The following is a 103,216-nucleotide window of genomic DNA, read 5'->3' as shown; positions in this document are numbered from 1 at the left end:
ATGATTATGTACTGTTTACATAATCATCTCTACACTGAGACCAGCGAAGGTAAGAAATGACCATATTATGGGCTGCTCATGCATAGTAAGTAGCATGGTGTACTGCCTACACAGCCTGGGAATCTAGGGACTCGGGTTAACTTCTGCACTAAAAAGCCCTGGTTTGTACAGTGCCTGGAAAATGGGGCTTACTGGTGCGCTGGAGCTCTGCCCAACTCCCAGCTACTTGACCTACTAGGTCAAGACTTTATCAAGGCCAAAGCCTTCCTCTCTGCAGGAAGGAACATATATCCAGTCAGGAGTCACTGAGGGGAGCTGAAGACCTGAATTAATTCAGCCTTACAAGCAATAGAGCCCACCATCAGTCCTGCTTACCTCTGCCAAGCAGCGTATGGAGGGCATAACAGATGCAAGGCCCTTCAGCACTGCTGTTGAAGATAAATACATAGGACTTGTTTGCAGAAAAAGATTAACGAACTGGTGTGTTTCTTGGGGGAGGGAAGGAGAGTCTTCAAGGAAGGGAAGCCTGAGGTATAAGAAGAGGTAGGTATAAGAACTGACAACCCTTCTAGGCCTTGATCAAGACCTGAGTTATAGAAAGCTCCCATTTGGTGACTGTTTAGCATAGTCTGAAAGATCTCAGAAGTAAAGGAATGAGATTCAGAGAGGGCTGAACATTCAGCAGTTCTTCCCACCAGCAAAGTTAGTAGTTATTCAACTCTCCTGCCCATGAGCTGACTGAAAAATGGCAAGAAGCAAGTGTCCAGTGTTCAGAGAAGATCCAGGCAGCCATTACTCTGGAGATATTCCCCATGTTAGGGGTAGAGGTCTGTTTTATAATTAACAAATAATGTCCCTTAGTGACCTACAACTTCTGGCTGCAACAAATACTTAATAAAGGCCCTCTACTTGATTCCCGAGTTATGGCCAATGGCTAAAATTATTTTGGTGTATAAAACCTTGACCATGATATATTCACCAATGTTATTAACTTTCTCAATAAGTAAAATAAACTCAATTTTTTTCCTTTTTTTTTTCTTTTTTATGCCCCTGCCTCCTCCCCTCAAAAGTCAGTTTTAAAAGGTTACATATTCCAAGGTATTTAAGATATAGTTCCAACAGAAAAACACAAGCTCTGCAACAAGAGTTGTGCTGTCTCAAGATAACGAGGTTTCACAGTTCAGGCAAAATTAACTCACTATCGCCTTCAAACTGATTAAGAACTATTCCCTGGCAGTTTAGAGAATCTAAAGAAGTCAAATGGAAACAAAGACATTTTGTAGGTTTGCATGTACCTCTATCAGTTAGATAATGAAAATGACTCCTGAAAAGTTAAGACAGCCACACACTTAAGGCAGTGTTGGTTGTAACATGCAGAACGAGTCGCTTAGTAATGTCAGGGTCGGTTTTTTTCTTACACTTCTGCTTAAAATATGAGCACCCTCTTGTTCCAAATAATTTTTACTAAAACCTAAAATAAGGCTAAACTACATAAGGACTAAAATTCTATTGAGATGACCATGATTTAAACAAAGACCACCGGCGGTTAATGGAGAAGGCACTAAAGATAGAACAACTTGGTGCCTGCTTCTATTTACCCACTGCCTTTCAGAGCCTTTATATACCACCATGTTAACACAGAACTGATTTCAAACCACAGTCTAGGGCTTCCCTGGTGGCGCAGTGGTTGAGAGTCCAGAGCCTGTGCTCCGCAATGGGAGAGGCCACAACAGTGAGAGGCCCGCGAACCCCCCCCCCAAAAAAACACCACAGTCTATATAGACCAATTTCTATGTAACACTATTTTTAAAAGCTAAAATATGTTCAACTTCAATTCCTGAAATTCACAGATATCAGTTCATCAGAAATGCCTAAAGCATCCTCTGAACTCCTTTGTCCCTGATGTTCCTTTCAGATCACAACAAAAGTAAAAAAGTAAAAGGTTTCCCCGAGGCCCAGATATCACATGTCCCTTAGGATCTATCTCATCAAGCAGGCAGGGAACAAATTTATTTACTTTCTTCCCTATCCATTGACTAAACACTTAAAAAAATTACTTCCCAATTGGTGTCTTATAATGCAATGTGCTGGAAATGTAAACACTGGCCTTTCTGTTCAGGCTTTTATACTTTGGGAGCAGCAGGTTCACTCCTGATGTCTTTGACATCATTGGTTCTGCCCATCAAATAGAATTCTTTGTTGGGAACAAGATTGACAAAATGAGCAAGGCAGTTGGACATGGCATAAAAAGCTGAAATTGCAGGTATATCCCAGGTATCTTCTTGGTTGAATCCATGCACCTTGAGCTTTTTGAAATGGTCATCTGTTATGATATCAGCTCGGGAAATAGCAAGTGCAAATTCCAGCATTGCCTTTTCCTGGGCAAGGAGGTCAGACTTTCTCCAGTTCACACAGACCTGCAAGAAAACACACAGTTAGAAGCAGAATCTCTGTCCATCACAATACAGCTAATAAAACACAAGGCCTAACAAAATAAGCGTTAATGAAAAAACCCAAGATTAGAGTAAAGAGGCAAAGTCAGGCCAAAATAAACTTTCCAGACAGGTAAGTATCTTGGTCAAGTTCAATATAATGCAAACCTGGAACTCTAGCTCTGCTGGGAAATCTTCTTTGCTCACTCCAACTACTTCTTTCTCCTCTAAACACCATTGCATCAAAAACCTCAGAAGCAAGACGTAGAGACTCTTCATACATAAGAACCCCCAAATACCAACCTTTTTGTATGAGAAAAGTGAAGCTTAGATAATTATCCCTTTGTCCCCACTTAATCCTAAATGACACAATATTTGTAAAATTAATAGCTGATACTTAAGCAATGAATATGTGCTAAGCATGTACTCAATGCTTCATATTCACTATCTCATATAATTCTTATAAAAATCCTAGGAAGCAATGCTTTTTATCACTCCCCATTTTATTGTCAAAGAAACTGAAGCTCAGAGAGGTCACACACTTCCCCAAGGTCACACAGCTAGAGAGTGACAGTGCTGGGATATGAATCCAAATGTATCTGATCCCAATGACTATACTAATAATCATTACCCTTGCTGAAGCAAAGTACTGGAAACCATTAACCACCTAAAAATAGGAAGAATAGTTCAGCAAACCATGGTGTGACAGTATGTCCTATGGTCATTAGGGAGACAATGCTTGAGAGACTGATCCTGGATGAGCAAAGGTCTGGCGAGTAGGCAGGAGGATCTCTGCAGGGAAAAGGGGATGATGCACCTATCTCGTTTAGCTTCTGTCTGGCAACAGAGGCCTTCAGGGAACAATTTTCAAGGTTTCCACTCAGGTGGGGTCAGGAGGGAAGGCTGGGGGATAGGAAGACTGAATCTGAAAGTGAAATTAAGAAAACGCTCCCATTTACCATTGCAACAAAAAGAATAAAAAATCTAGGAATAGGGGCTTCCCTGGTGGCGCAGTGGTTGAGAGTCCGCCTGCCGATGCAGGGGACACAGGTTCGTGCCCCGGTCTGGGAAGATCCCACACGCCGCGGAGCGGCTAGGCCCGTGAGCCATGGCTGCTAAGTCTGTGCTCCGCAACGGGAGAGGCCACGACAGTGAGAGGCCCACGTACCGAAAAAAAAAATAAACTAGGAATAAACCTACCTAAGGAGACAAAAGACCTGTATGCAGAAAATTATAAGACACTGATGAAAGAAATTAATGATACAAATTGATGGAGAGATACACCATGTTCTTGGATTGGAAGAATCAACATTGTGAAAATGACTCTACTACCCAAAGCCATCTACAGATTCAATGCAATCCCTATCAAATTACCACTGGCATTTTTCACAGAACTAGAACAAAAAAATTCACAATTTGTATGGAAACACAAAAGACCCCGAATAACCAAAGAAATCTTGAAAATGAAAAACGGAGCTGGAGGAATCAGGCTCCCTGACTTCAGACTATACTACAAAGCTACAGTAATCAAGACAGTATGGTACTGGCACAAAAACAGAAATATAGATCAATGGAACAGGATAGAAAGCCCAGAGATAAACCCACGCACATGTGGTCACCTTATCTTTGATAAAGGAGGCAAGAATATACAATGGAGAAAAGACAGCCTCTTCAATAAGTGGTGCTGGGAAAACTGGACAGGTACATGTAAAAGTATGAAATTAGAACACTCCCTAACACCATACACAAAAATAAGCTCAAAATGGATTAAAGACCTAAATGTAAGGCCAGACACTATAAAACTCTTAGAGGAAAACATAGGCAGAACACTCTATGACATAAATCACAGCAAGATCCTTTTTGACTCACCTCCTAGAGAAATGGAAATAAAAACAAAAATAAATAAATGGGACCTAATGAAACTTCAAAGCTTTTGCACAGCAAAGGAAACCATAAACAAGACCAAAAGACAACCCTCAGAATGGGAGAAAATATTTGCAAATGAAGCAACTGACAAAGGATTAATCTCCAAAATTTACAAGCAGCTCATGCAGCTCAATATCAAAAAAACAAACAAACCAATCCAAAAATGGGCAGAAGACCTAAACAGACATTGCTCCAAAGAAGATATACAGATTGCCAATAAACACATGAAAAAATGCTCAACATCATTAATCATTAGAGAAATGCAAATCAAAACTACAATGAGATATCATCTCACACCGGTCAGAATGGCCATCATCAAAAAATCTAAAAACAATAAATGCTGGAGAGGGTGTGGAGAAAAGGGAACCCTCTTGCACTGTTTGTGGGAATGTAAATTGATACAGCCACTATGGAAAACAGTATGCAGCTTCCTTAAAAAACTAAAAATAGAACTACCATATGACCCAGCAATCCCACTACTGGGCATATACTCTGAGAAAACCATAATTCAAAAAGTCATGTACCAAAATGTTCATTGCAGCTCTATTTACAATAGCCAGGACATGGAAGCAACCTAAGTATCCATCAACAGATGAGTGGATAAAGAAGATGTGGCACATATATACAATGGAATATTACTCAGCCATAAAAAGAAACGAAATTGAGTTATTTGTAGTGAGGTGGGTGGACCTACAGTCTGTCATACAGAGTGGAGTAAGTCAGAAAGAGAAAAACAAATACCGTATGCTAACACATATATATGGAATCTAAGAAAAAAAAAAAGGTCATGAAGAACCTAGGGGTAAGATGGGAATAAAGACACAGACCTACTAGAGAATGGACTTGAGGATATGGGGAGGGGGAAGGGTAAGCTGTGACAAAGTTTGAGAGTGGCATGGACATATATACGCTACCAAATGTAAAATAGAGAGCTAGTGGGAAGCAGCCACATAGCACAGGGAGATCAGCTCGGTGCTTTGTGACCACCTAGGGGGGTGGGATAGGGAGGGTGGGAGGGAGGGAGATGCAAGAGGGAAGAGATATAGGAACATATGTATATATATATAACTGATTCACTTTGTTATAAAGCAGAAACTAACACACCATTGTAAAGCAATTATACTCCAATAAAGATGTTAAAAAAAAAAAAAGAAGAAGCCACCGCACTGAGAAGCCTGCCGCACCACAACGAAGAGTAACCCTCGCTCACCGCAACTAGAGAAAGCCTGCGCGCAGCAACGAAGACCCAACGCAGCCAAAAATAAATAGATAAATAAATAAATTTATAAAAAGAAAATCAGCATGCAGTTCATTTGTAATTTTTAGAATCCAATGAACTAAAAAAATTTAAAGATTCATTCAAATACTACTTCCTTCAGGACACCTATCTTGACTCCTACCTTCCTCCCACATAGAGGCAATCATTTCATCCTTTGTATTCTCAGGGCTGACACCCTAATCAGGTTGTTACAGACACCGTAACACTTGGTATTTTCACGTGGTGACAGTGAACTCCCCCAGGGCATGGACGGTGATTCAGCCGAATTTCTGGCTCAGAGCAAAAGCTCAATTAGTCTTGTTGATAGAAAGTTACAGACTTCACCGGTCAACAAAGAAAAGGAACCGAGAGATACCACTTTTCCAACTTCTCAAGTAGCATAGATTTCTAAAGAGGAAGTTTTGGGAAAGAGTCCAGAAGGCCGTGGTCAGGCCCAACCTCTGCGAAGGGCAATTCGGTCATTTCCCCGAGGGAAATACTGAGAAATGGTAAGGTGTATCCCAGAGGCAGTCGAGGGCAGCACCGTCCCTGCTGCACTGGCTCCAGGCCGTCAAGTCCCCCAAACAAGAAGCGGTCCTAATCCACCCGGGCGGATCTCCTGGGAAGACCCCACGCTCTGGCCGAAAGGAAGGCGCGGCCTCGACGCTGGAAGGCGCGCCGCCGACTGCACTGGCCCGGGCCTTATCTGCATTCCCCAGTCGCAGCGGCCACTTTCACACCAAGAAAAGGCTGCACACGGCGTTCCGAAACGCGAACTTCGCAACCGCTGCCCAATCGGACCCCAACACCGCACCGGCGCGCTGCCTTACTCTGGGTCCGCGGCTCGGAGACGGTCTCTGCACACTTGCTTGCGGTCTTGGCTTCCAGCCACTTGCACGTGGACGGACCTCTGCATCCCCGGGCCTGCCCGCCACCCCGGCCTCGGCCATACGCGCTCACTCACCATCGGCAGCACGACGCCAAGGCGGCAAAGCACTGACACGGCGGCACGCGGCGTGAAGGCCAGGTGGCCTTCCCACGTGCCCAGCCCTCTGGGCCCGACGCGCAGGGCACCGCCTGCGAGATGCTTTCAACCCAACCCCTCCAGGCCTGAGCTTCAGGTCTCAGGTGACTACTCTTCTCAAGGCCTCTGATATCATCTGTGGACTTGGGAATGAGCCAGACGGATGTCCACGTGCTGCCTGCACAGAAGTGCCCTTGATAGGCCTCCTCAGCCAGGTTTGGGCCGAGTTTCTGACAGAGACTCCTCTATTGACGTGGGGGTGCCTGAGGGACAATCCAGGGACCATTTCCTGACCCCTCACTCTGGCCCAGACCCGACGTCACTGAGTACCATACAGGCATGGCCTTGGGTCAGCCGCGATCAAGGTAGTCGTGGTCACTGAATACCTGCTGGATCCAGACCCTCTGGAACTGGGTTGGAGTGGGGAGGAGAGAAAAAGAATCTGTGCCATCCCTTCTGCAAAGGTAACCGACCAAGAACAGCTCCTGCGATAATCTGACTGCAAAACAACAAAAGTTACACTTCAGTTGGCCTCTATTATCTTATTCAGTTGGCTCAGCAGCATCTTACAGAATTTCGAGGGTATGTTAGAGATCATCTGTCTTAAACATCCTAAAAATCTAAAAATTAAGGTTGGAAACAGATACCTCAGAGATGGGCAGAAGAAATGGAGGACAGCTAAAAGCCATCAGTCAGAGCCAAGCCCTTCCAGTCCCCAGGAGCTCCGACTCCTACTGGATTATCTGACCGAGTGCTAATTGGAGGTGCCAGTTGACAGATGAAACTGTGATTTCGAGTGAGAGCCCTGAAAGTCAGAAGGGCATACCTGACGTGCTATTGATTTGCAATTCAGCTGCTTCTCACATAGGCAACTAAAACGTGCTCCAGCGACAGCAGCAGCAAGGATTTAACTGCAGTTACTGATTTTCCCAGGCCATGTAGGGGTAGCTCAGTTATGTGGAAATATGCATGTGATATGTATATATTTGCGGAGAAAAAAAAAAGCCTAGGGAGAAACGCACACCAAAATGTTAACATTCATTCATTCACCAGGTGTTATCTATTTCGTGCCAGAACCTGCGCTACCAAAAATTAGAACTAGCTGACAGCCTAGCAAGGGAGACAAACGGGGCGGCAAGACTAACACGTTTCATTTTCTTCTGATTCTTCCCTGTGTCTTCCACAATGTGAAAAGATACAAGTTTCCCACTGAAAAAGAAAATACTTTTCCTGGCAAAAGGTCAGCAGTCCTTCTGAGGCCTGAGTCAGAAGAGAGAGCCAACTCCTGAAGGCCCTCTGCTAACTTGGTTCCCACGGAAAGAAAAGTGGCGCCGTCTTGTATCCCACTGTGCGATCCGAGACACCGGAAGTGGAGGCTCCGCGACTGACTCAAGCTGCGCGTTTCTCCTGCGGACCTGCAGACAGACTGCAGGACAGGCGGCCGGCTAAAGACACAATCACGGCCACCTTGAAGGAACCCGCCGGCCCAGAACTACCCAGCTTCACAACAGGTTCAAGTCCCACAGGCCTGTGCTGCCGGAAACGGAAAGCCTGGGGCGGGCTGGCGATTGGACGCGGAGCCAGAAACCGGAAACTGTGTGGTGACGCTCGCTATGGCTGAGGCGGCGGCTGTCGTTGCGGAATCCCTGGCGGGCTACAGGGCTCGGGCGGCGCGTGCGGTGCTAGAGCAAGTGGTGCTCCCGGGTGAGGAGCTGCTGCTGCCTGAACAGGAGGACGAAGAAGGCCCAGGAGGTACAGGGGGGCGACCGCTGCGCCTGAACGCCGGGGCGCGCTCCCGGGGGCGCGTGGTGTGCGGCCCGGGCTTGCGGCGCTGCGGCGACCGGCTGCTGGTCACCAAGTGCGGCCGCCTCCGTCACAAGGAGCCCGGCAGTGGCAACGGCGGTGGCATTTACTGGGTGGACTCGCAGCAGAAGCGGGTGAGCTGGGACTCCAGAGGAGTTGTACGGCCGGGAGAGGGCTGGGAATACTCTTCGGAAGAAGCACGGAAGGGGCCCTGGAGCCCTCCTCTGTTAAGGCTAGCCAAGAGCCGCCGTAGTCCTGTGCTTACCTCTGCACCTCCTTTAGAGGTACCGTGAACAACTGGAACATGGCCCGAGACGGGCGACCAGGAGAGAAAGGAGTCTGGGAATCTTGGGGATAAGGGCTGTGAGACATGGTTATTGTCTTCAAAACCCCATAGGTCAGGGAGCAGAAGACTTGTCTTTCGGGGTCCCAAAGAGCCAGGCTTAATTAATAGATGTCACAGGGAGCTCAATTTCTCTTAGAATAAATAAGAACTCTCACATAGGAAAAAATTGTCTGACAATGGAATGGCCTTCCTTGGTTGTAAGGACCCCGTGTCACTGGACTCATATGCAAACAGAAGCTAGGGAGTTTCTGATAAGAATACAGAAGAGGTAGGTGATAGTGACTTAAATGAACAGACTGTTAGAAGCTGGAACTCCGAGAGTTTATCATGTGATTGTTTTTCTTTTACTGAAAGTGACATAATCAAGTTTGTTGTAAGATTTTTATCGATTTATAAACATGGATTTCAAAATATTTTCTAAATATTTACAATGACAAACATAAAGTAACCACTAAGGACTTGCTGAAGATGTCTTAAAAATGATTGTCATTTGTGATTGTGCTCTCATTGTGTTTTCTTTTGTAGTATGTCCCAGTGAAAGGAGACCATGTGATTGGCATAGTGACAGCTAAGTCTGGAGATATATTCAAAGTGGATGTTGGAGGGAGTGAGCCAGCTTCTTTGTCTTACTTGTCATTTGAAGGTGCAACTAAAAGAAACAGACCAAACGTGCAGGTAATGACAGGACCTTTGGTTTCAAAAGTAAGAGAAATATCCGTTCCCTAAACACTCAAATATCCAGAAGGCTACCGGAATGATCCTGTTTCCCTAGTTGTATAGGATGATCTCGAAGGATCTGTGTAATCACCCCAGGCTTCAAGAGTTCCTTCAGATGCTCCAGCTCTGGGACCAGAACCACATACTTATTTTACATTTGCTATGTTGTTGGATGTTTTCATCTCTACTGAGTTGGAAGGTTATATGTGTTCTGTTATTTGTTATGTCCATATACACCAGACAAGGAAGTAAGCCATAGGCTCAGAGAGGAGGGAGAGAAGAGTGATGGAAATTGCCATATCAGCCATCCATCTATCTTGGATGTGGGTCCCAGGACTGGCATTTCACAGCTTCAGTCACATCATTGTTTGCCAACAATCCCTTTTTGCAGCCGACAGAGGAGCAGTCTTGTTACCTCAAGTTTCAATTTGGGCTTTTCAGGTAGCATGGCCATACTCTTCCTGTCCATCCAAGCAAGCCAGAAATTTGGTGGTTTCTTTGCCCTTTCTCACTCATCTCTCTTGTGTCTTTAGTTGCTTTATCTTACTGATCCTTTTTGAGTTTCTCTGATCTTCCACATCCACCCCTTTATTTCCACTTTGCAAGTTCAGGCCTTAGCTATCCCTTGATTGGATTTAGTCACTGACCTCCTTAGTAAAGCCTGCCTGTACACTTTTGCCCCACCTTTTAAGAGCTGACAGCCTCACACACCCCTTTCTCAAAAAAAAAAAAAAAAGTTCTTCAAAGCCTACATGTTTCCTTGGCATTATGCTCCAGAGGTCTTCCCTCATCTGTAATTATATCCTCCATGTGGCCCTGCCTGAACCACACCAAACTATTTAAGAGCACTACTGAATTCATAATTTCCTGCCCTTGTACCTTTGCTCATGTGGTTTCTTCTGCTTGGATTACTCTTTCCCCTTCTTAGCCTGTGGAATACATGCTTATCTTTCAAGACCCAGGCTGAGCACCACCACCTCCATAAAAACATCACTAATTTTCAGTCACTTTTCTTATTTACTAGATTCAGCCTTGAATGAAGTTTGTTGTTTATATGTACATCCCTACTGCCCTCCAAAACCAAATGCTTCTAAAGGCAGAGAATGTTTTGTTCCTCTAGTTCTTTGTGGAACTAACAATGCTAGGTACTTAACAGAACAAGTTTACTCTCCCATTTCCTTAGTTTTGTCATTTTGAAGTTCAACTCTTTGAGGTTTTTAAAGTAAAATTTTTTTTTAATTTATTATATTTATTTTTGGCTACGTTGGGTCTTCATTGACGCTTGCAGGCTTTCTAGTTGTGGCGAGTGGGGGCTACTCTTCGTTGTGGTGTGCAGGCTTCTCATTGCGGTGGCTTCTCTTGCTGCAGAGCACGGGCTCTAGGCGTGCGGGCTTCAGTAGTTGTGGCACGCGGGCTCTAGAGCACAGGCTCAGTAGTTGTGGTGCATGGGCTTAGTTGCTCCGTGGCATGTGGGATCTTCCCAGACCAGGGCTCGAACGCATGTCCCCTGCATTGGCAGGTGGATTCTTAACCACTGCACCACCAGGGAAGCCCCTAAAGTAAACCTTGCATGGAGAAATGTCACTGAATTACCAATGTTCCATTTTGCTTTGAATAATTTGCATGCCAGGGGTTTCTGTAATTCTTTAAAGCAGTGCTGTGTAATAGAATTTTTTGTGATGATGCTAATGTTTTACATATGCACTGACTATTATGGTAGCCATTAGCCACACATGGCTGCTGAGCATTTGAAATGTGGCTAATGCAACTGAGAAAGTGAATTTTAAGTATATAGTTTTAATTAATTTAAATGTAAGTTTACATAACTACATGTGGGTAGTGGCTACTATATTTTACAGTGTAACCCCAGAGGGTATTCTCTGGCTTTTTTTTTTGTTTTAAAATCAATTATTTATTTATTTATTTTTGGTTGCGTTGGGTCTTCGTTGCTGTGCGCCGGCTTTCTCTAGTTGCGGCGAGTGGGGGCTACGCTTCGTTGCGCTTTGTGGGCTTCTCATTGCGGTTGCTTCTCTTGTTGCGGAGCACGGGCTCTAGGCTCGCGGGCTTCAATAGTTGTGGCACAGGGGTTCTAGAGCACAGGCTCAGTAGTTGTAGCACACGGGCTTAGTTGCTCCGCGGCATGTAGGATCTTCCTGGCCCAGGGCTCAAACCCATGTCCCCTGCATTGGCAGGCAGATTCTTAACCACTGTGTCACCAGGGAAGTCCTATTCTCTGGCTTTGAGATGGCTCCCAGTCTGGGGATTTTTTTGGTGGGGTAAGGGTGGGGGTACATACGTTAATTTTGCCTTCTTTTAAGGCACAACTCCAGAGTGACTGTGAGAATCCTGAAGCGTAGTCAGTCATTTAGCCACAGAACTGCAGGTGGCTGGCATTGCTGCCTATGGAAAAGAACCAACAGCAGCACCTATAGCATGGTTTGCTGAGAGGAAATGAACTGTTTTTTAATTATCATTGTAGGTTGGAGATCTCATCTATGGCCAGTTTGTGGTTGCTAATAAAGATATGGAACCAGAGATGGTCTGTATTGACAGCTGTGGACGAGCCAATGGAATGGGTGTGATTGGACAGGATGGTCTGCTTTTTAAAGTGACTTTGGGCTTAATTAGAAGGTAAGTCCTGATGCCTTCTGGCTTGCCTGTTGTCTTTTATATTATACCTTCTTAGAAAGCTGACTTATCTGTGGGATTTAGGTTCTTCATAACAATGGCTATAGCTCCTCAAAGTTAAAAATCAGTATCCATTTTAGCACAGTTGTAAACTTATGCATTTAGTCCCATCCTCTCAATGTGAATACATCAAATTCTGATGTATTTGGCGTTATAGTTTCTGTGTTGATACGGAGTCTGGATTTCTCTGCTGGAAGGTTGGTTGTTCCTTACAGCTGATATACTGAGACCAAATGTGAAAACTGGCCTTCCCCCACTTCTTAGTCACTTGTATACAGGTGCAATTTACTATTGTACAAAATCATCAAATTTCTCGTATAATGGAAGCCAAATGAAGGTAGGCTGACATGATCCTCAAGCTTATACAGACATTCACAGAAAGCTCCTTCTTTTCTGTCCTGGTAGATTTAATAGTTCTCAGAAGCAGACTCTCTTTGTTAAGTTTAGACCTTTACCTACCCAAAGCTATGCCCTATTAAAGGGCTTTACTCCTAGAGCCGCTGAGGTTCAGAGCTATCTTGCATATCTCTTTGCTACTTATTCTGCAGATCTGCAGAATTAGTTCAAGACATTAAAGAAGTATGTTATTATCCAAGCAGCACCTTTATGTTTTGAAAGAGTCAACACTTTAAGTATTGAATTTAATACCAAGGAATAACTTACATGGTCAGGAAAACAAGGTTAAAGCGTTCTCTTAGCACCACAGACAATAAAAAAGCTACAGTTTGAAAGTCTAGAATTAAGGTGCTCTGACAATGTGGAGGAAGAACTTTATACATTTTTTGTAAAGTTGGTGACATAGGGAGTTTGATTTCTTTGGAGAGGATAGTCCACCGTTGTGACCTGTGGTAAGCTTCTTGGAAGAAAGAGGGCAGCAGATGTTGTCATGTGCCTTGTTCTTGGGATGATGCTGGTGGAGCTCTGAATGACTGTGGAGAACTGCTCAGAAAAGGAGACTTCTAAAGGAAAATCAGGTCACACCCTGCCACTTTATTGTTTCATTTTCTTTCTCTTCCTCACCAGGCTGCTAGCTCCAGACTGTGAAATCCTACAAGAAGTGGGAAAACTCTACCCACTGGAGATAGTATTTGGAATGAATGGAAGAATATGGGTTAAGGCAAAAACCATTCAGCAGACTTTGATTTTGGCAAACATTTTAGAAGCTTGTGAACACATGACAGCAGATCAAAGAAAACAGATCTTCTCCAGATTGGCAGAAAGTTGATCTATGTGGGCTTTTTTATGGGTTAGTTGAGCCAAGAGACTCTGGGTTTCCCTGGGGGGAATGTTTCTCAGATGAACCTCTCCCCATTAAATCTTCAGAAGACAAGATGTCTTACTAGAGTCCTAAATAAAATATTTTTATTAAAAAGTTACTGGCTGCCACTCATGTTCTTGTGGGTGAGACAAATCATTATAAAGTAATGATGTAGTTTTTTGTATTTTACAATAAAGTTTACGAAAAGTTACTATTATGGTTTATTTGATGTTAACTCCCTTAGTTTTGCTAGAGTGCAGCTTCTGTAATAAACTGGAAGTGAGCATTAAAATAACAGGTATTTTCTAATGATAGTAAAACATGTTCACCAAAGAAAATGTAGACTACGTAGAAAATATAAAGCAAACAAAAACCACCTGTAATCCTATTGTTTAATGGGTGAGTATGTAACAGCTAACAGTTATTGTGTGCTTACCATGTATCAAGTATTGTTCCAAAAATGTTCTGCATGGATTAATTCATTTAGTCTTAGTAACTGCAAAGACACTTAACCTCCCAGTTGAAGAAACTGAGGCACAGACTTTAACTTGGCCTACAGTCTCAACTACTATTTGTGAATGTATATTTTTCAAATTAGAACTACAGGATTATACTTTATATACTACTTTGTTATATACTTTGCTTCAAACAACATTTAATATATTTCTTTCATGACTGCTATTAAAAATTCAATAGCTGTACAATATTTCATTTTCACGTTATAGGATATTTTGGACATGTCTAGTTTTTTGTTGTTCTGTAGATAATACAATGATTAGGATCTCTGATTCCAAGTCTAGCGAAATCTTAACTTTGTTAGGATCATTTCCAGGAAGCCAAACAAAAAACTACCTGCCTGGGTTTTGAAAAAATAATAGAGGTTTGTGATGGAGAGGAAATTTGCATTTTAAGCAAAGCCTTTAAAGGTGAAAATGAAGCCTGACAGATGATCCAGGTCAGTGGTTCTGGGGTCAGAGACCTCCCTGAGAATATATATGATAAGAGTTACAGACCCTGAAGCCTATCTATAGGAGGTCCCTTTTGGATGACAGAGATTATAGAACTCATTCAGTATGTTGATAAAGACCAAGCAGCACTATGTATTCCTAAAGATGTTTCCTGAAGACTGGGCCATTTTAAAGTAGTAAACTGATATAATTTATCAAGTGATCATAGCTCTTGAGGGAATAAATTGTGAAGGGGAGGGGACAGCACAGAAGTAACCTTTTGGCTCTTTTGAGATATAGAATACATTTTCTGAATTTGCTAGCAGCTTAGTTATCAAGTTTACTAACCCAAACAGGCCAGAGTAACTGAAGCAACTCTACCTGACTAGGACATGAGAAAAGATCACTGAGATTTAGGTTACCTAACATGCTTGTGTCAGATGCAATGTATTTTCTGGCTTCCTTCAAGTTAGACTTATCAATACTGTGTTTTTGCTTCTCATTTTGACCTGTTAATCACAACTATATATGAAGAATCTAGTTTGTACAAGGCTCAGAAGGATACAAAGATACTCCCACAAATTGTTAGGAGGCTACTTGTTCAGGAGAGAGAAGCCCTCCACACTCATACTCAGAATAGGGGAGACAGAGTAGGAGCCATAGATGGAAAAAAGTGCTATGGGGGGCTTAAAGCAGGGCTAGGTTAGGAAAGGCTGATCCTGCAAAGTCTATGTACAACATATTACTTGAGTTGGGGAAAATCAGCATGATCGAGATGGCTGGAGAAAGTCATACAACTTTATGATGCCCGTGTAGTGAAAATTAGACTCAATAGTATAATACCTACTTGATTATTTAAGCTATCTCTAAAGAGTAGGTATTTCACAAATAGATGTACAGAACATGAATGAACACATCCAAAGCCATGTAGTTTTAGGGCTAATTCATTATGTAAACTTTTTAGTCAACACGTATCTGGGCACTTCCTGTGAGCCAGGCACTATGGGAGATACAAAAGAGCATAAAATATGGTCACTGTTAGTAACTCCTATCCCAGTGAAGAGCCAAGATGTCAAGTAAAGACAAATGAGTACCACCACCATCCTCTGATCTGTTCTTTGGTCAAGGCAACTCCAGCAACTTCACCTCCTGCAGCTGCAATCTTAGGCTGTCCATCATTCCACTGAGTTCTGAAGAGTATAGCCTTTTCTGGAACAAACTCCTTTCTTCAATGCTTCAGGCCAGTTTTGAGTCTCAAAGTAAGTGGACAGGATATCAAACACTGTTAGAAAGGTAAACAGAAAACATAGTGACCATACAGAAGAAAAAGAGAACTAGTAAATGACTAATGAGGAAAAAAGTGTTCTGGAATATTTTATTCAACAAACTTACTCTACCACACATGGTACTAGATCCTGGGGAGACAGAGGCAAAGACACAGGCCCTGCTTACCTACAAGGACCTCAGCCTACACTGAGAGATACAGGCCTGTGAATGGACAATGCTGCAACAGAGAGAAACACAGTACAGTGAGAACAAAACAGGCCCTGACGTGGCCTGGGATGTGGAGGGGAGCAGCCAAGATGCCTGTGAACTGAATCCTGAAGGACAAATAGGAATTCACTGTTCAATGATAGATTGAAGGCATGGCATTCTAGGACAAGGGAATAATTTCAACTATCTTTAACATAGTTGGGAACCAGGAAGAAAATGAAAACTGCCTCTGAGAGGCCAGAATACGTGTCACAAAGTACATACAATAAAGTCCAAGCACATCAGTCACAGGGGAGACTGCTTCAAGGGCCGTTTATACTGAAACACAACGCAAAGAAGCAGCAGCAGAACTAATACACGTTAAGCATGGGCCATGTGAGCAGTACCTTGATTGATGGCCAGTATCTCTGAATGATAGTTTTTCCCATTCTGGCATCTGACCATGTATTCCTGGATTGGTAAGCGAGCAGTCTTGACAGAGTGTTCTTGGGCCTTTTGAAATGTCACCTTCTGTAAATCACAAATATTTTTCTTATAAAAATAATACACAAAGATAGTCTTATTGTAATATGCAGAGCAAACTGTAAGAATCCTCATGTACCACCATCCCAATTTCCATCTGTAATTAAATGATAAGTGTATTAAAATTAAGTAGCCTATAGTAGAATGGGAGAAAATGTAGATAAGGAAAAATGGCTTGTGCAGCAACACCTCACTTACTTGGGATTCATTTATCTGCTGGCTTCCACTCACTACTACTTACAACCATGAAGGAAATAAGTAAAAAGAGGCACATCTGCAGCCACAATCTGCATCCAAAAATCCAAGCTGTCTAATCAATGAGAGGAGAACACTCCTGGCCCTAACTCAGTAAGACCCAATTCTGGACCTCTGGAGTTTTCAGTCATAGCCAATTGGTAGCAGCAAATGAGAAATAAGGGAGACAGGATTCGAGTCAGGTATACCACCAGCAACAAGACAGCATTAAGGTATGACAGCGTATAGTTCAATGAAAAGGAAAGGCTCTGAAAACTACAAAAAGAAGGCAGAACTCAAAAAATCCAACAATTTGAGGCCATTTAGTGTCAGTACAGTAACTAATGTCCCTTTAAAGATATCCCTGAGTCATGGACTGAAGTTTAAATTATACTCACTACCTTGTAAGAAGCTCTGGGAAGGTCATCTACTTATTTGTGATTTCGGGATTAAAGGTTTAGATTACCGAGAAAATTAGCATACTCAGGTTTGGAAGGGACCTCGGTAGTTAACTATTCCACTCCACCCACCCACCCAATGTTTGTCTATCCTCTACGAACTTTCTCCCAGGTGGCCTCTGGCTTTAAATGGACAACCCTTGTGACAGGGAGTTCATGCATCCTGGGGTAACCCATTTCAATTTTGATAGTAGCAGTTAACAGGAAATCTTCTTGATATTGAGGCAAATTTTCTATTTTCCCTGAGACTTCCAGTCATCTGTCCTAGTTCTGTTCCCCCAGGGCCACACCAGGCAAGTAAAATGGCCCTTCCACAGGACAGCCATTCAGACACTTGAAGGCAGGGATCATGCCCTATGAATCCTCTCATCTCCAGACTGACAACCTCAGTTCTGTTGACTTTTCCTTGACTATGATTTAGTTTTGAGTCCCTTCATTATTCAGGTCAACCTCTTCTGAACTTGTTCTAGCTTGTCAATGTCTTTTCATTTACTGGCCCATATTGACTGGCCACTGTATGGTCTAACCAACTGGAACAGTGTGAAGCAGGCCTAGCACCTTCTTTGTTCTGACACTGGACTACCTGCCTCTCAGATTCACATGAAACACAATTCCAAAAGAGGACGTCCAAAAATGTTTTAAGTGATGCAATTCAGATGGGATAAAGGTACAGCTACTCAAAGGACTTCTTCGAAGGATAACACTCCTTTGCATATATGAGCTATGATTATGTTTTAAGTCTATTCCTTTATAATCACTTTGAACTGAAGTACAGAATTCAAAGTTAGTAGGAAACTTGGATGCTGCCCTGAAGGAGTTTATAGTCTAGTTTCTGTTCTTTGAACATTTAAAGATAAAATGACTCCCCTTGAAGAAATCTTCTTCTTAGCATATTTCTGTGAAGAAGCCAAACTCTTAAGTAACAACTAAACACATCTTTGTGCCAGTTATTTTCAGTTTAAATGTTGGTGGAAAATAAAAAGAGGACAGTGTGTTAAATTTGCGCATCTACAGATCATACACTGCTCACTGGCCCTCTAGAATTGCCTGCTTCAAAAAAGGGGATGTCACTCTGCTGTGGAAGACTGTATTTGGTTGTTATGTCTCTTTAATCTCTTTTAACCTTAAATAGCCCCCATGACTATTTCAGTTTTCATTACATTGACTTTTTTTGAAAGTCTGGTCCAGGTGTCTTGTAGAATGTCTCACATCCTGGATCTGTTTATGATTAAATTCAGTTTAAACATTTTCTAATAAGAATACTTCACAGGTGAGATTCCATCACATCAGGAGGCACATGTCACTATTGGTGATTCTAAGTTTGATCATTTGTTAAGATGGTGACCTCCAGATCACTTTATTGTAATGGTACACTTTTGTGGGCTGGTACTTCGAGACCACTTGGAATAGTCAGTTCCCTCACAACCTTTCGTTCAGTCAATTCCCTGAATCAATGACTACACTGAGAGTGACAAAATGATGATTTCTCAATTCTATTATGCATTTCTCATTTATTAACTGGCATTCTTTAGAGCTCTCTCCTCCCCCCACCTCCTGCCCATTTTTTAGATTATCACTATGGAGTCATGGAACTCTTTTTTAGAATAAATGCAATTCAGTTAAGTATCATTTGTGTCAAATATGTGTATGTATCTCATATATAAATGAAAAAATACACTCACATATATGAAAAAAATATATATATAAAATATACCCATAAACACATACTTGTGTGATCACAGACTATATCAAGAGGGATACACAAGAAAAGCATGGTTGCCTCATGCAGCAGGTACTAGGTGACAAGGATGAGAGGTAGACTTACTTTTCACTGTGCTCCTTTTTATACATTTTAACCATTATATCATTATTTATTAACTATGCAATATGCTAAATATTAAAAAATTATCTCAACAAATATTTGTATAATAGAAACATATTTCAAAACTCCAATTATTCCAATAAAATTCCAATTCAACAAAAGAAATCTGGACGGTCCTACTAAGGTAGAGATTATGGGATAAGACTCTGTCAACAGGGAAGATGGCCTAAGAAGGAACAAACTGCTCTTTCACAAAGAACAAACAGCTGGTAAGAATGCTGAGTCAGGGCTTCCCTGGTGGCGCAGTGGTTGAGAGTCTGCCTGCCAATGCAGGGGACACGGGTTCGAGCCCTGGTCTGGGAAGATCCCACATGCCGCGGAGCAACTGGGCCCGTGAGCCACAATTACTGAGCCTGCGCGTCTGGAGCCTGTGCTCCGCAACAAGAGAGGCCGCGATAGTGAGAGGCCCGCGCGTGCACTGCGATGAAGAGTGGCCCCCGCTTGCCACAACTAGAGAAAGCCCTCACGCAGAAACGAAGACCCAACACAGCCATAAATAAATTAATTAATTTAAAAAATATATTTAAAAATAAAAGAATGCTGAGTCAAAGCTTCCTTGGTCAAGATCAGAGTCATCTTTGCAGAACTGAAGAGAGGAGAGAAGAAAGGAGTTCAATAATGGTTATTTATGTAATTACCAAATACTTCCCATTCCAGTCCCTGACTGGATTCTGTCAGGTCAGTGCTGCTCATCAGACACTGCTGATGAGAAGAGAGGGAAGTTGGCAAGTAGGAGGGCCAACCTAGGCAGAATAGGCTCCTACTTCCTATTGCCTCTGAGTTTTTAGGCCTTTTGGCCTAAGATTATGACAGGGCAAGGATTTCTTTCTCTAAAAGAAAGCGCCACTTTTCAAAATGCAGTTGTCAGGCCTAAAATGTACACCTACCTTCTGAATGCTTTCGTCCACAAGTCCACCAAGGATGTAAACTTTGTTTAGATCAACATCTTCAAGAGCTAATGAAAAAATGAAGGCCACTGAGGTCAATCTGTTTTATAATTTCTAAATCCAAAGACTGTAAAAGGAAAGAATTATTAATGATAAAAGTAGAAATTTAATGAAATAGAAAACAAAAAGATAGATTTGCTAATTAGATTTGCTAATTCCCTGAAAAGATCAATTAAATGTCAATTAATTAGACATATCTAATCAGATATGCAGACTCAAATCACCATTAGGATTCAGAAAGGAGGCAAAATGTCAAAGGAAGGTAAAATTGAAGAGAATACTGAGATCAACTTACTACCATAAAATTGAAAATTATGCAAAATAGATGGTTTTCTGGGGAAAAAATATTTATCTAACATCAATCTGAGAAGGGTCAATGTGAGGAGGTGATGAGGAAAACTCACGAGGGTTACCAGGTAACTCACAAGCTCCGGCTGAGGATGGAGACCCTAAATCTGTGCAGCTGTGTGCACATGGCAGGACAAATATGAAGCATTCAGTGAGGTCTCTGTCCATAAGAGGTGTGCAATTAACGTCCATTCCTTTTTTTTCTTGGATACACCTTGGGTGGCTTTAACAAACTCTGACCCCAGGAATAATGAAATAAAGGGCTGGATGCAATGTGCTACATGAATGCATGCAGTAAAGTACATACCATGTTCTGAGTCAGGAGTCAGGTACACAAGGGTTTCCAGAGGAAATAAACTAAAGCAGTCTTCTTCTGTTATGTCTAGCTGAAAAATGTAAACAATCCAATGTAGTGTGAACTAGGTTAAGACACAGCCCACGCTGCAGCAACTAGTTACAGGGCATGTAGTTTCTATCAGGCATGGCTCCGGGTACATCAAGAGGATACATGTCTGACAACCTGTTCTCAGAAAGTGCTCAGTTGGGTAGCGGAAGTAGAAAGGTACAGACATTCGACCCTACAAAATGAGACAGAAAGTGGTATGAGGCCCTAAGAGACATACTGGGAGCATGCCCCAGGACTACAGAGAGGGAATGACAACACCTGGGACAATGTTCTAGCAAAGGGAATGCTGGAACTGGGTTTCTGAAGAGGTGAGATTGACACACGTACAAAAGGAAGAAGTATTCAAAGTGGAGGGAATCACCTAAGAAAAGCATGAAGACAGGAAAGCAAGGGGACTGAACTATGTGGCTCTTAGAGTGGATCTGTTTGGCTCACATACAGGAATCATAAAACACATACAGAAAAGTAAAGCTGGGAATGGCTGTGTTACAGGAGGGATCGTTAAGGTAACAGCAACCATGACTAACTGTGCAGCACCACACAGGGCGCTTTTCACACTCGGTGCAGCAGAGGACCTCTCTGGAAAAGGCCACACTACCCAGTCTCAGCTACATAATGCAAACACACAAGCGCACTTTTAGTGGCACTTCTTAGGCACTGATCTGGATTCTTGCCTGTATATCAATCACTACATTTAAGAGGTCCTAGGGAAAGTACTGAAAAGTAACTTAGTACTCCCTAAAACTCATCTTAAATCCATATTACTTCCAAAAGGATTCTCTCTCTTTCCCCCAAAATTCATGTTCCCTAATTCTGCACTACTAAGAACAAGAAAGGAATCATGGCATGTCCCTAAAACATTCCTGGTACATAGTCTAGCATACAATACACTGGATACAAAATACAGCCCGAGATACTGGTAATATTAGTTTGCCAATGCAGAGGAAGGATGAAAATTTTAAAACATAAGAACTGATGAGAGGTTCTAAATTTTTAAAGATTGTAATAGTGAAAACATATAACATATACACATAAACGTATTTTTTTTACATTGAAATGTGAAAAAGTAAAAAAAATTTACTATTACCCCCTCCAACCTACTTTTCAGATGACAATCCAAATAATATGCAAAATGAGGCTTACCAGATAACTAGAAAATCCATCATTCATCCTCAAACACTCTTCATACAGGGGACTGTCTGTGGTGAATCCAGTGAGGCAGATCCAAAATGGCCTGTCAGCTTTTTTATTTGAACCATACAACCTTCGGATCTGTCCAGCCAGTCTACTTAATTCCTTCGAAGAAGTAAGGATAATTTATGGTAGGAACATGCCCACTCTTTCTAAATTCATTATCAACAAATGGTTACTCAGTAAGTTCACTGAATACTACTCTGGGAAAGCTCATGAATTCAATGGCCCTTTTACTCCAGGAGTGAGTACATGCATGTATGCACGTGTGTTACATCCCATGGTATCACACCTTATAGATGAAAGTTAAGGTAATGATACTAGCCCAGAAAACCAAGACCTCTCCCTCCTTCTGGATCTGCTGATATATATGTATATATAAATATATACATATATATATGTAAAATTTTTCTTTTAGCTTTTACCTAAAATCTTACCATGTGGGCTTCCCTGGTGGCACAGTGGTTACGAATCCGCCTGCCAATGCAGGGGACATGGGTTCAAGCCCTGGTCAGGGAAGATCCCACATGCCGTGGAGCAACTAAGCCCGTGCGCCACAACTACTGAGCCTGCGCTCTAGATCCTGTGAGCCACAACTACTGAATCCCAGGCCTAGAGCCCGTGCTCCGCAACAAGAGAAGCCACTGCAATGAGAAGCCGCGCACTGCAATAAAGAGTAGCCCCCACTCACTGCAACTAGAGAAAGCCCGTGCCCAGCAACAAAGACCCAATGCAGCCAAAAATAAATAAATAAAATAAATAAATTTATATATATAAAAAAATCTTACCATGTGATGGTTACTGTTTATCAAAAAGAGATTAGATTACTGTGCAGACGTTTGTATACTCCATCAATTAAACTTGGCACCTTCTCCCTAACTTCAGGAGCTGTCATAGGTTTGGAAGTTTTAACTTTCCATTCTGATTTATTAGAGACATCACCCGTATAGAAAGGTAGTTTCACAATCTGGCCTGATTTGGTTCAGTACAGGAAAAAAAAAAAAAAAGCTTTGGATTTGATTTAATCTGATATCTCAATTAATATAAACATTAGAAAATTCTTAGTTGACCTTTTCAGAGGGCTATAGTTAGAGGTTCCATGGAAGAATCCCAGATCCTAATTTCTCTGAAAAACATGCAAACACTAGCATGTATAACAGGGATGTTGGAAAACACAGATTTCTTTTGTGGTGTAAGGCCTAAAATCAAGGCCCAATATTGTGTGCCGCTTTGATATCTGGTGAAAATGAGAGGCCTTGAATGGCCTAACTGCAAGTTCCCCTCCCAATTCTGCTCCCATGGATAAGGTTCACTAGCTAAACAATTTTTTTTTTTTAATCAAAGGGATTCCTTTGATAAAGGGTTCCTGCTATCCCTGAGTAATGGGTTTCAATTCTCTGCCAGCCCATGGAATTATTACAGCAAACCAATCACATCTTCCTGTAGGAATCTAATTTCTTGATACTACAAAACTTACCCCCCACGGCCCCTGGTTGTTCATTCTGTTCCCGAGTGCAATCCCATGTGGCCCTGCATGATGTCCAGTGTCATCCTCCCCTCGGGCTGAGTATATGTGACCAATAAACTGCTATCGATATTATCTGTCCAGTGTCGAGTGTTGTGTGTTCAGCCATCCCCAGAATCACAGGGTGAAAAATCCCTCCTTCACCGACAGGGTAAATGGCGGCTTTTTAAAACACACACATTGTAGAAAGACCTCCCACCAGGTAATCTCCCCACAACATGCAACCAGGCAAATATTCCTCTCCCCGGCAGAAGGCCAAAGATTTCATCTCTGGAGAATTAAACCTGAAAGGCTCCATCTAGACTGGGGATACCATAAGCAAAGAGGAAAAGGCAGTGGGCTCAAAACAGAAGATAAAGGAAAAAATTTTAAACTAAACCATATGTCTATTCTCTTCCTGATTCTTTACAACAGCCATCTCAGAACTTAGTAGCCATGTGTAGAAAACTAAACACATTTGCTGGTTTACCAGAGAATCATAGAAGCTGGAGCTGGTCATGTTCTTTGTGAAAGCTGTTCCCACCTGGACCTCCCTCAGGTGAGCAGGAATTCAAAGTTCATTGGATGTTTTACCTTCTTAGACATGTGGTGGGTCATACTCAAATCGATACAGAGTCTTGGTCCTGAGTGTTTGGCTTCCAAAAGTCTTTCCTTGGTTAAGGATCTCAGAAAACGTTTGCTGTGCTGGGGGTAGATGCCTAGAGTAGAAATATCAGAAAGGAATAAACATGGAAAAACTGAAAAATGTTATTCAGTAAGAAATAAATCTCCCCAGCCAGGTGAGTAGTTTTTGCATATGAAGAGAAACTGGAAGCTCATGCAAGGTATTCATTCATTAGGCAATTTAGGTATAGCAGAACGGTGAAATGAGTGCTCTGGAGCACACTGCTGGATATAAGAGTTCAGTTTGTTCATTTATTACCTATATGATCTTGGGCATGTTATTTAATTTCTTTGAGCCTCAATCCCTTCACCTAGAAAATGAGGATAATAAAAGTACTTACCCTTATGGTAATCCATGTAAAATTCTTAGCACTGAACCTAGCACACAGTACTGAATAAACATTGGCTGTTGCTGGTATCATTCTTTCTACTTCTGAGCTTATAAACACATACATGCACTAGACCACTTATATTTGAAAGGCAGCCTCAAATGTTGCTCTCTTTGATACTTTGATTCCCAACAAAATAGGCTAATAGGTCCTATCTCCCAGATGTTTGTTTTACTTAAAAACACTATCCCTACTCTCCTAGGAACAGGCAGATACCAGTTTGCTAAGAAATAAATATAATTACACCAGCAATCTGATTTATTGTTACCTGAATTTTCTACACGGTTGGCTTTTCTTCTTTCTTTCTCTTGTTTTCTTTTACTCTTCTTTGCTGCAACTATCTTTTCCCAGTGTCTCTGTTTTCTTTGGACATTTTTCTTATGTTATCCAGAAAACAAAATTGTTTGAGAACTTCATAAGCACCAAAAAGGAAAATGAATATTAGAAATAGTTACTTAATTATTTTTTATATTTAAAGTTAGGAGAGAAAAAGGGTATTAGGCTTAAAAACAAAAATGGAAGGGAAAAGATATGGGAACATATGTATATGTATAATTGATTCACTTTGTTATAAAGCAGAAACGAACACACCATTGTAAAGCAATTATACTCCCATAAAGATGTTAAAAAAAAAAAAGGACTAGATTGTGTTTAGAGAAAGCAGAACCCCAGAAAAGAGATGTGACATGCCCAAGGTCACAGTAAATTTATTAGGGACAGGGTTGAGATTTCCTGACCCTTCTGAGGTGTACAAAAATTCCCCTTAACTTTACTTACTTTTTCTATGACTCAAATGGAACTGAAACCTTAAACCAGGAAACTCATCCCTGGGAATACACCTAACTCATTCCCAGTCTTTTTTTTTTTTTTACCAATATCTATCCTTAGAACAGGGGTCTCTGGAACATTCCGTCATCTCAAAGCCCATGACCATAAACAATCCACTCCACTCACCGAGTGCCACACTGCATTGCTTGTAGGCAGGGTCATCTCCTCTCGATGCTCACATTCCACGTCAATCTGTAGAAGCTGGAAGCTTTCAGAGATGCCATCTTCACCTGTGTCCTCTAGGGTGACTTCTTGCTCCTGCAGCACGTGTGACTCTGTTTTCTGAGCGCTCCCTTCTAACTTCCAGTCCATGTGCTTAGTCCTCTGTCCTTTTCACCCAGATTAGGAAAAGGCACAATTATGTGAGACATTACATTATTTAACTTGCAGAGGTATTTCCCTATATCCAAATGACAAACAGGGTTACTGCGTTACTGAAGGAGTAGAAGTGTGTAAAATACTAACACAGATTAACTGAACTGAGAAAAGCATGTGTGTCTTCTAGAGAAATAAGTCAGCACAGAAACCTTTCAGCAGTAAGGAAGCCAAATTCACTTCTTAGAAGACAAGCACAACTCCTGACAACCCCAAGAAATCAATGATTATTCACTGCTGCAGTGACACAGATAATGAGTTCATTTACTGTATTCTTTGAAATGCATGTATGAGTTGAGGGCGAGACAGAGATGGCAAAATCCACCTATCCCATTATGTTTCTGTTTATTTTCAAAACCATTTCTTTAGCAAATATTTACTGAGCACCTACTCTATGCAAAGTCCTGTACTAGAAACATCCTGGGAGGTTTAGAGCTAGCCAAATATTATGGTAAAGAGCAGCCTAAAACCAACCAAGAATTCTAGGTTGCACAAATTCCCTCCCCCAACTCAGTATCATTGCAGCAGAAAGCCACAGTCATAGTGGAAACGGCTAATATCCATCAGAAGTGCCGAGGCAGAAAAATATGAAGAACCATTGTTACAACACACTTAACTAATGTAATAATTTCCAAGTGGTGTTCAAAATCCTTGAGGAAGATATGACTAAGAAGTGTTCTAGTCTACAGCTAAGTGTCACAAAGAATGGTATAACCATTGCTCATGGCTGCTCCTCTGAGCCTAGTGTGCTACCTACATATTAGGAAAAGTGTATCGTTGAAAAATAAATCTATGTAATATGATCCATGCACATGGTAAAAAGACTTAGTTGTAAGAAAAGTAATGATCAGGGCTTCCCTGGTGGCGCAGCGGTTGAGGGTCCACCTGCCGATGCAGGGGACCCGGGTTCGTGCCCCGGTGCGGGAGGATCCCACATGCCACGGAGCAGCTGGGCCCGTGAACCATGGCCGCTGAGCCTGCGCGTCCGGAGCCTGTGCTCCGCAGCGGGAGAGGCCGCAGCAGTGAGAGGCCCGCGTACGGCAAAAAAAAAAAAAAAAAAAAAAAAAAAGTAATGATCAATTCTCTGACCCCTTCCACCTCGCGGGGGTGGGGGGCTGCAACGCTTGTTAACCAGGTGTTTTTAGTTCTGGTAATTTACTCCTTAACCTGAAATCGTATGCTTACACCATTACTTCCTGATTCATCAACTTTCCCTATGAAACACTAAAATTCAAGTCACTTTAATTAGCCCCTTTTATTTTTAGCTCTTCTCTTAGTTACCTTGACCTTTAAATTCTTTTGAGGTATAACTTATACACAATAAAATGCCAAGATTTTAAAGGGTGTAGCTCAACAAGTCTGTGGGTCGGGAGGGATGGTGGGGGGAGGTTTGAAGGGGTTGGAAGTGAGGGATGGGAATATACAAGCTCAATGAGTTTTTGACAAGTGCGTAGGGCCTGTATTACCCACACCCCATCAAGATATAGAACATTTCCATCACTCCAGAAAGTTCCCTTCCTTCTGCACTTTCCAAGTCAATCTCCATCCCATTCTCACTGCTTTCCAAACGCAATCATTGCTCTTTTTTCTATAACCATAGATTAGCTGTGCCTTATGGTATTTAAATGGACTCAAATAGTGTGTACTCTTTTGAACTTGGCATCTTGCCTCACAACTTGTTTTTGAGATTCATATATATTGCTTCATGTATCAGTAGCTTGTTCCTTTTTATTGCTGAGCAGTATTCCACATATGAATATACCACAATTTGTTTATTCTCCTGTTGATAGACATTTGAGATTTTTCCAGTTTATGGCTTTTACGAATAAAGCGGCCAAGAAATTCTCATACAAGCGTTTTTGTGGACATATGTTTTCGTATCTGTTGGCTAAGTACTAACAGAATTGCTGGGTCATAGGATGGGTGCTATTTAACTCGTAAGAAACTGCCATCAATTTCCCAGAATGATTGTAACATTACACACCGCTGTCAGCAGTCTGTGAGAGTTCCAGCTGGTCTGCATCATCCCCAACATTTGCTGTTGTCAGGGTTCTTAATTTTAACCATTTTTGTGTAGTGGAACCTCACTGTTTTAATTTGCATTTGTTTGATTATTAATGATATTGAGCTTTTTTTCATGCACCTTATTGGTAATTCATGATATATCTCTGTGAGATACCTGTTCAAGTTGATGACGTTGAAATTAAAATGGAGTAATAGTTCAGGAATACAAAAATGGGGTTGGGTGGCCATTGAAGATCTGGTCTCAGGCACGTCTGCATCACTGAGAACTTGAACTTTCTCTGAACTGTACCACACCCAAGGACACCATCAGTCATACTCAGAACAACACCGGCCAGCTGCAATATTACGGTCTCAAGGTCTCCCCTTGTAACTATGCAACCATTTCAGACCCCAACCAATCCTTACTTAATAAGCACCCTTACTTCTTGCCAGCTCCAATTATAATTCTTGATAAATAACTCATGTAACTAACTGTAACCTTGAAGTTTTTGCCTTTATAAGCTTGCCCCATTTTGTAGCCTGGAGGAACACAATTCAAGTGCTTCTTGAATCTGTGTCTCCCATGCTATAGTCCTCAATGTGGCTAGAATAAAACTCTCTTCTATTCCTATTATAGACTGTTTACTGATTATTTGTCTGGACACTTACAATGGCCTATATTGATAAATTAATGATCATCCATTGTTCTCTGCACTATCTGGTCTACTTGCTGTTGCTGTTCCTTAAACATACCAAGGATATTCCCACCTTAGGGCCTTTGCACTTGCTGGTCTTTCTACCTCAATCCTCTTCCCCTAGATAATTATATGACTACCTTCCTCACTTCATTCAGATTCTCATTATCCAACATGGCACACGTTTTACTTATTTTTTTTGTCTGAACTTTCCCCTTCCTATAATGTAAGCAAGTGTTCTGTTTGCTTCGTTCACTACATCCTCAGTGCCTGGCAACGGGCTTCGTACATAACAGACGCTCCATAAAGACTTGCTGAATTAATAAATCCTCCACTCCACCATCTCTGCGTTGACAGAGGCCTCAGAACTTTTTTCTAACCCAAGTCCCACCTGATGAGCATATCCCTGGGCGCGAAGTGATGGAGGCTTCTCTCATCTCCTCATTCTAAGTTTTAGCCACCAAAGCCGGCTCCACTCCTCGGTCACCTTCAGCACTAGAACACCCTGACCCCAATCTCGAGTGTACCCCGCGTACAGGCCCAGTCTGGTCCATAAGCTGCGAGTACGACGAGAAGCAGGAAGGAAGAGCGCCAAGAAGGTGGGGGACATGAGGCCACACGACTGCTGGGCGGGCGCCTGCTCCCCAGGCGTCTGCCCTGCCCGCGAACGAGGCGACACTCCCAGGACGGACCCCCAGCCCCAACCCCTGCCGGCAACGAGGCCCCGGCGTACCTGAACCCGCCACCTCACGCAGCAGCAGAGAAACCCACCAAGCCCCGCCTCCGACTTCATTTCCGGTTCCTGCCCCTCTCCGAGTAGCATTCTGGGAGTTGTCGTTTTCAGCCTAGCGGCTGTGTGTTCCGCGAAGACTTGGGCTTCGGCTGCCGTGCCCACGGTAGTACTAAGGAGCTGCGTCCCGCCAGAAGGTTGCCGCGCCTCACTGAGCCTCCGTTTCCTCGCATGTTAGCTGGGCATACAATCCCAGCCGCTCGCCGACCGCACAGGGCTGCTGCAGGTGACAGGCGCTTTGATGGCTGTCAAGGGCTGGACACGGCGAAGGTGGGCTGAAACCAGACTCGAACCACCCCTCATCTCGCAACCTGGGGGCCTTGCCTTCCCCTGGTCTCCCTGGGCTTCCCCACAACCAGAAGAGCCCACGAGCTGACATAGTTCCCCTCACCACTAGCTGGCCATCCAGGATCATAACAGATATCCCAGCTTGGGCAGGTCACGAATGAGTCTAGCCTCTGGCCACTCTCCCTCCTCTTTCTCGCCTCACAGATCCACGGGGAAACTTGAGTCTCAGAGACCTGAAGCGACTTGTCCAAGCCTTGGCCTGATAAAAGCTATCAACCACTCTTCCCTTTTTTCCTCCGGTCCTAGGGGTCTCACGCTTTCGAGAGACCCTACCATGAATGAGCCTGAAATACCTCCTGCCCAAGAAACCACAGCCTTGTTGGATCCGTCCTTGGCCTCACGGTTTCCCCTCAGGACTTTTCTTTCCACAGCTTCTCCAGCACCTCCCACCCCTTCCCCAGTCCATGCTTTAACCCATCCTTTATAATCTGCTACTGGAGCAACTTGTAAAATATGAAAACTAAACATGCTTTCTTCCTCAAAGGGCTTTTTCGGAAACCCAGCTGTCTTCTCTGCTCAGAAGCTGGCCTTGGCTTTCCACTCAGCAGGACTTGCAAAGTGGCTCAGATGGTCTTCAGTTGCTCCCACCACACCTGCCAGTCCCTGCACCTTGCACTCAGCTGTACCGAATACCTTTCCTCCCTCCCTGCCACTGCTCTGGTGTCTCTTCACTTTTCAATGAGCTCATGAAGCTCATTCAAAAGTGGGGCTTTTCCCCACAGAAAAGGCCACCTAGCTGGTATCACTGCTCAGCCCCCTCCGGCCTCCATCCATTTGCCGAATAATTATGTGTCTCCCTTACTCCAAACCCCTCAGTGGTTTCCCATTGTAATTGGATGTAAAATCTAACCTCCCCAAGGCCTTGCATGGCCTGGTTCCTGGCTGGTTCATCCTGGTTCATCTATCACTCTTCCTCCAGCTTGCTGTGTTCCAGTCGCACCCATCTTCTTGAAATGCTTTAAACACAACAAAAGGCTTTGCAGTTACTGTTCCCTTTTCTCTCACTTTTTACATGGCTGGCTCCTTCCTACCCTTTAAGATTCTGCTTAAACCTTCCCTCTTCAGAGAGGCCTTTACTGACCACCCCGCCCCCCCCCCCCCGGGAAGATTGGCTCATCCCAGCCCCATCTTGGCACACTTCATTTTCTTTATTTCAATCTTCACCTATCAGTAATCTTTTTTTTTCCCTATGTCTTCCCTGCTGATTATAAGTTCCTTGAGGGGACTTACATCTATCATGTTAGTGATTGTATTCCCTGTGCCAATGCACAGTAAATATTTGTCAACAGGATAAACAAGTGATTTTTCTCCCTTCTTGAGAAAAACTTACCTTCCTATCTACCAAAATCAGGACCTGACACACAATAGCTACTCAATCAATACTTCTTTTTTTAAAAAAAAAAAAAGACTTTATTTTTATAAATTTATTTATTTATTTTTGGCTGTGTTGAGTCTTCCTTGCTGCGTGTGGGTTTTCTCTAGTTGCAGCAAGCAGGGGCTACTCTTCCTTGCGGTGTGCAGGCTTCTCATTGTGGTGGCTTCTCTTGTTGCGGAGCACGGGCTCTAGGCGCGTGGGCTTCAGTAGTTGTGGCACACAGGCTCAGTAGTTGTGGCTCATGTGCTCTAGAGCACAGGCTCAGTAGTTGTGGTGCACGGGCTTAGTTGCCCCGTGGCATGTGGGATCTTCCCAGATCAGGGCTCGAAGCCATGTCCCCCACATTGGCAGGCAGATTCTTAACCACTGCGCCACCAGGGAAGTCCCCAATCAACACTTCTTGACATACTAGTTCTAATTAATGCTGCCTCCTACAGGAAGCCTTCCCTGATCACCACTGCCCCCAACACCCCCCAATTACTTCTCTCCTTTGAGCTCTTACAGCACCTTATCTGTTCTCTTTGGTGGTCCTGAGGACACCATGCCTTACGTAGGTCTCTATCTCTACATGTCATCTTACCTCTTGGACCAAGAGCCCTTGCAGATAAGATTCTCACCCAACTATTTACATCCATAATCCTACATCAGGCACCCTGGCATGGGTGTACCATAAATGTTTGTTTAAAGAAATAAATCCGCCAATATGATGGTGGGTGGAAAAATGAAGGAGTGTAAATATCCAGTCGTTTCTCAGTCATTAAAAACAATTGATTCTTGTGTTGGGGAGTAGGCAGTCCTGTCCTGCTCTCATGTAGGGAGCTGTGTATCTCAGAGAAAGTGCTAAACATGGCAAACCCCCTGTACTTTGCCTTCTCAACAAGCAATGAGGGGTTGCTTCAGAACTCCTGGGACTTAGTACACCTCATGGAGGCTCAGAGCAAAAATGCCGGCTCCATACAGTAGCAACCCAAGGAAGCTAATGGATTTGAGGGGAGAGGAAGCAAAGGAAGAAGGAAACAAAACATTTGAGTGCCTGTGCCTGAGGCTTCACAGTCTCCATCCTGCCTTCCATGAGAATTTATTTCTCACAATAATGCTGAATGTGTATTATATAACAATCTCTAGTTTGGGGTGTTGTGTTGATAAGAAAATGTATTCAAGTTATCCAAATAAGGCATCTGGCACATTGTAGGCCGTCACTAAATGAGACTAGTGTTATTTCCTTTTGTCATTTGGGGAAAATAAGGCTCAGAGAAGCACCTATAACAACACTGCCAGGATTCAAGCTCTGATTGAGTTGAAGTCCTGAGCTCCTTCCCTAAGCTTGTGAACACAGTAAAAGTATTCAAGTCTTGTTTAGCATCATACAATTTTTAGTATTTGGGTGTCCTATTGTTCCTCTTTTCCATTGTCATGAAATCACTTTAAATCTGTTTTCAAGAGCCTTATTTAAATTTTATTCAAAGTATTCTGTGAAAAGAAACAGGCCTTTAAGAAAATAAATCTTTTCCTGGCACTAGTACTGGTTAACTGGCTACTAAGTAACTGGTAACAGGGGATGGGTAGATTCTCTTCTCTTCTCCCCAAATATTGCTTTCCTTCTGATTGGCAAGAGCTTGGGTATGTCACTTAACACCCTCATCTTTGCCCTGCTTTTGCTGGGTGAAGGAGAGAAATAAGGGAGCTTTAGAGGAGACAAATTGCAGAGGAACCACTGAGCCCACAACTGATCAGGAGCCCCAGAAGGACCCCTTGAGTAAATTCTGATAGCCCAAAGTGAGTGTCTAAACCACGTTTTGCCTGGACAAAAAAGCCAGGGGAAAAAGGCCTCCCAAGACTGTCTTCAGGTCAGTTTTCCTGGAGTCTGAAAACAAAATGCAAGGAAGGGTTTCAGACTAGGAGAAGAATCCATAAACTTTGGGGATTATTACTAACTTTTATTGAGTATTTACTAGATTTCTACCCTACAAAGCAGGCACTAGTATCCCCAATATTCAGAAGAGAAAACCAAAGCACTGAGAGGTTAAGTAGCATGTCCGACCAAGGTCCCACCAAGATTAACAGGGATTAAGTGGCTCTACTGGAATTAGTGAGAAAGGTACTGAATATATTTCTTTTGCTCTAATATTATTCTTAAAAAGGCAAATCTAGTTCAGGGATTTTTTTTTTTTTTTTTTTTTTTTTTTGTGGTATGCGGGCCTCTCACTGCTGTGGCCTTTCCCGTTGCGGAGCACAGGCTCCGGATGCGCAGGCTCAACGGCCATGGCTCACGGGCCCAGCTGCTCCGCAGCATGTGGGATCTTCCCGGACCGGGGCACGAACCCAGGTCCCCTGCATCGGCAGGCGGACTCTCAACCACTGCGCCACCAGAGAAGCCCTAGTTCTGGGTTTTAATGTTTGCCTTTTTAGATATTTAAAACGGATAGAGGGTGGAATCAATTTCAGGTAAAGCACAGAGCACACACCTGGATATGGGGGGCCATGCAACTAAGTTGCTTACTGCCACCTAGTGGCAACCTATGCTTATTGCAGTGAGGCCTCCAAGAATACCAGGCCTCTAGGCGCAGGTGCTGCAAACCAAAACTTGTGAAGGTGGAATCTATCAAATATCCCAAGTATTCACTCCTATTTGCAGAGGTTATTGCCAAATCAGCGTGATATGAGAAGTCAAGCCAATTTTTCAGTGACTCCACCTTCCTCCCTCATCCCTGCCTTCTTGGGACAGTTTGTGACTTCTTGCTTCCACACTCGCAGGGTATGCTCCTCCTAGGGTACACATATTACTGATGGCAATCTGCTTATCTGTACCTACCCAGAGGGCCTGTGAGCATCCTGGCCAGGGGCAGAGGCTTGTCTTACTCATCTTTTTTTTTTTTTTTTTGGCGGTACGCGGGCCTCTCACTGTTGTGGTCTCTCCCGTTGCGGAGCACAGGCTCCGGACGTGCAGGCTCAGCAGCCATGGCTCATGGGCCCAACCGCTCCGCGGCATGTGGGATCTTCCCGGACCAGGGCACGAACCCGTGTCCCCTGCATCAGCAGGCGGACTCTCTACCACTGCGCCACCGGGGAAGCCCTTTACTCATCTTTATGAATAAGCCAGTGAATGTTTGTTGAACAAATATGAGCGGATGCTTTTGACCCAAACTTGTCATCACTCTGTATGATTCAGGCAAAGATTAAGCAGCAGTTTATTTGAATGCTCTAAATAATAAACATTTGAGAGGGGTGGGCAGAGGAATGGTAGGAGCTGCTCAGGGAAGTGTCCAGGGCAGGTCAGGGGGTCTGGGCAACTGGCCCGCTCACAGGGCAGTGGAGAACCAGAACTTCTGGGTCAAACAGAATACAGCGGCTGTGAGGCCCGTACACTGACGGGCCAAGAGTTTCACACTCAGGTCATGGTAGCCTCTCTCGCAGGTCAGCTTAGCGGCCTCCACAAACTGGTGGTAGGTGTACACCACATCCTTCAGGTTCCCCGCTGCCTCTCTGTGTCGGGTGGAGCAGCGGCTGCAGGCTGTAAACTGGAAGCACAGGCTGGCCAGCTGGACCAGGTGCTGGAAGGTGTCGCGCACAGCACCCTGCATCTCCTCGGGGGACTGGTCCATTCTGATCACGTGCTGACAGCTCAGCAGGAGCTTTTGGGAGCCCATGCAGAGGCGGCTCCGGCTTTCAGAAAAGTGCCAGGTGCACTTCTCGGGAGGGTGCGTGTTCCCATTTCCCCAGGAAGCTTCTAAAATGTCCTGTAATTCCAGCAAGCTCTCCGTGAGTTGGATGAAGCCCTCGGGGGTGCTGGCAGGGGCAGCTTTCAGCTGTCTCAGAGCCCTGGTGCAGTACTCTGGCCAGATGTGGCTGTTTCTCGACAGGGGCTCAGTGCTGCAGCTGTGGGCCCGGGCAGGCCTCCAGGGCAGGGCCAGCTGGCCTCCTGCAGAGGGTGGTGAGGTGAGGGGGGCTGTGGGGTGTGCTTCCAGGCCCCTGTCTTCCTCCTCCGTCTCTGGCTGCAGGCCATGGAAGCACGTGGCATAGGAGAACTGGCAGCTGCACTGCTCCATCCCAGTCGTAGGGGCCACAGTCTCATTCACACCTGCAAACCCCGAAGATGTGGCCGTCCTGAGACTGGCAGAAACTTTAGGATAGCTTTCTGGGGCAAAGCACAGGAAAGACTTCTCATTAGGAAGGCACATGCTAGGGCTTTTGTCTTTGCTTTCTGGCAGTGAACAATGATTTGAACCTTCTAAGTGGGGCTCCTCTTGGGAACACGGTAGTGGCTCTGGCAGAGAAGGCCCTGGATTCAAACAGACCTGCTGAGGAGTGTCCCTAGGGGTGGTATCTTCCCCTATCACATGGTTAGGTGGCTCTGCCTTGACCTCCTCCAGAGGGAAAGCTGATGAAATGGTCTGGTTCCTAAGCAAGAAATCCAGGTCTAAATCCAGCTCTGCCAATAGTTTTTGTTCTTGGGCCTGGCAGGCTTGGTCTGGGGTTTCTCTGCTTTGTCCTTGGGGGTCTCTGGGGGAATGTGGTGGGGTCTGTTCAGTCCTTGTTACAGGAGTCTCCAAGGAGAGGGAGGCTACCATGCCACCAGCTGGAGCACTGACACCAATAGTCTGTGGGACAGCATTCAACACATCACCCTTGGGGTCACCTGGATCCTTCTCAGATTCATCACGAAATAAGTTGGTGCCATTTTTGTTTGTAACTTCTCTATCACGTTCCAAAGATAGTTGTCCTTGCTGCTCCTCCTTCGTAGGGAAAGAAGCCATCTTCTTTTCTGAATTTATTCCACATTCACCACTTCTAGGCCTGTCTTGAGGAGACAACAGAGACCCTGTGTCCTGGGGGGCAGTTTCTTGCATATGATTTGTAAACAGAGATCCCAGTCCTCTTTCTATCTGGACTCCTCCCAGCTCTAGTGTGTCTCCTTGAGAGATATTATGTGGCCCTGGGCTGATGGTCAGGCAGATTCTGTCTGGGTTCAAGTCAGCACTGGAGAGGGAGGGGGTGCTGTCCCCAAGCTCCATGGCAAGTTCTCGGGGGGCACTGCCATCCGAGTCTTGAAATGGAGATGAGGTCTGGGGAAGCCCTACCTGAGCCGTATCTGGGCCAGATGAGCCTGGGTTGGGACTGGGAGGAGTGTTTGCTGGGGAACTGGCAACACTGGCGGTCAGAGGGGCAATCCCTGAATTCTCTTTATGGCTGGGGTCAATCCGGAGGCGAATGGCAGAAATAGAAAACACTCGAGAGTCGATGACCGACTTGGTTTCCATGGTCTCAGGCTCCATCTCCATGGCCCGGGAGGCTGGGTTTTTGCTCTTGGTCTCCCTCAGGGGAGCCAGCAGCCCCAGGGCCTTGGTCTCCAGGAGGCCAGGCTCACCCTGCACATCTTGCAGACAGGACACAGTTGGGGAGGGTGCACTGAGGGCCAGGTAGGGCTCCCGGTCATAGTAGCACACGTCGTCCACGCTCTCCAGGGAGGCTGATGGCATCAGGGGAAATGAGACCTGACAGGTGTAGTTGGTCTGTAGGAAAGACCTTCTTTTCCTCAGGGTCTTGGCATACTTCTTCACCCCTCCCCTTCTGCTTGGCTCTCTTCCACCTGGCCCAGGATGCAGGCTGTCCTCAGGGCTGCAAGTGCTGGCCTTATTCTGTGAGCTTGTGGCACTGGTTTCTGCAGCAGAAGCAGCTCTGAGCCCTGAGAACCAAGAAAGGAAAAAGAACATGAAAAGCAGAAAAACAAAGAGACTTGTAGATCTTGGGCTCAGGACTCAGGATTGCTTGGGTTCAAATCCTGGCTGGGCTGTGTAACCGTGGGCACGTTAAATCTTGAGCTCCTCAATTTCCTCTTCTGAAAGATGGGGATGATCACCGTGGTAGACCTTTTTTGGTTCTTGGTTGCCCAAGATCCATTGCCTTATCTTTTGGTCACAGTACCCCAACTTCCTTTTGGGGAATGACATCTCCCCAGTGGTTACAGTCTGCTGGAACTATTAATGAAGGGGCCCTATCCACATCAGCCAAGTGGTCAGATTTATGACCTAGAAAGTCAGTCACAAAATTTCCTAAAATTTCAAACTCAAACACATTGATTTAAAAAAAAACACACACACAAAAAACAGTAGAGCCCATTCTTTGCAGCCACAGTATCCTGACAGTACAATGAAGAATCCTGCTACCCCACCCCCTGATCTGGTTGCTGCCTGTGTCTGAACCAGGTCTTCACCTCTGCTGGCAATCCTCCAAGCTATCTTACATCCTTTCAACACTTTCTCTCTGTGCTTACATTAACCCAAGTCAGTCAGTACCAGTGGTGTCGATCAGCACTGCCATGCTGGTTAGATGACTTAGTATGTATCAAGCTCCTAGCACAAGGCCTGTGCCTAATGGGTGTTCACTAAAGGAATCCAGTGCTGTCATTGTTATGATTGTCACTACATGGGTGAGGGTCCCAAGTGAGCTTTCTTTTGACAAAAAGTGGCTGTGACTCTCAGTCATGGGCGTGAGGGGTCTTGCACATACCAGGATGGATCTTTCTGCAAGGAGACGCACTTTTGTGAAGAAGTCCTGGGAATCAGCCAGAAGGAATTAAGATCACAGGCTAGCACCTGAGAATCAGAGGGCTCTTAGACTCAGATCAGTTTTTTGCACCCTGGCTGAACTTTATTAAAAACTTCATCAAATCCTAGGCTGCTCCTCAGACCTCCTAAATCAGAATCTCTGAGGCTGGGATCTAGGAATTTACAGTATTTTAACCAGGTCCCTTGGGTGATTTCGATGTTTTGGAATTCCAGCCACGTTTTGGAATTGCCGCTCTAGGCCACCTACAGCCACTGACCAAGGGTGTTTCTGAAGCCTAAAAAGGGAGAGGCTCCCACACTGAGTCAGGGGCCAGACCAGACCCCAGGCTCAGGAGTCCCAGGTCTGGGCTGTCTCCCCAGCACCTCACTGGCTCTCTGTAAAAGAGGGAGTGTCCAGTGTGGACCTTATATCCCTGACTGGACTCCCATAAAGGAAGGCCTTGACTGATGGTCTGTCTCACGCCCATCTTGCCTCTAGCATAATGGCTGACCCAGAAGGGCAAGGCTGGGGGCATGGATGGCAGTTGGCTGGGTTCTGTGGGAAGCAGGGCACAATCTGGCCATAGGTTTCTAGGTCAGTTAATGAAGTCAAGGTAGATGGTGGAGAGTGCATTCATTTATCCATTTAGCAGCAACCGCCAGGCACTATGTGCCAGGACACAGAGATGAGTGTGAAATGCACAGTTCCCACACTCAAAGGAGTTTTCGGTTTAGTGAAGGAGAGAAACATCAATACAAAAATCACACAAATAAATATGCAACTACAGGCAGTGCTAAGTGCCAGGCAGGAAGCACCCAGGGTGTGTGACAGGGATGGGGAAACCTGCCCTAGTCCTGGCAGTCTGGTTAATATTCCCAGAGGAAGTGAATTTCCAGTTGGGGCCTGATAGATGGATGGGCATCAGCAACCAAAGATCAGGGTGAGGAATGTTTCAGGTGGAAAGAGCAGCATGTGCAAAAGCTGGAAGTAGAAAAGAGCTGGGCACTTTTAAAGAATGGCAAGGAGGTCTGTGTGGCAGGAATGCATGGAGAGGGCTCAGGGGGAAGGAGAGAAACAGGCAGAGGCCACGTCACAGAGGGCCTCAAGAAGCCTTGCAGGGGCTGCCAAGAAGCTGGCCTTTCTCCCACGAGCAACGGGAAACCGCTAGAGGGCAGGGAGCAACAGGAAAGGGCTGGAACAAAGAAAAGGGCTGCAGCTTCCCCAGCTCTTAGTAGGTCACCCCTAATGTCTGTGTGCTATTTTCCAATTTTTTTCTTCAGAGTGCAGAGTGAGAGAGAGAGAGAGAGAGACTGTGTGTGTGTGTGTGTGTAAATGTCCCGCAAGGATCTCAGATCAGCTTAGGAAGTCATTCTGTGTGGAAAGACACCCCACACTCTTTGTGGAGGAAGGGATGAGGATCCTGAAAGAAACATGATCCCCCTGCCTTATGTCCGGGTCCCTTCAGGGCCACCAACAGCCTGTCAGTTAGGTTCTTTTTTCTTTTTTTGCAGTACTCGGGCCTCTCACTGTTGTGGCCTCTCCCGTTGTGGAGCACAGGCTCTGGATGCGCAGGCTCAGCGGCCATGGCTCACGGGCCCAGCCGCTCCGCGGCATGTGGGATCCTCCCAGACCGGGGCATGAACCCGTGTCCCCTGCATCGGCAGGCGGACTCTCAACCACTGTGCCACCAAGGAAGCCCCCAGTTAGGTTCTTTTTGTTTCAAGGCCTCATTTAAAGCTTTGGGGTCAACAGTGGCACAGCTGCTTCCCTCTGCTGGGCTGTCAAACCCTTTTCTTTCTGTGTAAATTCTGTCCATCTTACAATGCCTGGCCCACTTGCTGCCTCTTCTGGGAAGCCTTCCCTGATTCCCACTGTTGAATTAATGCCACCCATCTCCGCCTGCCCACAGTTCTCTGAACCTCCCTTGTAGCCCTTACTTGAAGTCGGGATGCCCGTAATGTAATCCACTGAGCCCAGCTGGCCCACCTCAAAAGAGAACAAGGACCGTGCTTTACCTACCTGTTTTCCCATCAAGCTTGGCCCCTGCCCCCGGTGGGTACTGAGGAGCTGCCTGCACAATCCGCAGACCTGCGAGGGAGGGCTTACCTGAGAAGGCATCTGGGGGTGTGAGCTTGTCAGCTGCATCATAGTATTCCTCATCCGAACTGCCATCCTCCAAGGCCAGCGGCAGGCACAGGGCCAGCGCTTGCAGTGTGGAGCTGGGCTGGGCCTCAGGCCCGCCCTGCTGGGCCCAGGCTGCCAGGCCCCGACCCTGCCGGGAAGCTGTGCTGTCCGAGCTGTCGCTCAGGTGGCTGGCGGGGGAGACACTGGTGCACAGGTTGTAGTAGTCAATCTGGCTGCCCTCGTACATCCTGGGGTCCAGCCTGACCGCACTCAGTTCTGGTCCCCAGCTGAAGGTCTCAGGAGCGGGACTCTCAGAAAACTCTGTCTTCTGGCACTCAGGGTTGGCTCTCTGAGCCAGGTCCAGGAGACAGAGAAAGCCACTGGTTTCGATCCTACTTCTCTCCTCTTGGCTGTCAGAATCAAGATTCTCTGGGAAGCCTACTGAGCTCAGGTGGAAGAAGCCGGACCTGCTGGAGGAGCAGGCATCCAGGTCATCCTCTTCCAGGGCATCCATGGACTCGCTTGAGCCACTGGTCCTGCAGCCTCGGCTCTCAGTGTTGGCCGAGTCCGATGCCTCAGACTCAGCACTGTCTGTTTTGCTGCTGGCCCCGCAGGTGCTTGGGCCTTTCTCGGCCACCTCAGGCGTAGAGCTGTCCCCAGGAGGCTGCTCCTCTTCTACAAGTGGTCTGCAGGGGCCCAGCTTCAGCAGGTGTCTGTCAGAGAGGGGCTCCAACACGCAGTCTATTTCAGAGGACTCCTCGGAGTCACTGCATGCCCTGGATTCATAGCCTGCAACACAGGAGACACCAAGGGTTGCAACACAGGAGACACCAAGGGTTACAAAACAGCATTTGGGGACAGGCAGATGCTTATGTGTCCTCCCGCCCCCTCTCTGCCTGCCCTCCCAGTTTCCAGATGAGAGGACTGAGGTTCAGAAGGGTGACAGGCCCAGATCATGCTACACTGACTGACACAGGGTCCATGGGACTCCAAATTCCATGTTCTCCGCAGAGTGTCAAGTCTCCTTTCCCACATCTATCTGAACAACCACTAAAGGAGACAGGATTACCTCCATCTCCAAGGAGATCTATCTGTCCATGGAAACATCTGGGTATTTAGTTGGTTTCCTAAGCCCCTCCTAAAACTCTCAGCTCTGTTGTGCTGACTGGGCATCAAAATCAGATAGGGAATCATATTTTTTAAAAAAACAAAACAGAAGAGATCCCTGGACCTAGCCCTGATGAACTGAGTCCGATATCTAGGGAGTGAGGCCCAGGAATCTGTATTTTAGCAACTTTATGGGGGGTTCTGAGGCTGCTAGGCTGGAACCATTCTGAAGCCTGGCCTAGGGACCTACTGGTGCCACAGGGCTTTTAGGAAAGTTAAAAGTCATCCACTGCTGGTACTTGGGAGGGATTCATGGTGAGAGTGTTGGGGGGGCATTGAGCCAGGTCTCCAATTTCTCATGCACCATAAGCCTCCAGGTGTGATCCTTCTAAACTTCTCTCTGATCACATTACACTCTATTTAAACCCTCTTTTGGTTTCTCTGGTCTACAGGGAAGCATCTAAGCTCTCCTACTAAGGTTGGGGCCTCTCACAGGATGGCCCTGATCCCCTCAGCAGCCTGGTCACCCTCTAACAGTATGGCCCATACCCCTCCTCAGCAACTTTGTCACCCTGTCACAGTGCATGACCCTTTGTGTCATGCCTCCATTGTGTCCCCTCTGCTTCAAAGGATCTCTTCTCCCTTCTTTGCCTGGTTAACTCCACCATGTTCTTCATGACCTCTTTCAAATACCTCCTGCTCTGGAGGCCTCCTATGACCACTGCCACCTGCCCTGCACCCCCAGCAGGCCTCCACAACAGCACCACTCCATGGGGCACTGTTTCCCTGACCATATTCAGAAGTATCATCCCTTGTTCATAAATTGTGTGAAAGACAAAGGTAACAAGCACACAAAACCTTCACTTCCTAATTATTTTACTTTAGTCTCATCCAATATCTATGATTACTTATGCCTATTTTATCCACATGGAGGAAATGCCATATAATGGTGCGCTACTGAGCACCTCTCCCCACCTTCATGTTCAGTGACAGCACATCGGGGGCTTGAAATTAGTCATGGTGGGAGTGTTTATGCCATGGAAATAGGCAATTGCTTCAAATTAGAATTCTGTTTTGTTTTGTTTTATCCCTGCAGAGACAGTTGTTAAACATTTATCAGCAAACCACTGGGAAAATGCTGCATAAATAGTGCTGAAGCACCAAGGGAGGAAAGGGGGGTGGGATGAATTGGGAGATTGGGATTGACATATATACACTAACTAATATGTATAAAATAGATAACTGATGAGAACCTGCCGTATAGCACAAGGAACTCCACTTCGCTGCACGGTAGAAACTAACACAACATTGTAAAACAGCTATACCTCAATTAAAAAAAAATAGCGCTGAAGCAAAGCCTGGTAGAAACTGGGAGCTGGCCTGGGAAAATGTTCATCTCATCTGGCCTCCCCTACTTCATTCCTTACATCGTATGATTTTCCCTTCTATCTCCAGGTACCCCCTTCTTCTAAACATGTGAGGTTGAGAATTTTTATTATAATTCAAGAGAATGCAAAAGAGTACCCAGGAATGGGATGAGAAGGTAGGTCAGCTGTATTTTCTTTTTCTTTTTTTTTTTTTTTTTGTGGTACGCGGGCCTCTCACTGTTGTGGCCTCTCCCGTTGCGGAGCACAGGCTCCAGATGCGCAGGCTCAGCGGCCATGGCTCACGGGCCCAGCTGCTCCGCGGCATGTGGGATCCTCCCAGACCGGGGCACGAACCCGTGTCCCCTGCATCGGCAGGCGGACTCTCAACCACTGCGCCACCAGGGAAGCCCTCAGCTGTATTTTCTGAACAAATAAGTGACATCTTGTTTTACTGGCAAAGAAAGATAAAATGCAGTGGATCTTAGAGATGATTTTAGAAAATACTACAGGGAATCAGAGACCTTCCGTAGCCTTCTTTGGCTTTAGGGGACTCTCAGGTACAAAGAAAGCTTCTCTATTTAGGATTTTGGAAAGATCAACTGCTTACTTCCACTTGAGTGGGAGTCTCAGCTCCATTCAATGCACCACCTCCTTTTAGGCTTCCCTGACCTACAAGGCAGTGAAATGGGCCTGTCCTTACTGGGGCAAGCCTCAGCGCCTCACCTTCTTCAGCGGATACCCGGTGCACCTGTTGTTTGTTTCCCGGCCAGAGGAAAACGGAGGTAACTGGGTCGACATATAGCCTGTAGTACCCAGCAATCAGGCAGGCTAGGTCTTTTGCACTGTTGGATTCCAGCAGCAAAGTCAGAACCTTTGAAGGTAAAGAGAGCTCTTATGCTTATAAAGGGCTAAGGGATAGTCTGAAGACTGGCAACAAGGCCATGTGGCGCCAGTGAGAGATTCCAGCTAAATCCAGCCATGGTCCACAGGCAGGCCCTCTGGTGTCCCATTTTCTCATCTACAAGACTTGAAATGAGTGTGCACACGTGTGCACACCCACAACCACACATGCATGCACACACACTCACATGTGCCCAGTGGGCTCCTCCCATCCAATCTCCACAATGTCTCCTGTCCCCCTATCCCAACCACCCTACCCTGTTCATTCAAACCATGGGGCCCCTTCAAGACCTGACCTGGAAAAGGAAAAGGAGCAGGAGCGAGTAGAGAAGGAGGAGAGGGGGATAAGAAGAATGAAGCACCAGCCCTGAGCATGTTGGGATTAAATCAAAGGAAGGCAGGATAACTGTAGGACCTTCCAGAGAGGCTCAGGAAGTACCCCACACCATTTACCCATTTTAACTGCTGCCACCCAAAATCTTGGGCAGCCATTCTGGTCCCATGTATGTAATAAAACCCTCTGGTGCTCCCATCTAAGTTTCTGAACCCATCAGGAAAGGACATCGTCCAGCTCAGTTTATATAAAAAACCTTTTAGGACCTGTCCCGGAAAATGCACCCTGTTCATCACTTTCCCTTTGATGGGACAGGATGGACAATTCCACCTCTTAAGCAAATGTTGGACATTAGACTTTCTTAATATCCAAACTCATATAAACTACCCTTGAATATTTAGCCCCAGATTCCAGAAGCTGGACTCAAAAATCTCTTCCCCATGTATTACCTTGATGTTCTGAAGATGCACTTTGACCATGCTCACTTTCTCAGACTCTTCTGTCAGCTCTACACGACTGATGTTTGCAAACTCTGCCAACGTGGACATGATGTTGAGTTTGCTGTTGATAATGTGGCTAATGCCATACTTGGCTCCAACTAGAAGGGCAATGTAGGATTCTCTATCCTGTAACTGCAGAAGGGGGGAAAGAGAATTAGTTTCCATTCACAAGCTAGTGAAAAAATACATTATACATGTAGGACATGATACCTCTCTCTGCAAACCCCTTGATTCTTATTTCAGGTCCTCACCACCACTCCCCTAGACTACCAAGTTAGGTGATAGCCTAACCTGGGCCCCATCTACAGATAAATTAAGTATAACTTTATCTCCCATAATACACTTCACAATAGAGAATCAAACCACAGGACTTTGACCTGTTCCATAAACACAACCATATACTTTCACACCTACGTACCTATATTCATGCTGTGCCCTCCTCTTGGAATCCCTTGCCTGTCATCACTATCTACTGAAACCCTGACCCTTCTTTAAAAGCTTCCATCAAAACCTACTGCCGGGGCTTCCCTGGTGGCGCAGTGGTTGAGAGTCCGCCTGCTGATGTAGGGGACATGGGTTTGTGCCCTGGTCCGGGAAGATCCCACATGCCACGGAGCGGCTGAGCCCATGAGCCATGGCCGCTGAGCCTGCGTGTCCGGAGCCTATGCTCCTCAACAGGAGAGGCCACAACAGTGAGAGGCCCACGTACCACAAACCAACCAAACAAACAAAAAACCCTACCGCCTACAGAAAACATCGGCCTGACCTGCTCCTCAAACCACAACAGTCCTTTTCCTCTGTGTTGTTTTCACACCATATCCTCTGCACTTCTCTGATAGCACTGAGGTAAGACTTCTTACCGTAATTTTTTGTATTTAAGTCATATTCCATGCTAAGGTCCCTGACAACAGAGTCTGCATGTATCTACATTTGTAACCCCCAGTGCCCAGCAAGCACCCTGAGCCAGTTCAACGTGGTTGGTTTCTCCTCCCACTACCAGCTCTTTCCTTAGACAGGAAAGGTAAAGAGGAGCTGGGGACGGGACCTAGACAGTTGGCAGAGGGCAGGTTTAGCCCTTGGGAAAAGTGGGTAGTTTTTCTTGTACTTTCAAGTTTCCTTGCTGTGATCTAGTCTCTTTTCTACCATTTAGTCCTCTACTTATACAAAGACTCAGTCTATTTTTCCCTTCCTCTGACTATCTGATGCTCTTCCTTTCTGTCAAAACACTGATTCCCTTTTTCCATTTACATTGTTAGGTCAGCAGTCTGATTAAATTGACCCATCACTGCTGTAAATGACTGAGAGGCACACCAAATCCACTGAAAGGAGTTTTGCTATTATAATATATATATATATATAAAACTGGTAAATTGTCTGGCTTTGTGCTGGAGAGTTCTGGGGCTGACTGAGTGGTGAGGGAGAGTTCCCTTAGGCCACATCCCCCATCACTGACTGCCGCAAAGCACATAGCTCTAGGCCTAGGCTCCAAAAAGCAGGCCAGGGGAGGAATGGGTAACACAGCAGGGGGCTCTTTTGCTTCTCTTTTCCCTTCTCACCCTTCCACCCCTTATTTCTTCCCTTCTTCTGAACAACCAGGGCCCCAGCATGGCAGTCAGTCTAACATTCTTATCTTTCCTTCATGATTTCCATTTTTTCCTCTTTACCTTCATATACCCAAAGCTCCAGGGTAAACTTCTTACAGTACCCTGCCCTCAAAACGCCTTTCCTCTGTACTGAAATCTGGCCAAATCCAACCTTCTTGCCTTTCCTTAACCCCTTCTTCCCCACTCAACCTGAAGCTAGCAGTGGTGGCCTCTGTCATCAAACCCCACAGCAATGGTCCTGTGCCTCCTGTGGCTTTGCTTTGTCTTGTTGGGTGCCTTGCTCCATCATTTTAGGGTGGAAATCACATCTCATTCAGCTCTGCCTCCCCCAGCATCTGTCAGAGGGCTGGCTCTAAGCAATGGCTTGATAGACGCTCCCCAATGGCATAATATTTAGTTTCCCAAACAAATTCTAGTCCATGACCCAGTCCTCAGGAATTTTAGGCTAAAAGATACATTGATCGTCAGAGAACCTCTTGCAACCTTTATAAGGGTAGGACCCCACAGTTCTTTAATACATACCATTAAAGTAGCATTAAAGATTTTCCCACCGTATGTCTTGAGTTCCCCAAGGATCTGTAGATAACTTAAACGTAGCTGGGCAGCAGAAATAAGTTGCTTAAGTAAGGAAAAAAGAAAATGAAAAAGACTGTTGAAGTCAGAGTTTTCATTTGTCTAAAATGCAGTCAATGTTGAAAATTCTTTCCCTGAGGTTTCACAACAGACAGCTGTGTGATCGACAGGGGCTGTGGCTACATTACCTTCTGTCTGGGTTCCAGCAAATTCTGGTTCCTCTTCATGTGGAAGCTGATGGCTTTCTTGATGTCTTTTCCTTTCATGTTTCGTAGCAAAGTTGGAGATATAAAGTTCTCTATTCCCCAATCCTTCCTGCCAAAAGACATTGGAGACAAGGAGGCCCATTTTTACAGTGTACTTGATTCTAATGAAGAGCATAATTATATTTGATTCAGTACTTAGTGTTCTAAGAATACTGTAATTATGAGCTTCTTTGTCAGCAGAAGATATATATGGCTGGTTTTGTGGAGTGTATGTAAATATATACATGAAGAGTGTGTGTGTGTTTGTGTAATTATCTATCTATCTATCTATCCATGGATTCAAACACACACACACTCCACAAAAACAAGCCATTCAGGAATTAAACCCCATGATCATTCTAGGAGCTCATTACTCATCACACCTGTATAGCACGCTCTCATGGGGCAACACATAGCACCTGTGAATCCCTGAGGCCATGCTCCAGAATGATGCTCAAAACCTCCCAACAAACTCATTAAAAATACAGATTCTCAGGTACCACTCCCTAGAGATTTGACCTAGTCTATCAGGGGTAAGGCCAAGGATTTGTTTTATTTTTTAAAATATAATTCCCCATCCGATTCTGATGCTCAGGCAAGAGGTTAGCAAATCGGGGTGACACCACACAGAGCGAGGTGAAATTTTAAGCTGAGAATCAGGAGGTATCAGAACCTCAGGACTTGAAACTACCCTAATAGGAATCTAATGCAACATGATTGGTTCACACCAAATGAATTTTCAAGGCATTCCTGCCCTCAGAAGAGCTTTATGCTGAAGTTGTCAACTGATTTCCCGAGACATCCTCCCAGGAACTGGGAAATTACAAAGGGATCCTGTGTCATTCCATCTGGAGGTGGTTTCTGCCCCAGAGGGAGCAGCCAGGTTCTGATATCTGGGGAAGCCAGGCTGGGTTGGACAGGGTGGAGAGGGAAATGAATGGGAAGACAACAGACAGATGGGTAGGTGGGTGACTATCAGCTTTCTGTGAATCTGGCCATCCTGGCCCAGGGCCAGCCAAGTTACAAATGCAACACAGCTGCTGCTGGCGGGACACAGAAGTCCCCTGCCACTCACTCTATGTATTTCAAAGAGATCTTCTGTGGCTGGGCACATGCGTAGATCCGCTCCTGGATGTGCAGGGCCGCGAGCCGGAGCGCAGAGCTGCATTTCATTTCCACGGCAAAGCGCTCCTGGAGCACATCGCTGCAGCTCTAGGAGAGATTAGATCAGAGGAACTGGGAAACAAGAACAGATTGTGTTCCTTGTTCTCTCAGGTGAAAGGCAGCTTTGAGACCTGGCTCTGCCAATTCTGGGCTGTGTGACCTTGGTTACTTGACTAAGACTACCTGTGCACTGGTACTTCCCCTTGATAAATGAGGACAGTCACATCTACCTTATATGGCTTCTCTGAGGTTTAAATTAGATAATGCATTTGAAAGCAGGTATAGGGACGCTGTGTTATTCAAATATAAAGTACTGCTGCTGTTGTTGTTATTATTTGCTGCCACCATTTTTATAAGACTTTGGGCAAGTCAATACACCTAGTTATCTCACCTGTAAAATGGTGATGTCTCCCAAATGATTTTTTCATCAGAATAAAAATGACATAATAAACCTCACCTAAGGAAGCAGAGCAGGTGGAACACCAGGCTAGGAGATCAAGGAACCCATTTTTGGCTCCACCACCAAATGGGTAACCCAGGCAAATTATGTGACCTTTCCAAGACTCAGTTTCATCATTTCTGAAGTAAGGCTCTGAAGTACTAATGCCCCTTTTAGCAATAAAAACTGTAACTCTAAAGATCCTAAATGGTATTAGAAAACGTGTCATCTACATTGAGGACTAAGCCTTAATTTCATTAATATATTGCAAATCTCCTAACATAGCAACACAGTGACATAAAAAGGAATGCTGAGGGATAATCAGGCCCACTCTCCCTCAGATAAAGATAATCCCTACCAGGGAGCTGCTTAATTGCCTTGAGCTCATGTTCAAAATAACCCAATGTGCCACCTTGGAGAACAACCACTGTTATTTTAGGAAGGGCAGACCGGGTCACCTGCAGATAGAGGTATTCAAAGGCTACTGGGTCTTCTTTCAGGAGGTCCAGGGGGTCCTTGGGAACAAAACACACCCTGAAGAGGCAGCGGTAATCATGTGACTCTTCCCTTTGTACCACCTGGGATGCGTAAGAGAGACACGATTCACCTTCTGCTTTTGTTCTCACAGTTATTCCACAAAACAACTTTTAAAAAAAGACAATGAAAGACACTCCCCAGAGATTTCAGTTTTAGTACTTCCCCAGTCAGTGCAGACCTTTGCCGCCGATTTAACTTTCCCATGGGTATAAAATGTAAACGGATCAAAAGAGCAAAGTTTCCCACTGATCCCATCAACCCCTTTCCAGAAGAAATCTCTGCAACTGGTTTCTTATATACTGTTCCAGAGACAGTCTGTGTGTATATATGCTCCTATAAATGTACATTCTTTTCTTTTCCACAAATAATAGTATATTATACATTATATATATACATATCTATGTGTGTGTGTATATATCTCTCTCTCTCCTGTACCTTACTTCTTTTTCACTTCAACGATCTTAGTGATTTAACTTGATTTCTTTTTCCAATGCTAATGGAACAGAAGTGATTTAAAAAAAAGTTTGTAAGCAGCAGTATTAGAAGATGAGTGACCATGGTAGGAATTCATCTGCAGTGAAGAACGCTCAGAGCGGCTTCCATGAGCTCATGCCTTGCTCATGCTGTTTCTCTTCTTAAAAATTATGGAACTGACCTGTGTTTGGCTTTAAAAAGCTGGTATTACAAATCACTGAGTGGCTGAAAGATTGAGTGGTACAGGTGGACTGACTGTGTTAGCCCTGTCCTGCCGTCAAGGACGAGCTCAGAGGGCAAGTCTCACAAAAAGGGTTTAGACACAGCAACAGATGCTTCCCTGACATCTCAAAGGCAGCAGGTTCAGAGGAAGGTCATCAGAATTGGAAGCAAAAGATAGAGATCTATTGGCTGTGTTACCTTGAGTAAGTCACCTTACTTTTCTAAGCCTCTGTCTCCTTGTCTGCAAAATGGGGGCCTGCCTACCTCATACAAAATCCAGGCTGAGTGAGCTCTGTGCCTTCTTAGCACAAGGAAGCGCATCAAACCTGCAGATGCACTCAGCCCTATACCCAAAGGTTCTGGCTGAGGCGTGCAGCTTGCCCAGCCCAGATCTCCCCACCAGGAGCAGAAGCAGGTGGTACCTGCTGGATGAGCTCCTCCTCGTGCAGCAGGTGCAGCCGTGAGATGTTGTACTGCTCCTCCAGGGCCAGCGCAAAGTACTCCATACTTCGGATCGACAGCTTCTCCTTCACCGTGAGGATGATGTCCTGCAGGCACAGAGGCATGAGGGTCACCGAGGAACAGGCCAGCCCTCATGTTCAGGCACAGAGCAGGGAGGACTCCCTTCACTTTCCCTCTGCTCCTCGGTGCAGCTGGGGAGAGAAAGGCCTACACTGACTGGGTCCACTGCCAACGCAGGCAGCCAAATCTTGACGGGCCACACGTGGGACTTCTCATTGCCCCTCAAGGTCCTACACCCACCGCTCCCCTTCCCTCAAGGCTCCAGCACCACCCATACGGCCACCCTCTCTTGCTTTACTCGAAAGGCTGAAGCTATCCTTTGGGGCCTTATGCCTCTCTTCAAGGTCTCCAGATTCATCCTCTCTCTGGAGTCTGCATCATCAACTGCTTACCAGACAGAATCACACCACCTACTCTCTATGCAACTACGGGAAATCAACCTGATGCTTCTGAACCTGTTTCTTCCTATGAAATGGAGGATAAGGATGCCTATTTAGAGGGGCTGATGGGATGACATGATAATTAATACTGTGCCACCAGAGTTGCCATGCCACATTTTCCTCGTTCACTACGGTGGCCACTTGTCATCACAAGGTCTTTGCTGCCTCAGGGCATTCACAATGTTGTTCCCTCTGCCTGGCACACTCCTCCCACACTCTTCACAAGGCTGTTTCTTTCTCTTCAGAGAAAACTTCTCTGGTCGCTGTGTCTAAATGGGATTGCCCCTGCTATTCTCTGTCCCAGGTCCTGTTGATTTCCTTCATCACTACTGGATATGATTTTCTTCAACGACAGCTCTGTTCTCTAGTAATAGATAAGACAGTACAGTAAAGTTAAGTGAATGGGCTCTAGACCTAGACTTCCACTCACTAGCTGTGTGTCTCTGGACAAAGTGCTTACTCTCTCTATGCCTCAATGTTTTCATCTCTAAGATGGTCATAATATTCACACCTCTCTCAGGGGTTGTGTGCGGTAAATTAATTTCCCCATATATGGCATTTAGAATCGCACCTGGCAGATGGCAAGTGTTCAATACATGCTAGCTGCTGCTATTTGTCTTCTTGCTTATTGTCATTTACCCCACTAGATGCTAACTTCCCCAGAATGTGAACCTTGCTTGTCTTGTGCTCCATTATATCCCCAAAGCTTGGCACTCAGTGATGCTCAATAAACTTTCACTCAGTGAATAAATAATCATCACAGACTCATCATAGATGTCCTGCCAGAATCTCAGATTTAGTAAGTGCCACGCCATCAGGTGCTACCTGCTCCTCACAGCTCCCAATTCTGAATCCTCTTCCCACTTGCTCCATTGCCCTCCATAACTGACCAGTGACTTAGTCCTGAAGGGTCTATCTGCTTCTGTAACTCAACAACATTAATTCAATGCCTACTGTGAGCTGGCCATGATGGAGAGCCCCTCAGTGGACTCTGTCCCCTCTCTCCATTCTCCCTTTGGCTTGAGTTCACACATTTCTCCTGGCTTTGTTGAGTGGTGCCCTAAGGACCCCACCCCGCTACCCATCTGACCTCCACCTTGCATCTAGAGCAGGGGTTGGCAAACCATCACCTGTGGGCCAAATCTGGTCCACTGCTTGTTTTTTTAATTAAAGTTATATGGGAACCCAGTCATGCCCATTCTCTACAATGGCAGAGTTGAGTAACCATGACAGAAGCCCCATGGCCTGAAAAACCTAGAATATTATCTGCCTCTTTACAGAACAAGTTTGCTGACCCCTGATCTAGAGAAACTTGTCTAAGCCTTGTACTTCTCATGCTCTCCCTGGCTCAAGAATATTCAGTGGTCCCCATGGCCCACTAGCCCAAATCCAAACTCCTTAGCTTAATATTCAAGGCTCTCAAGTATCAGGTGCCAGCCCACTTCTCCCACTTTATCTTCTGCTGCTTCTTCCAATGTACCCTGCTCGCAAGCCCCACATACTTGCCAAACTTTCCCATCACTGGATCTTTGTTGGTGTCATTCCACATGTCCGGGAAGCTGTCTTCACCTACCACTCCTGACCCATTCCTGTCCATCTTTCCAAGTCGGCCTCATAGGCCATCACATCCTGGGGGCCTTTCCTTGCCACCCAGCTGGAAGCTCTCTCTTCCTAGAGCCCACACCACACCATTTTCACATCCCGATTTCCTGGTTCTGAGCACACTGTACCCACAACAGTCTCCTTGTGAAATAACTCCAGGTCTCATCTCCTCACCCCAGCCCCACCCCAAGACTCTAGGCTCCCTAAGGGAGTGACCCGGGATAACCTATTTCTGTATCATCAACAGCTTTGCCGGCACACACAAAAGAGTCACTAAATGTTCACTGGGTCAAATGACATGTTATTTTCCTTGATTTAGAGAAAGAGGTTTTCTAATGTAAGAAATTTGCTTCTCTTGATAAGGCAGTGGGGAAGAGAAGTCACTGATGAACTGACAGTGGTTTTTCCCTTTTTTACCCATTTGGGGATTTGTTTATATACCTCCCTCTTTCTCTGTCATAAAGAGCTAAAAGACTTGCTTTTTAAAAATTCGGCTACTACAGGGAAGTAAAATTAACCAGTATTATACCAGCTAACTCCTTCCCCATTTCGCCAACTCCATCTGTCATCTTGGCTTTAATTCCCCTGCGGTGTGTGTAAATCATCTCAAAGTCTTTTTGGCCACCAAAGGGGGACTCACTTTAAATAAATCATCCCCTCCATTCCAATGCACTTTACTCAAAGATGACAGAAGTAGACACCTTGTCTAATGCATTTGCACAACTTTCATGCAGAATGGCAGCGTGGCCACCTCCAGTGCAGGGTTCAGAGACAACAGACCAAGTTGGAAGCCAGTTAGGAGCTAGCTGACCTTGACAAGTTTGGGATCTCTTGGGCCAGTGTTCTCATCTGAAAAGTAGGTTAATAATTGTCACTTTACAAGGTTACTGGGGGCATTAAGTGAGATAGTGCACGAGGAAGTACCCAGGGAAGTGCAAGACATGTAGTGAACACTGAACAAATCCATTCCCCCCTCCCTTCCTCCTTTGGGTTTGAGCTTCCCAGGGTCAGACAGGCTTTCTCCAGCTTCTCCTCAGTCACACCAAGATAAGAATGGAATAGGGCATTTGGGGCAGCCCTAGGAACTGCCAAAGGGAGGTGCCAGGGAACACTGGTGTATGTGCGTGCATTGAGTATGCACGTGTGCACTCAAGTGCATGTGTGTGTGTGTGTGTGTGTGTGTGTGTGTGTGTATCTTGGCTACTGTCCGGTACCTATAGCTGCACCTGCCCACCTGAACCTGCTCTTCCCCCAGTATCAGAAGAGCTGGGCTCAGTGTTGACACTTACATGATTTTTTTTTTTTTTTTTTGCGGTACGCAGGCCTCTCACCGCTGCGGCCTCTCCCGCTGCAGAGCACAGGCTCCGGACGCGCAGGCTCAGCGGCCACGGCTCACGGGCCCAGCCGCTCCGCGGCATACGGGATCCTCCCGGACGGGGGCACAAACCCGTGTCCCCTGGATCGGCAGGCAGACTCCCAACCACTGCGCCACCAGGGAAGCCCTACATGATTTTTAATGTTTGAACAACTCCTTTCTTTGCTTCTTCCCTGGTGCCTCCCTCTAACACTATTTGCTTCCTTGTTCAGAAACTATAGTGCCATCCCTTATTGTCTATGGATAAAATCCAAACTCCATTGCCTGCCATTCGAGGCCGTCCCCAGCCAGCCTGTGCCATCTCCCACTCCTCCCATGAGAAAATGGCCTGTGTTCCAGTCCTGTGGGATGGTTTACTACTTCCTGGGCAATGCCTGTCTTACTGGCTCTCTGCCTTAGTTCATGGGACTTCTTCAGATTGATGTGCATCCTCGAACTCCTCAAAAACTCTGTCCCCACCTGTGCTTGTTGAAGTCTTAGAAACACTTCAAAGCTCAGCTCAGGTCCAGCTTCTTTGCAAAGCCTTCTCTGACGTCCCGACAGGACAGAACATGGTCAGATGGAAAGATGGTGCTCTTTCCCTTGTGTGCTGAGCACTTCCTTGTCCCTCTCTTTACAGCCCTTACTTCGTCCTGCCCTGGACTACTGGGAGTTCCAAGAATGTCCATCTTCCCTCAACTAGACTGCAAGCTCCTGGGAGACAGAGACCACTTTCTACCTCATTCTGTACCACCTGCCTCAGAGTATCTCCTTTGGGGGAACTTGTTAAATGTAAGTCAAACTGACTTCCATCCAGAATAGAATTCACAGGGGCCTGGACCTGCCTGCACACCTTGCCTGGGATTTTAGCGACTCTAGTCTTTTGGGTAGCAGGTGGAGTCCCATACAAGAGGCAGGGAATCCAAGTGGTTAGGGGTGAAAGCTTATGAGTTGTATTGGGTACTTCATCTCTCTGAGCCCTGATTTCCTCCCCTGCAAGATGGTGATTAAAATACCAGCTTGCTGGGTGTTTGTGCAACTAAATGAGATAACACAGTGCTTGGCTTACTGCAGGTGCTCAGACCATGGTGGTTGTGAGATCACCAAGGTAGCTGCCTGGCAAGATGCCCCCGGGGTCCTGGGAGCCAGCAAATTCTCACTGGGAAAGAGATTCAAGTTTATTCCGAATACCTTCACAGTCGTGTGTGCCTCAAACTTGAAAGCTTTGGTCTGTCCATTCTCCAAGTACACCTTGAGCACGTTGGGCATACACAGCAGAGAATTACCCTGGAAAACACAAGAGTAGTGTTGAAACTGTCCCTTCCTGTCCCTGGGTGTGACAGATCCTCAGCTTCCCTGGCCCTGCCTGGTGAGGAGAGCAGGATTCTCCCCAACCTCCTCACCATGTTGTAGATTGATTCTTGACATTTGGAGATTTCTCCAATGGATGAGGTCTATGCCACACAGATACAGGCGTGCTTTGTTCCAGGGATAGCCACTAGAACTGGAAGACGGTGAAGACTGAGCCCTGCCACGAGCATACTGACAGCACTGTGAGAGCCTGTATGATGTCACGCGGCCATCAGCTGACACTTCACTGCTGGTTGCCTCCCTTGTGGGATGCAATTTGGTAAGTCAGGTGACAAGCATGCACATAGTCCCAGATGGGCCTTTCTGAGATTCTTGCACTGTGCCTTGTGGGGTTGGGTGAAACGGGGGGTAGGATGCTCCCTCAGAGCCACCTCAACGTTTTACTGCTTCATTCCCTACAGTAAAGCAACACCAAAGGGCAGAGGGCTGCTCTCCACCTCTACTCATCCCAACCATCACTCCGGATTTATGAGATCAACTGCCCCCAACTCTAATCTCTGCAAAGAGTTTGGGTACAAAGCCCACCTGGGTTAGAAGCTTACCATCTTTTTTCAAAAACCTGACAGTCTTTTTCAGATGAGAATTTTGTATCTTCTAAATATAAGGCCACTTGTATCGTTTAAGCAAGACTCACATTCATCACTCTACAAAATTTTTTTTTAAACCACAGTACTTTTATGGAAGAAAAAGGAATATGGTCATATCCCAGTGCCATTTCACACTCAGTCAGGGATGAGGGATTTCACATCGCTCATGTTCTCATCTCACTATTCTGGTTTAGGGTATTTAGAAATCTTAATCTTTGGAATTCCCAAGTATGACATGCTTTCCTTGATACTTTATTATTTGTGATTTACCAAAAAATACATCCATAACATCATCACATAACTAAGGCTTTTCTCTAAGGCTTCTTCCCATTTTTATCTATACCTGTAAATAGCTTTTAGAGAGCCACACTAATAGAACATGCACGATTCTATGTGCATTTTTACTCAACACATATACACTTCTTCATGTGGGTTTAATGTTTATAATTTTAATGGACTTATAAAGAGTCTGTTGAGTTGGAATATCAGAATTTCTTTAACCATTCCTCTGCCCTAGACATTTAACATTTTTTCAAAATATTTGCAATTTATCTATCAGTAAAACAGATATCTTTAACTACATGGATTTTTGCATTTAAATTATTTTATAAACTTAAATTAATGAGAATGTGATCCTTGGCCCACTTTTATGGCATTCATTAAGTTTTGTTTTCTTCTACTCCCAGAGATTAGATCAATTTACAAAGCCACCAATTAGTACATGAGTGTAGCTACTTTCTTGGCATCAGGGCTTACATTTTTCTTTATTTGTGCTCATTTACTAAGTATAAAGTAGCAGTTCTTAATATTTTCCTTTGCATTTCTTTAACGGTTAGCAAAGTTAAGCATATTTGAAGTGTTGGTTTCCTTAAGTCAGACAGAGAAAGATAATACTGTATGATATCACTTATATGTGGAATCTAAAAAATAAAACAAACTAGTGAATATAACAAAAAAGAAACAGACTCACAGATATAGAGAATAAACTAGAGGTTACCACTAGGGAGCAGGTGGAGGGGCAAGGTAGGGGTAGGGAATTAAGAGGTACCAACTACTATGTATAAAATGAATAAGCTACAAAGATATATTGATCAGCACAGGGAATATGGCCAAAATTTTATAATAACTATAAATGGAGTATATAACCTTTAAAGATTGTGAATCACAATGTTGAAACTTGAAACTTATATTGTATATCAACTATACCTCAATAATAAAAAAAAACCCAAACCCCCAAATGTTGGTTTCCTATTTCAGATTCTTCTAGGGTCTTAGTATGTTTCAAGGGAGAAAGTTTAGCCACTGATTTTATCATCTTTTAAATACCTGAAAGGATGAAAATGTAGGTCACAATGATGAACTCTTGCTGGTTTGGCTGTCTCTGCCTCACGTGGCTGATACGGAGACTCGGGACCCTGAGCTGCAAGTCTCCCCAGGGGATCTGGTTCACATCTGCAGAACCCTTATTCTCTACCTGTTCTGTTAGTTGGTCCTAGCTTCTACTTCTCTTTACTATGTACTACTCTTTTTATTTTATTTTATTTTATTTTTGCGGTACGCGGGCTTCTCACTGTTGTGGCCTCTCCCGTTGCGGAGCACAGGCTCCGGACGCGCAGGCTCAGCAGCCCTGGCTCATGGGCCCAGCCTCTCCGTGGCATGTGGGATCTTCCCGGACCGGGGCACAAACCCGTGTCCCCTGCATCGGCAGCCGGACTCTCAACCACTGCGCCACCAGGGAAGCCCAACTATGTACTACTCTTAAAAACACATGTTGAATCAAAATTTAATTTGCTGAAGAGGTTTGATCCATTTTCACAAACATGGACACACAGAGACTCAAATATTTCAGACTGACAGGATCTCAGGTCTTTTCTGATTAATACACTAGGCCTCCCACTAGACCTTCCTGAACAAATCCACCTTTTACTCTGAGGTCTAACTGAAGGCGGAGTCTGTTAAGCAGCAGGACAAGAAGAAAATAAGGGCTCTTCAGATGTGAATCAGATCACCTGAATCCTGTGTTAAAATGGCCGTGACTCCCCATTCACTGGTCTCCATGCTAAGAAAACCAGATAAGGACAAGCTCTGATTTGAAAGTTTCAAAATCTATTATTGATCACTGAATTCAGAATGGTAATAGTTACAGACCATCGGGTGGAAAATATTTAAATTATGAATATATGAGTCTTTAACAGTCCACATTGAAAACATCAAACTCTAGCCACAATTTTCCCTTTACAAACTTGTCTTCTGAACCCTCCTATCCAACCACACCAATCCTGGGTATTCCCATATCAAAAAGGACTAGACAGCATATCACAGTGGAAAACAGAAGAACTGAAGTCACACAGACCTGTGCTCCTGTATTTCTAGCTATGTGATCTCAGAGGTTAATTCTCTTAACCTCTCTAAGCCTCTGCTTCCTCTTTTGTTAAAATACCTCCCATGTGGGGTATGGTGATGACTAAGGATTATGTACCCAAAATTCACGCAATAGAGGTTCAATAGATGATGGGCTCTTTAAAAAAACCAAAGCCCCCCCCTCCCCCGGCCACCATCACTACTATCAATATATCACCTTCAGAGGGAATACTAAGTTTGAAGATTTAGAATGGAAATGAACAATTGGAATCTGTTGAAATTTCAAGGGCAGAAAAATGGAGTCACAGAATGACAGAGCCACACCCAGTGCATCTCTCCCTGTCCACCGTTTGCAGGTGCCTCACTAAGGGGGCACAGAGCCTCAAGCAAGCCCTCAGCACTCCCTCTGCATCCCCTCCATGCTGCAGATTCCAGAGTCTTCAGGAGATACATGCCAGGAGGCAGCTCACCCACTTCATGAAGAGTCATTTCAACCCCCTGACCAGTGACGCACCTGGCTGTGTCCGCTGACGAGCACTTCCTCTGCAAAGTGCACCTTCACGGGGTTGGTCTTCAGCCTGGCTCGCTTCTCCTCCGTTAGGAAGGAGGACTTGGGGAGTCCCTGCAAAACATTGACACGACACACTTTAGAAAAATGTGGGACTTTCATAAAAGCCATGTACATCTTCTCGTTTCTTAAAAACAAAAGCAAAAGCTTGACAGCTATTGAGAATTCAATTAAAACCCACAGAGAAGGATGACATCCCATTAGAGATCTCTTTTCATAAAATTTAGGGATCTCAACCCAATGTTCTTATGCATCTGAGGACAGCTCAAGATTCAATACAGTGGCCAAAGGCTGTGGTATGATGAAGACAAAGAGAACTGGCCTGTGAGCAAAGAGACCTGAATTCCAACCCAACTTCAGCTACTCAACAGTTCTGAGAACTACCTCAAACACAAATTGTTATGGAAGAAAACCAGTTGTGTGTGTGTGTGTGTGCGTGCGTGCATGTGTGTGTGTGTACACACTCCTTTCTCTGGCCTTCAGTCTTCTCTTCTGCACAGTATGGGAACTGGACCAGGAGGCAGAAACAGCATAATTCTAATGAGCATGGGTTCTGGAGTCTAACTACCTGAAAAAAGCCCAGCTCTACTGATTCCTGCATGTGAGACCATGTGCCTGTGAGGCTATAGTGTCCTCATCTGTAAAAGGGGGATAACCAATATATCTACCTTGTAGGATTTTCTTTTGGCACAAATTAAATAAGACATTAAATATTAGTATTAATATTATAATAAATAATGTATTATAAATAATTAATAGAAATACAGATCTATACAATTAAACCAAAACATACTTTTTTTTTTTTTTTTGCGTTACGCGGGCCTCTCACTGTTGTGGCCTCTCCCGTTGTGGAGCACAGGCTCCGGACGCGCAGGCTCAGCGGCCATGGCTCACGGGACCAGCCGCTCCGCGGCACATGGGATCCTCCCGGACCGGGGCACGAACCCGCGTCCCCTGCATCGGCAGGCGGACTCTCAACCACTGCGCCACCAGGGAAGCCCCAAAACATATTTTAATCATAAAATTCTATGTCCTAGAGAAGCAGTAATTAATATTCCAACTTAGGATTTTATAATTCCTAATCAATTTCAAATCATTTGAGGGCTCTAAGAATCCACTCGGACAAAGATGAGCATTCTTGCTGAAGTAAAATATGTATGATCATTTGTCTTACGATCATATAACTTCTGGTGAGAGGCCCAAGTGGGCTAGACAATATTCAGGGCGTTTCTCAGGGGCACAGGGACCATCACCTGGGCTAATGTCAGCTTTCCCTGCAGGATCTCCAAAGTACAGTATTCATACTCCTCTTTTCTTGGGAACCTCATAGGAATCTTAGGAATGGTACTGGAACATGTTAATTTTCCTCTCCCTATACTTTTTATTTTTTTATTTTTATCTTATTTTAGTTTTAGTTTTTTTTGTGTGTGTGTGGTACACGGGCCTCTCACTGTTGTCGCCTCTCCCGTTGCAACGCGCAGGCTCCGGACGCACAGGCTCAGCGGCCATGGCTCACGGGCCCAGCCGCTCCGCGGCATGTGGGATCTTCCTGGACTGGGGCACGAACCCGTGTCCCCTGCATTGGCAGGTGGACTCTCAACCACTGCGTAACCAGGGAAGCCCCTATACTTTTTATTTTTTTAAAGGAGGCAGATATATGCTGTTTCCCTCTCTCCTTACTTAACAAGTGCTATCTTTTGCTATCATTTCTTGGAAATAGAGTAGGAAAAGAACTACCTAATTAAGATTAAGATGTTCTCCACTGAGATGATAATCAGCTAAATGCAAAGAATCTCTCAACACCTGCATGATCATTTATAGCGATTAGCTTTCAGTATACTGTTTTTTTATGCATTGATTTCACATTATTTCATAGATAAATTCTTTATTTAGAATAGAAGAATCTCCATTTATCTGTGCATAAAACACTTGGTCTTTCATATTTATGGCAAACATCCTAGTCCTATTTAGGTGGGGTTTTTTTCCTGTTCTACTTCTAAGAAACAAACAAACAAAAAATAACACTTCAAATAAGGAGAGGAGGCAACAATTTCTTTGCTTTTTAGTGTTATGAAGTTTTTGGACCACAGAAATTTAATTTTTTCCACATAATGAAATAGCTGTTTGTTCCACTGTACCTTCTCCCACTCCCTAAATGCTTAGGAGTTCTTTCTGCAACTTACGACTGGATAGACACCCATCCATATTGTTGACATTTTTATGGTTTGTTTTTTATATTTAAGTCTTTAACATCAAATGGTGTGAGATATGTCCCAGTACAATTTCTTGAATAATCATCTTTTCTCCCACTGACTTGGGATGCCATATTTATCATATACTAAATTCTTATACTGGTATCTATTCTTGGACTTTCTATTTGATTAGATTGATATATCCAACATTTCATCAATATCACACTGTTTTAATTACTGCAGCTTTATTAGTTTTAAAATCTAGTATTTCAAGGCCATCCTCATTATTCCTTTTAAAAAAAGATTTTCTTGGTAAGTCTCATCTTGATATACTTTGTCAAAATCCAAATAAAAGTCCCACAGGGAGTCTGAATTTTCCTTAAGCATATACATTAACATGAGAAAATCCAACATATTAGTAGTCTTCCCATCAAGGAACATAATATGTAACTCCTTTTATATTAAAGAAAAATTTTACTTCCTTCAGTATTATTCTAGTTTCCTTCATGTAAGGCCCACATATTTCTTTTCCCTAAAGTTCTCCTAATTTTTAATTTTTTCCTGTAAAGAACTAGCCCTTGGATTTATCAACTTTCCAATTTTTTCTGTTTTCCAAAGCATCATTTAGATTTAAATTTTTATCATTTTCTTTAATCTGCTTCATGCTTGTTTTATTAGTCTTTTCTTCCTACTTCTTACACTGAATATTTACTTAACCTGTTTTCTTGTTAAATAATAAAATCACTTTTAAGGTTATGAATTTTACTCTGAGTATAGCTTCAACTGTATATAATAAGTTCTAAGAAGTAGAGTTCTAAATTTTAATTATTTTCTACCTAGTCTATAATGGTAATTTTTGCTTTTCCATTTGATTCTGTCTTTACTTAGGAGACTACATTTTTATTCCAAATGACTGGGTGGTTTTAATTAAGTTTTTGATAGCTATCAATTTGTGTTTTATTATATTCTGGAAAAGAGACTTACACAGTTGTTTCTTTGGGGAATTTAGTTTTTTTGGTGGTCTGGTATGTGGTCAGTTGGATTAGATTATTAAATGCATTATTAAAATTCTCTATGCCCCTATTTATTTTCTTGTCTATTTGTGGCCAAGGCTAAGAGGTATGTACTAAAGTCTCTCAAAATGAGAATTTTCTGTCAACTTTTCCTCCTTGGTAGTTTTCTCTTACAATCTGATTATATACTTTCCCCTGTATCACATATAAAGGACTCCTAGGCCTACGGTGGTTTAGGATGGCTGGTGCCTTTCTGTGCATCATCTGTACCACACCTTGCCTTGAGGCCGATAAAACACGTTCACATTCAACACCTTGTTGGGTCCTCAGAACAAACCATTAGATAGACAAGGCAGTTATTGTCCTCATCTCTGTTTTACAAAAGTCAAAACTGAAACTAAATGACTGCTCCACAGTGATATCACTCAGACCTGTCTTGAAACTCCTAGTTTGGTACCCTTGTCATCCCACTCTGCATAATCACAGGTCTGTCTCCTTAGCTGGACCATGAGTTCTTGAAGCCTGGACCCACATCTGTGTCCTCCACAATACTGGCACACAGGCTGTTTACTCTACGGGGGATATTCTGCTGGGGGTACAGGGTCTTGGGGCCAAGAAGGGTAAAACTAACACACAAGACATAAAAAGAGATATACCGATGTGCAGCGAACAACCGTGATTGAAAGAGAATCTTCAGCTTCCCTAAAAAAAAAGAATAAAGGTAAAAAAAAGTCATCATTCTGGGTGATACACGTGTGTGTGTGCGTGTGTGTGTGTGTGTGTGTTAGGGTCAAAAAGACTGGTAGAATTACAAAGCAGCTTCTCTTTCCTCAGCTTCTTTGGCTCAGCAAAATTGAGAAGGACACTGAGAAAGCAGTGATCTGTGAAGGAACTTAAGCTGTCCCAGATGCCACTGCTATCTTAAGAAAATCTTCAGATACTTCCCTCTACCATCTAGTCCATACCTACAGCCACTAAATTAAGTCACTTATCTTTCTTTCTTTTTTTAAATTTTATTTTATTTTTGGCTGCATTGGGTCTTTGTTGCTGCGTGTGGGCTTTCTCTAGTTGCAGTGAGCGGGGGCTACTCTTCGTTGCGGTGCACGGGCTTCTCATTGTGGTGGCTTCTCTTGTTGCAGAGCACGGGCTCTAGGCGCGCGGGCTTCAGTAGTTGTGGCACACGGGCTCAGTGGTTGTGGCATGCGGGCTCAGTGGTTGTGGCACAGGGGCTTAGTTGCTCCGTGGCATGTGGGATCTTCCTTGACCAGGGATCAAACCCGTGTCCCCTGCATTGGCAGGCGGATTCTTAACCACTGCACCACCAGGGAAGTCCCCACTTATCTTTCATTTAGTCTATATGATGGAAAACTCATCCGGTTGCTATGACCACTAGCTAGGTTTACGTCCAAAAAAAAAAAAAAAAAGAAAAAAATTTTAAGAGAAAACAGAGCACTAACACAGATAACTTAGGTTGTTATTTCAGAAAACTGGCTAAACATTCATGAAATAGAATAAATGAATGTCGATAACATTGATCAGATAAAAGCCATCAAGTTTATGGTGTTTGGGCACACAAGGTTGGCGGGCCCAATCATTTAATCAAATACTAGACATTTTTGTTTTGTTATAATCTCTTAGGTTCCAAAAGTGATCAAATCAACCAGGTAAGTGCCAAACTTCCACTTTGTATTAGAGGACAGAACTGAAAAATCGATTCATATTTTCCTGTATCTTTGCCATTGCTAGAGAAGCAGTTTGCAAAATAATTTCATTTGATTTCTTGCAATATGAACATTTAGGTCAGCTGCTGCCAGTGTGTTACTTCCTCTAATAGATAAACTCAACCTGAGGTTTCTAAGTGCCTGGGGATTGCCTCTTTTCCATTTTATATAAGAACAGGTCTTTTTCAAGAGAATTCACAACAAACCAACATCCAAGTACTCTCAAAAGGACAGTTTGGCCTCACAGATAGATAATCGGAGGAACTAGAGAGATTCTGTTGGTTTTTTGTTTGCTTGGGTTTTTACTTTTATAAATGGCAATGACACTGGGAACTAAGCTAAAAAAGTAAGCAGTTCCGGGATTCCCACACAAGGCATGTAGCTGAGAGTGCAGATGCCAGCATACATCAGGTCACATCCCTGCTCACGAGTCTTCAGTGGTTCAGTCTTCCAGGAGGAGAATAACCCCTGAACTCGCTGTGTCAGCACCAAGATCCTCCATCATCCTGGCCTCACTTCCCAGAACTTTTCTCTAGGTATCCAGTGCCTTAGACAAACTGAACCGCTCAGTGTCCCCTACTCCCCAGCCAATCACTCCTCCTTGTCACTTTGCATGGATCATCCTTCACCTCCATCTTTGTGGCCCAAATTCTACCCAGCATTAAAGGTAGAACTTGGCCAGCTGAAATACTTCTGTACTCTTCTCTGTTTTGTCAAACCACAGCTTTCCCACAAGTTGGAGGAACCTCCAGCGTTTACAGCCCCTTTCCCCTGCTTCTCTTGAGTCTGCCCTCAATCTTAGCAGGGTATACACGAGCTGTCTCTGCACTACCATCCTGTAAGTGTCTGGGGAGTGGAGCCCCTTTGCCCCCCAGGGTTCCTTGCCCATTGAACAGATCAGGGTTCAATGTTACCTAAACATCCAAATTTTGGTCTACTGTTTTAAATTGTGAATACTTTTGTTTATTAGTCAGAGTTTGATCTAGCCTGGCAGAGATATTAGTAGCAGTGAAAATCTAAAATTCATTTGCTGGAATGGAGAAATTCTTTGAGAAAACCACCCAGTAATTGGGAAAGCAAACTTCATGATTTCCATAACCATATTTCATTTTTTAAAATGAAATAATCAAATCCTTTCCTGGCTGCCCCACCCACTCACCTTACTCCCTGGCAATCTTGAAGCAATATTGGGTGTGGTTGAGAGGATTCTGTTTTCTACACTATGATGGATTCTCTGTAAATCTTATGTCTCTCCGCAGCGAGATTGTGGACTTCCTGAGGGTGGAGACTGCATTATGCATTTTCATTTTCTCTTTCTCTGACTTTGTTATTGTTGCCTGTTATTCAGTGTGTGCTGCACACGATAGGTCCTCAGAAATGAAAACCACCACTCACAAAAAGGCACAGACTAAAGTACAAACTTGAAGTATCTTCAAGCTGGCTTTCCTCTAACTCTATTTCTCGTTTCCTTTTATTTATATTAAAGTCATTAAAACAGTGTTGGGTGAAAGTTTTAAAAGACAAAGGCTGCACGTGCCTATAGAACATGTGTCAGGCCTCCTCACTCCTGTCACTCACTTCCTCTGTCTTAAAACCAGGGTTGCCAACTGTCAGTGCCAACCACATTCACTCATTCCACTGAGCACCCACTGTGTGCCTGGTCTTAAGGAGATCATGGTCAAAGCAGAAAGTGAGACATTTACAAAAATCACCATGACACCAGGTAGAAGTTGGTAGGTGCCATACCAATGGAACTACGTATATGCCTACCAGGCTGCACCAAGAACATTTAGGAAGAGATATTAAAAAGGTTAAAGAACAATAAGCAGACTTAGTGTCAATTTAGTCTAATTTTTGGCATATGTTACAACAACCCTATACATCCTTAAGGGGTAGGGCCTATGTATTATTCATAATTACATTCCCCGCAGCGCCTAGCACAGTGTTTTGGGCATTGCAGGGGGTTGATAAATAGAGCACCCTGTGCCTCCCCATCACTTCTGTAGGCAGGTGAAAGAGGGCAGATAGTAACCGAGATGGAATTCTAAAACAAGGCTGTTATTGCTGCTTTAAAGGAGCCTGCACTTTACTTAAATCCCAGGGATATCAGTTATGCCCTTTCTGTCTCCCACCCTTGCTCTATAATAATCTGTGCAATATATATAATAATATATATAATAATTCTGTGGATGACGGAAGACAATTCAGTACCTCAGAATATCGACCGCTCGTTCACAGGAGAGGTCTTCAGCAGGCTCGTTGTTCATCTGGAGGATCTGATCACCAGCGAAAAGCTTGCCATGAGCGGAGCCTCCTGTTGAAGAGAAAAGAAGTAACTGATGTTCGTGACAGGAGGGCCCAGACCCCATGTGTCACAGCAGCTCACCTGAATGGCAGCCTGATCCAGTCCCCAGGGCTCTGGCTCACCCCCACCCCTGGCCAGACTTGGGCTCACGTGGATTTCAGTTTTCCTGTTTACAAAGCATGGATAACGTACCTACCATCCGTCACCTTCAAGGGATATTAGGAGACTGTCCAGGGAAAGAAGACTAGCAGAAACTCCCTGAATCAACAGAGCTGGCCAGCGAATCTACTACATTCATTGCTAAAGAACTCTGGTGTGTGTGTGTGTGTGTGTGTGTGTGTGTGTGTGTGTGTGTGTAAATTCAAATTAATAGATTTTAACTAGTCCCAGATCTCACATCAATACATAGCTGAAGTATGACAAAAAACACTACACATTCCCAGCCTGCTCATCTTCACCCTGATACAGCCTATATTTTACAGAGACTCAAGTGAAAACAAATCAATAATTTCTATTACTGTCTGCCCAGAAACTCTCCCCAGCTCAGAGCATGTAGGGTTCAGAGAGGAGGGCCTGCTGGTTCCAATACTGTCACTGTCCCTGAGACTGGCCAGGGGGCCACAGGTGGGAAAATCCCTGGCTGAGGCCAGTGGACCTGGGGTGCAGATCAGCAAGTGCACTTGGAGATCCTCCCTCCCAGCACCACAGGAAGGTGCAAAGCCCTAGACAGAATTAGGTCGAAATTAGATGTGCCCTGTCTAGCTTTCTGGGGTAGCATTTTCTACATTATGTTATAGTACAGAGAGATGGGAAGAGAACCAGGGATATTTCCCCCCCAAGAAGCCAAAATCCTTTCTTGTTTCCCAGTCAGCCCCTACCTGCTGTGACGGCCACCACTGTGAGGGGAAGGGTCTCAGAAATGTGAAATCCATAGTCCTGGAGGAGATCGTCTTTGTCTATTTTTACTGTGTGTTTCACAGGGATGATGGTCTGGGTTGGGATCCCAGGGGGTCCATCAGCTGCAGCATCTTTAGCCCTGGAAGAGAAGGAGTGTGTAAAAAAAGACAGAGAGGGGAGTTTAGTTAGTGGCCACAAACCAGGTCAGCCCTAGGCATTCTGGAGGAGGAAGATGCAGAGCTGAGTGGACACCAACTCTCCTCTTGAGAGAGAGACGACACAAACGCCAGTAGATAAGACAGCAGGACATAGCACCGTGCTCTAAAAGAGAGGTTGTGAAGTGCTGTGGGTACTCAGAGAAGAGGTAGAGTAGTTTTAACTTTGTGGGCTAGAGGAGAAGGAATCAGGGAAGCATTTGCTACCTAGAAGAGGTGGCATCTGAGAGATGTCGAGGGTATATCTACACAGCCCAAATCCTGGCACACAGAAGATATTCAGTAACTGCTGCTGAGTGGATGGATGCATAGGTGCATGGATGGATAGATGGATGGATTCATGGATGGACGCATGGATGGATGGATGGGTGGGTGGATGGATGGATGAATGGATGGATGGACGGACAGGCATTCCAGGCAGGGGGCACTGCTTCAGCAGAGGTACAGAAGAGGAAAAACATGCACTGTGAATAGGAACAAGGAATTGCTCAGTTTAGATGTCTAATGATGACTAATTTTTATAGGTGAGTTGTTTCTTTGGTGATTTTTTTCTTTTTTGCTTTATAATGAACATTGCTTCCCCTTCAACTTTGTAACTGTGAGGATTCCAGTATAAAATCCCAGATATTGCAGACTTTCTCTATATTAACTGTTAAAAACATGTATGTTCTCTATATATCTAAAAGCAGGTAAGTTGAAAGTTATATTTTCTATCTCTCAATACCACAAAGCGAATTTATGAGCTATTTTTCATTTGTTTGTGGCAAATGATTTTTTTCCTTCTAAGAGTCAGTGGTTCTTTCTGAGGAAGGTCAAATAGTGATGGGATAAGGTATTTATTGTCATTATAGACAACAGAAATGTGGAGGAGTAACAGCTCCCTCGGGGCTCTGCAGCTAAGGTTTATCATTTATTCTCATCTATTTACCAAACACTGTCAGGAACTCTGCCCAATGCAATAGGACCTCGGTTATCTGAAAATCACCTCTCTGTCATTTATAATAATCTCAAGTTTCAACAAGGACCAGGAAATATTAAAAAACTGCTTCGTGGAACCAAAATGCAGGTGATAAGTCCAAGCCTTATTATGCACATTATCCATCAAGGAGCTCTCTTAGGAGCAAGGAGAGGATTTCTCCTAGGTGAGCATATGGGTAATACTGAGAAGTGTTAGAAGACAGACTTAACAAGAGGGAGGAAACAGAAAACTCTGATAATTTATACTGAATAAAACCCATCGGTATTCCTGATTTTTTTTTTAAAAAGAAAACTTTAAAGCTCTGAAAGGGACTTTCTAAGTAAAATAAATAATATAGTGCACTGAAAGGCAAAAATCAACATCTGCAGTCCTTTGAAAAAGCAACAGGAAGGACACCCTAGACACTACTCCTATTTAATGTGGCAGGAGAAATGCCTGGAATACTTATCAGAGAAGGAAAAATGATAAGAGGAATAATAAGCATACCTTTTTTTCCCCAAACAGTTGATGATCTACACCTAGAAAATGAATTCACAAAGATTGCTAGTGCTTAAAAAATAGGTTTAGTGGAGTTGCAGGATAAACACATAAAACACAGCCACAAAAAGCATCCAACAATTCATTAAAAACAGAGTAGCTGAATGTGTATTAGGCGCTAGGCATTCTTAATAAGCTGATGCAATAAAGGAAGACGCAAGTAAAACTGAGGCTGGATTCCTGGTTGGGAAGATTACATATTGAAAAATGAAAGTAAGTACTGAACAAAAATATAAATTTGATGGAATACTGGTTAAAAATCCTTCCAAATTAAAAAAAAACTTGATAAATTGATGACAGTAATAGTAGCAGTAACAACAACAACGATAATCATTTGTAACATTTATTGAGCACTAACTATGTACCAAGGAGTGATCTAACTTGTTTTCATGGCTCATTTGACCCTTACAACGCACTTGTGAGGTAGGTATGATTATTATCCCTATTTTATAGATAAGAAGACTGAATCTTGCTTTGAGAGACTTTAACCTGCTTAAAGTCACATAGCTGGGGAGGGAGTTTCTAACTGGGGCTACTTTCTTCAAAGGCACTGCAGCACAGCTGTATAATGCAAGCCACATTTGTAAATGTAACTTTTCTAATAGCCACCTGAAAATGGGGGAAGAAATAAAAAAGAAACAAGTGATTTTTAATATATTTTTATTTAACCCAATATATCCAAAATACTATCATTTCAACATGTAATCAATAAAAAAAATATTGATGAGCTATTCTGCACCCTTTTTTCATATTATGTCTTCAAAATTTAGTGTGTATTTTATACTTACAAAGCATATCAACTTGGATGCTATATTTTCAGCAGAAATTCTCAGATTTCATAAAATTTACAGTTAAAAAATAAATTTTCAGGCCCAAGTTCTTCCGAACATACTTAAAAGTTTTCCAATAACTGAATGATCAGTCTTTACATTTAAATTAATTAAAATCAAATAAAATTAAGTATTTAATCTCTCAGTCATACTAGCCACATTTTAAGGGCTTAACAGCCATCTCTGGATAGTGGCAACCATATTGGACAGCACAGATCTAGAGCCTATGACAATGTATGAAAAATATACGAGACTCTCATATGCCAAAAGAAAATTTCTAACTTCAAAATTGTATTAACAGATGTTAGAGCAAATACCTTAAAAGGTACTTTATGTCAATTTGTCAAATCTTATATAGTTATATAAAATATTTATTGTGAGATGTGGATACCTTTTAATGTAGAGTGGCTCTCCAAAATATGAGAAAACTTGAAGCCTAGAAGCCTTAAAAGAGTTGTGCTTGAACCTAGATTATTTGACCTGGGAGCCTGGGCTCTTGAACACTAAATACTGCTGCAAGAATGAGGGTAAACAAGATGTACAAGCACACACTCACGTGTGGATACACTTGTGTGTGCATACACCCATCTTTCTCTCTTCTATAGATCACAATCTTAATCTGCTCCTATCAGACAGAGGCGATGATCAAAACTGCATAGCGTGGTCTTCACCAATGAAACGGAATAGAAACTTTAGAAAATCTTTTAAAATATTAGGTGGCTAGCCAGAAATAACTCAACATGGTGACATAATCACCACACTGCAGTACTAAACACCATACAAAGTATTACATTTCAAAAAGGTCAAAAGAGAGACTTATAAAAACTAGAAATAAATATGGACCCTTTATGCCAGCTTCTGGAGAGGAGACACATTTTTAAGGATTAGAAAATTAGAGACAGGCATAAGATATAAGATGGATGGTTTGAATGTGAATTTCAATAGCTAATACATAAATACAAATAAATAAAAGATTAGATAACGGAATAGGACACAAGGAGAAATATTAAATGATAAAAGTTTATAACTTCTTCATCTTGTATACAAAAATTAACTCAAAATGAATCACAGACCTAAATACAAGAGCTAAAACTATACAACTCTTAGGAGAAAATATAGGAATAAATCTTTGTGACCTTGGTGTCATATTAGATACGCACAGCAACAAATGAAAACACAGATAAACTGAACTTCTTCAAAATTAAAAACTCTCCTGCTTCAAAGGACATCACTGTGGACTTCCCTGGTGGTGCAGTGGTTTAGAATCCACCTGCCAATGTAGGGGACTCAGGTTCGAGCCCTGGTCCAGGAAGATCCCACATGCCATGGAGCTACTAAGCCCGTGCGCCACCACTACTGACCCTGTGCTCTAGAGCCCATGAGCCACAACTACTGAGCCCGCATACCACAACTACTGAAGCCCGCAGCCTAGAGCCCATGCTCCACAACAAGAGAAGCCACCGCAATGAACAGTAGCCCCCCCACCACCACAACTAGAGAAAGCCCACACGCAGCAACAAAGACCCAACACAGCAAAAAATAAATAAATAAATAATTTTATTTAAAAAAAAAAAAGGACACCACTGAGAAAGTGAAAAGACAACCCACAAAATGGGAGAAAATATTTGCAAATCATATACCTAATAAGGACCTTGCATCTAGAATACATAAAGAATTCTTATAATACACTTAAACAAAAAAGACAAATAGCCCAAATAAAAATTGGGCAAATAGGGCCTCCCTGGTGGCGCAGTGGTTGAGAGTCCGCCTGCCGATGCAGGGGATACGGGTTCGTGCCCCGGTCTGGGAGGATCCCATATGCCGCGGAGCGGCTGGGCCCGTGAGCCGTGGCCGCTGAGCCTGCGCGTCCGGAGCCTGTGCTCCGCGACGGGAGAGGCCACAACAGTGAGAGGCCCGCGTACCGCAAAAAAAAAAAAAAAAATTGGGCAAATAATTTGAATAGATATTTCTCCAAAGAAAATATACAAACAGCCAATGAGCACAAGAAGAGATCATTAACCATTATGGTAATATAAATCAAAACCACAGTGACATAACACTTTATACCCACTAGGATGGCTATAATCAAAAAGATAGGTCAAGTGTTGGCTAAGGTGGAGAAAATGAAACCCTCATACAGTCTTGTAGTTCCTCAAAAGACTAAACATTGAGTACCATATGACCCAGCAATTCCACTCCTAGGTATATACCCAAGAAAACTGAAAGCATTATGTCCACACAAAACTTGCACACAAATGGTCACAGCAACATTATTCATAATAGCTCCAAAGTGGAAACAACCCAAGTGTACATCAACTAATGAAATGACAAAGACAATATTCCATAGTAGACTATTATTCAGCAATAAAAAGGAATGAAATACTGATATATACTATAACATGGATAAACCTTGAACACATTATGCTAAGTGAAGGAAGTCAGCCACAAAAGACTACAAATTGTATGATTCCATTCATGTGATATGTCCAGAATAGGTAAATCTATAGAGACAGAAAGTAGATTAGTGATTGCCTAGGGCTGGGGAAGGAGGGTTTTGAAAGGAAATGGAGAGTGACTACTAATACGTATGGAGTTTCTTTTTGGGGTGATGAAAATCTTCTAAAATTCATTGTGGTGATGGCTGTACATCCTTGTGAATACACTAAAAACCAGTGACTTGTACATTTTAAGTGGGTGAACTGCATGGCATGTAAATTATATCTAAATAGAACTGTTGAAAATAAGTAAATCAATTAAAAAAATAAAATCCTAGAGGGAAAAAGCTTACAATAAAAATATATGCAGAATGGGCATAAATACATGCAGTAAGTACCCAGATTTCACATGCTCAAAGCAAGTGAATTGACAACTTGCACATGAAGAAATAAAGTTGGTAAATAACAGAAAATGTGCAACCTTAGTCATTGAAGAAGCACAACTGAAAGGACTACAGAGAACTAGTCTACTAAAGCACCAAATATGAATAAAAATAATAAAGCCCAACATGTGTGGGCCCTGGTATTTAAGGTTGACTGTATAAATTGGCTATTCAATCTCTCTGGAAAATAATCAGGGAAATTATCATATGAATTTAAAATTTGATCATTTTCTTTGAACTTCTGTTACCGTTTTGACTGACATTCCTCAAAGTAATAACTGCCCTCCCCCAAAATAAAATATTATTGGCACTAGGCTATGAATTCCTAGAAGATAAGGGTGACTTTTATTCATCTCTGTGTTCCTTGTGCCATAAAGTCCTAGAACAGAGTATGAACTCAAAAGACCCTAGCTCTTGAATATTCAAAAATATTTACCATAGTTTTATTTAGAATAGTGCAAAAACTTGAAACCACCCAACAGAGAACAGATAAATCAAGCATAGTAAGGAATTGCCCCAAGACTCTACATCAATGAAGTACCACAAGCCTGTGAATCTTAGACATACATGGAAACACAGCTTAGAAAATACCCTTCCAGAGCATCTTCTAAACTGTGGTTCAAACCCCCTTCCTAAGGGAGAGATCAAATTATTCTGTCCCCACAGCTCCCCATCACCCACAGGATAAAAGTTAAACTCCTCAACCTTACTCTCATGTTCCTTTGTCTTTAAGTCTTAGGCCCTGGCCAACATTCCCTACCCACTCTCCTTCCCAGGCTATCACTCCAGCCTAATCTTACCTGCTGCACCAGTTTTGCATCTGGGCCTCAGTTCATGCAGCTACCTCACAGGAAAATGTGAGGCCAATCAAAGCCCAGCTCAAATGCTGCCTCTTCCAAAATGCCTTCTCCGATTTCCTAGCTAGACACAAGTTCTCTCAGCTCTGAGCTCTTTTGGCCTAGAGCACCTCAACTTCAGTGATAACTGATTCCATATATCATCACCCCGAATAGACTGTAAATTCTTGGAATGCAGGAACCACTTTTTACCCACCTCTGTATTTCTTACCGTACTGAGCGAAGAACTTTGCCCACAGAAAGCATCTGTGCTTATTAGGTGAATACATGAACAAAATACTATATAGAGAGAGCATGATGCAAAATAGTACCTCTAATATGATTAGCAAAGGTGGAAATGTATATTTAACCACTAATAAATAGCAGACAATTTGAATGTGACAGAGTTCAGTGTTTGTCATTTATCCTTTGTTTGCTTAATTTGAAATATAGCTCAGCCTTATGACAATCATCCTAATCAAGACCCATCTTTTCCATGTCCCAGAGCTCAGTAAATGGTATCAGGACGAGGCTCAGTTGCTCAAGCCAGACTCCTGGGAGTCATCTTTGACTTTACCCTGCTCTCACCCCTAATATCCTATCCGTCAGTACTACAAAAGATCTCCAAGATGTCCATTTATCTCTATATCTCCATGACCACCATTCTATTTCAGGACCCTGTTACCTGTCCTGAAGATTTCTGTAGGAGACCAGTCTCCTAGCTGGTCTCCCCACTTTTCATTCTTATCTCACTTGAATGATTCTCCATCCAGCAACCAGACTGATATTATAAATGCAAACCTGCTCATATATCTGCCCTGACTAAATGGCCTAATCCAAAATCCTTAATATGGCTTAATACAGCGCCTGCCCACTACTGAAGCCTTTACAATGAAGCCATTTGTTCTCTCGATATTTTTGTTCCAGCCAAACTAGTATCCTTGGAGTTCCTCAAATACACAAGGTCTTCCCTCTGCCTAGAGTACCCCCAACCCCTAACATAACACTCTTTAGAGATTTCCCAAAACACCCAACCATACATTATCTGCCCAGCTCCTACTCGATCTTCTGGTTTTGGCAGAAATATTCCTCTCCCTCTGCTGAACCTGTACACAGAACCTGTACATCCCTTTTTGAAACACACATCATCTTTGAAATGACCAGTGTGAAGTCTCTTGTCCTTTCTAGACAACAGCTCATATGGCAAAACCGTGTCTTTCTTGCCCCATGTGCTGAACTCAATGCTAGGCACAGAACACGGCTTAATAAATGTTTGGAGACCAAAAGAAAACCACAGACTTTACCATATTTAGAACAGAATCCATTTTGATGCTTTTCAAGTGGGTAGGCTTCATTTATCTGACTTTTCCATTTGGAATGGTATGCTCCTCAACAACGGTAGACAAATGAAGCCCCGCTGTGCTGACTAATCCCTGGATGGCATCAGGAACTTTGGTCCAAAGTCTGTTTTTTGACATTTTCCCCAAAGGCCACATTTCAGCTTTTGTTTGGAAAGGGATTGCTTAAGAACAGGACCAAACCGTGGCCTCTCCTCACAAAGAATGTTCAATATTTGACAGAGAACTGAAGGAAATGATCTCAGTAGCAAAATTTCCTCCTCTGAAGAACCTTATAAATATCAAACTAAGCGCCGACAATCCAAAAACCTATGTCTGATGCCTCTGTAATGGTTTCAAATCATAAATCTGAGGTCATTGTTGCGATTTTACTTTGGAACAGCATAAGACCTGGCGACACTAATAGAATTCCTGTCAGATAACTGGATCAAGCCTAAGGTAGAACTAGAAAAAACATGAAAAATTTATCATGAAAATAGCCTCGTGTAGACTAATTCTATATTTTATGAGTCATAAGTTCATACTGAGCTGATCAATAATGCTGAGAAGAAAAAATAACACATAGAGATAGATTAGGTTTCAAATATTCTCTGGCTTTTTATCTGCTCTCTAATAGGTTGGAAAATATATTTTGCCTCTATCTTGTAACAACAAAGAATTCACCTTTGAGTTCCAGCAGGATGTGGAGAAACTACTTTGAATCTATGGTTAAACACTGTATTATGTTCAGCTTGAGTGATTTTAAAAGCTAACATCTGGTATAAACTGGCTTTTTAATCTAAAGTTTATTCAAAGAAAGAAGAAATAGAAGTAGCAGCTTGTACCAGAAAGAAATTTATCATGTAGTCATAATCATAGGACTATGCTTGTGGCTGTGAAAGTTTCTAGGGGACCACTGAATGTACATATTGTGAGTATAGTGCAAAGGCCTGCAGTTGAGAGGAGGAGAAATTATTCCACTGTTACTTTAAAAAGGAGGTTCAGGAGACAATGGCAACCCTGCAGATGCAGCACAGGAGCCTTCTAACCTGTTCTGTTCTTTTGCCCATGGGTCAAAGAGCAATAAAAAACTGGTACCTGAAATGGTCTTTCTACATCATTAGGAGTATTATAAAGGTCAAAGATACCATCCTTATAATTAGTAAATAGACTATGGTTATAATGAACAAGTAAATTTGTAAAGAGTGCAAAACCAATAGCCAGGGCTCTGATACAATGATGCCATGATGCATGTGTGTGTGCGTGTGTGCATATGTGTGAATATGTATGCCTGTGTCTACATGTGGGTGTGTGCACATGTGCGCAAACATGTGCATGTGTGTTCACTAGTATTAAGATTCAAGATAAATTGAAGGAAAGAAATCTTTTTAAACCCTGAGGATAAAACCAAGCACCAAGATGAAAGCATCAAATTCATCAAACTCTTTATTATTTTTAAGTCCTGCTCTATAAAACTATTTCTGATTAAGCATAAGAGAATTCAGTAAATCTTATGCAAAATTATTTTAATAATACAATAAAATTATTCTAAAGTTCACATGGAAGAATAGGTAGGTAAGAGTAAAAAAAAATGGAAAATGAAGAGTAATAAAAGTCTAGTTTAGGGCTTCTTTGGTGGCGCAGTGGTTGAGAGTACGCCTGCCGATGCAAGGGACACAGGTTCGTGCCCCGGTCCGGGAAGATCTCCCATGCCGCAGAGCGGCTGGGCCCATGAGCCATGGCCGCTGAGCTTGCACGTCCGGAGCCTGTGCTCCACAACGGGAGAGGCCACAACAGTGAGAGGCCCGCGTACCGCAAAGAAAAAAAAAAAGTCTAGTTTAATAGATAATAAATGTAAATAGTTTTAATACAGGTGTGTGAAAACAGGCCGTTAGATCAATGGAACAGAATAGCTAGTCCAGGAAGAGATACAATTTCCCACTCACAGACACAAGAATTTCAATATAATAAAAGTGAAGAAAGGAAAGATCACTCACAGTTAATGGTGATGCAAACATTACTTATTTTGGAAAAAAACAAGTTAGATCTACATCTCACAACCTATATGAAAATAAACTCCAAATTTAAAAATTAAATATAAAATATCTTAAACTATCAAATTGAAAATTAATTAATTAAATTATTTATTGGGTGAGGATTTTCTAAGCTTAGAAGCAATCAAAGAAATCACCAGGAGAATATCATTTAACTATATAAAAATTGAAAATTGTAGGAGACAAAAAAATGGCATAATTAAGTGGAAAAGTATTCTATAACATGTCATTCTCAGTTTATCACCTCCCTAGTTATACAAAGCTGTTAAGAAGATGACAATTTAGTTCAAAGCAAAATGGTTAAAAATAGTTTATAATGTAATGTCACTATGTTGCAGCTTTTATTAAGTAGTTTGTATTACACTATTTTTACAGAAATTCAAAACATGTCACAGAGACCACTTGGGGGGTTAGTTATTTCTAAAAAAGCATTGATACTGTAAATGTTATTTTTATATTGGAATGTGAAATTAAGTAGTAAGAGAGTAGTCATCTTAATAATATCTGAGTAATTCTGTATTTCTACAATTATAGGTATCACTAGGCTTGCAATCTACACAAGCACACACACACATTCAAACTGAGTGCCACTATCCGAACTTGACTAGTGATTGTATAACCACCCACTGAAAATTAATTTAAAATTGAAGAAATCAAAGCAACTTTAAAAGTTGACACTCTTCCCCAGAGAAACATCCATTTTAAGATGCATTATAAAGCTCTAAAATTACCAAGGTTCATAAAAGTTAACAATTTATTTAATAATGTTTGGAAATGGAAATTGTTATTTTTGACTAATTTCCTCCTAGACAATTCAATTAGTGTCAGAGATAAAGTTTAACCTTTATGGAAAAAATGGCAATTACAAGTAAGCAAGTACAACTGGCTGAAATGAGTGGAAGCTTTTAAAAGTATGAAAAAAAACAGGATTGCTAAAAGATGCATGTAAAATTATATGACTACAGATTAACTTCTATGTTTCCTTTTTTAAAAAATTTATTTTATTTATTATTATTTTTTATTTTTGGCTGTGTTGGGTCTTCGTTGCTGTGCATGGGCTTCCTCTAGTTGCTGCAAGCCGGGGCTACTCTTCGTTGCAGTGCACGGGCTTTTTATTGCAGTGGCTTCTCTTGTTGTGGAGCACAGGCTCTAAGCGAGCGGGCTTCAGTAGCTGTGGTATGCGGGCTCAGTAGGTGTGGCTCACGGGCTCAGTAGGTGTGGCTCACAGGCTCTAGAGCTTAGGCTCAGTAGTTGTGGCGCAGAGGCTTAGTTGCTCCACGGCATGTGGGATTTTCCCAGACCAGAGCTCAAACCCGTGTCCCTTGTACTGGCAGGTGGATTCTTAACCACTGCGCCACCAGGGAAGTCCCTATGTTGCCTTTTTTCTGGACTATAAAAAACACTTCAATGTACTTCTTTCATTTCTTGACCTGGCTATCAGGAAACTCAGAGCCAATGTTAGTACTCAAATGCTAAATCCTACATCTAATTGGTTTGCAATCTATTTACAAAATTTCCAGTCTTTATTTAAAAGTTTTTATATGTTTTAAAACTGTAAGCCATCGGGGCTTCTCTGGTGGCGCAGCGGTTGAGAGTCCGCCTGCCGATGCAGGGGACACGGGTTCGTGCCCTGGTCTGGGAAGATCCCACATGCCGTGGAGCGGCTGGGCCCGTGAGCCATGGCCGCTGAGCCTGCGAGTCCGGAGCCTGTGCTCCACAACGAGAGAGGCCACAACAGTGAGAGGCCCGCGTACCGCAAACAAAAACAAAAACAAAAAAAAACTGTAAGCCATCAAAAATTCCTCTTGGAAGAAGAAAGGATGTAAAATTTAAATATATTTTAAATAAATAATATAGTCCCTTACTATGAAAGCCCTTAATCAATAAAAATTCATTGAACATCTACTACATACTATGTATGCACTCTTCTAGGGCTGAAGATACTTTGTAAGACAAGACAGTCATGGTCTTTGGTCTCATATGTGGCAGGAGGGTTGGAGTAGAAGAGTCATATAATAAACAGGTGGGGGAGGGTAGACAAAGAACAAGTAAATAAATGGATATGTTATTATAAAGTGTGGTGAGGGGGGTAAGCACTCTGCCAAGGAAGCAGGAGGAACAGATGAAGTTGGAGAGTTAGACCAGGAACAGATCATAAAGGGACTTGCAGGCCGTGGCGCAATGGCAGGTGGGCCACTGAATGGGTTGGGGTGGGGTAGAGCCTGGGGCGAGCATGTGGGACACGAGCAGTTTGTATTCCAAAGAGTCCACTATGGCTTCAGGGTGGAGCAGAGAAAGAGTGAGTGACCACGGCAGTGCCCCCCAGGGACAGAGAGGTGGACAGATCGGAGATATGTTTGAAGGTGAACTGACAAGAGTTGCTGATGGGGTGGAAACAGAGTGTGAGGAAGAGAGGAAAATTCAGTTTGACTCATGGGTCTCCTGATTAAGCAACTGGGTGGCAGGTGGCACCATCTACTCTACTCCAGGGAAACTGCAATTATTTATGCTTTTCAGTTCTTGATCATTTTCGAGTAATCTGAGGACACCAAGAACCCAGCCTGAATCAAGGCTGCAGGATTAGAGATGAGAAACAATTTAAATAAGGCTACATGTGATTTATCCTAGAAACACAGAAATTATGTCTTCCATGGACACTGCCAGGAAGCTTTCCTTCTTTTTCTGCTCTTTCTCAAGCACTTGAAAAACAAACTTCCTACTAGACTCATGGAAAGATGCTCAACATCATTAGCCATCAGGAAAATACAGATCAAAACCACAATGAGATACAGTACCACTTCACACCCACTAGGATGTCTATAATAAAAAAAACAGATAATAACAAGTGCTGACAAAGATGTGCAGACATTGGAACCCTCATACCCTGCTGATGGAAATATAAAATGGTGCAGCCACTTTGGAAAACAGTCTGACAGTTTCTCAAAAGGTTAAACATCAAGTTGCTAAATGACCCAGCTATTCCACTCCTAAGTACAAACCCAAGAGAAATGAAAACATATGTTCAAAGAAAAACTTTTACACAAATGTTCATAGCAGTATTATTCATAATAGCCCCAAGTGGAACAACCCAAGCGTACATTAACTGATGGACATAGAAAATATTCCATAATGGAATATTATTTGGCAATAATGCTACATGCCAAACATGCTATAACATGAGTGAACCTTGAACATTATGCTAAGTGAAGAAGCCAGTCACAAAGACCACATATTGTATGATTCTATTTATGTGAAATGTCCAGAATAGGCAAATCTATAGAGACAGAAAGTATGATGAGTGGTTGCCTAGGGCTGGGGGAAGGGCAAACGGGGAATGACTGTTAACAGTTATGGGGTTTCTTTTTGGGGTATTGAAAGTGTTCTAAAATTAGATTGTTGCATAATTTTGTATATACACTAAATATAAACTGTATATACACTAAATAAATCTGTACATTTTAAGTGGGTGAATTTTATGGTATGTGAAACATATCTCAAAATAGATGTGAAAAAAAAAAAAAGCTTCCTAGAGGCCAATGTTGCCTTTCATTTACATTCTGTGAGAGAAGCTAGATATTAGAGAGTTCCAAGGTCAAATATTCAGGCAACATCAAGTTAAAGTTACACAGGTCTTTTTCTGCAGGACTTCTCAGAGCCTTTAATGTGCTAAAATGCACTATGAATCACCAAGAGTGGGTGGGTAGGAGTGGGATATAGGCTGCATCACTTCCTAAATATATCTGGCCATGGAACTTTTTTTTAGTAGAAAGCATCACACAGGACTAGGTTTTGCAGAATCCACTTTAGAAAACAATGTACCTAGGAGTTTTCCCATTCATTCACCAAGCACTACCTGACTACTTGCAATCTCCTGGAACTCAATCATCTCTGGGCTATGAGATGTGGCCAGTACTTTCCCTGCCCTCCATAGAGCTTGTGGTCTAGAAGAAAGAAAAGGGATGTGCTCAAATTTAAGTTGAACACACCGGAAGAAGCACAATGCTGATGCTACAAACCAAATACTATGGGGCCCCTTGGGAGAGACTAATTCTGACTGTGGGCTGGGGAACGCTTCATGGGAGACCCAGCATTTCAGCTAGACCTTGAACTATGAGTGGGTTCTGGACACATGGAGATGGGAGGAAGGGATGTGGCACGGAAACCCAGGCCTAAGGGGTGGAAGGGGAAGTCGGGTGCTTGTAGTAGGGGAATAGCAAGTAGATCATTTCAGCTGGAGTATGATGTTGATGAAGCAGAACAGTAAGACAAATAGCTGTAATGGATTGTGGGTCAACCACGGAGCGCCTTGAATGTCTAACCAAAAAATGTTTAAATTCATACTGTAGAAGATGAGGACCCATCAAAGGTTTCAGAGCAGGGGGTGGGGATGGTCGTAAACTAGTCACTCTCTGAGCCTCAGGGTTTCACCTGTAAAATAGGGCTAATTCTCCCAGCCTTATCTCATCGTAGTGTGTGAGGATCTGAGCACTTGGCTGAGGGCGGTGCAGCCCTGAGCAAGGTTTATTGCTCAGCAGCACAACAGCTGTTTCCAGTTCCTTTGGAAGAATATGTCTCAGAAACACCTGACACGTGATATTTCATCTCCGTGTCAGCGCCAGATGGGAAATCTGAGACTGAAAATGAGCGCTTTGAAACACAACATATTTTAAGTTCTCTTGTAGCAGTCAAATCAAATCTGTATTTGATTTCATTTCATTTTGTTTAGAATGAAATAGGGCCTGCAAGGAAGGAACAGCTGCTGTAAACAAAGACAGGGAAAGAGTATAAACAGCAGATTGCCTGACATCAAGTACTAAGACAAGGGGCGTGTGTGAGACAGCCAGAGACAGGGACAGTGATCATGTGTGAGTGTGGATTCAAAACAGTGTGTGTTCCAGAGTGTATAGGCACATGTGTGCAAGTATGTGGGTATGAGTGTGTCAGTGTGTATAAGTCCATCTGTGTGTGAATGTACGTGTCTCTGTAAATGCATGTATGAGTTTGGTGTGAGTATCTCTGTGTGTCTGTGGGTGCCCTTGAAGAATACAGGGGGAGGATTTGGAAAGGGACAGAGAGAAAGGCACTCCAGCGAAATTGCTGACCCATTTACACTTCTTCCATCACAGGGTGTTAAGAACAAAGCAAGCCGGAGACAGTGATCCCCGGACGCTGCCAAGACTGCAAAACTTCCTCCCACGGGGACACCGAACCCTTACAGACAGAAATCTCTGCCAACCCAGGAGCCTTACCGGGCCGAGCTGTCCCGGGAGCGCCGGAGCCATCTTGCCACAATTTGTTCTATTCTGTGTGCTTTCCGTGTCTGGAATAAACTGGTCTCCAGCACTTCCATTTACCTAAAAGGAAGAAGAGTTTTCTTAAGAAGCTAACCAAAACATTTGGAAGAGGATTCTGACAAATCACTATGATGCTTCCTGTATTTGCCAATTTTAAGACATGCTGATCAAATAACTAGGGCTCTCTATCTGAAACTAACATACACAGGTGCTCAGTGTCTACAGAGTGAACCTTAGCAGCCCTCTGCCCTAAGGAGTCCACAGTCTTTTGGTACACAGATAGGTTTTACATCTTAAACGGTTCAACGTAAGGATTAGGGAATAAAATAGATAAGCCTTCTCAAACTGTGACTATGACCCACTGTCAGAGACACACCTTCTGTGTGACACTGCCCCCCGCCACCTCAACTATGTGTGCATCCCTGGACGGCACAGCTCCATTTTGCCTGCATCAGGAACTGCATGGACATGGAAGCATTCTAATCACATTGTGCCTACTCTTCTGAGTGCTGCTTCTTTTGCTCAATATTTTATATATAATTTTTGAATAGGAAATTCTAATTTTTGAATAGGTAATTTTGAATTTGTATAATTCAAACCCCAGATTGTAAAAAAAAAAAAAAAAAGGATACATAGTTACTGTATTGTGCACTTAAAAATTTGTTAAGAGGGTAGATCTCACGTTAAGTGCGTTCTTACCATAATAATAAAAATAAGATTTTTGTACAGTGAACGGTCTCCTCTCTATCCTTCCCTGCCCCCAGCCACTCAGTTCCCACACCCATACATAATCACTGCTCTCCTACTTGAGATATTTGTCTTTCCAGAGTTTCTGTATGCCTATACAAGCAAATACAAATATAGATTTTATGTGTACTCTTCTTAACACAAAGGATAGTACACCATACACATTGTTCTGCAACAGGCTTTCTTCCTCGATATCTTTCCACATTAATACAAAGAATGCCTCTTCATTCTTTTTGACAGCTACTGAGTATTACATTGTATGAATATACTGTAATTTAAAAAGTAGTCTTCCCTTGATAGACATTTGGGTTATTGCCAATCTTTTGCTATTGTAAATAATACCACAGTGAGTTATGTTGTACAAATATCATTTCTGCATATATGCAATTATATATTTGGATAAGTTTCCAGATACTGAATTGTGAGGTCAAAATTTATAAGCATTTGTGCTTTGATAGATATTATCAGGTTACCAAGAAAAATAGTATATATGCTTGAGAATAAATTTTCCTAAAACAATATATATTTATATTTTTCTATTTACTTTTTAAAATACTGGTCTCAACTCACCCAATTAATTTCACAACCCAATAAATATTCACACAAAATAAGATATGACATTGTGAAATAACCATGGATACAGAGAAAATAAAAAAGAATTATAAGAGATTATGTTGCTTAACACTACACAAACACATTTGGAAACCTTAATAATATGGATGGTTTTCAAGGAAAATATAAATGATATAAGATGACCCTAGAAGAGATAGAAAATCTAAAAAGACAATTACCATAGAAGAGAAAATTGTTAAAGAGCACACTCCAAGAAATTCCAGGCAGAGAGGTTCAAAGGTGAATTCTTACAAATCTGTAAGACGTAGCTCACCTTGACAATTTTTTTGTTTTATTTTTAATAGAAACTTTTAATTTTGGAATAATTTTAGACGTGTAAAAATGTTGCAAAGATAATACAGTGAGTTCCAATATACCCTTCATTCAGCTTTCCCTAATTTAGCATCTTACATAATCATTGTAACTTTGTCAAAACTAAGAAATTAACATGGGTACACTAATATTAGCTAAGCTATAAATTTTATTCAGATTTCATCAGTTTTTCCATTTATGCTCCTTTTCTGTTCCAGGATCCAATCCAGGATATCATGCTGCTTTTAGCCAGCTTAGTTTATCTTCCCCAATGTTATGTTAGCTATTCTAGCACAAATTCTTTTTAATCAGTCAGTATAACATTGATACCAATTCTGATAAAAACACTACAATAAGGCAAAAATACAATCTCCCTTATAAATATCAAAGTAAATATCCCAAATAAAATATTAGCAACTAGAATCTATCAGTAATCAGCAGAATAATAGTGGGATCTATACTAGGAGTGCACTAACCATTTTCATATAAAAATGAAAGCAGGACACCCAAACTCATCACTTTGGAATCCCAGAGACTTACACTTTTCATCAAATGGCAGCCAAATACAAATTAATGGGTGTAAAACATAGGCTGCAACCAAAAATAAATTCCATTTAGATCAAGGAATGTGTCAGTCTAGCTTTTTTCTACAATGGGGACAGCAGAGCTGAATACTGTCTTCACTTTTTTTTTTTTTTTCTCACTGTTGTGGCCTTTACCCATTGCAGAGCACAGGCTCCGGACGCGCAGGCTCAACGGCCATGGCTCACAGGCCCAGCCGCTCTGCGGCATGTGGGATCTTCCCGGACCGGGGCACAAATCTGTGTCCCCTGCATCGGCAGGCAGACTCTCAACCACTGCGCCACCAGGGAAGCCCACATTTATATCATTTGAAATTGCTACATAGTATTATTTTCTTTGGCCATATCATAATTTATTCAATAAGTCTATCATTGGATGTTTGTGCTGTTTCCAATTTTTCACTATTGTGAAAGCTTTACAATGAATATGCTTATTCATGGTAAAAGGCTACTTCCCAGGTATTTTCTTGGGCTAATTCCTAGAAATGAAATTACTGGATTTAAGCATATGTTCATTTTTAAGAATTTGGAATGTGTACTGTCAAGTTGCTTCCAAGAAGGTACCAATTTGCACTCCTGCCAGGACAGACCTTTGTAAATATTGAATACTATCATTTTAAAAATATTTGCTAACAGGATGGAAAATAGTGCCTACGTATGATTTAAATGTTTATATTTTGAAAAATACAGAAGACAAAAGTAAATACAATCCACATTCTCTTATATATTGGATATTATTTTAAAAATATTTGTTAATGGGATGGAAAGTAGCATCTAATTATTAGTTTAAATATATATTTCTTGAGAAATATAGAAAACAAAAGTAAATGTCACATATAATTCCATCACATTAAAAATTATATAAATTGAGTATCTTTCTTCAAACATCCAATCCAGTTCCCAGAGATTATCACTGTTAACAATTTGGTGGGTATTCACTCTAACTTTGCCCTAAATCTATAGAGACCTATATTACATATATTAAAATATATAGGCCACAAAAATACAATCATGCTATGCTCAGTGGTCTGCATCTTGCATTTTTTAACTGGTGAATGTATCATGGACATATTTCCAGATCAGAGCTCATTATATCAATAGTTTTGATTTGAAGTTATTTGATTACTTGTATATCTGGACATTTTTTATGCACTATGGCCATTTATGGTTCTTTTTTGTTACTTTTTTATTTCTGGTTTTTCCTTATCTTTCTACTAGAATGTCTGCCTTCTTGTTATTGCAAAAGCTCTTTTATAATAAGGATTACTTAATGTCTTTTTGCCAAGGACACAAAACCACATCATATTTCTGTGAGACTTACTAGGGAGGGTCAAGAATGTAGATTCTAGTGTCCTGACAACACAGAGACTAATCACAAAGGATACAAAAATAAATGTCCAGTAAAGCCTACAGCTTATTGTTTTCAAGTATCAATTGCCTCAGTCAGGCCCTTAACAGGAGTGAGTCAGCTAGCAATTATAGGATATGGAGGTTAACTTGGTTTGCCTTATGTCTGAGCATCACACTTTCAGCACCTTCCTGTAGGGGTCTGGGATGCTAAGGAGACTTAAAACCAAGTCATATAAAGACTCACTGAAAAATCAGAGAATGTTTATTCAGCACAGATTTGGAGGTGGCCTATATGATCATGGTTCACAAGTGGCCAAAAGGCCACCAGGTAGAAGAGACATATGCCATATGTTTCTGGGGTGCAGTTCCAAGATTAATGGGGGAATGCCACAGAGAGGGAGACTCCAGCTCAGGCTGAGGCTAGACCTCTCTAGTGTTCCTAGTGATCCAAGAACAGGATGAGTTTTCTCAAGAATTATTAAGATCCTGGTCACTGAAGGCAGTCAAGCAGAGGCTGGATAACTAACTTTGCGTGGATGTAGAAGGGACCTTACAGTGGAGTTCAGGGACCAGATGACTTCTGCAGGTTTTCCATCCATGTGACTTGAGGTCTCTACTAGATCTAAAAAGCAGACAAGATGATATTTGTTGTGCTCTGTCTCAAAATTCAAAGACCCACATCCCCTGGTGTAGCTGGAACTCCTGAAGTCACCACATCTCTGGAAGATACAAAATCTCTGACCACTATGTTGTTTCAATCTCCAAATGACCGCAGTGTTGCCAAGGATCTCAGACTCATCCATAATGATTTTCCATTCCTTTCAAAGGTCATCAAACTGCAGTGGTTACTTACAGGGGATTATTACAAACACAAATACAGCTTAGCTAATTGATTTCTGTAAACATATATGGCTCTAATTAAAAGAATTAATTTGCATTATACATCTGGACTGTGGGTAGGGACATGCCTTCATCTAGGAATCCCCAAAGACCAAACAAATCACATCAGCCAAGCCATTATAAGCGCTCCCTGACTCAGCAAAGCCTGTGCAGTTCAGTTTAAAGTCAAGAAAATGACCTGTTAATGGTTTTAATATTTGCCTCTGGATTGCTGAGCCAATGGAAGAAAATAAGAGCCCAAATAATTCCCAAACATTTGAATTTTCTCTACAATCCCATTGTCAAGAAATCATCCAGCCTCTAATTGTTCTGTCATTCATTGTTAGACCAGCTGCTTTACATAAAGCTAAATTCCACACCTCCTTCTCCGCAGCTTCAGTCCTCCACAGTAATGCTGCCCTCCGAGCACTCTTCCTGGCCCCACCACCAGCGCACCCTCCAGAATAAATCATCTCCCTCTTCTATACATCAGTCTTTCTGGACCTGAACATAGTAATCTTGCCTCCTCTGCCCTGGACTACACATCCTCAGTTCCTTCAGCAGGTCTTTGTAAGACAGGATCACTTTAGATCACCCTTCTGTGGGCACACACCAATTTGGCAAAATCCCTTAAAGAGCATGAATCCTCAAACAGAACACACTTCTGGTTGTCTGGAACAAAGTATTAAGAAGAAACAAACTCAAAATATTTTGCAAAAGGAGAAGAAGACCAAATACATTAGGGTGATAGCTATCTTACAAAGTAAATAGACAATTAAGGATATAAACCCTTCAAAAGGGACACAAGAGGTGATAACAAAGAACTTCAGGAAACCATTAACTGCTAATGAGAAATGAAAAGCATCAAAGGAGGCAGCAATGGATAGAAGAGAAAGTGAAGAGTTAAAAATCACTTACACTAAATTGAAATTAAAAAAAAAACAGATAGCAATTTAAGTGAAACTGTCAGAGCTACAATCAGATTGAGGATATTCAACTTACAAATAATAGGAGCTAGCAGAGAAAAGAGAAAAGGAATGCACGAAATTGTAATCAAAGAAAGAGTTAAAGGTAAATTTCTTGAGCTGGAAAATATGTTTCAAATATAAAGAGCACAAAAAGCAGCTCTCAGATACATGCCTCAAGGAAGGTTCCTTACACATCAGCTCAAGTTCTTAAATGTCAAAGACTAAAGAATCAGTTTTACAAGGGGGTGGGGGGAAGGGGCTTCCCTGGTGGTGCAGTGGTTAAGAATTCGCCTGCCAATGCAGAGGACACAGGTTCAAGCCCTGGTCCGGGAAGATCCTCGGAGCAACTAAGCCCGTGCGCCACAACTACTGAGCCTGAGCTCTAGAGCCCACGAGCCACAACTACTGAAGCCTGCACGCCTAGAGCCCGTGCTCCGCAACAACTGAAGCCTGCACGCCTAGAGCCCGTGCTCCGCAACAAGAGAAGCCACGACAATGAGAAGCCTGTGCACCGCAACGAACAGTAGCCCCCACTCACTGCAACTAGAGCAATGAAGACCCAACACAGCCAAAAATAAATAAATAAATTTATTTTAAAAATAGGGCTTCCCTGGTGGCGCAGTGGTTGAGAGTCCGCCTGCCGATGCAGGGGACACGGGTTCGTGCCCCGGTCTGGGAGGATCCCACATGCCACGGAGCGGCTGGGCCCGTGAGCCATGGCTGCTGGGCCTGCGCGTCCGGAGCCTGTGCTCCGCAACGGGAGAGGCCACAGCAGTGAGAAGCTCACGTAATGCAAAAAAAAAAAAAAAAAAATTAATAGACAATATTCTTCACCAAAGAAAAATGATAGCATGCTACCAAGTTCTTCTAATAATGCAAAGGTAGCCCTGAATTTAAAATCTTACAAAGCTTACAATAAAAAGTAACATAGAGGCCAATCTCACTCATGAAATACAAAATTCCTAAACAAGATCCTGGCCAGAAAATGTTAATAATTCTTGAAGCTAGGAGATGGGTATTTAAAGTTCATTTTACTATTCTCTCGACTTTTGTGTACTATAAAAATTCTTCTTAATAAACTTGTCTTTTAATTTAAAAAATTACCTCCAGCAAAATCCAGCAACAACACATTACAAGGATAATACACCATAATCAAGTTGGATTTATCCTAAGAATGAAAGTTCAATTTAAGGAAAACTCTTAATATGTTTTAGCTTATAAATAGAAAAAATAATAAAATAGGTGAGCATATCATAAGATGCTGCAAAATCATTTGTTCTATGTAATTTAGGCTCCTTGTTTTGATTAAAAAAAACAGAAATACCAGGCAGTTCAATATTATTTTAGAATGAAATATAAAAGCATTCCACTTAAAAGGGAAAATAAAATTACAGTGTTCATCACAACACTATAGTAGCCAGCAAGTGTGATACAACATGAAAGAGAAATGAGAGATAAATACAGCAAAGGAACTTAAACCACCAGTGCCTACAGGTGGCATGATTGCATATGGGCCTCAATTTCAACATATCGGAGATAATAAATAACCTGGGCAAAATTGTAAAGTTGTGAAGACTTAGGAGACTTTACAGACAATCACAAGTATTGAAAAGGACTATATGTGTAAAAGGAGTCTGGACTTGTTCTGAATGAAACCTAAAGTAAAAATTTATCTAAGTTCAAGAAGACAAATTTGGGGCCTCCCTGGTGGCGCAGTGGTTGAGAGTCCGCCTGCCGATGCAGGGGATACGGGTTCGTGCCCCGGTCTGGGAGGATCCCATGTGCCGCGCAGCGGCTGGGCCCGTGAGCCATGGCCGCTGAGCCTGCGCGTCCGGAGCCTGTGCTCCGCAGCGGGAGAGACCACAGCGGTGAGAGGCCCGCGTACCGCAAAAAAAAAAAAAAAAAAAAAAAAGAAGACAAATTTGATTCAATGTAAACATCTTTTCTCTTTAATTTTTTCTTAAGGGAAATTTTAAAGCATACACACATCAGAGAGAATAGAATCATGAATCTCCATGCACCCATGGAGTTAGCTTTAACATTTAACCATTTTGTCCATCTTGTAAAGACTTTTCATAATCAGAGTTATCAAAATGGCAATGGGCTACGCAGGTGGAGAGAGAACTTTTTATCACTGAGGTGTGCAAAAAATACAAAAGATATTAGCAGGTCAGGGATCCTATAAGGGACAGTCAAAATCGGCTGGGGACTAGATCAATACGTGCCTTCCAAGCCTGAGAGTCTATGATTTAGGAGGTGAAATGGATCCAAATTGTGTGCTGGCCTGGACCAGATCATAAACAACTTGAAAGCAGGGTTTCTTCTCTTAGTCATCTTTGTATCTCCAGTTCCCAACATAAATAGATATTCAATAAACTTAGTGTTTGTTAAATGAATAAATGACAAATGAATGAATGGAACACAAAATGCAATGGTGGAACTTCTACACACCAGTAATAAACAAACTCTCTCTCTCCCTCTATATATCTTCTTATAACATTTAATCTCCAATATACCCAAGGTCTGAGGATATAAACCAACTGATGACACAAGGAAAAAACCACAAACAAGAAATCAAAATGCATGGCAAACATCCAGCCTTTTGAATAATGAGAGAAAATAAATTACCAAATTAGCATTTTCTCTTAAACTAACATAAATAATTGTTAAAATGTCTTGACCTTCCTCCCTTGGCTCCTGTGACATCTGTCTCCTCACTCTCCTCCAGCCTCTCAGACTACACCTACTCAGCTACTCTTCTTCCCTCCATCATCTAATTCTAGGTTCTAGTTCTCAGCTCTCTTCTTATCTAATTAAATGCGACACCTATTCTTTCTAAAGCAGTAGTTCCCAAACTTCATGGCACATTAGAATCACCTGGGGAGCTTTTAACAATCCCAGATCACACCCTAGGCCAATCAAATCAGAATGTCTGCAGGTGCAAGCCAGACACTGGTAGTTTTTAAAGACCCCCCCACACAACCCCGCCCAGTGATTCCAACGTATAACAAAGTTTGAGGTTCACTGCTCTAAACACTCCCCACGGGCGATGTCATTTACTCCCCCAGTTTCAGCTGCTTTGAGAATCACCTGCCTCTTTAGGATCTCTACCAAGATGTCCCATAAGCACTTGAGCCAGTCATATCTAAAATAGAACTCACCATCTTTCTTTGCTCCGCTCCTCAAATCCTCTCCTCCAAGGTGGAACATTTTGTTGAAGGAGACCACCATTTAGTTTTCTAACTATCCAAGTCAAAAATCATTCTTGACTCTTTCCCCCTGTTTCATGCCCCACAGTGAGCCAGTCACCACATTCTATTGCCTTTGCTACCAGTTACCTTAATCTCTCACCAACTCTCTTTTCTTAAGTGCTACAGCCATTGTTCAAACTTTGATCCTATCTGAAATACTATGATAATCTCCTAGCCAGTCTCTATGCTTCTAGACTTACCCTCCATCAATCTATCCTCCATATGGCTGCCAAAATGATATAATGTAATTCTAATCATGTCACTTTTATTTTTAAAATCCTTTAGTGGTTTCCCTTCATCTTTAGGATAACATCTGAGCTCAAGAATTACAATAATATTAAAAACCCAACTATATTAACATGCTATCATTTACTATGTGCCAGACACTGGGCTAAGTAAATTATATGTGTTTTCTTATTTAATGCTTATTACAATCCTCACTTACAAAAAGGAAACTGAGGCATGAAGAAGTTAAGTAATTTGGCCAAAAGTACATAGCAAGAAAGTGGCAGAACTGGAATTCCCGATCAGATTGGCTTGCTTGTCTCTGGAGCTAGACTCAACCACTCCCTCCCACTGCCTCCCTCCCAGCCTTGGAGCAGCAGTCAAAGCCTTTTGTGATCTGGCCCCTGCCTACCTGTCTGTCTCATCTCCCTCACACTGCACACACCATCAGATCTGAATTATCCACTGTTCCCCAAACAGGCCCTGATTTCTCACACGGTCATGTCTCTGTAGATGCTGTTTCCTCTGCCTAGTCCACATGCCCTGCCTGTCACCCACCAGATTCCTACTTGCACTTCAGTGAGCGGGCACAGTAGTACACTGGTCGAGCACCAACAATTCCCTCTCTGGCTTGTTTTCTCATCTGTAAGAACAATTACAATGATCCCTGCCCAGCTGTGTCCCAGGGTTGGTGAAAGGTTTACATTCCATTATGTTGTGACAATTCTTTGAAAACTATAAAGTTCTATGCAAATGCGCCCATGAGAAACCTCCTTTTCTGAGGTAGTGTAAAGCTCAGTTGTATGACCAAATCTGAGACAAAAGTTTGAAGTATAAGAAGTTCATCTCTGCCATAAAAAGGAATGAAGTCCTGATACGTGCTACAGCATGGATAAACCTTGAAAACATTACACAAAGTAGAAGCAGCCAGACACAAAAGGCCACAGGTTGTATGATTCCATTTATATGAAATGTGCAGAATGGACAAATCCATAGGGACAGAACATTGATTAGTGGTTGCCAGGTGCTGTGGGACAGGGGAAATGAGGATTGACTGCTAATGGGTAAGGGGTGTATTTTGGGGGTGATAAATGTTCTGGAATTAGACAGTGGTGATGGTTGTATAACCTTGTGAATATATTAAAAACCACTGAACTGTACACTTTAAAAGAGTGCATTTTATGGTATGTGAATTATGACTCAATTTTAAAAAAAGAAGTTTCTCTCTGGCACCTAGCTTAACCCTTCTGCCCCCTTTCCCTTGGTGGTAAGTAATATCCAACTCCAATAAGGAACCTGTTTTTCCTCGTATCCTTCCCCCCATTCTTTCTTAGTAAAACCCAGAACACTGGTTCCCTAAAAGCATTAGAAGCATCTGCAGGGCTGGTTAAAACACAAATTGCTGGGGCCCCAGAGTTTCTAATTCAGTAGGTCTAGAGTAGGGCCCAAGAATTTGCATTTCTAACATCTCTCTAGATAAAAGCTAGGGAATCTTTTTTAAAAATATTTATTTATTTATTTTCTTTATTTTTTTGGCTGTGTCTGGTCTTAGTTGTGGCACACAGGATCTTCGTTGCGGGGCTCAGGTTTCTCTCTAGTTGTGGCGCGCAGGCTCCAGGGCATGTGGGCTCTGTAGTTTGTGGCATGCAGGCTCTCTCGTTGAGGTGCGCGAGCTCAGTAGCCCCGCGGCATGTGGGATCTTAGTTCCCTGACCAGGAATCGAACCCGTGTCCCTTGCATTGAAGGCAGATTCTTTTTTTTTTTTTTTTGCTTGCTATACGCGGGCCTCTCACTGTTGTGGCCTCTCCCGTTGCGAAGCACAGGCTCCGGACGCGCAGGCTCAGCAGCCATGGCTCACAGGCCCAGCCGCTCCGCAGCATGTGGGATCTTCCCAGACCGGGGCACGAACCCGTGTTCCCTGCATCGGCAGGCGGACTCTCAACCACTGCGCCACCAGGGAAGCCCGAAGGCAGATTCTTTACCACTGGACCACCCGGGAAGTTCCAAAGCTAAGGAATCTGAAAAGACCACTGAGCTGAAAGTCAGGAGACCTGGATTCTCTTCCTGACTTTGACTCTAACTAAGCCTGGAATTGTACAGGTCTCCAAACCTCTGGTTATCTCTTTTATCTTAACATTGAATTTCTCTAAGAATCTGCCAATTCTAAAATTGTATCATCTCATCAGTTCCCTTCTTATGTCCTCCAGTGCTTCCCATCTCTAATATCCAACCTCTGCCCAGATGTCCGACTCAATTTCTCACCTGGCAAGTTTGGAAAAGGAAGGGAACTAACATATGTATAACTGATAGCATGTCATTTACTTCTCATGACTGTCCCGCATGGTGGGAATCCATAACTGCATTTTGAGGACCAGGAAGCTGAGTATTCTAGAGGTTAAAGAACGTCCTTTGGGGCTTCCCTGGTGGCACAGTGGTTAAGAATCTGCCTGCCAATGCAGGGGACACGGGTTCAAGCCCTGGTCCAGGAAGATCCCACATGTCGCACAGCAACTAAGCCCATGTGCCACAACTACTGAGCCTGCATTCTAGAGGTCACAAGCCACAACTACTGAAGCCCACGCACCTAGAGCCCGAGCTCCGCAGCAAGAGAAGCCACCACAATGAGAAGCCCGTGAGCCGCAGCAAAGAGTAGCGCCCGCTTGCCACAACTAGAGAAAGCTGTGCACAGCAACAAAGACCCAATGCAGCCAAAAAATAAATAATAAATAAATAATTTATTTCTAAATAATTATTTAAAAAAAACTTCCTCCAAGTGGCCAAGGGGACCCAAGGCCCCATCCTCCTCCTGTCACGTTATTTCTGTTCCAATGCTTCTCTGTCCCTCAAAACATCCCTAGGTGGCATTTGTTCATGATATCCTCACTTTCTGAGACTTATTCAAATCCTATCTAACCTTCAAAACCCAGCTCCAGCTCCACCACATCCAGGGTGGGTTCCTGCCTACCGGTCTGCCATGAACCACGTGGTTCTCCAATCTCAGAGCTATTGTGTTGTGTCTTACCCTCCATTCAGCCCCTGACTTCCTTGTCTATGCTCTTGTCTTGTGTTTCCTAACTTCATATGGATTCAGATCTTGTTTTTTGTCCCCGAGTTAGTGAACTCCTTGAGAGCAGGAGAAAGGCATCCTATTTCTTCACAATCCCTGCAGGGTCCAGCAGAATGCCTTGAGCTCAACCAACATTTGTTAAATTAATAATGCAGGTTATAGATGTCTGAAATGCTACGGTAAGCTCAGAACACTAGAACAATAAGCAGTTTCAATTCTTGAAGTTCTAGGCCAAAAGAAAAAGTTATTTGCAAATATTTTAGGGAAATGCATATTTGCGTTTCTATGTCAATCATTTGATGTTGCCTTGGTTCATTACAGTGATCATAGCTCAGTGAGAGAGAATGGGCTGCTTCTCACACCTGCATTAATTTTCTAAAAGGAGGGGACTTCCCTGGTGGGCCAGTGGGTAAGACTCTGCACTCCCAATGCAGGGGGTCTGGGTTCGATCCCTGGTTGGGGAACTAGATCCCAAATGTATGCCGCAACTAAGGAGTCCGCATGCCACAACAAAGATTCCGTGTGCCACAACTAAGACCCGGTGCAGCCAAAATAAATAAATAAATAAATTTTTCTAAAAGGAATTCGGATTAAGATGATGCTTTACCAGAAAAATGACAGGTCTGAGAAAGTGTGAAAGGCAGGGGGACCATGTCAGCAACTGCCAGACTACCACACCTGTAACATGCACAGTCTGCATAAAAAGATTCTATAGTACAGCGCCTCCTACTTTACCTTCAGCCTAAACGATAATATTCATCAAATCACAGGTCTGATCATGCTAGATATGAGTTTCTTCCTGATACACATTAAAGTAAATATACAACTATTTAAAGAAAAATGTTTGTTCCTGTATCACCTAAAACATCTTGGGTTCCATGTGGTACAAAAACAAGCCTTTGGAAAACATGGGTTCAAGGCATCACCATGTCACCCAGATTTCACATCTGCCTAACAGGATTAGACGTCTCTCAGGAAGGGCATAGCCTCTTATCTAGCTCAGTGCAGATGGCCTCTGCATGGCCCTCTGGGAGCGACAGGGTGGCAGCAGGAACAGTCAGTACGATGGGGCCCCAGGCTGTGTCTTTCTCTTGCTAGTGATCTAAGGGCCCCAGGACCCAGGAGACTGGAAACTGGTCTCACAAGTCATCTACTTTATCAGATGGACAGTGAGCCCTGGAAAGAACGTGGGAAAAAGCTGCCACCAACAACAATACTATCTGCAAGGCCTTACCTCACCATGGCTATGCTTGAAGGGGCCCTGTAGGCAGCCCCAAAGGTGGATGGCAAATGACATTGCTGAGTTGGCTGTAGCTGCCAAGGCTCTTGGTCCACCCTGGGCAGGAACAGAAGCAGTTCAGGGAGACAGAACACCTGCAATCAGCCCCATCAGCAGGACACATGACCCAAGTCAAGTACGTTCCCTCTCTGAGTTTCAATTTTCCTACCTGTAAAGTTAAGGGTCAAGCATGGATGTACCTTGAAAACATTGTACTAAGTGAAAGGAGCCGGTCACCAAGGACATACATGTTATATGATTCCATTCATATGGAAGTCCAGAAGAGGCAAATCTAGAGTGACAGAAAGGAATTAGTGCTTGCTTAGGTCGGGGGACTTGGGGAAAGAGGAGTGTAGCAAAATAGACAAAACTGACTACCCTCATGAAGCTTATATTCTAGTGGAGGCTCCCACTAGACAAGAAATGACAAACATAATAAAGGATGTGAAAAACTGGTAAGTGCTAGGGAGAAAAAAGAGAATTAGATTATCAGTGTCGTGGAGCTGGAAGTCAGGGGTCAGGCCAAAGTTTGTTCACTTTTTTTTTTTTTTGGTATGCGGGCCTCTCACTGTTGTGGCCTCTCCTGTTGCGGAGCACAGGCTCCCGGACGCACAGGCTCAGTGGCCATGGCTCACGGGCCTATCCGCTCCGCGGCATGTGGGATCCTCCCGGGCCGGTCACGAACCTGTGTGTCCCCTGTGTCCCCTGCATCGGCTCTCAACTCTCAACCGCTGCGCCACCAGGGAAGCCCCTAAAGTTTGTTCACTTTTTGAGATCCCCTTATGGGTTCTCCCATTCATACCTCCAGAAGGCCACAGAGTTCCTCTCTTTCTTTCCAATACTCTAAGTCGAATCTCTAGTCAAGCCCTTAGCTGTGACATACCTGGACAGACATCATCTTGGCTCCTGTTTCCCTTTCCTCCTGAGTCAAGGCTAGCATCCACACATTCATTCGGGAAACACTCACTGATCGGCAGCAATGTGCCAGGTACAGGGGCTGAGGGGGACACTGAGACAAGTGAGCACACTTCTCACCCTCAGGGAGTTTGTAATTCACTGGGGGAATCAGAGCTATAAACACCTAATTGTAATTCAGAGCAGAATGGAAGCAGTGATCTGCTGGAGAGACATGAGCAAAGTTTGTGAGTGTTTTGCAACGTCCTCTGCAGTTTTCAAGGCAGTCTCATGGGCATGGAGATCTCATGTGGTGGTCACATCCTCATCCTTTCCTTCTGTGCTTTGACAGTGCTGCTGGGCTCAAGGCTCTTCCCCGGAGACTTCTCATGTCAAGTGCACAGGCCTGGACATGACCTGGGTTCCAATCCCAACTCTCACTAACTTATGCATCTTTGGACAAGTACCTTAGCCTCCCTGAACCTGTCATCTGTGAAGTGGACTGACTTCACCTACCTTGCAGTAAATTAGATAATTATCCAATTATATAGTACAGGGGCTTGGGGAGGAGGGAATAGGATATGTTTGTTTGATGGGTACAGGATTTCCTTTTGAGGTGATGAAAAAATTCAGGAACTAGATAGTGGTAATGGTAGCACAACATTGTGAATATACTTAATGCCACTGAACTGTGCACTTTAAAATGATTTTTTAAAGGTAAATTTTATGTTCTGTGTATTTTGCCACACACGCACAAAAGAATATGTGACCAACCATTTCAAATACAGTCAAGACAGCCAAAAGATCCATCCTGAAAAGGGGCCTTGGGGATTGGGACCTTCATGATAACACGTTTTCCCTGGGGCTACCTGCTGCTACACAGGTGCACAAAGCATCCAGGTGCTGGACCAGAAGCCCATTAGAGCCTTTCCATCTCAGAGGTCATAAGATCCTGAAGCTTTTTGTACCCCCTTTACATTCAACGTGAAGTTCTTTTCCTCTCCATAGACTTGTTGGTTATTACAAATGCTCTGAACCTGTGAAGAAAAATTCTCTTGACAACCATTTGGGTATAATTCAACAAAATTGTGGAATGTAGACTCAAAGGCTAGATTTGTTTTTCTTACTATCAAATGAGTCATCAAATGTCATTACATGCCAACTCATTTCAATATCCTCTGGGCATGTTTGGAACCACAGGCACCAAAAACAAAACTCACAGCAAGAAGAGTACTTGGGAAGTTCAGACTGAAGACTCCCAGAGTGGCTCAAATGAAGCAGCTTGCCAGCCTGGTGGACTGAGATGTGACTCTATGTGTCTGGGTCCGGGGAAGGAAGGCAGGATTCCAAATCTATCAAGCTATAAAAAACAATAACAACCACAACTATAGCACAAAAAACTAAGAATGGCTTCCAAAGCTGGGCCTAAGACATGCCTGCCGCATGACCTGTTACATCAGGCTCTGTCCTGGCCAGAGAGACCTTGAGGTCTTCTTTAAAAGTCTTCACCCTTCCCACAGACTTGGCACTGGGGGCTTGTGGGCCCCCATGTCCCTGCATTTCTCAAGTCTAGTCTCTGCAACCATCTCAAGCCAAGGGATTTGGTCCAAAAATCAATGCTTTTCATTCAATTCATATCTAGCACCCTCTTTTCTGCTGGGCCCAGTGCAGGGTGTGGTAGAGGAGGTTGAGGTTAGCCAGACACAGCCCCTGCCCTTGGAGAGTTCATTGTGTTATGGAGAGGATAAGACACCTAGATAAACAACTCACATAGCAATGTGAGGCAGAGCCTGGGGCCCATGAGAAAGGGATGTCTAAAACACCCCAGGGAGTCTACAAAAGGGCTCCTACCAACCAGAGTGGCAGTGTGTGTCTTGCTCATTTCTGCATGGGGCTTGGGAACAGCTGATAGCTGTCAGACAGCCAAGAATGCCAGGTGCCGCCTGCCAATCAGGACCCTGTACAAGGGTTCAAGCCAACAGGCCACTCTGGCCGTCTTAATTAAGCCTTGATTAAGCATTCTGCCCATAAACCTCCTCTCCCTCCTGTAGAATTGCCCGGTTTACAGCAAACGATTCAGGGAATCGGGTCAGCTGTTCGGAGGTGGCAGCCATTAGGAGTGGTGCCGACAACTGTGAACAGATGCCAACTCGAGCCAGAGATCAGTGAAGACGGCAGGGCCCAGAAACCCAGAAACTCAGCCCTGATTAAGCCTTCTGCCTTCTGTCCCTGACCTCAGTATAGAAAAGGGTCCAGTATGGGCCACTCCACTTTATTTTATTTATTTATTTAACCTCTTTATTGGAGTATAATTGCTTTACAATGGTGTGTTAGTTTCTGCTTTATAACAAAGTGAATCAGCTATACATATACATATATCCCCATATCTCTTCCCTCTTGCATCTCCCTCCCTCCCACCCTCCCTATCCCACCCCTCTAGGTGGTCACAAAGCACCATGGGCCACTCCACTTTAAAAGGACAGAGGGACTATCCTGGCTGGGAGTTTTTCCTGAGGGGAGAAGGAGAAGGCCATGCAAACAAGATGCTCAGTGAGACACTATCTCTAGGCCATGCAAACAAGATGCTCAGTGAGACACTATCTCTAAACAAGAAAAACAAAACAGCTGACAACAGAGAGTGGGTAAGTTACAGCACATCCTCTTTCTTGATTCCTTAAGAAATGCTAATCAGAAGCCGTATAACATTCCAGGAAAAGCAACTGTTTTAATGTAAGGTGTAAACCATGGGCTACAAAGCCATATCTGTGCTCTGGGTATAGCTGTAAAAGTGATGCTGGGCAGATGCAGGCAGGAGACAGAAAACACCAAGTTTGATCTGATGGATGATGGGTTTAGGCTGTACATTTATTCCGATTTTATTTGAATCCCATTATTACTGTTTGCGCACAACGATACCTCTTTTTAGGATCAGAGAGACGATTTCTAAGAGAAGCAAAGCTTTGGGGAGTGGCAACGTGGCAAGCGAATGCAACCAGCCTGAGCATCAGCAGGGACACACCTCATTCTGCCCCCATGCTGCCTCCGTGTGACCTTCAGCAAGCCCCTTCTCCTTCCAGGACCTCCATTTCCACCTCTAGATCTAGGAGGATTCCAAGGCACCTGCCACCTCTGATTCCATGATTCTCGCTGGCAGAGAGGTCAGAGGTCTAAACTACTCCCATGTGACAGACACTAACCCGCCCACACTGGGGCACCTCTGTGGCATGGACATCATGGGCACCATTAAACCCCCCACCACCCCAGCTTGCCAAGCCCAGAACCCTGGCATCCATCTGAGAGTCTCTGTACCCTCTCTCCAAATCCAGCCACTCTACAACTGTTAATGTGACCTCCTAACTACCTCTCACGTCTCTGCCTCTTTCCATCCCCACCACCATCGCGCATGCTCAGGCTAGCATGCTCTCCTATGTGGATCACACGCACGTGGTCTCCCTTCTTCAGTCTTGCTCTTCTTCCAATCCATTTTCCAGACCACAGAGCAATCTCTTTTAAGATGTAAATATGCCCTTGTCATTTCCCTGCATAAAACTCTATGTCACCCCATACCTTTTAGAGTTATTTGCTAGGATCTATCATGTGAGCTCTGGAGCCAGCCCTCCTGGGCTCATACTGCAGCTCTGTCGCTTACTAGGTCTGTGACTATGGGCAAGTTACCACTTGGTGCCTCAGTTTCCCCACTGGTAAAATGCAGATAATAATAGTACCTCCCTTACAAGACTGTTGTCAGGATTAGTTAATGCACGCAAGCGGCTTAGAACAGTGCCTGGCATATGATAAGGAGTCCATAAATGGTAGCTGCTGTTTTTATTGATTCATAATTTTTATAGACCTTCAAAGCCCTACCTGTTCAGGTCCCACTCAGCACTCCAGCCTGTTTGCTTTCCTCTGTCTCACTGCTCTCCACCTCCCAGGGAGTCCAGCCCTACCAAACCTCTCTCATTTTTGCTTTTGTGGCTGAACCTTTGCACAGGCCATTTCATTGCCAGGTACCCTCTTCTCACTCCTGGCTTGTCTGATTGATTTTTTTTAACAGCTTTATTGAGATATAGTTCACATACCATAAAATTCACCCACTTGAAGTGTACAAGTCAGTAGTTTTGGTATATTCAGGTCACCCCATTTTCCCCTCAACAATCACTTCCCAGCCGTAGTTAACCACTGGTCTACCCAAATTGATTTTTAGGTCTTAGTTTATATCCTACTTGTTGTTAAGTTTTCTCTGACCTCCAACTCTGGGTTGGGTGCTTCCATATACCTATAGTTTTCCTCTCTCAGAACTATGTATATATATGTCCCCTGCTAGACTATAAGCTCCATGTCAGCAATGACCATGGTTGTCTGAGTCACTGTGATTCTTCAGTGCCTAAGAGATGTTCAGTAAATATTGGTTGAATGACTGAAACCAATGGTGTTGACTAGCCAAAGCCCAAGCCTTATAAAGATAGCCCTACTGAAAAAATCAACAACAGAGTCTTCTCAATAAGTACAAATACTAGAAGTAACAACACATTAAAAAATTTATGACATTCAAGTTTCCTGCAACTATTCCTACTAGAGCCACCATTGAAACAAGGCAGATCCTTGTAAAATGAGTTTGATTCATGTGCGTTAACAAAGTAAGGCCATGAATGAGAGGGAAAACTGCTTTAGAGGCTGAGTAAGAAGAAGCAAGAAAGATCCACATTTTAGGAATTCGGTATTTATAGATTTTATGTGACCTGGCATTACTGGGTCATTACTGAGTAATATGAATACAAATACTTTTTGTTAAAAAGAAAATGTTAAGAAAGAAAACAGGACTTCCCTGGTGGTGCAGTGGTTAAGAATCCGCCTACCAATGCAGGGGACACGGGTTCAAGCCCTGGTCTGGGAAGATCCCACATGCCGCGGAGCAACCAAGCCCATGTGCCACAACTACTGACCCTGTGCTCTAGAGCCCGCGAGCCATAACTACTGAGCCTGTGTGCCACAGCTACTGAAGCCCACGCACCTAGAGCCCATGCTCTGCAACAAGACAAGCCACCACAATAAGAAGCCCGCGCACCACAACGAAAAGTAGCCCCCGCTCACCGCAACTAGAGAAAGCCCGTGCGCAGCAATGAAGACCCAATGCAGCCAATAAATACATTAATTAATTAATTTTAAAAAGAAAGAAAACAAAAAAGTAAGAAAGGAGTTCTGGAAGTTCTCTATAAAGCTACTCTGTTAAGCAATTTCTATTTTCTTGCAGATTCCTCATTATAAAATTAGAGCTGTGTTCCCCTGGACAATAATCTATGCCCTGGGAGCTTATTTCAAAATCCAGTGACTATCATAAGAAAAGCAATTACTTCCTAAATAAACATTGAGATGATTTTTCCAATATATCACCATACTGCTATAAAATAGTTACAGAATAAAAACAAAAGCCTCCCCTACTCCCTCTCACACATTTCAATCTACTTCATACACTGATGGCAGATTAGACTTACTAAAAGCACAGCTCCGGTCATGCCTTGCCCTCATTCAAAACCCTTCAATGGCTCCCCATTGCCTTCAGGATAAAGAACAAACTCCTAAGTGGGTGTTTGAAGATCCTCCTCCTTTTGGCACTGACCTACTTATGTAGGCTCATTTCTTCCTAGTCACCTTCACATAACCCCTGATGCAGACAAAAATGCACTGAGAGCCCTTGCTATGCCTTTATCTTTTTTTCTACCTCTGCCTAGAATGTTCTTTACCCACCCCCAAACTCCCCATGTCAAACGCCTATCTCCTTTTTTTTTTTCTTTTTTTTTTTTTTGCGGTACGCAGGCCTCTCACTGTTGTGGCCTCTCCCACTGTGGAGCACAGGCTCCGGACACACAGGCCCAGCAGCCATGGCCCACGGGCCCAGCTGCTCCGCGGCATGTGGGATCCTCCCGGACCGGGGCACGAACCCGCGTCCCCTGCATCGGCAGGTGGACTCTCAACCACTGCGCCACCAGGGAAGCCCGCCTATCTCCTTTTAAGACTCTCTTAAATGCTACCTCCTCCATGAAGTCCCCTGTGATGTCCTCCTCCATAACACATGCTCTCTACGACCTCTATGCTTCCACAACCCTTTTACTGGAAATGATTCTCATGTATTTATCAATGGCTGACATAGTACAGTTATATCTGAACATAGTCTCTACTTTCTGATAAACTATAAATTCAAATACATTTCCCCCTCGCACTTACCACATGCCATGCAAATAGAAGGTACTAAGATATTTGTTGAATGAATGAATAAAATAACAAATGATAGAAAACACAGCACAATATGGTCAGCAGTAGTCTAGTTTATCACTGTCCTTAGAGAGGCAAGTCTTGAAACTTAAGAAATATACCTCGGTGGTTGGGACATTTTGTCTATCTACAAACCTGCTTCTATTGAAATTCCCTATTTACTTCCATTATTTGCCCACAGATATTTCACTCCTGCTAGATGTGTGTGTGTGTGTGTGTGTGTTTTGTGATGATGGAAGGAAGCAGAATGAAGAAAGGGAATTATTATTAAAAACTGGCAACAGAGAAGCTCCTTCTTCGGTGAAGAAAACTTAAAATCTACAAAAGAGCCAAAGTGTGTCATTGCACTGGCTGTCAAACGTGGTGGGCGGGGGTGAGGTATAATTTAAGTCCTGTCAGGCAGGACTTAGTGCTGAGTATAGGATCACCTGCAGGGCTTGTTAAAAGACAGACGGGTCCCACCCCCATGGTTTCTGGGTCTGTAGGTCTGAGGGGTGGGGCTGAGATTCTGCATTTCTAACAAGCTCCAGGTAATGCTGAAAGGGACCACACTCTAAGGATCACCCATGCAAACTGGAAAATGAATCAAAGGATTTAGGGGAGGAGGATCCTCTGTGGAACATGGCACAGGCATTCCTAAAGCTAGAAAATTCATCTTTAACTAGATTAAAACACACGGAAAAATTAAGTTGGAGAGTGATTTTTTTTTTCCTTCTCACTTGTAATTCAGAAGCTAAATTCTACAGGATAAACTAGAGAGTTTTGGAGAAGGGAGTCAGGAGACCTGGGTTCAAGTCCTGACTCTGTCACTAGTTAGCTGTGTAAGCAAAGACCACTCATTACCTTCTCAGGACATCATTGTACCATGTGAAACACCCCAAAATCTCCAGTGTCAGGCTTTACATCCTATGATTTCACAATTTTGAAAAACTGTTGGCAGTTTAGTTCCAAAAGTGTTTAATGATTATTCCATCTATATATAAAATGATTAAAGACACTGCAATTTCAAAACATAAAACATGAGAAATAATTACCAATTAAATTTGAGAAGAATCTATAACAAATAAAGTACAATTATGAAGACTGAAAGAACTTTTACTTAAATAGGTTTCATGTATAATAATAAGTGCTCAAGAACAAATATGCCATAAAAATAGATTAAAAATATACAGTAAAGATATTACAATTAAAAAACAAACAAACACTACTCCCTTTCTGAGAACAGTCTAGAGAAAATAGGACAGGTTACAGAATGAGAAAACATCAACTCACCAGTTGAGCAGAGGTAAAGCAAGTCCTCCAAGGAAAGAAATCGGCCCCTCTTCCCAATGCTGGCACCTCCCTCCCATCCCAGAACACTGCTCCAGGGCCTCCCAGCACACAGCTATTTTTAAAGATAAAAGGCCACATTCCCAAGATTGTGGCCACAAGAATGTGAATATCAAATGACCTTCCAAAAGCTCATCAATGAGCTGGAGTAAAACCCGATCGCTGGGCCATGTGGGCAAAGTTGGATGGTCTCTGTGGCACGGGTTCCACTTATCTGCTGATACTGCGCAGCTGCAGCTATGCCCTCAACATGAGTCTGGCCTCTCTCCTTTCAGCTCAACAGGCCCAGAAGCCCTCCAGATGCCATCGTCATCCTCAAGACCTCAGCCACTTGAGCTGGCTGAGAGAGGAAACCCTAGAGGTTCTTGAATAGCAAACTGGCCTCTGTGCCAAGGGCAACACAGAAGGTGATGCCCGAGGTCTCATGAGGCGTCTATTGGATGTCTGTAGAGTTTATTGTGCCTGTTCTCTCCCTGTTTCTGCCCAGCTGTCTTCTGGTCAACTTAATAGCAACAGCATTAAGTCAATAAGTCTCACAGCATCCCAGGGA

At 43.3% G+C, this 103,216-nt stretch overlaps 3 protein-coding genes across 4 annotated transcripts; 1 reads left to right on the top strand and 2 right to left on the bottom strand.

Annotated features, from left to right (window-relative positions):
- Positions 1 to 8,253: 8,253 nt before the first annotated feature.
- Positions 8,254 to 13,718, top strand: EXOSC3 (exosome component 3; the record flags this gene model as incomplete). Its single annotated transcript, XM_079706124.1, has 4 exons — positions 8,254 to 8,577; positions 9,315 to 9,464; positions 11,986 to 12,137; positions 13,218 to 13,718. The coding sequence occupies 4 exons, from the start codon at positions 8,254 to 8,256 to the stop codon at positions 13,417 to 13,419; spliced, it is 828 nt and encodes a 275-aa protein (XP_079562250.1). The 3' UTR covers positions 13,420 to 13,718.
- Positions 13,719 to 15,574: 1,856 nt separating this feature from the next.
- TRMT10B (tRNA methyltransferase 10B) lies at positions 15,575 to 29,151 on the bottom strand (the record flags this gene model as incomplete). Its single annotated transcript, XM_079705942.1, has 9 exons — positions 29,094 to 29,151; positions 25,413 to 25,615; positions 24,727 to 24,835; positions 23,980 to 24,104; positions 21,834 to 21,986; positions 20,592 to 20,670; positions 19,877 to 19,944; positions 16,280 to 16,403; positions 15,575 to 15,681 (listed from the first exon to the last, which is right to left on the bottom strand). The coding sequence occupies exons 2-9, from the start codon at positions 25,596 to 25,598 to the stop codon at positions 15,575 to 15,577; spliced, it is 951 nt and encodes a 316-aa protein (XP_079562068.1). The 5' UTR covers positions 25,599 to 25,615; positions 29,094 to 29,151.
- A 4,892-nt stretch (positions 29,152 to 34,043) lies between these two features.
- Positions 34,044 to 80,958, bottom strand: FRMPD1 (FERM and PDZ domain containing 1; the record flags this gene model as incomplete). Of its 2 annotated transcripts, none has more annotated exons than XM_079706972.1 (15): positions 34,044 to 36,556; positions 39,526 to 40,332; positions 42,741 to 42,888; positions 43,701 to 43,883; positions 45,878 to 45,973; positions 46,117 to 46,243; positions 47,249 to 47,385; positions 48,235 to 48,354; positions 49,432 to 49,557; positions 54,119 to 54,214; positions 57,761 to 57,868; positions 61,676 to 61,721; positions 64,952 to 65,054; positions 65,924 to 66,081; positions 80,858 to 80,958. In XM_079706972.1, 15 exons carry the CDS (start codon positions 80,956 to 80,958, stop codon positions 34,173 to 34,175), a joined length of 4,740 nt encoding a protein of 1,579 aa, XP_079563098.1. In that variant the 3' UTR covers positions 34,044 to 34,172. The 2 variants fall into 2 exon arrangements, with proteins under 2 accessions (XP_079563098.1, XP_079563099.1); XM_079706973.1 differs by having other exon boundaries at positions 34,044 to 36,547.
- Between the last annotated feature and the right edge of the window lie 22,258 nt (positions 80,959 to 103,216).

The sequence above is a fragment of the Hyperoodon ampullatus genome, assembly GCF_949752795.1.
Source record: "Hyperoodon ampullatus genome assembly, chromosome: 6".
Taxonomy (NCBI): Eukaryota; Metazoa; Chordata; class Mammalia; order Artiodactyla; family Ziphiidae; genus Hyperoodon; species Hyperoodon ampullatus.
This window is presented reverse-complemented; position numbering and strand designations above follow the sequence as displayed.